The sequence below is a fragment of the Saccopteryx leptura genome, chromosome 10 (genome assembly GCF_036850995.1).
Source record: "Saccopteryx leptura isolate mSacLep1 chromosome 10, mSacLep1_pri_phased_curated, whole genome shotgun sequence".
NCBI classification, from domain to species: domain Eukaryota; kingdom Metazoa; phylum Chordata; class Mammalia; order Chiroptera; family Emballonuridae; genus Saccopteryx; species Saccopteryx leptura.
Genome location: NC_089512.1, coordinates 46415948 through 46560126, shown reverse-complemented (window position 1 = coordinate 46560126; position 144179 = coordinate 46415948). Strand labels below are relative to the sequence as shown.

Here is a 144179-nt window from a genome sequence, read left to right as displayed (position 1 = left end):
ATTGGCCCATCATGAAAGCTGGACCGCCCACTAGTGGGCGGTAGGGACCAGGTCTACCAGCACTGCAAAAGTGGGCGGTTTTTATAAAAAGTTTGACGACCCCTGCTTGTGGAGCCTGAGAGCCCTGAGACCCCATCCTGACTCTACAACTCACTGGCTGTGTGACTTTGGGCAGGTCACTACCTTTTAAACTTCAGTTTCCCTGTCTGTAAAATGTAGATAACAGGCCTACTTGTCTGGGTGGTGATGGGGCCCCAGAGTGCCTACTGAATCAGTGGAAGTTCCCTCTCCTGTTTTAACTGCCTTGACTGAGGGCCCAGGGGCTTCAGTGGCTTCAGAGGGCTCCTCCCAAGGAGGTTTTTGCTTTGCAGACATTCTGGGCTTCCTGCTTGATCTGGAGGGGCCTTCCCAGATGGAGAAACTGAGGCATGGAACAGCTGAGGGCATGGCTAATGGGGCCCCAGAACTTGTTTCTCATAGCCTCTATCTGCATTTGTAAATCTGAACCTCAAGGCTTTCCTGATCCTCGGCTCACCCAGGTGGGTGCTCTGCCCCTATTGACTGGGCAGCACCTTCACTTTTAAGGACAGCCCTCACCTCACCACCCCAGGCCGGCTCTCCTGATCTCGTCACAGGACTGAGTAAGCATCGAAGGATACTGCCAGCCTCGTGTAAGTGGCCTGTGAGTTCCTGAGGATGGGAACCTGTTGTGGCTCTATTGATAGAGCTTGGCACAGGGAGACCAAGATATTTGCTAAATGAGCAAATGAGTCTTATGAAGCAGTTACCTCCGGTGACCAACTGTTTTGGTTTGCCCAGGACTGTGGGGTTTCTAGGGAGGCAGGATTTTCACTGCTAAAACCGTCAACATCTTGGGCAAACCAGGATGAGTTCACCTGAAGTCCCACTGTGTGGCAGATTCTGCATTCAGGCTTTATAGTCACTATTTGATCTAATCTTCATGTCTTAGTTCAGGTCTCCCAGAAGCAGAGCTGGAGCCAGGGACCCAGGTGCACGTGAATTATTGAAGAAGAGCTGTCAGCAGGAATGAGGGATGCAGGGAGGCAGGAGCAAAACACCAAGTAGGACTGTGATCCCAGTTGGAGAGTAGCCTCGGCCTGGCCCCTGGGGCAGCTCTGGAGTGCAAAGAGACCACAGACTGGCCCCCACCTGAGGAGAGGGGCCCGCCTGGAGGAGGGTGATAACCAAGGGCCATGCTCAGGAGAGGGGCAGCTGTCAGCCATTAGCAGCCAATGTGTGTGTGGAGGGGGCAGGAGCACCTGAGGATCCAGGCAGGACCCCTAGCCATGGAGAGGGGGTGTCAAGTATGATTATACCCTTAATGACCTTTTTGATCTCCCACTGCACTAAGAATGAAATCTGAAGTCCTTACAATGGCTGCCGGCCCCCATCTCTCTCCTCCAAATCTCATTTAAAGCCCAGCCGCCCTGGCCTCCTCTCCAGGCACCAGGCTTGCGAAGCCTTGCCTGATCCGAGGTCATCGTCCTTGGAGTTTATTTCTCTGTCTGGACTCCCCTTGGCCCAGATCGCTTCTCAGTTAGCTCCTTCCCGTCATTCAGATCTCAGCTCAAATGCTACCTCCTTATAGGTGTCCCTGGCTCTCCTACTAACATCACCCCATGGTCCTAGCCACTCTCTATTGTGGGACTTGAGATTATTTTCATCATACTCATTGCTTTCTGAAATTACTGTTTATTTCCTTCAACAGCTTTCTACCTTTCTCCATCTCCAAAATATAAATTTCATGACTGTAGTGAGCTTCTCTGTTCTCTACTGCATCTTAGGGCCTACGAAGTGCCTGGCACACAGTAGGTGCTCAATAAATACTTGTTAAATGAATGAATATGCCCCCATTTTATCAATGACAAAATGGAGTATCTGAAAAGTCACTTTTCTCTTGTTGCTGAGTGGCAGAGCGGAACATCAAGCCAAGCAGACACTAAGACTGGGCTCCCCTACCCACCAGCTGCCCTACCTCTCTCACTTCAGTGCCAGCCCATGACAGTGGCGATGGTGTCTGATTGGGTACCAACAGCTCCCCAGCTCCTGCTCAGGACCTGGCCCAGAACAGGGGCTGGCAGATACACAGGAAGCAGATGAGTGACAAGGCCACTAAAGAGAAACCTTTCTTGGCCTCTTGCAAGGGGCAGCTGAGACTATGCCCTGTCTGCATTTCCTTGGGACTCAAGATGCAGGCATCACCATCTTGCCATCAGAATGCACTGGCCGGCTCCTGGGAGGTGGGGTGGCGGGTGCTGTCTGCCACGGTGATCAATGTGAATAATAAACGTTTAGAGTTAATAAGCTCGAGTTAACTTCTCTCGCTTCAGTGACTAATGGTCTTCCCGGAGCCCATAACTCATGCTGTCGGCAAGCCTCCCTTCCCTTGCTGGCTGCTTTAGACCCAGCCTGCTGTGGGAGCTTGCCCAGGGAGGAGGGACCTGGCTGGGCAGACCTTATTTATGTCAGCGAATGCAGCGCTTTCGGGGAGCAGTAGGGTCTTCCTGGCTAGTTTCTGGCTCCAGAGGGGAGGTTCTCAGTTGGGAATGAAGGAGGTTGGTGATTGATCTGCCATCCAGGCTCATCTCTACCACCAGTAGTTGGAGGACCATGGGGGAGTCCTGTCCCCTCCCTGTTGCACCTCCAGTTTCTCATTTGTCAAGGAAGATAAAAATAACCTGGGCTGTGCCAAGAATCAAGTGGTATGATAGATATAAAAAGTGCTAGACACCTTAACAAATGGTGTTGGGAAAATTGGACGGGTACTTGCAAAAAAATGAAACTGGATCACCAATTTACATCATTCACAAAAGTAAATTCAAAATGGATAAAAGACTTACGTGAAACCATAAACATCTTGGAAGAAAACATAGGCAGTAAACTCTCCGATGTCTCTTGTAGCAATATTTTTGCTGATTTATCTCCACAGGCAAGTGAAGTAAAGGACAGGATGAACAAATGGAACTATATGAAACTAAAAAGCTTTTGCACAGCAAGACACCATTAACAAAATAAAAAGACAACCACCTAATGGGAGAATATATTTGCTAATATGTCTGATAAGGGGTTAATAAACAAAATTTATAAAGAACTTATAAAACTCAACACCAGGAAGATAATCCATTCAAAAGGGGGCAAAAAGAAATGAATAGACTTTTCTCCAAAGAGGACATACAGATGGCCAATAGGCATATGAAAAAATGGTCAACATCACTAATCATTAGAGAACTGCAAATTAAAACCACAATGGGATACCACCTCACACCTGTCAGAATGGCGCTCATCAACAAAACAACACAGAATAAGTGCTGGGGAGGGTGCGGAGAAAAGGGAACCCTCCTGCACTGCTGGTGGGAATGCAGACTGGTGCAGCCACTGTGGAAAACAGTATGGAGATTCCTCAAAAAATAAAAATGAAACTGCCCTTTGACCCAGCTATCCTACTTTTAGGAATATATTCTATGAATACCAAATCACTGATTCAAAAGAAGAAATGCACCCCCATGTTTATTGCAGCATTGTTTACAATAGCCAAGATCTGGAAACAGCCCAAGTGTCCATCAGTGGATGAGTGGATTAAAAAGCAGTGGTACATATATACAATGAAATACTATGCAGCCGTGAGGAAGAAGGAAATGTTACCTTTCACAACAACATGGATGGACCTGGAAACTATTACGCTAAGTGAAAGAAGCCAGGCAGAGAAAGAAAAATATCATATGACCTCACTCATTTGAGGAATCCAATGAACAATGTGAACTGAGGAACGGAATAGAGGCAGAGTAGGGATCAAAGGGACCAGAGAGAAAGTAGTCAGAGGGAAAGTAGAAGAGAAGATCAGATCAGAGAAGGGAAAGAGATTAATGAAATTATATATACATAACACAGCATTATAGAGAACAGGACAGCAAATCCTGGAGGGAAGGGGAGAAGGCATTGAGGTGGGGCCGAGGGGGAGATATATTTGGTGGGACACTTGAATCTATGTAAACAGAAATTAAAATCATAAATAAAAAAATAAGTGCTAGACAGTCTGACCAGGTGGTGGCACAGTGGACTCAGCGTCAGCCTGGGACTCAGAGGACCCAGTTTTGAAACCGAGAGGTTGCCAGCTTGAGCCCAAAGGCCACTGGCTTGAGCAAGGGATCACTCACTCTGCTATAGCCCCCCTCCCCTCGGTCAAGGCACATATGAGAAAGCAATCAATGAACAACTAAGGTGTCACAACAAAGAATTGATGCTTCTCATCTCTCTCCCTTCCCTTCCTGTCTGTCCCTATCTCTCTGTCTCTCTTTCTCTCTCTCTCTCTCAAAAAAAAGTGCTAGACAGTGGGGAGGAGTTGATCACAGCTGTTTGCAAATGTGTGAAAAGTGAGGGAGAAGGGAAGGTAGCTGTGAATGGAAGTCTAAAAGACCCTTGCCCCACGCTCCTCAAAGAGTGGTCCTTGAACCAGTAGCCCCAGTAGGAGCTTGCTGGAAATGCAAAATCTGGATCATTATCAGAGTTCCTGGGCCTGAATCTGCATGTTAATAAGATACCCAAGCCTTGACCAGTTGGCTCAGCAGTAGAGCGTCAGCCCAGTGTGTGGAAGTCCCGGGTTTGATTCCTGGCCAGGGCACACAGGAGAAGCATCCATCTGCTTCTCCACCCTTCCCCCTCTCCTTTCTCTTCCCCTCCTGCAGCCAAGGCTCCATTGGAGCAAAGTTGGCCAGAGTGCTGAGGACGGCTCCATGGCCTCCGCCTCAGGCACTAGAATGGCTCCAATTGCAGCAGAGCAACGCCCCAGAGGGGCCGAGCATCGCCCCCTGGTGGGCTTGCCGGGTGGATCCCAGTTGTGGTGCATGCGGGAGTCTAACACTCCCCCCCCCCCACTTCGGAAAAATACAAAAAAATAAAAATAAAAAGATACCCAATGATTTTTTGTGCATGATGTCAGTCTGAGAATGGTGCTCCTGTTCACTAGAACCCTGTTGAAACCAGCCACTGCTAATCAGTCACAGCACTCTTGCTGGTGGAGCCTAGAAATGGCTTCAGAATCCCTTTCTGCACAGCAGCGTCAGCCACTGTTCAGAGCAGGCATGCAAGATGGAACCTGGTGGTCGTCCTGAGACTTGGCACCCCCAAATCTCTGACCAAGATCAGGAAACCCAGCCTAGACCTTCTGCACAGTTTCTGGAACCTGTACAGCTCATAGGTCCAGGAAGGTAGAATGAGGCGCGGGAGTGGCAAAGAGCAACTGAGGCAGGGAACACCCATGAGGCTCAGTGAGCAACGGGATTCCTGCTAATGTGAAGGTGAGCAGAAGAGGGACGCTTGAATATCTCTTGGAAGACCCAGGAAGGGGGTCCACAGTGGGCAGCATCCCCCAGCTCACCAGGAAGAAGACAACCTTTCACGCTAGTGTCCTTTGTTCATTATTATGATGTAATGAGCAGATCTCTATAAGAACAGCTTTAAAATGACTTTTAGGAAAAAGTATCTGCTACTTAAATTAGTAGAGGTATGAAAATTATTGTGAAAGTAAAAAAATAGAGAAGTGATGTAAAATATGTATCTTGCTTCTTGCAATCCTCTTGCCCTGAGATAACTGATGCTAGCAGTTTGGTGACTTTCTTTCCAGTTTACTCTTTCAAACATATTTACAAAAAAAAAAAAAAAAAAAGATCACACCATATACCTGACTTTGCATCTTGTTTTTTGTCTAATAATAAACCATAAGTTCCAGGTTCATACATGTTTATACATACATACTTTTTTTTATCAGCTGCCTAATATTTTATAGAATAAATGTTCCAGGCATCATTTAATTATTGCCCTATTAATCAATATTTAGTGTCCCCCTCCCCCACAACAAACACTCTTGTAGATATCACCTTATTTGTCTCTGTGGTTTTGCAGGATAAATTCTCCAAAGTGGAATTGCTAGATCAAAGGGCATACACATTTTAAACTTTAATAGAAACTGCAGACGACTGTCCCAAAAGATAATGGCAGCTCACACTCCCACCAGCAGGGTCTGCCCCCCACCCTTGCTGGCACTGGATGTTATCAATATTTAATATTTTTTTTCCAATCTGATGGGAGAAAATGGCATCTCATTGTTCTTTTAATTTGCATTTCCACAATTGCCTGAGAGGTTGAGCATCCTTTCATTTGTTAGCAATTTGCATTTCTGCAGTGAATTGTTTGATCTATTCTTTCCCATCTTTCTTTTCTTCCTTCCTTCCTTCTTTCTTTCTTTCTTTCTTTCTTTCTTTCTTTCTTTCTTTCTTTCTTTCTTTCTTTCTTTCTTTCTTTCTTTCTTTCTTTCTTTCTCTTTTCTTTCTTTTTTCTCTATTTCTCTTTCTTTCTGTCTTATATTTTTGTTATCTATTTTTAGGCACTTTTGTACATTAGCATTAACTCTTTGTCTCATATATGGTCCACCTCTGTGCCTAAAAGATCTCCGTGAGCTGCACGGACAGAATTCTGCAAGATGAAACGATAGGAATTCTTCTTCCTGGGTCTGCAAGCCTGAACTACCCATTAATGGAGGAGACGGCTTGTTGTCCACACAGGGCATCAGAAGACAGTGATCTCAGTAGGAGGTAACAGTGGGACCAGCTGCTAAAACAGCTAAATTAGGACCGTAGGGTGCATTCATTGAGAGAGAGGCTTTAAAACGCTCTGCTCACTTCTGGGAAAGGCGTGCAGATTGCGCTCCTGGAGAGGGTGAGGAGGAGCTGGCCTTGCTCAGCCTGGAACAGAGCAGGGCTGTCCCAGGACAGGGGGAGTGGAAGGGCTAGGGGTCCAGGGGCAGAGTGAGAGCCTGTGACACATCCAGGGAGCTAGGTCTCAGCTGAAAGTGAGAAGAAATTTTCTCCTTAACTCCCTATATTTAGAATTGTTGTCCCAAGCACCTCCTACTCCTTTCTCTGCTTTATCTTCTCATAGTGCTTACAATTTCTGACACTATAAATGCTATTGTGTGTGCTGCCTGTGCCTCCTCACTAGAGTGTCAGCTTCATGAGCAGTTTTTTTTTTGTTTCTGTTTTGCTCACTACTGACTGTGTCCCTTCCAGAAGTATTGTTACTGTGTCTCCCAGTCTGAGCTGTGCAGACATGGGCTGGGCTGAACAATAGGTAGTGAGTTCCTCACTGGGAGATAGAACAAGCAGAACTGCCTAGCCACCTAGCACGCTGTCTGTGCAGGGGACTCGAGGGTTCATCTGTGGTCCTCTCATCAAGGTAAGGGCTAGAAGGGCCTTTGGGTCAACAGGAGAGCCCCTGGGCCTCCCCTGATGGCAAGGGGCCTGTGAGTCAGCCAGCTGGGACACCAGAGCACTCCAACTGGGTCAGCTTTTGTTTATGGCCTTGTCCTGCCCATCCTGAGCCCTGGTCCCACCCTCGGTCAGCCCCAGTCCAACCTCAACTCTTCCCTCAGCGTGAAGCCCTCCTGTTTTGGAAAATCAACCGGCATCACACCAAACTGAAAATATCTCAGAATATCGCTTGTGACTTCCTCCCGCTCCCCGAGGTCCCCCGCCTGGGCGGGCAGCAACCTTTCCCTGGCTGTTGATTTTCAAGAAAGGCTCTTCCATAGCTGGAACATAGGGAATTTCCAGTATTTTTCTTCCTTTACCTTTTTTTTTTTTTGGCCTTCAGACGCCCACATTGTGTTGTCCTGACGCAGCTTCAGGCGATGTTTGGCCCCAAAGGCCTGGGCTGGGTCAGTGAGGCCTGGACCAGCAGCCCTGGCTCCTTGGGTGCAGGAACAATGCCTCCATAATTCATTGAAAACTCCCCTCGGATGACTTTTTCCTGTTTCTGATTGTCTCCAAGTTCCAGGCCTGCACAAACTACTTCATCCTCCAGCTAAATTTAAAAGGGCCAGACCCTGGAAACAGTGCACTGGGCTGGCCTCATTGTGAGGGCAAAGGTGGGGAGGCTTGGTAGGAACAGAGCCCCAAGACAACTACTTCCCCACCAGCCTCACATACAAATACATACTCAGGTAGCCACAACCTGTCTTTTTTTTTTTTTTTTTTTTTTTAGCGAGAGAGACAGAGACAGAGACAAGATAGGAAAGGAGAGAGATGAGAAGCATCAACTCACAGTTGTGGCACCTTAGTTGTTCATTGATTGCTTTCTCATGTGTGCCGGACTGGGGGGCTCCAGCCCAGCCAGTGAGTGACCCCTTGCTCAAGCCAGTAACCTTGGGTTCAAGCTAGTGACCTTGGGTTCAAGCCAGCAACCTTGGGCTTCATGCAAATGATCATGGGATTATGTCTCTGACCCACGCTAGAGCCGGCAACCTTGTGCTCAAGCTGGTAAGCCTGTGCTTAAGCCAGCGACCTTGGGGTTTCGAACATCCCAGGTTGACACTCTATTGAGTGTGCCACCACCAGTCAGGCAGCCCTGTCTTTCTTTTAATTCCCCAAACTATTCTTAGAGCCTCTTGGGCCACAAACTTTGGAGTTCAGAAAACACTGACAAATCTGTGGTGCTCAGAGCGGCCCCTACAGAGCAGGCGGAGCAGGCAGTCTGGGGACCTGTGGTGCCAGACCCCAGTGGACATTGGGTTCACAGGGTGAGGAAGAGGAAGTTTTTCTTAAGCAGAGCAGAGTAGAGCAGGGAGAAAACAGACAGCCAGGGGGGACTGAGTCCCTCGTTACTGGGGGTGTATAAGCAGAGGTGGCATGCCTACTGACCAGGAAAGCTGACAAGGGCTGACAGTGCCAGGGGAGGAGGCAGGTGGCTAATGGCCCCTCTGGGATTCCATGACTCTGTCCTCCACCCAGGCCAGCAAGAAGGGGTTGGCCCTTCTGCACCAGCAGCTTTGGACATTCCAGCAGGAACAGAGACCACAGCCTTCCCGCCTCTGCCCACATCGTGCTGACCCGAGGCTTTTCATAAGAGGGAGCCAAATTCTGTGGGCTTGACACCTGGCTCTGCTACTGACCTGCTGTGTGACCTTATGCAAGTCTTTTCACATCTCCATGCCTCAACGTCCCCATCTCCAAAATGGGAATAATAAAAGCAACTACATCACAGGTCTTTCAGTATAACTAAATAAATGAACATCTGTAAAGTATCAGAATAGTGCCTGACACAGAGTGCATATGATAAAAAATGATGATGATTAACATCGAGGGATTCCAAGGAGAAGCCTGCACCTTTCCTGTGTCAGAAATGGCAGTCTTTGTGTTAAGCATTGCCCTCTCTGGGGGTCAGATTTTAGCTCCTCTGAAGGAAAAGTCAACCTCCAATGTCTGAGGGACCTGGCTTTGCTCCTAACAGCTGGCCACGTACTAAGCACACATTAGAGAGGAGGCAGTCCTGTGACCCGTCTGTCTGTTCATCCCCTGCTCCTCCCGCCCCCTCCCAGGTCGCTCTTTCAGGGAGTGTGGGGCCAGCTCTCGTAGTGTTATCCTGAGTCAGCTGCTCATTCCCCAAGTGACCTCACCAGCCTCATCACCTCTCAGGGCTGGTCCTCACATCGCAGGGCTGCTGGGAAGAAGAGGGTAGTGGAGATGGTGCACAGAGAGCAGGAAGCCATGACGTGGACAGCCCTGGTAGACAGAAAGTGAAACTTGGCACTGCTCTAAGGCCCTAAGGGCCGAGGGTGGGAGGTGTCGAGTCAGTGCTTCTAGATCAGGGGTCGGAACCTTTTTGGCTGAGAGAGCCATGAACGTCACATATTTTAAAATGTAATTCCGTGAGAGCCATACAATATGTTTAACACTAAATACAAGTAAATGTGTGCATTTTATGTAAGACCAACACTTTTAAAGTACAATAAGTCTCTGAATTCTTTTTTTTTTTTTTGTATTTTTCTGAAGCTGGAAACGGGGATAGACAGTCAGACAGACTCCTGCATGCGCCTGACCGGGATCCACCCGGCAACCCCACCAGGGGCGATGCTCTGCCCCTCTGGGGCGTAGCTCTGTCGCGACCAGAGCCACTCTAGTGCCTGGGGCAGAGGCCAAGGAGCCATCCCCAGCACCCGGGCCATCTTTGCTCCAATGGAGCCTCGCTGCGGGAGGGGAAGAGAGAGACAGAGAGGAAGGAGAGGGGGAGGGGTGGAGAAGCAGATGGGCGCCTCTCCTGTGTGCCCTGGCCGGGAATCGAACCCGGGACTTCTGCACGCCAGGCCGACGCTCTACCACTGAGCCAACCGGCCAGGGCCTCTGAATTCTTTTTAATAACGTTGTTATGCTGTTGCTAACCAATGATGAATAAAGTACTTCTTACCATTAATGCGACTTCTGGTGCTGCATGGTTTTGCTGATGGCTTTGTAGTCTGGTTGATACGTGGTGAGGTTAAGCTTCATGCAGGCGTTGAGACTTCCATCCGTTAAACGTGATTGTAGGTTGGTCTTAACGTTCTTTAGATGTGAGAAAGACTGCTCACATGCATACGTAGAGCCAAACATTGTCAGTACAGCAGTACTCACACGCTGTAGTGTGTGGTATGTGATGGGAAGCGCGTTCCAAGTTTTGACAATCAGCTGGTCCACAGATTGAAGATTTTCATTTCTCCCCACTTGTGTTTGCTCGCCAACTCTGCTTGCTGTCGTGCAAGTCCTTCCAAATCTTCATTCAGTGACTTGAACTTACTCACTCACATGTCTGAAGCCTTCAGGTCAGCAGCTTGTAGCTCAAAATCTCTGACGGGGACACCGGGGATGTAACTCAGGTCAGTGCTGTCCACTGCACACTCGTGTGGATGAGTGATGAACTTAAAAAGATGAGTGCACTCACGAAATTCTCCAAAGCGTGCTTTGAATGACTGCAGGAGATTAGATGTGAAGCCTGCTAGCTGCTGGAGATCAAGATGTTGAGCAGGGTCACTTGCTGTGCATGCATCTTTAAACTCTCCCAGTTTTTCAAAGTGTAGTAAACGACCTGTTTCAATGTCTGCGATGAAGAGTTCCAGCTTGTTTTCAAATGCAAACACTGCTTGTTGAAGGGATAAGACTGTATTACCAACACTTTGCATTTTCACATTGAACTGGTTCAGATGTTCAATCATGTCCACGAGATAGTAGAACTTCAGGAGCCACTCAGTGTTAGTGATGCTCGATGTTTTTCATTTCAAGAAAAGTCTGGATTTCGCTCAGACAAGCTGCGAAACAGGTGAGCACCTTCCCTATTGACAACCAATGCACATTGCTGTGCAGAAGCAGACCAGGATAATTATTCCCAACTTCATTCATCAGTGTTTTAAACTGGCGATCATTTAAAGCTAGGGCAACAATAAAGTTGACCACCCGAATGACCAGCGACATCACCTCACCAAGCTGCTCACCACACATCTGAGAACAAAGCGCCTCCTGATGTAGGATGCAGTGAAAACTTAGGATGGGTCTCTTTTCATGTTCACGAAGAAGCACTACGAATCCTCTGTTTTTCCCCACCATGCACGGAGCACCATCAGTACACACCGAAATAAGTTTATCCATCGGTAGATTTTTTTCTTTAGCAAACTCAGTGAAAGACTTGAATAAATCCTTCCCTCTTGTTGTCTCTTTTATAGGCAAAACAGCAAGACTTTCCTCACATAGTGTGTCACTGACAGCATACCTTGCAATCACGCTGAACTGGGATAAATGGCTTACATCTGTTGACTCATCCAAAGCTAGAGAAAAGAGTGGTGCTGCATTTATGTCCTTCACTTGTGTTGCCTCAGTTTGATTTGCCATCATGATAGTACGATTGTGAACAGTTCTTGCCAACAGAGGCATGTCTTTTATTTGTTTGATTATCTTGTCTTTATCTGAAAAGTCGTCAAAAAATTCATTGGCAACATCAAGCATGAATGTTTTGGCATACTCCCCATCTGTGAATGGCTTTCCATTTCTCACAATTGCTAAAGCACCAGCGAAGCTAGCCAAATTCCAGGCACCTTATTGAGTCCAAACACAGAGTTGCTGCTGACTAGCTTGCAGGGAGGTAAGGGGAGGAGAGGAAAGAGGGACAAATATATACCCTGCTTAGGTGGGATATACAACTGAGACTCATGGACACAGATAAAAGTAGTGCCTGTAAAACAGTAGCTCTTGACATGCTTTCTTCCTGCTGTCCCCAGCTGGATATTTTGATGCAAATGCAGTATGGTGTGTGTTGAACTGCCACTTTATATTTGACTGTTTCATCGATGCAATTTCCTCTGCCAATTCCTGCTGAAAAGTATGATACTCCTCATCTTTTTTTCTTTTAGCCATCTTCTCTGTCAAAAGGGTTTCTGCAATTAGCTAGCTGAATACTTGATTAAAAGGAGGGAAGTTTATTTCCTGACCTCACAATGACCTGTGTACATTACGTATTATCCAATAAAAATTTGGTGTTGTCTCGGAGGACAGCTGTGATTGGCTCCAGCCACCCACAACCATGAACATGAGCAGTAGGAATGAATGGATTGTAATACATGAGAATGTTTTATATTTTTAACGTTATTATTATTATTTTTAAAGATTTGTCTGCAAGCCAGATGCAGCCATAAAAAGAGCCACACCTGGCTCACAAGCCATAGGTTCCTGACCCCTGTTCTAGACAGTGCAAGTATGGGCAGATCAGGCCAGTGTGGAGCCGCCCCCCAATGGAAGGAGACCCAAAATGGATACTGACCTGGCTCCATAGGAAGAGGTTCTCACCTGTTCCAGAGCCTGGCTGAGGCTGGTGGGACAAGGCTGCATCCCACCCTATGCTGCTTTCTGAAGGAAAAGGCCAGGGTACAAGAAAGAAGAAGGGAGCAAACTATTACAGCTGACACAGAAAGTACCCCAAACGAAAGGACTGACACCAGCCAAGCCTCACAGCAACCCTACAAACACAATTATTAAGGGCGTGCTTCACAAATGCCGGGTGTTTATGCATCACCTCCATGATGTTTGCCACATTTATTTATTGAATATCCTAAACCCATTCACATTTTCAACTGTGATGTATTTAAAAGAAATTTCCAATTGCCGCCATGATTTGCCATAAATTAAATACAAAAGCACTATAAAATAGACTGGACATAAAGCTACATTGTTAAATTCTAGCCAAACACTGTTGCTTGCAGAATTTCTAAACTTGACACCTGCTCTCCCTTGGTTGAGAAAGGAGATTAGCAAGGGTCAAAGAGGTGTTAAAGATAAAACAGCACCTGCCTGAGACTCTCCTTGATGTAACAGGAGAGTAGGAAGAGAAAGGGAAGAACTAAGCTTTCTCATGTTGAGCTCTGTCTGCTCTACCTAAAGTAAATTTCTTATAGCTAGTGATACAGCAGAAACCTCCCTTGAAAATACTAATGAGGTGAGACTTCTACTATCCTTAGGGGTGTCCCTGACTGACCTGTCTTCACAGGACTGCTAGACCAGCTTAGGGAAGAGTCCTGCATCTCAGGGTGGGGAACCGCAGGATCTCAGGCTGAAGAACCCCAGGATCTGGCCCACAACCCAGTTTTTGAGGTATGTGATCCTTTCCGGTAGCTCCTTTAGTGCTTGCAGCCGCTCCTGTGTCTGCTTCCCCCAGCAAGTTCCTCCCTGAGAGGTCCCCTCCCTTCCTCTTTCACCTGCAGAGGAGACACACTGGATGGGACCTGGGGAAGATGACATCAGCCCTCTCCATTTGGGTGCCTAGTGAACCTCCCTAATTAATACAAACAAAACCCAGCTCCTAATGTCCCTCCCCAAGCTGGCTTCTCTTGCAGTCTCCCAACTCAGGAATAGCAATGTTAGGAAATCCTACTAATTTGATTTTCAAAACATAGCCATAATTGGTCTGCCTCTATCTTACCCTTTGATCAACTGTGTGTCTTCCCCAGCAGCCAGAGGGACCCTGTTAAAACCAAGTCAGGTCCTGTCCCTTGTCTGCTCCACACCTCTGTGGCTCCCTCATTACTCAGGGTAAAAGCTAACGCCCTTCCAGTGGTCCTCAAGGTCTCTACACCATTACCCTCTGTCCTCATCTCCTTTCCCACTGTCCCCTGGCCCTCACTATTCTTTCAGCACTGAGAGCATGCTCTGCTTCAGGCTCTTTGCTTGGCAGACTTCCTTCAGACATCCACATGATTAATTCCTCACCTCCTTCAAAAATCAACTCCCTTATGAGACCTTCCCCGTTTTACTTCCTCCTAGCACTTATCACATGGGACAGTGAGCATTGTACTTACTGGGTTTGGGGTCTGTCTCTTTCCTCCCTGGAGAGAGAGGGGTTTTGCCTATTTTTTCACTGCTATAGTCCAGTGAGTGCCTCACACTGGGGGTCAATGCCTACTTGTTAAAGTATTGAGTAGATCAGATCAAGAGAAGGACCCCTGATGCCCTGGGAGCATTAGCTGTAACTAATGTGGCTAGCCAGCACTACCCTCACTCAGCTCCAGCAACAGGCTCATGGTCTGGCTTGGAGCTAGTGGTCACCAGAGGATCATAGAGCTAGGGAAGCTGGGTGGCTTCTGAGATGGACCCAACACTCTACAGAATGGTCTGGCCTTGAGTCCTGGCCCAGCAGTACAGTGGGAGTTAGGAGTGGGCAATGGTGGGTCCAGTATCTGGAAGGGGTCACTGACTCCACTTGTATTTGTAGGCAAGTCTGTTATAGACAGGACTGGACCCACGTCTTCTGACTACCAGGTTTCCTGCACTAGATAGAGTTCCTCATCATGGCTGTGCATACGTTCCCCTCTGTGAAATGGTTCCGTAGGAGCACCTACCCCTAAGACCTTTGAGAGGTTTAAATGAGGTGGCCCACGTCAGGTGATCAGCACACCGCCTGAGTCAGAGTGAGACAAACTGTGTCAACTTATCAGAGACTCTTATTGAAAGGGACTTTCTGGAGGGATTTCAGGCTCAGTGAGTCTAGGAAGGAGAATTGATTTTAGAATGGGGGCCTTTGTACTAGGAGGAGGGAGGTAAGGGGAGGAGAGGAAAGAGGGACAAATATATTCCCTGCTTAGGTGGGATATACAACCGAGACTCATGGACACAGATAAAAGTGGTGCCTGACCAGGTGGCGGCGCAGTGGATAGAGTGTTGACCTGGGTGGGACACTGAGGACATAGGTTCGAAACCCTGAGGTCATGGCTTGAGTGTGGGATCATAAACATAATCCCATGGTTGCTGACTTGAGCCCAAAGGTCGCTGGCTTGAGCAAGGGGTCACTGGCTCAGCTGGAGCCCTGTGGTCAAGGTACCTATGAGAAAACAATTAATGAACAACTAAAGTGCCACAACTACGAGTTGATCCCTGTCTGTCCCTGTCTGTCTGTCTGTCCCTCCCTTGAGAAAAGTGAAGTGGTTACCAGGGGCAGAGAGTTGGGGAGAGGGAGTAAAGGGGGACAAATAAACAGTGATGGAAAATGATTTGACTTTGGGTGATGGGTATACAATTCAATCAATAGTTCAAATGCTATAGAAACATTTACCTGAAACCTATATACTCTTATTGATCAATGCCACCCCATTAAATTTAATATCTAAATTAAAAAAAGAGAATGGGGGCTTTTAGCTGTCTCCAAACTGGGGCTAAAGGTGAGAAATGACCCAAGGAGTGCGTGCACTGGAGCTCACGTGGGGCAAAGGGAGAAGAGGGGAGCTTTGCTGGATACGTAGGGTTCCTCTCTGGGCATGCAGGGCTGCTCCTAGGTCAGGGATGATCAAAGCCACCCTCTTCTTCCCTCCCTACTAGCCTGTCCCCCCTTACTTCCAACATTCACTCAATTGGTCACACAGTCATTCAACAAAAACTCCCTGGAGACTTTCTCTGGATCAGCTCCTGGTAGGAGAAGGGGCGTTAGTGAAAGATAAGATTCAGGTCGTCCTGGAGGAGCCCCAAGTCAATGGAGAAGGCTGATGCATTAGTGACTATGCGGATTGGAATGGGGGGCTCTGTGGAAGTCCAGTGGAGACATGGAAACTCACAGGCTTGGGGAAGGCTTCCTGCAAAAGGTGACATCTGAGACTTGAACTGTGAGTAGAAGAAAAGTAGGTAAATGCATAGAGGAAACTGAGATATGGAAAGGAACATTTGTAAAGGCAATGGGGAGCCACGGGAGGGTTTTGAGCAGCGAGTGCCAGGGCCAGATTGTGCTATAACAAGATCACTTGTAGGGGCCAGGAGACATTGTCCCGAGGAGCTCTGATGGGGGTCTAGGCTGACCTGCAGGGCTGTGGAGGAGACCTACTCACTTCTACTGGTCAAGGCCATGCTGGGCTCCCTAACCCACATTGTGGCCAAGTGTCCATGGGCTATGAATCGTCCTGACTCAAGAGCTCAGGGTTGGGGCACGCAGGTCAGGAGACTGAGCTCTGTAAATCAAGCACACTGCAGGGCCAGCTGGAAGCTGTGGGCCTAGGCATCCCTGATTCTGTGCAGGGGAGGGGATTCTGGGTAGCCAAACCTTCTGCCCTCCTGCTTTCCTGCTCTCCTCTTTTGGCCCCAGGCATCTTGGAGCCTGTTTGCTGTGGAAGGCTGGGAACTGGGTATTAGGAAGTCGGGAATCTTAATTTAGCATGTCAAGTCTGTAGCTCCAATCCACTTTCTTATTATGTCCTCTACTGCTCCCTTTCAGGGACTTACCTTCTAGCCAAACACTCCACAGTGCCTCCAGGCTCTTGCCAAGGCTGTGCACACTGCCCCCAGTGCCCTCCCTTTGCTCTACCTCCAAACATCCACATCCTCCCCGACGCCCTCCTCTTGCCCACCTTCTCCCACCTTTGGAGCAGGAGAGGCCCATAGTTGTATTTCTGGGGAAAACTGTTGCCTTTTATTTTCCTGACATTCTTCTCTCCTTCCTTTCCCACCCCTTCCCCTACCTCTTTTTTTCTTTTCCCACTTCCTGTGTTTTGATCTCTGTCCTAAGCACAAGCTTTGTAGTCAAAAGAGTTGAGTTCAAATCATGATTTTGCCATTTACTGTGAGACTTTGGGCAAGTTACTTAACTTCTTGGTGTCTCCATTTCCACTTCAGAAAAATGGAGAGTAGAAGAAAAGTCAGAGGACTGACACTACCTGACTTCAACACTTCCTATAAGCTACAGTAACAAGACAGTGTGGTATTGGTGAAAGAATGGACAATTAGCTTGATAGGGTAGAGAGCACAGAAATAACCCACATAAATAAAATTGATTCATCTGGTCTTTGACAAAACAGCAACATCAATACAATGTAGGAAAGACATTCTTTTTAACAAATGGTGCTATGACAACCAGACATCCACATAAAAAATAAAAATAAAAATCTAGACCCAGACTTTATGCCCTTTACAAGAATTAACTGAAATGGATCATGACCTAATGTAAACAGCATAACTACGAAACTCCTAGAAGACAACATGAGAGAAAACCTATAAACTTGGAAAAAATATTTGCAAAAGACAGTCTTATAAAAGACAGTTATCCAAAATATACAAATAACTCTTAAAATTCAATAACAAGAAAATGAAAAACCCAATTAACAAGTAGGCAATAAATCTGAAGAGACAACTTACCAAAGAAGATAAAGATAGAAAATAAGCATATGAAAAGATGCTTAAAGTCATATTTCACTGTGAAAGTGAAAATTAAAACAACGATGAGATAACACTATAAGCCTACCAGAACGGCCCAGATACAACACACTGACAACACCAAATGCTGACGAGGATGTAGAGCAACAGAGCTTTACATTCACTGTTGGTGAGAATACAAAGTGGTACAGACACTTTGGAAGGCATTTTACTGTTTCCTTACAAAACTAAACAGTCTGTTATCATATGATCCAGCAATCACATTCCTTGGTGCTTACACAAAATGGTCCCAGCAGCTGCTATGGTGAGGGAGGCCAGCAAGTGGTGTAAACTGTGGAGGGCTGTGCACATGCAGACCTGCCTCTGTGTATTCTGGATTTTCCTTTTCCTCGCAGGCTCCTCTCTTCTAATTTTCCCAAGGCTGTGCCCCGAATTCTTGCCATAAACAGGTCCTGTGCCCAACCCTCAAATCCAGTGGCTTTCAAGTGTTTATAACTATTATCTTTGCAAGGAAGAAATACAGTTTACACAGTGAGGACAAAAAAAAAAAAAAAAAAAAGAGTCCACACTGCCTGACCAGGTGGTGTGCAGTAGATAGAACTTCGGACTGGAACCCAGAAGACCCAGGTTCAAAGCCCCGAGGTTGCTGGCTTGAGTGCAGGCTCACCAGCTTGAGCACAGGTTGCTGGCTTGAACATGGGATCACAGACATGACCCCATGGTCGTGGGTTTGAGGCCAAAGATCATTGGCTTGAAGTCCAAGCTTGCTGGCTTAAGCCCAAGGTCTCTGGCTTGAGCAAGGGGTCACTTGCTCTGCTGTAGCCCCCTGGTCAAGGCACGTATGAAAAAGCAATCAATGAACAACTAAGGTGCCGCTACGAAGAATTGATGCTTCTCATCTCTCTCCCTTCCTGTTTGTCCACACTCATAGCAGTTTCATCTATCACTATTTCATTCCTCACAATGACCCATGATGTAGGTGCTATTCTTGTCCATGGACAGATAGGGAAACTGAGGCATGGGAGGTTAAATAATGAGTCTGAGTCACATGGCCAAGAAGGTAAGTTTCAAGGTCTGTGTTTTTAGCCACTACACTGATGGTGTCTGGAATAAAGCTCATTACTTTATAATACGCAATGCACACTATTGTCTGTAGGATCGGTAGTCTCGGCCGTCCCAGCCACCAGGCACGTGCAGGTTCCCATTGATTTTGGACAGATGGTAAAGAAACTGCGGAGCCAAAAACTGGTGGGCCATGCCTTTATTCTAGCCTCGCAACTGGCCGGCGAGTTAAACACACAGGACACCAAAGCCCACTCACTGTTCTCCAGTTCCACAACCAGGTGAATCTTTTCCGGTTTTTCCTAGAATCAAAGGCCCCCCACTTGTCTAAGTCACCTCTGGTTCACCATCTGCACATCTTCTCCCTCCTCATCTCTGCACAGACTGGCTTCTCCTCTAGCAACCTGCCATCTTGACTGCTTCTTCCTTCTCCTTCAGCACTCTGCCTTTTCTCTGCCAAAACATGGCTTCCTTTCTTCGTCCTTCTTAAAACTTTTTGACGTGAAAACCCTTTCTCCAACAGCATTAGCATAACAAAGCTCCTTCTCAAGCAGGAAGGTAATTAGCAGTTTCACTTGGGCCTCATCATTTACTTCTGCAGTGCCATTTATAACAAAGTGAGCATAAAAATCACATTTTACAAACTTATTTGCCCACAATGTCTAATCCAGTTTTTTTTCTAAAAAAAAAAAAAAAAAATGTGGATTATAACCCACTAAATGGATCTCATTAATGGGCTACAGTCTGCAGACCCACAGCAGGATAGGTGGGTTCTATAAGACCTAGAGTGACTGGAGTATACTGACTGGGTACTCCCCAACCTGTCAGCATCCCCAGGTCCAGGGACCCCTCCCCATCCCACAGAGGGCCAGGAGCTGGAAGGATCGATCTCTGTCCCACATGTGTGCTGACAGCTCCAGAGCAGCTCAGGGGCACCTTCATCTCAGACACCTGGGGAAGGAAGTGAGCGCCAAGAGCCACAGGGGAGGGCCTATCCTACTCTCTTTGTCCAGAAAAGTCATTATGATGCAGCCAACAGCAAGCTGCAGCCTAGGAGGGGGGCTTTCATTTCCGAAGGCCTGAGCTGGGGGACTGGAGGAGATTGCTCACAGATAGGGAGACACTACTGCCAGGGCTGCTACCTCACTCCTGCTCTCCCCTGGCGGTGGCGGGCAGCCAAGTTCTTAACCCTTGATGGAGCTGGAGACTGGGATGCCGCCAGCAGGAGGGCCTTGCTGCAGGGGAGGTAGGCGTTGGGTAGGGGGATGCTCATCACTGGATTAATAAATGTGCTTTTCGCCCATGATTACTGAGCAAGAACTCAGTCCTTCCTCTGCAGTATCCCCTTCAATCCACCCACCCCTCTGGGAAGCTGTAACTGTCACCATCCCCACTTTACAGATGGGGATGCGCAGGCCCAGAGACCAAAGTCACTTGCCCACAGCCTGAGGGCTTGGAAGGGAGGAGGAATGCAGAGAGAAGAGGTTTTGATTTTTGAAGGGAGAGATATTTACGAGTTCTGAGTGAGGGCTGTCAGGGGCCTCAGGAACTGGGGCTTCGGGTTGCTTCTTCCTAGAAGAGAGGTGCCATCCTTCTCTGGCAAGCACTCTACCCTGTCTTTCTTCTGCCTCAGTTCACTTCTGGCACTAATGCAATGGCTATGAATCTTCTGTTTCTCACTGCCTTGTGCTGGTGTTTAAGCCCCTGTGTGCCCGCAGCCTGGCCCACTGCTTCTCACTGTGAAACTGACTTTACGCATTGTTCTTGTGTCCAGCGCCTCATTAAATTCATATTAGTTCTAATAGTTGGTCTATTGATTCTTGATTTTTCTAGATAGATGATTAATCACCTGCAAACTGACAATTTTATCATTTCCTTCCACATCCTATATCCCTTTGCTCTGTGCTGAACATTTGTGGGTTTATCCCCACCCCCAAGTTCCTAGGTTGAAGTCCTAAATCTCCAATGTGATGGTATTTGGAGGTGGAGCCTTTGGGAGGTGATCAGGTTTAGATGGGTCGTGAGGGTGGATCCCCCATTATGAGACTGGTGCCCTTATAAGAAGAGGAAGAGATAGATCTTTCTGTGAGCCTACACCAAGGAAAGCTACATGCAGGAGGAAGCCATGCTCAGGAAGAGAGTCCTCACCCCAAACCTGACCATGCTGGCACTCTGACCTTAACCTTCCACGCTCCAGACAGTGAAAAATAAAATTTTTCTATTTAAACTACCCACTCTATGGTATTTTGAGACTTGTTTGGAGGTTCTAGCAGGGGAGGGCAGCTACTCGTATACCCTTGACCGAAGAACGGTCCTCTCCTCTAGCGGGGAAGGTCGTCCTCTTCGACCGAGCGCGCAGCTTCGGGAGGGGCGCACATGGAGCGGTGAGGGAGAAAGGGGACACCCGCCTAGCCAGCCAGATCAGCTGAATCAACCCTGGCGATCAATGGGGTGACAGATGTCGCAGCCAGATCGCCCTCACATCCAGTCTATGGTAGTTTGAGATAGCAGACTGAATTCACTAAGATGCTCTTATTTCTTTTTCTTTACATATACTGTTCAGGATTTCTAACATATTTTGGTTAGTGGTGTCGACAGAAGTACCTTCTTCTTGTTCCTAACTTTAGGCGAATACATTTAAAATGTCTCCATATAGAAAAGTGTTTGCTTCAGGGTTTGGGGGGGGCTTTTTATTTTTTATTTTTGTATTTTTCTGAAGTTGGAAATGGGGAGGCAGTCAGACAGACTCCCACATGCGCCCAACCGGGTTCCACCCGGCATGCCCACCAGGGGGCGATGCTCTGCCCATCTGGGGCATTGCTCTGTTGCAACCAGAGCCATTCTAGCGCCTGAGGCAGAGGCCACGGAGCCATCCTCAGCTCCCAGGTCAACTTTTTGCTCCAATGGAGCCTTGGCTACAGGAGGGGAAGAGAGAGACAGAGAAGAAGGAGAGGGGGAGGGGTGGAGAAGCAGATGGGCGCTTCTCCTGTGTGCCCTGGCTGGGAATCGAACCCGGGACTCCTGCACGCCAGGCCAATGCTCTACCACTGAGCCAGCCAGCCAGGGCCATGGGGGGGGGGCTTTTTTGAGGTAAAATATAAATAACATAAAACTTGCCATCTTCAGCATTTTTTAAGTGTACAGTTAACTGGTATTAAATACATTCATATTGTTTGATAGATATATGTTCCAAACTGCCCTCTTGATGTTCCGCTTATCTGTCAGACCTCACCCTTACTGGTCTATCACCCCTGAGACAGAAGAATTCCAAAAAGCTGACAAGCCGCCCCAAGGAGAGGCTCTGGACATACCAGGACTTTTGATTCAACACTCACATGCTCGAAATTCTTCTTGACCCCATATAATTTGTCCCTCTAGCTTGTACTGGTGTACTTCTCCCGGAGGAGTGCCCCGGCAGGTCTTTCTCCTCTAATAAAGCCTGCACACCTGGTGATCGAGTGCTGTCTTATTCTTACATCTGGTGCCGAAACCCGGGACAGGGTACTAACTGCCTGGACGATCCCTCTTTGCCGTCCAAACTTACAACCAGGGAAGCAATGGGCAGCAGCAGCTCGCCCCGGGCTTACTCCCTGATTCTGTTTGGACATGTAATTGTAGGTCGATTGGCCAGCAATCTAACCCTGTCCTGAACCCCTGCTGGACCAGAAAGGTAAGGAGTTTCTCCTTTCCCCTTTCCCGGTTGGCCTCTAAATTTCTTTCTAAAAACACCCTTTCCTGGTCGGACGGTTTTCTCTGACACACCTCACGTTTCGAGGGGTTTGACTTTCAGTCTCAGTGGACTGCACGGAAGACTAGGCGCCTAGCCAAACCTCTCCACTCTCTCGGACTTCTTGTCTTTGGAGCTCTCTGACAGGTGGTGACAACCTCTATCAGGGATGACTCCCCCACATGGAGATTCTCTCCTCTTGGGACAGTGACAAAAGGTGGGAACGCCCCCTCTTGCTTACCTGTCTTCAAGGCTCTTCAGAGTCTAAGGCTTCCGACCATACCCCTCTAAGATGTCTCATAAAAAACCTCACCAAACTTGGTCTCTCAGATCTCAAACCGAAGAAATTAATCTTCTTCTGTAACACGGCATGGCCTCAGTACAGACTAGACAGTGACTACCATTGGCCTGAAAATGGAACATTCAATTACAATATCCTAAGAGATCTTGACAATTTCTGTCACTGGATGGGGAGGGCATCAGAAATTCCTTATGTGCAGGCTTTTCTTCTCCTTTCTCTCCTGTCCTTAATTTCTGTACCTTCTGTTCTACACGCAGGCCGTTTTTGGCCGAAGAAACCTCACCTAAAACCTCTGCTCCTAATCTTTCCTTCTCCACAGACTCCCAACTCTCTCCTTCTCCTGCCTGACCCCTGAGGGCACCCCTTTCTGGGACCTCTCTCTGGTCCCTCTGCAAATCTTTTCCACTCAAGTCTCTCCCCTCCATAAAGCCCCCTCCCTTCGCAGAAACCTGTTTTCTCATTCACCTGCAATACCACACTCTCTCTTTCTCCTCCCCTGCTGGCCAGGGGCCCCTCCCTTCTCCACAGTGTTCTTAAACCCCTCCTCCCTCCTTACAGATGGACAGCTCTGTCCCTTTTTCTTCTTTGACCCATTCCCCCACCCCACTGACTTCGGCTGTCTTTTTTTCTTCTTCAACCTAACCTCACCCCTCCTCAGAGACTGTGCCTTCCACTACCCCTCATCCCCTCCCCTCTCCTCAGAGCTCTAAATCCTCTTGACTCCTCTGACCACGTGGCGCCACACCAATACTTTAACCTCTCTTCCTGCAGATTCTGACCCTCCTTCTTTCCATCCAGCTGCTCAGACTGTCCATCCATGGACAGTCTTTCTCTCTTCCTCCCCTCTATGCTGGCAACTCCCTGCCATCTTGAAAAATTTTAAAAAGCAGAATTGTATATTAAGCTATGTGAGTAAGTAATCTGTCTTGTCTCTTTGTTTGTCAGAAAATATCTCTAGTATAATTTGAATTGAAACAAGTAAAGTGCGCTCATTTAAATTTCTTAATTCATAATATGTGAAGTCTTTGTTTAATGTGTAACTGTGTCTGTTTCTAAGGCCTTAAACCAATAATTACCCACCTCATAAACAGAGGCTTACTCATCCCCATGGACTCTCTCTGCAATACCCCCATCCTTCCTGTTCAAAAACCTTCAGGGGCTTATCACCTCATACAAGACTTATGCCTAATCAGTAATTCCCTTCCATCCAGTAGTCCCTAATCTCTACAAGTTACTGTCACACATTCCCTCAAACACCACTCACTTCAGGGTCCTAGACCTCAAGAATGCCTTCTTTACCATTCCTCTACACCCTGACTCTTACTTTCTGTTTGCATTCACCTGGACTGATCCGGACACTAATACAGCCCAGCATCTTACATAGACTGTCTTACCCCAGGGGAATCAAAAACAGCCCACACCTGTTTCGGCAGGCACTAGCTCAGGATTTAACAGCATGCAATCTCAAAACTAGTCCTCTCTTACAATATGTAAATAACCTACTTCTCTGCAGCCCCTCCCTGCCTGCCTCAAGGAGACACACCGCCACCCTTCTTAACTTCCTCGCTTTGAAGTGATATAGTGTCTTCTCTGCTAAAGCTCAACTTTATTCTCAGCCCCTAGTCTATCTAGGCATCACCTTAACCCCCACCACCTGAAGTCTCACCCTAGATCAAACTCAGACCCTCCACAGTCTCCAACCACCTACTACCACATATCAAATTTTTTCTTTCCCCAGTCTAACAGGCTTCTTTAGACACTGGATTCCCAATTTTACTCTCTTAGTCAAACCCCTCTGTGGATCTTCTGAGCATGGCTTTTAAGGTCTATAATAGCCAAGGAAGTAACAGAAAAAGGCAAATAAGGCCCAAAAGAAGTCAGGAAATACCAGCTTTTGGCATATGCTCTTAAGGCTCCAGCACCCTAAAGGGCTTCATAGATTTCCATCAGGGCCCTGCTCCAGAGTGGAAAGAAAGGTCATTGAATTGAAGCCTGCCAGGCTTCCCGGCCCCACCAAGGGACACACCTCTGCTGTGGAAAGAGGGACATGAGAAGGTAAGCTGCCCCCTTGCTCCATGGAGGGAGGGTTCAGTCTCTTCTAGCCCTGCTCCAGCTACCTGTGACCTGACCTTGCCCAGCATGCTGGGAATTGCCACTGAAGGCCCAAGGACATCGTTCAGGAGCCTAAGGTATTTCTTCCAAATAGCAGATAAGCTAATCTCATTTTTTGTAAACACAAGAGCCACCTACTATGCCTCACTTGAATATTTGAGTTTTATTTATCCCTCGAAGATCTCTACTGTGGGTATTGACAGTCTGATTTCGTTACTTTATTTAATGTATAGTATCTCCTTTATTCCTCTTGTCTCAATGCCCCATGCCTATTATAGGCTGGGACCTGCTGCTAATTCCAGCTAGAAGCAGTGGTCACTAGTAGGGGTGCCCTTTCTAAAAACTAGTATAATTTGATTGAAACAAGTAAAGCACGCTCATTTAAATTTCTTAATTCATAATATGTGAAGTCTTTGTTAGGACTTAAACTCTAACTGTAAAGTATAGAAATGTAACCACCCTTTCCCTAAGTACTTGCAGAATTTACAGATTACTCAGCAAACTGTTTAAAGACTGTCCAAGAGGCACTTCCAGCAGTACATCACCCAGGGACTGACTTTCACGTGGACAGGTCCACACACCGTGATCCTGACAACTCCCACTGCTGCTAAGGTAGAAAACTGGCGTTCCTTACTCCAACCACAAACTGGAAGCTGGTTGGTCTCCATATGGCAAATAAATGAAAAAACTAAGGACTCTTTTAATCAAACTTTGGGAAAAGGGAAACTAGGGTAAAAAGAAAGTCAACTTAATTGTCACTAAAGGTTAAAGATTTTTAAATCAAGAGTTCTGACTAGAAAGGAATTGTATGGTTTTGATAATAGAAGGTATAAGGTATGGAAATATCTACTTTTGAAAGAAAAAGGAAAAGCAAGTTGTTATGAAGGCCAGTGATTTCTGGATAAGAAAGTGCATGAAAGCTGAAGGTTTATGTAAGTTGTAGAAGGTTTGTGCAGGTTGTAGGAGGCTTGTACTGGAAAAAAAAAAAGAATTTGTACAGTCAGAAAACTGGTTTTCAAAGAATGTATAATCAGTCACCCTAGCTAACAATCCTCTACTCACCCCACTTACTGGGATGACTCTTTCCTCCACCCTGACCATCTGGAGCTCAGAAACAGAGAAACAAAACCGACCCCTTGTCCTTCTATTCTCTATTCACCTCTCAACCTGTATCTCCCAATCAGGGGCTTTCTACTTGTGTGGGACCAACACCTATATGTGTCTCCTTACTAACTGGACAGCAACCTGTACCCTAATCTATCTCACCCCAAATATCAACCTAATCCCACTCCATGAACCTCTTCCAGTTCCTAGTACACTACCCATCAATCTAAGGACCAAATGAGCTGTACAAGTAATCCCTCTTCTTATTGCTTTAGAAATCTCTACAAAAGTAGGTCTAGAAACAGGGGATCTGGCTACTTCCTTGTCTTATTCCTATTCACTCTCTCTCTCTCTGAAGCCCAGCGAATTCGTAAACATGGAGTCAGTGGTTTCACACAAACTGGATGTCTTGACTATTGCCTTTCATTGGTCCACTCACTCTCCTATTTATTTTTCTAACTTTAGACCCTACCTCTTATGTTTGTTCACTAGTTTCTTACAGAACCACATGCAGACCTTCGCCAATCAGAAAATTGGAAAAATCTACCTAACCCTACACACCAACCCTGAGACCTGCCCTCGCAAAACAAAAAAATCTGAAACCCTATATCAGCAAACCTCCTAAATCCTATCTTTCAAACCCTACAGGTCCCCTAACCCTAACTCTCCCGTATCCCTGAAGAACTAGGAGAATAAATAACATTCACCTCTTAATATTTCTCAATCTTTTTATCCTTCACATAATAAGGGGACAAGATCATTGGGTCTTCTTGGCTGAAGAAGAGCCTACAAATGGACATGAAACATTTCTTTTAGCTCAAGCTAACTGCTCTCTCCAGGGCTTCCAGGAAAAAATATTTTTAACTTTACCATGGAAGAACTTTCACCACCCCCCCTACTATACAACCCTCCTTATCTCTGCATTCCTGATCTCCAAATACTTGCCCCCTTCTTTATCAAGTTCCTACAGGTCAGGATGAGAGAAATCTCTAGGTTTATCTACAATCAAATGCTCCTACACTCCTATTCCCCAGTACCCCAAGGAAAACTTCACGAGGGAAATATCAAATAGGTAGGGATGAGAGCAGGAAGAAGCCGCCCTTCAGTCCGAGAAGTTTCCTCCTGAATGTTCTCCAAACCCCCTTCCTTTTAAACTACACATACTCAATCCTTCTTAAACTTACACCAACAGGTTCCCTGTCTCTAAAAATCTCCACATGTCCTCTCATTCAAGAGAAACCAGACCAGCAAGTCTCATGAGGCTCATCCAGGAGACCATGTATCACCATGTCACTCTGTCCACTCAGCACTTGCAGCAAGCAACTCACAATTATTACCTCGCAAAATTTTTTTACTTCCTCACTCAGGTTTTCGAGGACATCGCCTGGTTCAGACCTCACAGCACGAAAATTGATGACTTCCTTAACTGGATGAGGGAATTGGCTTGGCAAAGTTCCCTTCTTGAGTTCTCTTCAGAAGAAGCAATAATTTTTCAATTTTTTCTCCTCTTTCTCCTCATCACCCCTCACCATATATTATAAAATTAATAACTACCTTTCTTTTATATGTACCCACAGAGTTGAGAAATGATAGATATGTATATACCAAACTGCCCTCTTGATGTTCTGCTTATCTGTCAGACCTCACCCTTACTGGACTATCACCCCTGAGACAGAAGAATTCCAAAAAGCTGACAAGCTGCCCCAAGGAGAGGCTCTGGACATACCAGGACTTTTGATTCAACACTCACATGCTCAAAATTCTTCTTGACCCCATATAATTGGTCCCCCTAGCTTGTACTGGTGTACTTCTCCCGGAGGAGTGCCCCGGCAGGTCTTTCTCCTCTAATAAAGCCTGCACACCTGGTGATTGAGTGCTGTCTCATTCTTACATTGTTCTGCAGCAACTACCAACATCTATCCACATAACTTTTCATTTTGTAAAATTAAAACTCTATACCCATTAACCCTCACACACACAACACCAGCCCCTTGCAACTATTGTCTTCTATGTTTGTGCAATCTTGACTTTGCTAGGGAACCTCATGTAAGTGGAATCATACAGTATTTATCTTTTTGTGAATGGTTCATTTCACTCAGCTTAATGTTCTCAAGGTTAATCCATGCTGTAGTATTTTGCAGAATTTTGTTCCTTTTTAAGGCTGAATATAATATTCCATTGTGTGTATATATCATATTTTGCTTATTCAGTCATCAGCCAATGGACACAAGTTGCTTCCATGTTTAATGCTGCTATGAACATAGGTGTACAAATCTCTCTTTTGAAACCCTGCTTTCAATTCTTTTGGGTATATACCTAAAAGTGAAATTTCTGGGTTATATAGTCACCCTATTTTTAAGTTTTGAGGAACCTTCATGCTGTTTCCCATTTTATATTCCCACCCACAGCACAAGGTTCCATTTCCTCTATATCCTCACCAATGCTTGCTGTTTCTGTTTGATGGTAGTCATCCTAATGGGTATGAAGAGGTATTTCATTGTAGTTTTGATTTGCATGTCTCTAATGACTAGTGACATTGAGCATTTTTTTATGTTTGTTGGCCATTTGTATATCTTCTTTAGAAAAATGACTATTCAAGTCCTTTGCCCAATTTTGCATTAAGTTGTTTTAGAAATTCTCCAGATATTAATTCTTTGTCAACATATAATTTTCAAATATTTTTGCACATTCTGTGGGCTTTCTTTTTATTCTTTGGATAGTGTCATTTGATGTACACACTTTAAACTACAGTGTGTCCATAAAGTCATGGTGCACTTTTGACCGGTCACAGGAAAGCAACAAAAGATGACAGAAATGTGAAATCTGCACCAAATAAAAGGAAAACTCCCCCAGTTTCATACCTATTCAGTGCAGTTTGATGTGGGCTCATGCACAGATTTTTAGGACTCCTTAGGTAGCTATCCCGTATAGCCTCTACAGACTCGTCACTGACTGATGGCCTATCAGAACGGGGTTTCTCCACCAAACTGCCCGTTTCCTCCAACTGCTTATCCCACCGAGTAATGTTATTCCTATGTGGTGGTGCTTCATTATAAACGCGTCGATATTCACATTGCACTTTGGTCATGGATTTGAATTTAGCGAGCCACAGAACACACTGAACTTTCCTCTGTACCGTCCATATCTCGACTGGCATGACCATGGGCTGCTCCGCTGTATACACGGTGTTACGTCATCATCTGTGCATGCGCACATGCTGCCACATCATTCTACAGAAACTGGGAGGGTTTTCCTTTTATTTGGTGCAGATTTCACATTTCTATTGTCTTTTGTTGCTTTCCTGTGACTGGTCAAAAGTGCACCATGACTTTACGGACACACTGTATTTCATGAAATCCAATTTTTCTATTTTTTCATTTTTGCCTGTGCCTTTGGTGTCACATTCATAAAATCACTGGCAAATACAATGTCACAATGCTTTTGTCCTATGTTTGCTTCTACGAGTTGTATTGTTTTAGGTCTTACATTTGGTCCTGGACCCACTTGAAGTTAATTTTTTTAAATAAATTTTTATGAATGTTGATAAGAGTGTGGTGGTTACGGGTGGAGGGGGGGAGAGGGAGAGGGAAAGGGGGAGGGGGAGGGGCACAAAGAAAACTAGATAGAAGGTGACAGAGGACAATCTGACTTTGGGTGACGGGTATGCAACATAAGTGAACGACAAGATAACCTGGACTTGTTATCTTTGAATATATGTATCCTGATTTATTGATGTCACCCCATTAAAAATAAAATTATTATAGATTGAAAAAGAAAAAGAAAAAGAAAAGAAAAACACACACACACACACAAAATTTTTATGAATGTTAATGGGGTGATATCAATAAATCAGGGTACATATATTCAAAGAAAACATGTCCAGGTTATCTTGTCATTCAATTATGTTGCATACCCATCAACCAAAGTCAGATTGTCCTCCGTCACCCTCTATCTAGTTTTCTTTGTGCCCCTCCCCCTCCTCCTCCCCCTCTCCCTCCTTCCCTCCTGCGTCCTTCCTCCCCCCACCCCTGGTAACCACCACACTCTTGTCCATGTCTCTTAGTCTGGCTTTTATGTCCCACCAATGTATGGAATCATGTAGTTCTTGTTTTTTTCTGATTTACTAATTTCACTCCGTATAATGTTATCAAGATCCCACTATTTTGTTGTAAATGATCCGATGTCATCATTTCTTATGGGCAGAGTAGTATTCCATAGTGTATATGTGCCACATCTTCTTTATCCAATCTTCTATTGAAGGGCTTTTTGGTTGTTTCCATGTCTTGGCCACTGTGAACAATGCTGCAATGAACATGGGGCTACATGTGTCTTTACATATCAATGTTTCTGAGTTTTGGGGGTATATACGTAGTAGAGGGATTGCTGGGTCATAAGGTAGTTCTATTTTCAGTTTTTTGAGGAACCACCATACTTTCTTCCATAATGGTTGTACTACTTTACGTTCCCACCAACAGTGTATGAGGGTTCCTTTTTCTCCACAGCCTCTCCAACATTTGCTATTACCTGTCTTGTTAATAATAGCTAATCTAACAGGTGTGAGGTGGTATCTCATTGCAGTTTTGATTTGCATTTCTCTAATAACTAAAGAAGATGAGCATCTTTTCATATATCTGTTGGCCATTTGTATTTCTTCCTGGGAGAAGTGTCTGTTTATGTCCTCTTCCCATTTTTTTTATTGGATTGTTTGTTTGTTTGTTGTTGAGTTTTATGAGTTCTTTGTATATTTTGGATATTAGGCCCTTATCTGAGCTATTGTTTGAAAATATCATTTCCCATTTAGTTGGCTTTCTGTTTATTTTGTTATCAGTTTCTCTTGCTGAGCAAAAACTTCTTAGTCTGATGTAGTCCCATTCATTAATTTTTGCCTTCACTTCTCTTGCCATTGGAGTCAAATTCATAAAATGCTCTTTAAAACCCAGGTCCATGAGTTTAGTACCTATGTCTTCTTCTATATACTTTATTGTTTCAGGTCTTATATTTAGGTCTTTGATCCATTTTGAATTAATTTTAGTACAAGGGGACAAGCTGTAGTAGAGTTTCATTCTTTTGCATGTGGCTTTCCAGTTTTCCCAGCACCATTTGTTGAAGAGGCTTTCTTTTCTCCATTGTGTGTTGTTGGCCTCTTTATCAAAAATTATTTGACCATATATATGTGATTTTATTTATGGACTTTCTATTTTGTTCCATTGGTCTGAGTGTCTATTTTTCTACCAGTACCATGCTGTTTTGATTGTCGTGGCCCTATAATATAGTTTGAAGTCAGGTATTGTAATGCCCCAGTTTCATTCTTTTTCCTTAGGATTGCTTTGGCTATTCGGGGTTTTTTTATAATTCCATATAAATCTGATGATTTTTTTGTTCCATTTCTTTAAAAAATGTCATAGGAATTTTGATGGGAATTGCATTAAATTTATAAATTGCTTTGGGTAATATGGCCATCTTGATTATATTTATTCTTCCTATCCAAGAACAAGGAATATTTTTCCATCTCATTGTATCTTTTTTGATTTCCTTTAACAATGCTTTGTAGTTTTTGTTATATAGGTCCTTTACATTCTTTGTTATGTTTATTCCTAGGTATTTTATTTTCTTTGTTGCAATCATGAAGGGGATTATTTTTTTGAGTTTGTTTTCTAATATTTCATTGTTGGCATATAGAAAGGCTATGGACTTTTGTATGTTAATTTTGTATCCTGCAACCTTACTGTATTGGTTTATTGTTTTTAGTAAACTTTTTGTGGAGTCTTTGGGGTTTTCGATGTATAGGATCATATCATCTGCAAAAAGTGATACCTTTACTTCTTCTTTTCCAATATGGATGCCTTTTATTTCTTTGTCTTGTCTGATTGCTCTGGCCAGAACTTCTAGCACCATGTTAAATAAGAGTGGAGAGAGTGGACAACCCTGTCTTGTTCCTGATTTAAGGTGGAAAGTCCTCAGTTTTATGCCATTTAATATGATGTTGGCTGATGGTTTATCATATATGGCCTTTATCATGTTGAGATATTTTCCTTCTATACCCATTTTGTTGAGTGTCTTAAACATAAAGTTGTGTTGTATTTTATCGAATGCCTTTTCTGCATCTATTGATAAGATCATGTGGTTTTTGTTCTTTGTTTTGTCGATATGGTATATTATGTTAACCGTTTTATGTATGTTGAACCATCCTTGAGATTCTGGGATGAATCCCATTTGATCATGATGTATTATTTTTTTAATATGTTGTTGTATTCGATTTGCCAGTATTTTGTTTAGTATTTTAGCATCTGTACTCATTAGAGATATTGGTCTATAGTTTTCTTTTTTGGTGCCGTCCTTGCCGGGTTTCGGTATGAGGGTTATGTTGGCCTCATAAAATGTGTTTGGAAGTATTGCTTCTTCTTCAATTTTTTGGAAGACTTTGAGTAGAATAGGAACCAAGTCTTCTTTGAATGTTTGATAGAATTCACTAGTATAACCGTCTGGGCCTGGACTTTTATTTTTGGGGAGGTTTTTAATAGTTTTTTCTATTTCCTCCCTGCTAATTGGTCTGTTTAGGCTTTCTGCTTCTTCATGACTCAGTCTAGGAAGTTAGTATTGTTCTAGGAATTTATCCATTTCTTCTAGATTGTTAAATTTGGTGGCATATAGTTTTTTGTAGTATTCTACAATAATTCTTTGTATATCTATGATGTCTGTGGTGATTTCTCCTCTTTCATTTTGGATTTTGTTTATATGAGTCCTTTCTCTTTTTTCCTTGGTAAGTCTTGCCAAGGGTTTGTCAATTTTGTTGATCTTTTCAAAGAACCAGCTCCTTGTTCTATTAATTTTTTCTATAGTTTTTCTGTTCTCTATTTCATTTATTTCTGTCCTGATTTTTATTATTTCCTTTCTTTGGCTGGTTTTGGGTTGTCTTTCTTCTTCTTTTTCTAGTTCCTTAAGGTTTGAAGTTAAGTGGTTCACTTGGGCTCTCTCTTGTTTGTTCATATAGACCTGAAGTGATATGAACTTCCCTCTTATTACTGCTTTTTTCTGCATCCCAGAGATTCTGATATGTCATATTGTCATTTTCATTTGTCTGTATATATCTTTTGATCTCTGTGCTTATTTCTTCTTTGACCCATTCATTTTTTAAAAGTATGTTGTTTAGTTTCCACATTTTTGTGGGTTTTTTTCCCTTTTTTTTTTTTGCAGTTGAATTTTAGTTTCAAGGCTTTATGATCAGAAAATATGCTTGGTACAATTTCAATTTTTCTGAATTTGCTGATGTTATTTTTGTGGCCCAACATATGGTCAATTCTTGAGAATGTTCCATGTACACTAGAGAAAAATGTATACTCTGTCGCTTTGGTATGAAGTGTCCTATAGATGTCTATCATATCCAGGTGCTCTAGTGTTTCATTTAAGGCCAATATATCTTTATTGATTCTCTGTTTGAATGACTGATCTAGGCCATCAGTGGTGTATTGAGGTCTCCAAGTATGATTGTATTTTTGTCAGTTTTTGTTTTTAGGTCAATAAGTAGCTGTCTTATATATTTTGGTGCTCCTTGGTTTGGTGCATATATATTAAGGATTGTTATATCTTCTTGATTCAGTGTCCCCTTAATCATTATGAAATGACCATTTTTGTCTCTGAGTACTTTTTCTGTCTTGTAGGCAGCATTATTAGATATAAGTATTGCTACACCTGCTTTTTTTTTGGATGTTATTTGCTTGGAGTATTGTTTTCCAGCCTTTCACTTTGAATTTGTTTTTATCCTTGTTGCTTAGATGTGTTTCTTGTAGGCAGCATACAGTTGGATTTTCTTTTTTAATCCATTCTGCTACTCTGTGTCTTTTTATTGGTGAGTTTAATCCATTTATATTTAGTGTAATTATTGACACTTGTGGGCTCCCTATTGCCATTTTATAAATTGCTTTCTGTTAGTTTTGTATCTTGTTTGATTCTTCTCTTTTGTTTTTCTATCATTTGTTTTTGTTTGTTTGTATTCCATACTTCTTTCCTCTGTTGCTACCTTTTTTAAGTCATGTGCTTCTGTGGTGGTTTTTTCAAGGGTGGTTACCATTAAGTAATGAAAAGCGTACCTACCATATTCATTGTAGTACCCTATCTTATGAGTGTTTCTGCACTTCATCGTCCTTTGCTACTGTTAATCTCTGTCCTCTCCCCATTTTTTTGGTTTTGTTGTCACAGTTTAAACTTGGTTTTATTGTGTTCTTGGTGGAGCTTTTACTTGTGGTTTTGTTTTGTTCTTTGAATCTGGTTGGAAAACCACCTTTAGTATTTCCTGGAGTGAGAGTTTTCTGATGATAAATTCTCTCATCTTTTCTGTATTTGTGAATGTTTTTATTTCTCCTTCATATTTGAAGGATAGCTTTGATGGGTATAGTATTTTTGGCTGAAAGTTCCTCTCTTTCAGGGCTTTAAATATTGGGGTCCACTCTCTTCTAGCTTGTAGAGTTTCTGCTGAGAAATCTGATGATATCTAATAGGCCTTCCTTTATATGTTGTATTCTTCTTTTCCTTGGCTGCCTTGAGAATTTTTTCTTTGTCGTTGGTTTGTGCCATTTTCATTATGATGTGCCTTGGAGTAGGTTTGTTGTAGTTAAGTAAACTTGGTGTTCTGTTTGCTTCTTGAATTTGAGGCTTTAGTTCTTTCCACAGGCTTGGGAAGTTCTCGTCTATTATTTGTTTGAATATATTCTCCATTCCATTTTCTCTCTCTTCTCCCTCTGATATACCTATTATTCTTATGTTATTCTTTTTGATAGAGTCAGACAATTCCTGTAGGGCTTTCTCATTTTTTTTAAATTTTTGAGTCTCTCTCTTCTTCTCTCTGTTGTGCCTAAAGTTGCTTGTCTTCTATGTCACTAATCCTACCTTCTATCTGGCCTGTTCTATTAGCTAAGCTTGTTACCTCGTTTTTCAGTTCATGAATTGAATTTTTCATCTCTGTTTGATTTGTTTTTATAGTTTCAATTTCCTTGGTAATATATTCTTTGTGTTTGTTGAGTTGTTTTCTGAGCTCCCTAAATTGCCTTTCTGTGTTTTTTTGTATATCTCTGAGTATTTTTAGGATTTCTATTTTAAATTCTCTGTCATTTAGCTCTAAGTTTTCCAATATATTAAATTTTTTCTCCATAGATTTTTCCACATCTATCTGTGCTACTTCTCTATCTTTTGTATCCATAATATTCAATTTCCTTTTTCTTAATGGCATCTGAGGGTGGTCTTGTTGATAGCACTAATGAGAATTAATAAAGAATAAAAAGTAAAAAAGTAAAAAAAATGGAAAAAAATTTGGGAAAAAAAACACAAAAAAACAATAATAATTTATTATTCCCCCCCTTTTCTTTCTTCTCTTCCCCTCCTCTCCCCTCCTCCTTAGGAAAATATTGTGATGAACTGTGAATTATATTATGCTAAATGGAACAAAAACTGCCTATAATGGAGGGCCTGAGTTGGGGGTAGTGTTCAAGGGACAAAAAAGGAAGTTGGGACCCACAAAATGCCAAAAAGGAAAAAATTTGGGTCAAGTATAAAATTAAGTTAATTTTTTGTACATGGTGTCAGGGAAGGGCCTACCTTCATTCTTCTTTTTTTTTTTTTAATTCAGTGAGAGGAGGGGAGGCTGAGATAGACTCCCACATGCACCCCAACCGAGATCCACCCAGAAGGCCCACTAGGGGGCGATGCTCTGCTCATCTTGGGCCACTGCTTGCTTGCAACTGGAGCCATTTTTTAGCGCCTGAGGCAGAGGCCATAGAGCCATCCTCAGAACCTGGGGCCAACTCACTCCAATTGAGCCATGGCTGCAGGAGGAGAAAAGAGAGAAAGAGAAAGAGAGAGAAGCGAGAGGGGGAGGATTGGAGAAGCAGAAGAGAGCCTCTCCTGTGTGTCCTGACTGGGAATTGAACCCAGGACATCCACATGCCAGGCTGACACTCTATCACTGAACCAACCGGCCAGGGCCCACTTTCAGTCTTGTACCTGTGGAAATCTAGTTCTTCACCAGACCTCATGAAGCCACCACCTAAATGTGCAGTTTAGCCTACAGCCGAAGCCTCAAGGAGATCCCTATTCAAATGTCTAGAGTTCTCTCTGCATAGCTCCCTCTTCTCTGATATTCTGCCCCACATTCTATTCACTGTCATCTCTCCAGACTCTGTCCTCTCCCCCCAGTTCAGCAATATTCCTTCTCTGCAGTGCGATCTAGGAAGTATGTCTGGCAGAAAGCTGGGAAGGATTAGAGAGCTCGCTCTGCTTCTCTTGTCCTGGTTGTTCGTGTCAGAGGACACCCTTGTTACTCCAATATGTCTGGAAGCGAAGTTCAGTCCATATCTTTTTATTTGATAATATTTTTCTCCTTGCTTCTGTTTTCAGATCCTTCTTTTGTTTATTTAAACACTGAAAATATACTCATTTTCTATTGTGTCTGACAATCTGAATATCCAAAGTCTTGTCTGTCTAATGGAATGCTTGATATTTATTCTCCTTCACTTTGGCTTATATTTTTAAAATTTGTATTTCTAGCTAATGTTTAACTGAGTTCTCTCTGTGGGGATCCTATGAGGTCTGGGTTGAGAGTGAACATCTTCAGAGATTTGTGTGTGTTTCTGTCAGGCATCCTGGGGTGCTACTCACTGGGTTTCCCAGACCTTGCCGACAGCATGTAGACAGGACGGGGTAAAAGTAGGTTTACAGTTGTGAGTACATGAAACACAGACTTTATTCTTGTATTGCTATTTATTAATTTTTGTATTATTTTCATACAAACAACTGTAAACCTACTTTTGGCCCACCCTGTATGTACATAAATCCAGGATATGAGGGCTGACCTGGCTGGAGATGGAAATTGCTTTCCTCTGCCCTCCAATTCTGTGTGTGTCATTGTGTTCAGAAGGGGAGGAGGGGAGAGTGTTGTCCACCCCAGCACTGCTAACAAATATCAGGCCCCTTAGGTATCAAAGGATGCAGGCTTAAGAACATAGTGCATCATATCAAATCCATTACTAGGAGAAAAATGTATAATCCAGAAAAAGCCTTTGAATGATACAAATAATGAAAATTAAACCTCAGAAAATCCAGAGTAAAAGAGCATCTGTTACAAGAGGAGCACAAGTAGTTAAGTATAGAGCATGTCACTGGATGCCACCCACAGATCATGGCCTGAGGTGTCTCTTCCAGGCTTGAAGAACAAGGCAGCCCTCTGGGGTCCTCACCCACTCCTGGGAAGTGTGGGGCCAGAGCTGGCATCCTGTCTGTCCTTCTCAGGTGCCCTGAGGAGACATCAGCACATAAGACTGGCTGCCATCGCTGGGGCCTTAATGCTGGCAAGATTCCTTTAGGCTATTAGCTTGGGCACTGAGGGTGGGCTAAACGGGACCATTAGCACACAGGGGCAGCAGGTTCTCTGGCTTTCTGAGTGCCACCAAAGGATTCCCAGGTATCACTGTCACTGCTTTATCTGTTCCAGCTCATGGCTTTCTCTGTCTCTTTCCATCTGCCCTTTATTCTCCCTCCTCCCTCATTTCTTCCTCCTCCCACTCCCTTCTGTGCTCTCCCTTCTCATCTGCCTCCTCACCTCTCCCTTAGTCTCTTCTCCCTGTACTCCACTTTTCTCTTCCTGTCCCCCCCTCCCTCTTCTCTCTCACACCTTGTTTCCCACCATTGAGCCATTCCTACCCAGTGAAGGGGAGGGGGGCACAGTTAAGTCTGATGGCAGACCTCCCCACGGGTAACGTCTCGTTTGGCTTGGCCTCTTGTCAGGCTTGTGCCTCTGGAAGAGGGAGAATGTGGGCTGACTTCACTGGCCAAGAAGAACCTCTGGGTTGGGGCAACCAAGTGTCCAAGGACTGAGCCTGGACCAGGGCTGCTGGGGGCCTCTGGCCTTGTGGAGCCAGCCTAGCCCATGGACTGACCTAGATGCTGGAGGCATGCTTGTTTATTATGTAGAGGCTTAGAGAAAGGGGGTGGGGGCTGGGGAGGCAGAGTAGGGGGCTGGGTGGGCGAGGGAGGAGCTGCAGCACCCAGGCCTGTACTCTGGTGGTCAAGGGTCCCACATCACTTCTTGGAGGCCGGTTTCTTCCCAGTGTCTATCTTCTTACTGCCCTCCCTGTCTTTGCTGTGAGGATGCAGATCAATGTCAGAAGCTTTCGCCCTAAAAATCCAAACAGAGAGAAGCAAATGCTGGAAAATGGGTGGACTGAACTGATCTGAACAATGCTCCCAGCCCTGCCCTGGCCTGGGCCCAGGTGGGTGGGGCCCTCCATCTTGCACAGCTGAGGTTCTCTGGGTATCACTGCAACTTGGGGGTCCTGGTGGCACCTGTGACTTTCTAGGTGCTCACAGTTTTGCTTTTCTATCTTCATGGGAAATATGTGATTTTTCATGCGTTGCAGAAAACATGATTTGCTTCACAGTGAACCTGGCCAAGTTAGTGGACTTGACAGATCTAGGAAGTTTTTTACAGAGAGACAGCCGGCAGGCTCTACTTTTCTCTCACAGACAGATGGGTCTGGGCTGTGGAGTTCCACCAAAAAGCTTAAGGGCCTCAATCTCCACCAGCCAGACCACTGCCAGCAGCTCCAGGGAGAACAACTGGGCAGTGTGTTGGTAAAGCAGGCCCGAGGTCAGGGATTGTTGGAGGTGACCCATGCCCGGGGGGATGTGACCGCCCACAGTCACTCAGTCCCGTGTGGCCCCTGTGAGCCATGCCTATTCTGTGACCACAGGAGGTTCCCTCAGCCCCGGGCCAGGGAGGCCACCTACTTCTTCTCGGCTTCATCAGAAGATGCCTCCGCCTTGTCCCCTATGGTCACCGAGGAGGCGCTTCCTTGGATTTCTTCCGACACTAGTCTCTTGGCTGCATCAGGGTCGTCCAGGCCCAGGACGGAGGGAGAAGTGCTGCAAGGAAGGCGGGTGGGGGCAGCGCTCAGTGGAGGCCTGGTCAGAGGGGGCCTAGAGCGGGGGTGCCTGGGCCAGAGGCCCTCACTCAGAGCTGCCCCTTCAGTGTGCCAGCTCCTAGAGTGAAGAGGGCGCAGCTGCTTCTCCTGGGCTGGGTGAAGGGAAAACCTGACCCCTGGTGACCCCGGGACTCACTGGAGGTTGGCTTTCCTGGCTTCTTTTTAAGGCTGGAATTGCCCTAACTCTGTGTCCATGATACCTGTACATCCAGCCTGACCATCAAGAGAGCAGTGAAGGACAGGAATAAATCATGATGTACAGTGCCATTGCTTGTGTCCCCCCAAAATTCATGTACTGAAGTCCTAACCCTTAGTGTCCCAGAATGTAGGAAATAGGCTCGGTCACTGCAGATGTAAGGAGTTGCAAAGAAGTCATACCAGAGTAGGGTGGGCCCCTATTTAATATACCTGGTATCCTTTTAAAACGGGGACATGTGGACACAGACATGCACACGGGGGGACGCCATGTGAAGATGAGTGGTGCTGCCACAGCCTAGGAGTGGCCAGAAGCTTGGGGGGCGGGAATAGATCCCACTCTCATACCCTTAGAGGGAGCCTGGCCTGCCCACACCTTCATCTCTGACTTCTGGCCTCCCTATCCACAAGACAATTTCTGATTAAGCTACTCAGTTTGTGGAATGGTGTTACATCGTTCTAAGAAACTAACAAGCACGGCCACTCCTCACCTTTGCACCACAGCTCAAGGCTTTCTAGCCATTCACTGATTACAAACACTTCCAGTTACAAGAGGGTTTTGAGCATCACAGCAGCCCCATGAGACAGGAAACTCAGGGTCCCCATTTTACTGACAAGAGCAGAAACAGGGGAGCTGCAGGGCACGTGGTAGGTTCACGGCCGAGACTGGACCAGCCTTTTCATTCCTTGTCTCTCCGTATTTATCAAGCCCCTGCTATGTAACTAGTTTAAGGGAAGGACATTTCAGAGACAAGACACAAGGAAAGAGGGGCGAGGGAGGCCTCTTCCATCATTGTGAGGGTCCCAGACAAACAAAAAATGTAAGAATACCAAAACAGGGTCACAGAATGTGGGTATATTCAGAATGTTTGCATCTAGCAAACTAATGTCTCCCTTTATAGCTCATTCTGCCACCCTGCCCCGTGGGGAGAACCTACATGAGTGACCCCTCCCCACACTGCGGCGGGATCCCGGGACCCTTCACAACGCTGCAATGGGAACAAGGGCAAAGGCCTACCTGAAGCCCTTTGGGAGCTTAGGTCTTTGGGTGGCTTGTGGCAGTTTCTGGGCTGAGCGTAGGGGTGTATCCATCTCTGCTACTCCCAAGGGCAGCAGCAGGGCCAGGCTGATGGGCTCCTCCGGGGCCCTCCTGCAGGGTCTCAGCCCAGGGTGAATGGGGAGGAGGTCCTTGAACTCTATGCGTGGCAGAGGGTACTTGGGGACTACAGGGGGGAAGCCCAGAAAGAAGCTTGGTTCCCCTAAATGTTATCATTCATTCATTTACATCATGAGTATTTACTGAGAACCTACTCCCTGAGCTAGGCTCCAGGAATGAATACCAGGCCTGAGCTTACAGCCAGCTCCTCACTCCTTCCAAGCCTGACGTGACCCATCCAGAGCACGGCCTCCTCCCTGCTCCAACCTCAGCCGTTCCCACCCAGTGTCCATGCTGCTGCCTGAGGGCTCATCTTCCCTGCTCTGGCCTTGTCTCTCCTGTTTAAACCTAGTGTGTGGCTCCCCAACTTCTCCAAGGATGAGTCCCAACTCCCTGGAGTGATACCCAGCTTAAAGCCCATCAGAACTTAACCCCAAACCACCAGCACGTTTTTCTAATAGCCTCCTTGGTAGCCTCCACTAAATCCATAGTCATTCTGTTCCCTGGTTCCCAAAGTGCACCTTGCCTTTGCCCATCTTAGCCTCTGCCAAAAGTGCCTTTTCCCCTCTCCTTTCTCCTGGGCCTTCTATTCATCCTTCAAGGTCAGGTTCCCATGTCACGTCCTCTGGGAAGCCCTCCTGGAACTCTCATAGGGTCATTTCCTCCACTGCTTATTATGGTGCAGGGTTCATAGCTCTAACTTCAGTCAATTGAGGGGAGGGTTTGATCTTAGCAACTTGGCATGGCTCTCAGTAGGTATAAGTGAGTGAATGAACAAACGACTCAAATGACAGGGACGTCAGAGGAAAGGAAGTGACACAGGGAGGCTTTTTCTGCTGGGGTGACAGAACCACTCCTGTTCTTACTGATAGCAGGTCAGGTGCTTCCCTGGAAGAATGCTCTAGAGATGGGTGCCATCCTTCATCAGGGATAAATAGAAAAGGCCATCTGACGGGCTGCAACAGGCCAGTCCCTCAAGCAATTTCAAAAACCTTTTACTCATTTCAATGAAAGGGAAGTGTCAGCAAATACTGCTTGGCCCTTGACAGAGAGGAAGCCCACCTCTCCACGGCATCAAGGTCAGTCCCCTTTTCCTGAGCCCCCGGCCCACACTTCAGGAGGATAACCTGTCCCCACTCAGCCCTTTCTGGTGGTTCCTAGGATAGCAGAGAGGTGGCTTTAAAGCCACCTTCCTCCATCCCCACCGCTCCTGTAAGCAGGTTTCGACATCCTGGTTAGTCCCAACCTAGTCCCTGCCAGATTCCTGAGTCTAAGGGCCAATTCCGAGCAAGCTTCTCCCCAGCTCAAGAACCTTTAGTGGCTCCCCACTGCCTGTGTGAGCAAGTCACGGAAGCCTCCCACAACATGCCCTCTCCTATTCAGGGTCTGCTTTATCCTTCAGCAAAGGACCCTAATCCCACAGGTCTTCCCAGGACTCCCCCTGAACGCTCCGCGGTAATATCTTAACATGAAGAGCCTGGGCATTGCCTCATTCTGGCAGGGTTCTACTTCCTCCTTGCCATAAGCTGACAAGTCTTATCTTGCCAACCAGGCCTGGAATATACCTCACATGTCTCTGGGTTCCCTAACAGAGTGGCTTGACCCCGAGCAGGTCAGCAACAGGCTTATAGTGCCACAAAACCTTGGAGCTGAACCGAACCCTTGCTGAGAACCACCATGGCAGGGTAGGGGCAGCTGCCTGGCTGTGGAAGTAGGGAGGCAACTCAGGACAGGGAGGCAGTGTCGAGGGCCAGCTCTGCCATGCCCTGTACTTGGGCACACACAGAGCTCACACTCTCTCCAGGACCTGGCTTGATGCCTCTTTTGCAAGAACTGTAGAGGCACCTAGGACAGAGTGAGCATAGCCTCGGAAGGCAGGCTCTAGGTGGGCTTCCTTGGCTGAGGGAAGGTGCTGGCATGAGCAGCTGGCAGGGGTGGAGTGCCCTCCCCAGAGAAGCACCACTGTAGAGGGCCTGGTAGAGGCTGGCTCCTCCCTGGACACAGGCCTACTCTTTCCATCGCCATCCTTAGAGGGGTCCTGGCAGGGACTGCTGAGGAGGGTATGGGTTCCCAGCACAGCTGGCTTGAGAACAGACCCAGGGCTCCTGACACTGCTCCCTGGCCCTCCCCTTCCTGTTTTCTGTCCCCTCACCCTTCGCCCTGATCCTCCTGCTCCTATTCAGCCTCCTCCTGCCTCTTCTAAGTGGGCATGGTAGGAGTGCTACCAAGCAGCATGACTGTGAAGGCCTTTCCCTCATATATGAATGGCACTTTACAGTTTACAAAGCCTATTGAGTGTTACATAGACATTAACATAGCACTGCGCCTTTCCACTCTGTAATGTACTCTGCACTTGATAGAGCACTTGACAGTTTATAAGGCACTTTGTCATTTATAGTGTCTTGTGGTTTACAGAGTGCTCTGCAGGGTACAGAGTCCACTGCAGCTTTGAAAGCACGGCACAGGGCTCCCAGCTTACGAAAGGCTGTGGAGCGGGCCCATCTTCCAGTCTGGACAGGGGGCACACAGCAGTTCACAAAACACTTCGCAGGTTACAGGCTGCATCGCAGCTTCCAAAGCCCTTGGTGACTTGTTGGGCACGTGGCACTTTGCAAAGGACTTTTTCTTGTATGGATGCCACGGTAGTTTGGAAGGTGCTCCATGGTTGGCTGGGCATGTGACAGTTGACCCTGGGCTTTGCACTTCACAGGGCACATGACATTTTGTCAGTATAGGGTGCATCATCTATTCCAGCTTTTGATTCTCTCAACTCAAGCCTCTAAGACTGGTCCTGAAGGAATGATGTCCTCAATTCACAGGGAGACAGCTGAGGTCCAGGGAGGGCAAGTGACATGTCTAAAGCCATGTCTGTGGCATGGCCCGGCACCCTGCCTCTTCAGGGCTCATCCCTGTTCTCTCTGGCTCTTTGCCCCAAAGGGAGAGCACTAGGGGCTCCTCGCCTTGGCAAACCTCATTCAGGTCAGGCAGACATTCTGACAAGCCCCAAACTCAGCACACAAGAAGAGACTGCTGTCAGGACTCCTAGAAAGTGTGGGGCCAGGTGAGAGTGGGGATGCCCAGCTCTATGCAGTGGGAATGCAATCCTAGGCAAGCCCACGTCTACACACAGGTTTATAAAGCACTTCAGCAAATGTACTTCCATAAGGTCCTCACAGCAACCCTCTGAGGTGGGCGTTATTACCCTCGTTTTAAAGGTGAGGAAAGTAGGATTAGTTTCTCTGTCGGAGGCTCGCCTCCCAGATTCCCACATCGCCCTGCAGCTGGGCTTGGAGTCTATGGCTTCACTCCCCTCTCTCCACGGCCCTGTGCTGGGCTGTCAGCTGGCCCTGTGGCAGCACAGCAAAGGCAGGTCAAGGTGGCAGGGACTGCATTGCCAACATGGCGAATCTGTGCTCTGAGGCCCCGAGGCTTGGATCAGGCTTTCTCCCTGTCTCCTTCAAGTCCCATGTGCACAGAGGTGGCAGGAAAGCAGAACCCCAGGAGTAGGTCTCTTGAGACTTTCTGGGCTGAAACTGCAGTGAACAGGCTGGAAAGGAGGCAGGGTGGCCCTAGGGCCCTCCTCACCCCACCCAACCGCCTCTGCTCCTGGGATGGGCTGTGGCTCAGCATTTCTTAGAAACTGAAAGCACAGCTAAATGGAGAAATGGAGTCAAGCCCAGTGGGGCACAGGGGAAAGATGCCCAGGTAGAAGCTGCCATCGCAGGTTCCGTGGGAATCAGTGAGACAGGATGGGGAGGGGCACCACCTGGAGCCCCCACCAGCCCTCCACCAGGCCCAGACTGTGATGGCAAAGGAGGTATATTAGTACTTGGGGAGCTAACCAGCTAGCAGGGGACAATCTCGTCTTTCTGTGAATTAACTCTGTCCCTGGGCTGTGGGCACCAGTTTGTCCAAGAGGTCCCAATCCCCAGGGTATGTCAAAGGCTCCAGCCCCATCTGGTCTTATCATTTCAGGGCATCTTCTAGAGCAGCGATTTTCCGATGGCTTTAGGCGACCCCTCTGTTTTGGTCGTTCGACCCCGTCGGGGTCGCGACCCACAGGTTGAGAACCGCTGTTCTAGAGACAGCCAGGGCCTCTTCTTCACAAAGCTGCCCGGGGCACCCTCCTACTCAAAGCCCCTGCAGCTCCTGGCTGCATCTGGAAGGGGGAAGGCCGCCTTGGTGAGGATCAGGTGGGCTAATCTTGACTCTGTCTAACACGGGGCCCACCTCCACCACTTCCCTCCAGGGGCTACTCGCACTCTGAGCTTCCTGATGTTCTGGGGGGAGGGAGTGTCTCACTGTTCTCTCTGCCTGGCCAGCCTTTCCTGCCCTCTGCCCTCCTCCCCTACATCACACCCTTTCCTGACTGGTCCCCACTGCAGTGCAATGTGCCTCTGGTCTTGGGCACAAAGTTCAGAGTCAGCAAACAGCATGGCTTCTCTTGGCCATGAGGACTCACCAGGCCAATGAGGAAGTAGGGGAAGAGCAGCCACCCAGTGGTCAGGTGGATGAAACCCAGACTCATAAGATGGGCCACCTTCTCAAGTCACCACCCCATGTGTATTCTGCTTGTCCTTCTGGATGGCCAGGAGCTTTCCTGACTATCCAACCTGCTGAGCATACCCTTGTTGGGGCTCCTGTGCCCTCCATTTGGGAGCCCAGAACTTGGCTGGGGGAGGATGAGCCCTATGCGTCCCTGTAGCAATGTACCCACCTCTGGAATCCCATCCCCAAGCTGTAGAAGCCAAGAGGACAAGGAGGGGCCCAGCCTGGATGAACCCAGTGCCCAGTGCAGGGTTACCACAGGGGTGGGGGGCCCCTAGCTGCTTGATAAACAAAGGAAAGGAGACACAGGGCTGGTGGGGCTCTAAGCCGAATGAGCCCTGGTCTCCAGGTCAGTCCTGGAGTCAGGAGCCTTCTTTGGGTCTTTTCCTGGTACAGCCCCACTCAGCCCAGACCTGGGGTCAAAGGCAGCCCCCGAGGCCCCACCATCACAAAGGCTCCCTCTCCTTGCCCACCCCCCACTCAGCCGGGCTGGCTGGGCATCGAGCCTCCTTCCCACACGAGGAAGGAGCTGCACCAGGGAGCACCCCAGGAAACCTGGGGGAGGCACACACTCACGCTGGAATTCCAGGTAGTGGCACAGCTGTGGACAGGTTAGTGGAGCAGGTGGGGATGTTCCGGTGGGCAGAGTGAGAATGGGACTGGTGCTGTCACAGTAGAGAGGCTGGGCGTTGAAGCCCTTGCCTTGGGGGCTCCCTCGCTGAGAGGGAGGCTCCTTCACTAGGCATGGACAGACCCAGCTCTTCTTGCTTACAGCCCTTGCTTCTCCTCAGGGACTTCACCCAGGCCCAGACTGAGGATGATCTCGGCGGCCAGCTCCTCTGAGGAAGGAGAAGGCCGAAGTGCCCGCAGCCCAGTGACCGGCCCAGCCTTTCCCGATCTGGCTTCCAGCTCCACCAGCTCCCTGCATTTACTCTGTTGACTCAACTTTTCTCCCATCCCTCCCGACCCATGGCTGTACGAAAGCAAGCAGATTAAAACTCTAGGTGAGGAAGACAGGGTTCCCAAGGGAAGTGAGCCTCACCGCCCCATGCCTACAGCTCCAAGTGCGCAGCTGGCTGCCAACATCCTTGAAGCAGAAGACCCAGAGACGAAACATTAGCACTCCAGGTGCGACACACCTCCCTTGCATTATACACTGATACTTCTGCCTCCTAAGATTTTTTTTTCCAGCATAATAGTCTGTCATGCTAGGACTTCCGCATCCCACTGATCATAAACCTTCCAAACTTAAAGGCGAACATTTGTTCTTCTTCCTTTCAAACCACCCCTGGTTTGGAGTGTACTGCCAACCTCGATTCTGTCATCTCTACCCCTCTGCACAACTGAGCAGCAAGCCTTCATTCACTCATCCAAGTTTTATATAATTAGGAAACAAGTGGGCAGGCCAAGCACAGAGGTCCGCCCTTCAGGCTGCCAGTGATCACTGCTCACTGGGTGTAGGCTGAATAATGGCTGCCTGAGCTACGTGTATCCATCTTGTCCATAAAGACATCAAGAACTCTCACTCAGTGACTTCCTGAATCCAGGCAATCCAGGCTGACGGCATGTCTCTCACCACTGATCTAGTTGCCCTGCTGGAATAGGAATTAGGGTCGGGGATGGCTTTAAAGCACACCCCCAAGTTCTTCAACAGTCCTCCCATCAAAAAGTGGGGTCTTGTTCCTGTCCCTTGAACATGGGCTGACCCTAGGTACCCACGTGCAGGGGAAGGTGGTGCTAAAAGACTCACGAGGCCGAAACATAAAAGGCAATGAAGCTCCCACCTGGCTTTCTTGGTACCTTGCACTTGGAAGCCAGCCCCCATGTTGTGAGGAACGGTAGGCTACATGGAGAGGCTGCATGTGTTTCAGCTGATAGCCGGTATCGACCACCAGCGATGTGAATACGCAAGCCTTTGAGAGGACTCCAGATCCAGTCAACGTCTGGATGCAACTACACAAGAGACTCAAGCAAGAACCGCCAAGCTGAGCGCAGTAGGCTCCCCCAACTGTCAGAGACAATAATAACAAATATTGCATTGTTTTTGCAACACTAAGCTTTGAGTGGTAGTTTCACAGCTATAGATAACTGTTGTTATGGCAACATTTTCTTGTAGAGATTCCATTCCCTTTCTCTGTGTTTTCAAACTGTCAACCTAATAAGGCATTCTAGAATTAGAAAGAGTCCTGCTGGTTTATAATTTCAGGAATCAGCCTCTTTCCACTTTCAATAACCTAAACCATCTGTGCTGTGTTTGTGTGTTTGTATGTGTGTGTATAGTTTTCTGATTCTTTCACCACTATCCCTCAAAAATTTTGGAAAACTGTCATAAATATACCATTAAGTCCTTTCAGAACCCTTGGTTATAAGAAATTAGAAGCCTGGAACTCATCTTACTGCTTCTAATAATAGCACTGACAACTGTAATTTGTAACCTTGCACTAAATGTTAGTGATGTGCCAGCATATCACATGTATTGACTCACCTAATCCTTACTACACAAGACAGGTAAAAACTATGCTTATTTCTGCTGAGGCACAGAGAGGGTAAATGATTTGCTGAGTTCACACAGCTACAAGAGGTAGCCAGACTCCTTTTCCTGCCCTCTCACCTATGTTAGGGATAGGTTTCCCTTCCCCATTAAAGGTCATCCTCCTTTGGAGGACAGCAGAAGCCAAATAAGAGCTATGTCTTTTTGTAACTAGTTTTTGGCAACCCCCACTCCCCATCTACCACATCCCTAAGTGGCAGACTGGGCTTCTGAATGTCTCTGAAAATGTCTTTGCTTGTCATCTTTGGCCTCAGCTCATCCACATGTTGGGCCTTCCTAATGGTGTCCTCTCCTGACCTCTCTGGTCTTTGGTGTATTTCTTACTTAAACTGAGTAACCCCACTGCCTCTGTCTTCCTTTTTCTCTAGAATTGTCAGTCGAGGACCTCCAAGCCCTCCCTCTTTGAGTCTCAGGCCTCGGGGGTTCAGTCACTTTTCTCTGCACCTGCCAGCATCTGCCCTTCCTAACATCCGTAGCCTCCTCTGACCCTGCCTTCTCCACTAAGCATTTCAAACCTCATTCAGGTCAGGCAGACATTCTGACAAGCCCCAAACTCAGCACACAAGAAGAGACTGCTGTCAGGACTCCTAGAAAGTGTGGGGCCAGGTGAGAGTGGGGATGCCCAGCTCTATGCAGTGGGAATGCAATCATAGGCAAGCCCACGTCTACACACAGGTTTATAAAGCACTTCGGCAAATGTACTTCCATAAGGTCCTCACAGCAACCCTCTGAGGTGGGCGTTATTACCCTCGTTTTAAAGGTGAGGAAAGTAGGATTAGGAAGGCAAACGGATTAGCCCATGGTCACACAGCTAGTAGAGAGCAGAGCAGGGATCTAGCCCTGTCTTGGGACCTCTGAGCCACTCAGTTTTCTTCGGTACCCCCATATGGCCCAGGCATTCTAGAATTTGCTCCTTTCTCCTAATATAGCCTTCAGCAATGACATGACCCCAGACTCCTTCCCTGGACCAGGCTGCATGCTTCTTGAGCCGAGAAATTATCTTTGCTCTTCCCATCCAAGCTGGGCCCAGGTGGTGCTCAGTAACGGGCATCACCTGCTCGAAAAACCAGAGCTCAGAGGCCGAGAGGCAGACTTAAACCAGGCCACACCACTTCCTATTTCAAGGACCTAAGATCACTTCATTAATGAGCCTTGTCTATGTGGACCTGCTGATAAACAAAATAGAAGCAGAACTTGGATTGCACACAGGATGGGATGGAGTGGGGTGGGGTGGGGTCCAAAGGGACAAAAGGTGAGGGTGTCACTAGGGCCCCTGCCTAATGCCTGTCTCCATTATTTCTCCTACAACAACCAACACTGGGCAAACGGTCATGTCCCTCCTTCTCCAAGAGGGCCCTTCTCCCAAGCTTGTGTCCCAAAGAAACCAACAGCACAGCCTTGGTCACCCCCTTACAGCCTGTTTACACCCCCCCCCTCGCCCACCTGCAAAGTCCTCCGATGCCAGCTTCTACTGTGGACCGCAGGTGGAGACCATGGTCCCCATCTCTGCCCCCTCCTACCTCACTGCTCTTCAGTTCAGCAGTGCCTCTTCCACAGTGCAGCCTCCTCCCTCCACTCCACTCCTCCCTTGCTGCCCCCATCCTTCCTCAGTCCGAGTTTTTCCTGTTTTACCTAAATTTATAGTTCTCTGGCAGGAAGTAGCCCATCTTGCAGTCTTGTTGAGTCCGGGAGATCTGTTTCAGCAGATTCTGCTTGCTGAAGCCGTATCCATTCAAAATGCAGCCCCCAAAAAGGAGCTTCCCCCCAGCAAACATCTGCTGACAGACAGGAAGGAAGCAGAGTGAAGAGGCCCTCAGCACACCAGCACTGAGTCCCGGGACAGTGCTCCTGGCTCTCAGAGCTTGTGCCAGAATCCAGGCCTTTCTTTGGAAGCCAGGGAAGGGGTGTTGGTCTCTCTTCAGTGCACTCTCTCTGAAACCCACCATGAGGTGTGGCTAAGTCTGTCCTCTGTCTAGGCCCCCAGGTCAGAGGCCATCATCCCAGCTTCTGCCCACTGCTGGACAAACCAGCTCAAATGTTACTTCATACATAAGACCTCCCAGAACTCGGGGGCCACAAGGATGTCTTCCTGCTTACAAGGCAGCTGGCCTCAAACCCACTCTGATACATTGATCAGCTGGTCCCATGGGATGGGAGCCCCTTAAGGGCAAGAAGGGAAGGGTTCTTGTCCTACAGATCTCTGTGTCCCCACCCTCGCATGTCAGTCTCCAACAAGTAAAGATTTCTGTGCAAGGATACTCATTAGTGTTATTTGTCATGACAAAAAAAAAGAAGAAAGAAAGAAAGAAAGAAAGGGAGAAAGAGAGAGAGAGAAAGAGAGAAAAAAAAGAGAAAAGAAATATAAGAGAAAGAAAATAACCCAAAAAGGCCACCAAAAAGCAGCACAGGTAGAAAAACTAAGATGACATTCTTATACAGCAATTAAAAACTATTTTAAGGCATGGGGAAGTGCTTATATCACTTTAATTTGAAAAGGAGGGCCCAAAAGTCAGAGAAAGACTGAAAAGGCCAGATACCAAAATCTGAGCATGGGTGTCGCCCAGGGCCTCCCCCATACTGACCAATCAGGGGCCAGCACACACTTGTCAGCTAACAAATGAGGCAATCTGGGTGACATGATGAAGTTAATTATGTTCTAAATTGTATTTTCCAAAATTTTCACAATGAATGTACAGAGTGGGGAAAGTAGGTTTATAGTCATTCATAAAAAATAACATAATAATTAATAATAACACAAGAATAAACTTTCGCAAACCCACAACTGTAAACCTACTTTTGCCCCACCCTGTATATGTTTTTACAATGCAATATTTTTAGTAAAAAGTTACTTAAAACAAACAAATGAAAAGAATTTGGCTTTCCAGTTTCAAGTGTCCCTTCAGTCTCTTGGAACGGGGGCCACCTGGTGTCAGGCTGGAGACCGGAGGCCAGGCTGGGAGAGAACCCCGCAGGCCCTCTATCCTCCCCGCTCCCGCAGCTGTGATGCCACAAGGGTAGGGTTATGGAGATTGGAGCGGCTGGTCGTTGGTGGGGGTCCCCTGCTGGGATCCGGCTCACCAGAACCATCCCCTGCACCACAGCATACTTCTTCACCAGCAGGGGTGGGCCCTTCTGCAGGGGGCTGTCCAGGTCATACTGCAGTAGGCGGTAGGGGTCACGCTGGCACTGCCGAAAGAATGAATGCCCATCACCCCCATGCCAAGAGGATGCGTCACATTCCTATATTCCCGGGCAGGTCAGGTTCCCACCTAGTCCTGGAGTCCCATACAACACCCCCTCTCATCTCCTACTCCAAGGGGCTGTTCAGTATCTGCATGCATACCTCCCATAGCCATGCCAGATAATGTCTCCAGACCCACGGAGGGCCCTCTATTGGTAACAACTGTTATGGAGATGACCGTCCTACCATGTGACCTCCACTGCCAGCCTGGCCCTCTGGAGTCTCTGGGACATTCCTGTTCCCTCTGCCTGAGAGAAACCGAATGGAGATTCGAAGGCGGGAGCTGTGTTACTGGGTGTAACCTTTTCCAGGACTCTTCTGACTTCTGTCCCCCTGCTGACTGTCCTTCTGGACACCTCCCAGTCATTAAATCCATCCAATTCTACTAAATCGAACCCAAAACTTGAGATAGGGCCTGGTCAATCCAGAGTAAAGCTGCTCTCTTTCTCCTTTCTGGATGCTATGGATCTATTAATATGGCTTATGTGATACTTTCTGGTTTTATCTGCCTTTAATTTCAGATGCCTCCAGTTGTCCTGCCTTTCAGTTTAAAATGTGAAACTCAGAACCACACCTGGTGTTCCAGCCATCGAAGCAAGGGAACTTCAGGGGAGGTTTCTGTCTTATGACATTCAGTGGTGGAGCCCGAGTCAGTGCACACTGAGACCACCCTCCAGGGCTGCTCTCTGCATTCCTCCAATCCCGCTGTCCACCCGCCACGGCCCTCAACCACCTCGGGCCAGTCCCTGATCCATTCGTGCTGCTCATGGCTGGGCTGCACCACTGGGCATTCCTGTGCTTAAACAATTAATAGCCCTGAAATAAACTAAGTTTAAAACCTAAGTGGCTTTCATATATGAGACTAGAATAAAACCTTCCAATGCCAAGCTTCTGGCACTGGCTGGAGTGCAGGTCTGAGGGTAGGTATGTCAGGAGGGCGGTACTCCTGGGAGCGAGGCTTGAGAGGGTGTCCCCAGGGTGTACACAAAACCTCAGAATTAGGGGCTGCTCTTGTGCTCACATGGCATCCTTTGCTGCAGTTGGTCTGGGGACAGGGCTACCCTTTGAACTGTGCTAACACTGCTGGAATGGCTGCTGACTCAGGGTGATGATGAGATTTAGAAACGACTCTTTGGAAAGAAGGTGGGGTATGTTCCATGTGTCCCTGACTGGCTGACCCACAATGAACTGGAACCTTGAGTGGCCTTTCCCTGTTTGCCTCGACAAAGGCCATTACCTCTACCAGACACACTCACCCACCTGCCCAAACCCTGTTATCCTGGGAGACTCTCCTGGGTCCTGAGAGGTGTTCCTCTGCTTCCCATTCCTACCCACCGAGATTTGTCCTTTCCTGGCCCTCACTGGGGTTTGCTGTAGTTACTGCCCCACCATGTTGGGACGCCCTCCAGAGCTATGTCAAAGTCAACAGTGGAGCACAGGACTGGTGCACAGTAGGTACTCGGCCACTGTCTACAAACATTTCTCATCCCTGAGGATCTAGTGGTGAATGTGGCTCTGCTCTAATCATACAGGTACATAACCACAGACTGTGTGAGTGCTCTGGAAGAAACAAACTTGTCTCAAGTCAGAAAAGGCACCTACCTTGATGTGGTGACATTCATCCTGGGACCAGAGGATGAGTGGGAAACACTGCAAACAGTAGGAAGAGTGTGTGCAAAGATCTCAAGGAGAAAGGAGTGAAAGAGGACCATGTGCTGAGGCAGAGAGGCAGCCTCTCAGTCAGGTGCTCAGGAAGTCCTAGCCTTCCCTGGAGGTCTACCACCTGCCTCCCCACCCCCGGACACTGGGGCTCCTCTGCTGGGTCTGGACCCACCTGGATGCAGGGTGAGGCACGGCCCTGCTGCTGGTGACTATAGAGTGTGTTGAACAACCACTGGAGCTGTCCTGTGCTGGTGGGGTTCTGGCGCGACACTATTCCGAACACCAGCACCTGGCTGGGGTCCCGTGGCGCCAACAGGAAGCGCTCCAGCTCTATGTCAGAAACCAGCGGTGCTTTCACTATGCACTTGCAGCCAGCATGGATGTCTTCCTTACGGATGAGCTTCCGCAGCACCAATGGGCAGTCAGAGAGTGAGGCTGTCCGCCTGTTGGGATTGAGCCCCTCCAGGGCCTTTCCTCTGCAAGAAGGAGCAAGTAAGTGGGCAGGCGCTCAGCAGGCCCTGCCTCCACAGGGACAAAAGCTCCGCTGCTGTGGAGTCAAAGCTGCAGGCAGTTCTCGCCTGGCCTCCACCACCACCATGCAGCACCGACTTGAATGGGTGAGTCCCTCAGATGCAAAATGCAGTTAACAAGTGATTCATTTGCTCATCCATTCAACAAAAACTTTGTAGTCATCCTGAGCTCCTTTCTTTCTCTCACACCCCATATCCTATCCAACCTATCAGCAAGCCTGTCTGCTTTTCATTCAAGAAAGATTCAGTGTCCAACCAGTTTTCCTGTCCCTTCACACTTATTAATATGGTCCAAGCCTCCATCATTTCTTGCCCGGATGCCTGGAAGTGTCTCCTAATAGGTCTTCTGCTTTATCCCCGGGCCCCTCTTCAGCCTATTCTCTGCACAGCAGACTGAGGGATCCTGTTACAATCTGAGTCATGTCTTGTCACTGCTCTCTCTGAAACCCTCCAGTGCCTTTCTCCATTTCACAGATTAAATGCCTAAGTGCCTCCAATGCTCTTCAAGGCTGCACATGATCTGCCCCCTTCCTCCTCCCCTTTACCGCTCTTATTCTTCTCCAACATGCTCACTTTGCTTACTGAGCTCTGGCCACTCTGGCCCGTGCTTGTCGTCCAGCCTCAGGGTCTTTGCTGTTGCTGTTCCTCCTGCCTGCTTGGCTCTTTACCCAGATAGCCACACAAGTTACTTCTCACCTCCTTTATGCAATTGTCACCTTCTCAGTGAGACATTCTTTGACTACCCTACTCAGAATTGTATCCCTTCACCCCAATATTCTCACTAATTCCCTGCCTCGCTTTCTTCCTTAGCATTCCTCACTAACATACACTACAATTTACTTATTAATATTGATAATTGTACTTCTTTATACCAATAGAATATAAGTTCCATGGATTCATGAGTTTGGAGTGCTTGTTTGCTTGTTTTGTTCAGTGGAATAGTAGCCCTTGGAAAATAGTAAAGATTCAATAGAGATTTAATAAACATCCAAACAAGTACTTATTAGGCACCTGCTACGCGCCAGACCTTGTGCTGGGTTGACGCCAGGTTAGGAGGATTGTTGCGCTTAGACAGGAATAAGCACCATCCAAATATAAAATGTTGCTATGGTTTTCATTCTTATCACTACTATAGCCTTATATTGTGGTTAGCATTTTGCAGCATCAAAAGCCTTTGGCAGGGCCCTGGCCAGTTGGCTCAGCGGTAGAGCGTAGGCCTGGCATGCGGGGACCCAGGTTCGATTCCCGGCCAGGGCACATAGGAGAAGCGCCCATTTGCTTTTCCACCCCCTCCTCCTTCCTCTCTGTCTCTCTCTTCCCCTCCTGCAGCTGAGGTTCCATTGGAGCAAAGATGGCCCAGGCGCTGGGGATGGCTCCTTGGCCTCTGCCCCAGGCGCTAGAGTGGCTCTGGTCGCGGCAGAGTGACGCCCCGGAGGGGCAGAGCATCGCCCCCTGGTGGGCAGAGCATCGCCCCTGGTGGGCGTGCCGGATGGATCCCGGTCGGGCGCATGTGGGAGTCTGTCTGACTGTCTCTCTCCGTTTCCAGCTTCAGAAAAATACAAAAAAAAAAAAAAAAAAGCTTTTGGCAGAGACATTGTCAGTTTTGGTAATAATCTATATTAGTTAGTTTTGTAATAATCTATGTAATATGCTGGGCAAAACTATTGATATTCTGTTTACAAACCAGGAAACAGAAGGCTCCCACTGGGTGAATGAATTGCCCAAATTCATATAGTAATTAAATGGCAAGGGCCAGGATTAGAAACCAGGTCATCTTAAAACAAGAGCAATGTTAAGTATTTTACTACTCAGAATTCTTCAGAGGCTATTTGATACCAGTAAATATTTGCTAAACAAACTTAAAAGTATTTCTCATTCAAGAGCCTGAACATCTGGGAAGGAAAGGGTTAGATAATCACAACTAAAAGGGTTGTATAATCACAACTTAAGTACCAAAATAAACCTAAAATGGATCAAGATTTTAAATATGAAGAAAATTAAGCCATAAAATTTCTGGTAGAAAATATGGAAGAATCATTTTATGTATGTATGTAATATGGTGGGCAAAACTATTATGTTTACATATTATATACAGCATATTTTCTGGTAGAAAATATGGGAGAATCATTTTATAACTTTTGACCAGGAAAGTCCTTTTATAAGTATTACTCAAAAGTCTAGAAGTCATGATAAAAATGACTGATAAATTCAACTACACAAAAGAAAAAACCAGCCTGACCAGGCGGTGGTGCAGTGGATAGAGCGTCTCACTTTGCTTACTGAGCTCTGGCCACTCTGGCCAACCTCAGGGTCTTTGCTCTTGCTGTTCCTCCTGCCTGCTTGGCTCTTTACCCAGATAGCCACACAAGTTACTTCTCGCCTCCTTATGCAATTGTCACCTTCTCAGTGAGACTTTCTTTGTCCTATTCAGAATTGTATCCCTTCACCTCAATATTCTCACTAATTCCTTGCCTTGCTTTCTTCCTTAGCACTCTTCACTATCTAACATACTGTACAATTTACTTATTAATATTGATAATTGTACTTCTTTATCCCAATAGAATATAAAGTTCCCATGGGATGCGGAAGACTCAGGTTCGAGACCCCGAGGTCCCCAGCTTGAGCGCAGGCTCATCTGGTGTGAGTAAAAGCTCACCAGCTTGAATCCAAGGTCTCTGGCTTGAGCAAGGGGTTACTCGGTTGGCTGAAGGCCCACGGTCAAGGCACATATGAGAAAGCAATCAATGAACAACTAAGGAGTCCCAACGAAAAACTGATGATTGATGCTTTTCATCTCTCTCGGTTCCTGTCTGTCTGTCCCTATCTATCCCTCTCTCTGACTCTCACTCTATCTCTGAAAATAAATAAATAAATAAATAGAAAAACCAAAAAGCCCTGAGTGATAAAACTGTCACAAGCAACAACAGAAGACAAATGACAAACTGGAAACATACATAAAACACCTATCACAGAAAGACAATTACCTACTAAATAAAGAACTATAAATGAATTTTTAAAAGTTAATAACCCAATAAAATATTGACAAAGGAAGTAAACATGCAATTCACAGAAAATTAAATAGAAATGACCTTTTTTAAAATTATAAAAAGACAGGAGTGAAGTCGACAGAAAATAGCAGAGTAGAGAACCCCAGAACTTTGTCTTTTTAGTAAACCACCAATTAATCTGGCAAATAATGTCAAAATCAACTTTATAGAGCTCTGGAAACTAACTTAAAAACTTACAACAATCAAGGGAATGCTTAGTGAAGAAACTGCTAAATTTTGGTAAGAGAGTGTTGTGATATTTTCACTTACACACCTGTCATCTCCCACTCTCTAGCTTGGTGGCATCCATGGGGGTGGCAGCCCATGTCCCTGGTGTAGCTTGTTGTACAAGAGAGGGTAATATGGGCTTTGTTCTCAATGAATTGTGGTTGTGTAGTTTGACAATCTGGAGGTTCCCTGAAGGTTGGGTTGGCTAAGGGGCTTGCCTTTGTTTCATCCGTGTTGGAACTTTCTTAGGGATAGAGCAGCGTCCTTGGCAGCATTTGTCAAAAGCATTTAAAGGGAAATATACCAGACATAATCACCTGGTGCAAGGGATAGCAGACCACACAGTAGACAGACAAAAAAGCCTGGGGAGAGAGAAGCTGGGAAAATAATACATGGAGTAGTAATAAAGGCTTTGAAAGGTTCCATGTACACCAGGAAATATAAAAGGGCACATGCATGCCCAGGGTTGGAATTATGTTTAGAAAAGCCTGAAACACCCTAAGCCTCCACCTCTGGCTCACCTGTGGCTCACGTTTGTGATCTGCACAAGTGGTAAGTAAAGGCTAAAGTAGAGTTTAAACAGCCTGGCTAAAAGCACTGAAAAAGTATGCCAGCACAGAAAAGTCAATCTGCAAAGATAGGATTTAAAGAAGTTGCTGATGCCTGACCAGGCGGTGGCGCAGTGGATAGAGCATCAGACTGGGATGCTGAAGACCCAGGTTCGAGACCCCGAGGTCACCAGCTTGAGCATGGGCTCATCTGGTTTGAGCAAAAATTCACCAGCTTGGACCCAAGGTCGCTGGCTCAAGCAAGGGGTTACTCGGTCTGCTGAAGGCCTATGGTCAAGGCACATATGAGAAAGCAATCAATGAACAAGTAAGGTGTCGCAATGCGCAACGAAAAACTAATGACTGATGCTTCTCATCTCTCCGTTCCTGTCTGTCTGTCCCTGTCTATCCCTCACTCTGACTCTCTCTCTGTCTCTGTAAAAAAATAAAATAAAATAAAATAAAATAAAATAAAAATAATTAAAGAAGTTGCTGTTGAATTTCATTAACTGACCACTAAGATAACCAAACAGAAACTTCAGTGACCACAAAATAAAGAATGCAATCTTTACAAAACTAACTTAGAAAAGTCACTAAACAACAATAAAAAATTACAAACTATAAGCAATAACAACAAACCCTGGTAAGAGTAGAACATGATTTCTAGAGTTATCCATTATAACATTCAAAATGTTCAGTTTTCAACAAAGAATCATGAAACATGCAAAGAAACAAGAAAGTATGGCTCACTCAAAGGATAAAAGAAATGAAGAGAAACTCTCCCTGAGGAAATTCAGATATTGGATTTTTTAGACAAAGATTTTGGGGGGGTATTTTTCTGAAGTGAGAAGTGGGGAGGCAGAGAGACAGACTTCCACATGCACTCAACTGGTATCCACCAGGCAAACCCGCCAGAGAGCGATGCTCTGCTCACCTGGGGCCGCTGCTCTGTTGCAACCGGAGCCATTCTAGCACCTGAGGCAGAGGCCATAGAGCCATCCTCAGTGCCTGGGCCAACTTTTGCTCCAATGGAACCTCGCTGCGGGAGGGGAAGAGAGAGATAAAAGAGAAAGGAGAGGGGAAAGGGTGGAAAAACAGATGGATGCTTCTCCTGTGTGCCCTGGCCAGGAATCGAATCTGGGACTTCTGCCCACTGGGCCAATGCTCTACCACTGAGCCAACCAGCCAGGGCCTAGACAAAGATTTTTTTTTTTTTGCATTTTTCTGAAGCTGGAAACAGGGAGAGACAGTCAGACAGACTCCCGCATGCGCCCGACTGGGATCCACCCGGCACGCCCACCATGGGGCGACGCTCTGTCCACCAGGGGGCGATGCTCTGCCCATCCTGGGCATCGCCATGTTGTGACCAGAGCCACTCTAGCACCTGAGGCAGAGGCCGAGGAGCCATCCCCAGCGCCCAGGCCATCTTTGCTCCAATGGAGCCTTGGCTGCGGGAGGGGAAGAGAGAGACAGAGAGGAAGGCGCGGCGGAGGGGTGGAGAAGCAAATGGGCGCTTCTCCTGTATGCCCTGGCCGGGAATTGAGCCCAGGTCTTCCGCACGCTAGGCCGACGCTCTACCGCTGAGCCAACTGGCCAGGGCGACAAAGATTTTAAGTCAACTGTTTTAGTTAGTTTCAATGTGCTAAAGGAAATTAAGAACAAAGAACTAAAGAAAACGAGGGGAAAAATGTCCCACCAGTTAGAGACTTCAATAAAGAGATAGAAATGATAAAAACAACCAAGGAAAAATTCTAAAGTTGCAAGTACCATAACTGAAATGATATTTTCAACATCAGATCTGAACAGGCAGAAAAAACGAATCAGCAAACTTGAAGATAGAACAATTAAGATTATCCAGTCTGAGGAGCAGAAAAAAAAACAAATGAAAAAACAAACAGAACCTAAGTTACCTGTGAGATGCCATCAGGAATACCAATATACACAATGGGAATTACAGCACAAGAGAAAAAGGAGAAAGAATATTAGAAGAAATAATTGCCAAAAACTTCACAAACTTGAGATTCCTCCAAGAAGCTCCACAAGTTCTAAATAGGATAAATTCAAAGAGATCCACACCAAGACACATTAAAATAAAATTGTTGAATCTTGAAAGCAACAAGAGAAAAGTGAATCATCATGTACAGGGATCCTCAATAAGGCTAACAGCCAATTTCTCATCCAAAATCATAGAGGCCAGAAGGTCGCGGGATAACATATTTAAAGTGCTGAAAGACAAATAAAGTATCAGCCAAGATTTCTATATTGAGCAAATTTATTCTCAAAAATGAAAGAGAAATCAAGACATTCCCAGATAAGCAAAACTTGAGGGAGTTTGTCACTAGCGGGCCTGCTCCACAAGAAATGCTAATAGAAAGTCCTTCAGATTGAAATGGAAGAATAGTAGGCAGTAACTGAAATGATATGAAGAAATAAAGAATACTTATAAGAGTAGCTACATAAGTAAATAAGACCTCTGCTCACATAGATACAAACGCATACTGAAGAGAGCATATTTTTAATTTGCACATTTATTCTTACCTAACCTCTCCCAAACTTACTTTGCCATCACTCTTCCCCATCCAAGTCAATGACACCATCATTATTCAGCTATTTTAGCCAAAAACCTAAAAGTCATCCATGATACTTGTTTTCCCATATCCAACATCTATCAGTCATTTTGCTAGCTCTACTTCCAAAATTTATAAGAAAAATGTCTAATTTTTTCCTTATTTTGATACTACCCTTGAAAGCGAAATATCAGTGTCACTTGGATACTAAAATAGTATCTTAATCATTCTGACTCTACTCTTTCCATCCAAAAATCATTTTCCCAGGAAGCAATCAAGAATGTTCCTCTTCCAACAATGGCTGACTAAGGTGTTTTAGACCACCTTCTGAGAAAAAAAATGAGGAAAGCTCAATAAAATATATTTTTTAAAACTGTAAATGCATTAAAGATTTCAAAAGTAAGAATTTTCAGGGTCAGCATCTGGAAGAAGAGACAACCAAAAAGGTGAGTGTGACATATAGGACAGCTTTACCCTCTATCCTGATTCTGAAGTGAAACCTGGGGATGGCTGGTTGAGAAGCTGAGCAGAGCCCCTGACATGTTCACAGGTCAGCAGGAGGGAGCTGGGAATGGGATCGCAGGGCCCACCAAAGGCGTTGGCCCTCATACACAATCCTGGCTTTTGGTTGAGGACCTGAAGAGCTATCCCTAAAGAATAAGGGTGAAATACACAAGTCCTCACAAAGACTGGAGCTTCCCTCCCTATGTACATGAATCTTGCACACATTATGCTAAGTGAAAGAAGCTAAACTTAAAAGGTTGTATACTGTATAATTCCATTTATATGACAGTTAAGAAATTAAACTTACAGCTACAGAAAATAGGTCAGTGTTGTTAGGGATTAAGGGTGAGGAAAGAATTTGACTGCAAAGGGAATTTGTAGGTTATTATTTATTTTGGTGGGGGGAGGTGATAAAACTGTTCTGTATCTGGGTGGTTACAGAACTCTATGCATGTGTCAAAACTTATAGACTTTTACACCAAAAAGGGTAAAGTTTACTACAGTGGTACCTTGACACATGAGTTTAATTTGTTTCAATTTGCTCATGTGTCAAATTGAATTTTTCCATTTAAATTAATGGGAATGTAATTAATCTGTTCTGGCTCCCCAAAACTACACAAATTTTGTGTTTTATATGCTTTTAAATAAGAAAATATACTTTATAAATAACAAATACACACACATGCACACACACATAATAAGAGAGAATGTAAAGAAATAAATTGGTTTATGAAGTGTATTTACCTTCAAGGTCAGGCAAAGATGCTGGTGGAGGGGGAGCAGACTGGCGGAGGAGGTTTTCATTTCGTGCACTATCACTTAACATAACTTACTCTCTACACACTTAACGCTACATTTAATTGCAAAATTTAACCTACACACTACGTATGATATGTAACTTTATTGCTAAATGTAATTGTTATTTTTTTACTTTGCTTAATCATCATTTTCTTCACTGACTTTTGGCTTTTTCGCCACACTTTCCTCACTTTCATTTAGAGGCCGTTTCAACAAAAACCCTTCCATGGAAGTTTGTTTCTTCCTCCCTTTCAGAACGTTCGGCAGGCCATCTAGTGGAGGGTGGCAGAAGCTCGTGATTCAAATATCTGCTCGTGACTTAAAGCAAAAACCCCATGAGTGACTGCTCATCTCCCAAATTGCTTGTGATTTAAAGTGCTCATGTGTCAAGGTAACACTGTATAAGTAAATTAAAAATAAACTTAAACTGAGATAAAATTAATTGGCTTTCTATATACCAGTAACAAATAGAAATTTTAAATTAATTACACTATTGTTAATATCTATGATCTTTCCTTTCTTTGCTTAATCCTTTCAGTTTTATTACCCAGCCCCAAACCTCCTTCCCCTCTGACAGCTGTCAGTCTGTTCTCTGAATCTATGAATCTGTTTCTATATTGCTTGTTAATTTTACTCATTAGATTCAATATATAGGTAAGTGAAATCATATGGTACTTGTCTTTCTCTGACTGCTTATTTCACTTAGCATAATAATTTCCAGGTCCATCCATGCTATAGCAAAAGGTAAAATTTCTGTCTTTTTTACAGCTGAATAGTATTCTGTTATGTAAACTTAACCACTCACCTACTCACAAGCACTTGGGCTGCTTCCATATCTTGGGGAAGTAGAAGAGGAAAGAGGGGGGTAAGTGGTGATAGAAGGGAACCTGACTTGGGGTGGTGAATGTGCTGTGCAGTGTACAGAGGATAACTTGTAGAATGGTACACCTGAAACCTATGTACTGTTATTAACCAAGGTCACCCCAATAAATTCAATTTATTAATTCTTGTCTTGAGCACAAGAAGCCAGATGCCAAAAAAATTAATTAAAAACAATTTATAGTAGCAACAAAAACTACTAAATACCCTAGAATGAATCTAACGAAAGATATATAAGACTTCAGAAAACTACAAAATACTGTGGAAAGATCAGAGAAGACCTAAGTAATAAAAAGATATACTATGTCATGAATTGAAATACTCCAATATTACAAAACATATTAACTCAGTCAAAATCTCAGAAAATTTTTTTAATTGACAGGATGATTCTAAAATTATATGGAAATGTAAAGGCCTAAGAACAGCAAAATAATTTAGAACAATGAAGTCTGAGTACTTACTTACTCTGCTACATATCAATACTTACTATAAAGCCATAGTAAGAATATTTGGTATTAGTAAAATTGTAATAAAACAATAGGGAACAAAATAGGGAGTCCAGAAAATGACCCTTGGTTTATATAGAGAGAGCTCTTTGATTTATGATAGAGTTTGTACCACAGAGCTGAGGGAAAATTATAATCTTTTTAATTGCTGAGGTTGTTCTTTTACTAAAAAAATTAAAACTTAGCTCCTACTTCACATATACACAGAAATCAATTCCAGGTGAAGAATATGTAAATATAAACATTGAAACAGAAAAAGCTACTAGAAAACAACTATGGAGAATATCTTTATGCTGTTTGAATACAGAATTTATTAAATAGGATACAAAATGCTAACTATAAAGAAAAAGAGTGAAAATTGGACATTAAACCTAACAACTTACTAATAATATACACCATTACCAGTGTAAAACCGGGAGAATCATTTGTACCATGTATAACTGAAAAAAGTCTTATATCCACAATATATAAAGAACTCCAAAAATATAAATGAAGAAAAGACAAACAACTAATAGAAAAAAGAGACCCAATATCAAAAATTGTCAGTGAACAATTAAAAAGGTGCTCAACCTCTGTAGTCACCAGGGGAATGCAAATGAAAAGCCATTTATGGAATGGTTATAATAAAAAAAAGAATGGTTATAATTGAAATAATTGACCATCAAGCATTGGTGAGAATGTGCAGCAAAGGAATTCTCATACACTGCAGGTGGAAGTGAAACTTGATACTACCACCTGGGAAGTCTAATAGAAGCTAAACATACACATATTCAGTGCCAGCAATTTCATACCTAGGCATAGAACAAGCAGAAATAAGGACATATGGGAATACCAGCACAATCTTTCGTTACCGAAACTATAAACAACTCAAATATCCATCCATATATATATATATATATATATATATATTTTTTTTTTTTTTTTTTTTTTTTTTTTTTGTATTTTTCTGAAGCTGGAAACAGGGAGAGACAGTCAGACAGACTCCCGCATGCGCCCGACCGGGATCCACCCAGCACGCCCACCATGGGCGATGCTCTGCCCCTCCGGGGCGTTGCTCTGTTGCGACTAGAGCCACTCTAGTGCCTGGGGCAGAGGCTGAGGAGCCATCCCCAGCGCCCAGGCCATCTTTGCTCCAATGGAGCCTCGCTGCGGGAGGGGAAGAGAGAGACAGAGAGGAAGGAGGGGGTGGGAGTAGAGAAGCAAATGGGCGCTTCTCCTATGTGCCCTGGCCGGGAATCGAACCCGGGTCCCCCGCATGCCAGGCCGATGCTCTACCGCTGAGCCAACCGGCCAGGGCCTCCATCCATATTAAAATGTATAATTTGTAGTGTATTCACACAATAGATTATTACATAGCAATGAAAATGAACAAACTACACACAGCAACATGGATAAATCTCACAATTATAATGTTGAGCACAATAAGCTAGATGCCAAAAAATACATACTGAATAGTTCCAGCTAAATAAAGTTAAAAATATTAAAAGCTAACCTATGGTGTTAGAAATCTTTTTGTTGGGGAGGAGCATGGGGCTATTGATTGGGGGGGGAAACAGGGGACTTCTAAGGAGTTGGTAATGTTCTATTTCTTGACTTGGAAGTATGTTCACTATATGGTACTCATTGAGCTATATACATTTAAGATTTTTTCATTTTTTTCTATGTTTATTTTATATTTTTTTAAAGTCAAAAATAAAAATATAGAAGATGTATCTTTAAAATTTTTTTTTAATCCATAAATCAGATGATGTCACATTCTGCCTTAAAGTAATGGAATGACTTCCTATAACACTAACAAGGCTATGTGATCTGGTTCCTCCCTACCTCTCCATCCTCAATTACTCTCACTTCTTCATCACAAGGCTCCATACCAGTCTTTTCCTTTCCCTCACATATACCAAACTTGTTCTTTCCTCAGGGCTTTTGTACTTGCTCTATCCCTTGCTTGATGTTCCTTCCATATCTCTCTTGTGGCTGTCTAGTTTTTTGTTATTTTTGTTTTTTTGTTTGTTTGTATTTTTCCAAAGTTAGAAGCAGGAAGGCAGTCAGACAGACTCTTGAATGAGCCTGACCTGGATCCACTCGGCATGCCCACCAGGAGGCGATGGTCTGACCATCTGGGGCATTGCTCTGTTGTGGCCAAAGTCATTCTAGTGCCTGGGCCAACTTTGCTTCAGGGGAGCCTTGGCTGTGGGAGGGGAAGAGAGAGATAGAGAGGAAGGAGAGGGGGAAGGGTAGAGAAGCAGATGGGTGCTTCTCTTGTGTGCCCTGACTGGGAACTGAACCCAGGACTTCCACACGCCGGGCCAACGCTCTACCACTGATTCAACTGGCCAGGGCCTGTTTTTTTTTGTTTTTTTGTTTTTTGGGTTTTTTTGACACAGAGAGAGAGAGTCAGAGAGGGACAGACGGGGACAGACAGGGAGGGAGAGAGATGAGAAGCATCAACTCTTCATTGCAGCTCCTTAATTGTTCACTGATTGTGTTCTCATATGTGCCTTGATCAGGGGTCTACAGCAGAGCGAGTGACCCCTTGCTTAAGCCAGCAATCTTGGGCTCAAGCCAGTGACCTTGGGCTTCAAGCCAGTGACCTTTGGGCTCAAGCTAGCAATCATGGGGTCACGTCTATGATCCCACACTCAAGCAGGTGACCTCAGGGCTTCGAACCTGAGTCCTCCACATCCCAGTCCGACACTATCCACTGAGCTACCACCTGGTCAGGCATGAGATACTCTTCTTTCAATTTCCTCCCAAGCATTTAAAACATAAAAACCATTCTTAGCTCACCCATTAAAAAAGCAGGCAGTGGGGCCAGATTTGCAAATGGCCCTAAATTACCAACTTCCGCTCTAACACTTTATGCTGATTTATTTTCTTCCTTGCCTTATCTAGAGGTGGATTAAGGTTTGTTGAGGCCCCAGGTGCAGAAGAAAATATTGGGCCCCTTAAAAAAAGAAAGACAGAGAAAATAAAAATACATGTTAACCATATTTTTAAATAAATAAAAAATATTATGTACTATTAATGTTGAATTGCACATCTGAAGCCAAACTTGGTGTCATTAGAAAAAAGTGTAAAGTTGGGGTTTTGCGGGGCCTTCAGAAGTTGGGGCCCAGAGCACATGCCTGGTACACCTGCCATTAAATCCACCTCTGGCCTTATCACTAAAATGATTTCAGTTATTCATGTGTTTACCTTCTATCCTTTTCCACCCAAGAATTAAAGCTCCATGAAGGAGGGGCCTCATCTATTTTCCTCACCAATGTGTGTCTACTACCAATCCCAGCATCTGACACACAGAAGCTGGAGGAAATGCAGGCCCAAGCCCACCTGGATGGGACCCGGGTTTTGGTTTGGGTCTTGATGATCTTCTTCCGAGTGGGGCTCGGAGGAGCAGATGCAGGCTCTTCCTTCAAAGAACCTCCAGCGGAGGATTCAGGTTGGGTTGACTGATTTTGTAATGCGAGGGCTTCTCCTGAGAATAGACTTGACTTGGTGTTCCGCTCGAGATAGCCACAGGATTTCATTCTGGTTTGACTTATTTTTGCCTTTTCTGTTACTAGAAGTTCTGTGGTGAGCAGGCCTGTTAACAGAAGACACTGCTGTCACTCTCCCTGGTGGCCTGGCCTTACCGCCCTGAGGTGAGGTTCTGTATATGGATACCCTTCAGCTCAACTTCCTCTCCACTCCTTCGCTCTTGCAGACCCTCCTGCGGGCTGCCTGCCCTCTGTTGTCTCTAGCACAGTGCTCCAACCCTAGTAGTTAGATCAGTAAACTCTGGCTGAATGTAAGAATGAATCAAGCTCATTTCTATTCATTCATCAATACCCCTCTGAGGTCCCTCTCCTCCCAAGGGGCCTGTGTTCCATTCAGCTTCGTGTCCTCCACAGCATTTAGTGTAGAGACTGGGCACAGAATGCATCCATGCTGTCCTTTTCCTGAGAACACTGTTCCCTATGTCTACAGATTTAAGTCATTTTTCATCTACTTTCTTTGTTATATTGCGTTTATTTATATTCTTATTTTACTTTCCCTACTAGGCTGGAAAAACTTCTGAGGCCAGGGACCTCTGGTTCCTTCATTCACTTACCATTTATTGACTGCTGGTTGCTGGGCATATAAAGACTGCCCTAAACAGGGTTCCCTCCCTCTGTAAAATTCTAGTGGCAGTACAGGAGGGATGCGCAAACAGAAATATTCACAATGTGAGGTAATAAGATTTATAAGTAGAGCACATATAAAGTGCTTTGGGAGCCCAGAGAACATGCCCCACTCTGCTGGAGGAATCAGGGAAGTCTTTCCAGAAGAAGGACAAAGTTGAACTGAGTCTTCAGAATGAAGAAAAGCACTCCAAAAAGGCCATAGGGGTAGCACAGCCCCTCTGTGCCCGGCCAGTGGGTGGCATGGAGTGATACAGGGTGGGCTGTATGTCAATGTTCCTTTGTCCTCAGGCTCATCAGCAGTGAGAAAAGTCCAGATGTGGGAGGTGTCCTGAGCTACCCACACTGGCCCCAGGGAGCTCTATGGGCCTAACAGGACAGCCACGTGAAGTGGCTGCTTTATTCTCCTTTTCCTGAGATCTTCTACAATGGGGAGAGAGAAATAGGGTTGCAAATGGATGATGGAGAATTGGAAAATATGGTAGATGGAGCTAAAAGGTGAACCAGGTGTGTGTGTGTGGGGGGGGACAGAGAGACACACAGAAAGATGATGGGACCCAGGAAAATAAGATAATCACACAAAGACATTAAAGACACATGGGAGAGTGTTCAAAAATGGAAGGTGGCGAAGGTCACCATTATTAGCTGTGTGGCTTTAAGCAAGTAACTTCAGCACTCTGTGCCCAGTAATCCCATCTACCAGTGCGGAACTCTCCCTGCCATGCTCACCCCCCTGGGTGGCAAAGAGCTGTCCTTGGAGATGACTTGCAGGTAACTCAGGATCTGGGAAGCCATTGGATAGGCTGTCACTAACCTTTCTGCCTCATTACCTGCTGCCAGTAAAACAGAATTCATGAACTGAGACACTGTCTTCTGAAACCGCCTCTTGATCTCTGCCCGGGCTCGGCTCATCTTAAATATATTTTCGTCCAAGCTGCTGATCTTGTGGGTCACCTGGGGAGAGGCCAAGGGGAGGGCATTGTCACCTGTCCTGCCAGGGGCCATCTGCCTAGACCAGTCACAACCTGGCTTTGCTCTGACTTGGAGGATGTGCTGTTCCCTCTGCCTAGAACACACCTCTCTCCTCTGTAGCCCAATGAATTCCTGCACTGTGGCCCAACCTGGCTTAAATGTCCGCTCCTTGGAGGGTTTTCCCTGATTCTACTGGGAAGACCTGTTCTTTGCTTTGGACCCCTATCATCATGCAGCCTGAAGACAGAGTTAGCCCTTTATGAAGTGACTGAATGCATTTGAGCCTGTCTCTCCCACTTAACTGTAAGCTCCTATAGGGCAGGGACCGAGTTCTGGTCTCCTTCGTGTCTGAGTGCCTGTCATACAGAAGGCGTTCAATTAATGCTTGTTGCATTATGAATAATAACTAAATGGATTAAGGCCTCTCTGGAGCCAGTCTCCCTCTGTATGCATCTCCTCTAACTCCCTCCAGCTGCCAAAGCATTTCAGCTGAAGACTTGCCCTTGGCCAAGGTTACATAGACTGACTGGTACCTGTGAGCACAAAGGCCCAGGTCTCCTGATTCAGTTCAGGGTTACCCTGAAGAGCCATTCTGGCTCTGGGGTCCCCAGCGGGGTGGTGAGGAACTGCTGGGGCTTCCCTGCAGTTCAACCGCTCCCTCTGCCAGCGCATCAAAATGGTCCTGCAAAACTAGGCTCTAATTTCAGAGCAAGGCAGCCAGGCTTTGTTTCCTCCAGGAAGCCTTTGCCGATTTCCTCAGCCAGCAGCAACTGCTCTCCATGCTAAATCTGCACCTTTGCCCATTACTGTCCTTTCTGCCCTGGGTCCTGATCATTTTTTACCTTCTTTATCCTAAACTCAGTCAGCCCCTTAAAGGCAAGAACCATCCAATCCAACTCTCTCAGTTAACACAGAAGAGGTGTAAAAAAGATTTTTCTCCTGTGAAAAAGAAAGATTTTTCTTCTGTGGAATTGAAGCCTCAGGTGGAGAGAGTGGGGCGGGCAGTGGACAGATTTTCTGAAGAACAATGAGGTCAACCCACATGTCCTTCTTTACCCTGCAGGCAGGACTTCTGTAAAGGATGCTCCAATTAATGGCAAAGCCTCAACCACCCTTCCAACCGCTGGCCCCAGCTGCCGCTTCTGGGCTAATTTTATTTATTTATTTGTAATTTATACCCAGCCTGCATCCAAAAAGGATTTGAGGCAGCACTCTGGGCCAATAAAGCATTTAAATTGAGGCACTGCCTCGCTTCCAAAGTGCTGCCTTGATAGAAATATTTAGTGAGGAGCTAGGCCGCAGGGCTGTAAAGCTGGGACTGCCACTCTGCCTGTCACTCTTCTTCCAGGGAGATGGGTGTCTGGGGAAGCCATTTAACAAGCTTTCCAGTGACAGGGACTTTGAAGGGGGAGGCTTCCCCCCCTCCTACCCTCAGTTTTCCTAGATTGCCATGGATTTCGCTGAGTGATAACTAGACTCCAAAACAGACATAGGATGGAGTCGAATGGATTGTAAAGGTCCCAGGATGGCAGTGTGAAAGCTGGGTGGGCCCTTACACATCACAATACAGATGGGGAAACTGATGTCCCCAAAGGGAAGGGACTGGCCCAAGGCCCTATGGCCTCTTCCTAGCTGAGGCTCTTTGCCAGTCCCTGCACTCAGCAAATTTTCTCAAGGGCTTCTTGCAGTTCTCACAGTACACCAAGAATCCAAAAGGAGGCAATTCTCTCAACCTCAAGGATTTCATATGAAAATATTTTGACATGCTTGACCTGGCAAGTAAGATCAATGTTTGAAAATGCTGTTACCTACAGGGAATCTGATATTTCTTCATTTGCTGTTGTCTGGTTGGGGAGCTGTAATATATACTCCACCTCCCTGTGCTCTCAAACAGAAGCAGTATGACCTGGATGCTTTTTGACAAGTCAATCTTCTTAGTCAACACCAATGACTGTTGTCTAGCATGCAGTACTGTACTGTTCTTGGAAGCTGTTTTAACGTCTGTTTATCCCTATGCTAAATGCCCCCAAGACAGTTATGCTCTTTGAGTTATGATGCCTTTTCAATAACTTCCTAGCCTCTACTGCACTGCCAGTGCCTCTGGGAGCTTCCTTTACAAAGATTCCACCTCCTGGACCCGCACAGGCCAGTAGAAATAAAATGCAAGCTTTGTGAGCGGTTTGAAACTTTCTTTGTAGCCACATTAAAAACGTTCTTAAAAGGTAACAATTAATTTTAATAAAATATTTATCTACCCCATTATATAAAAAGTATGATTTCAACATGCAATAAAAAATAAATAATGAAGGACCAATTTTCCATTGTCTTTTCGTACTAAGTCTTTGTAACGCAGCACGTGTTTTCACTTATAGCTCATCTCCAGTGGACCTGTCACATTGCAAGTCCTCAGCCATGTGCAACTTGTGGTTACCACACTGGACATCACAGCCCTGGATTTCTAGTTCTAGCTTGCTAAGGTTGCATTTATGGAAGGGAAAAAAATCAGTCTTGAATACTAAGGGGCTTTCCTAGGTCTAGTGATGTGTAGTTTCATGGACTTAGAGTGATTTCTCTTGTTCATGGGGGTCTTTACCTGCTTAGTCCTGGTTCTCAGCTGTGTTCCAAATTTCAGAGATTACCAGACAAGAGGCAAGCAAAGTATTATTACAATTTTATGGGAAAGAATAATTGTCTAATATCTATTGCCTTTGATAAGTAAACTCACATTGTTTTAAATGGTCCCAAAAGGTTATCAAGAAACCTGGACATGTGACCTCATACTTCAAGTCATTTAATGACTTTTATTTATTTTTAAATTTTTGTTGAATTTACTGGGATGACATTGGTTAATAAAAATTATATAGGTTTCAGGTGTACAGTTCTATAACACGTCATCTCTATATTGTATTGTATGTTCACCACCCAAAGTCAAGTCTCTGTCTGTCACCATTTATCCCCCTTTATCCACCTTTACCTCCACTACCCCTTTCCCCCTGGTAATCACCATCCTGTTGTCTGTGTCTACGAGTTTGTTCGTTTGTTTTGCTTAATTCCTTCACTTTTTCACCCAGCCCTCTAACCCCCCTCCCCTATCACAACTGTCAGTATGTTCTCTGCATCTATGAGTCCATTTCTATTTTGTTTGTTTAGTTTGTTCATTACATTCCATATATAAGTCAAATCATGTCGTATTTGTCTTTCTCTGACTTATTTCACTTAGCATGATACTCTCCATGTCTATTTATGCTGTCGCTAAAGGTAAGACTTCTTTTTTACAGCCTAGTAGTATTCCATTGTTTAAATGTACCACAGCTTCTTTATTCACTCCTTTACTGATGGGCACTTGGGCTGCTTCCAAATCCTGGCTATTGTAAATAGTGCTGCAATAACCATTGAGATGCATATATTCTTTTTTTTTTTTTTTTTTGTATTTTTCTGAAGCTGGAAATGGGGAGAGACAGTCAGACAGACTCCCGCATGCGCCCGACCGGGATCCACCCGGCACGCCCACCAGGGGTGATGCTATGCCCACCAGGGGGCGATGCTCTGCCCCTTGGGGGCGTCACTCTGCTGCGACCAGAGCCACTCTAGCGCCTGGGGCAGAGGCCAAGGAGCCATCCCCAGCACCCGGGCCATCTTTGCTCCAATGGAGCCTTGGCTGCAGGAGGGGAAGAGAGAGACAGAGAGGAAGGAGGGGGGGTGGAGAAGCAAATGGGCACTTCTCCTATGTGCCCTGGCCGGGAATCGAACCCAGGTCCCCCGCACGCCAGGCCAACGCTCTACCGCTGAGCCAACCGGCCAGGGCCAAGATGCATATATTCTTTCAAATTAGTATTTCTGGTTTCTTTGGCTATATTCCCAGAAGTGAAATCACTGGGTCATAAGGCAGTTCCATTTTTAATTTTTTGATGAAACTCCATACTGTTTTCCACATTGGCTGCACCAATCTGCATTCCCACCAACAGTGCAAGAGGGTTCCCTTTTCTCCACATTCTTGCCAACACTTGCTGATTTATTGATGATAGCCATTGTGACAGGTGTGAGGTGATTATCTCATTGTGCTTAAAAAAAAATAGTTATTAGTACTTGTAACAGATTTTATTATTATTTTAAATTTTATTTATTGATTTTAGCCAGAGAGGAGGGGAGAGGGGAGAGAGAGAGAGAGAGAGAGAGAGAGAGAGAGAGAAACATTGATCTGTTCCTGTATGTGCTCTGACCGGGGATCAAACCAGCAACCTCTGTGCTGATGATGCTCTAACCAACCAAGCCATCGGTTGGTATGTGCTTTTAATTTGCATTTCTCTGATGATCAGTGACTGTTGAGCATCTTTTTTTTTATTCATTTTAGAGAGGAGAGGAAGAGACAGAGAGAGAGAGAGAGAGAGAGAGAGAGAGAGAGAGGAGAGAGACAGAGAGAGAGAAGGGGGGAGGAGCTGGAAGCATCAACTCCCATATGTGCCTTGACCAGGCAAGCACAGGGTTTTGAACCGGCGACCTCAGCACTTCCAGCTCGACGCTTTATCCACTGCGCCACCACAGGTCAGGCCTGTTGAGCATCTTTTCATATACATATTGGCCATTTGTATGTCCTCCTTGAAGAAGTGTCTACTCAGATTCTTTGCTCATTTTTTAATTGGATTATTTGTTTTTTTTATGTTGAATTGTATAAGTTCATTATAAATTTTGGATATTAACCCCTTATCTGATGTATCATTGGCAAATATGTTCTCCCATTCAGTGGGTTGTCTTTTCATTTTGTTACTGGTTTTCTTTATTGTGCAAACTCTTTTTAGTTTGATGTAGTCCCATTTGTTTATTTATTTTTTTTGTTTCTCTCTCTTTTTTTTAGACTTTATTCATTTTAGAGAGGAAAGAGAGAAAGAGAGAGAGAGAAGGAGGGAGGAGCAGGGAGTATCAACTCCCATATGTGCCTTGACAAGGCAAGCCTAGGGTTTCAAACTGGCAACCTCAGAGTTCCAGGTCGACACTTTATCCACTGTGTCACCACAGGTCAGGCTCTTTTGTTTCTCTTGTCTGAAGAGATATATCAGAAAAAAATACTGCTATAGAAATGTCTGAGATTTGGCCTTGGCTGGCTGGCTCAGCGGTGGAGCGTCGGCCTGGCGTGCGGGGGACCCGGGTTCGATTCCCGGCCAGGGCGCATGGGAGAGGCGCCCATTTGCTTCTCCGCCCCCCCTCTTTCTTCCTCTCTGTCTCTCTCTTCCCCTCCCGCAGCCGGGGCTCCATTGGAGCGGGGATGGCCCAGGCGCTGGGATGGCTCCTTGGCCTCTGCCCCCGGGGCGCTGGGGTGGCTCTGGTCGCGGCAGGGCGAGGCCCCGGAGGGGTGGAGCGTCGCCCCCTGGTGGGCGGAGCATCGCCCCTGGTAGGCGTGCCGGGTGGATCCCGGTCGGGCGCATGTGGGAGTCTGTCTCTCCCCATTTCCAGCGTGGGGGGAGGGGGGGAAGAAAAAAGAAATGTCTGAGATTTTACTGCCTATGTTTTCTTCTAGGATTTTTATGGTTTTGAGTCTTATATTTAAGGCTTTAATCAATTTTTAGTTTATTTTTGTGCATGGCATAAGAAGGTAGTCTTGTTTAATTTTTTTGCACATATCTGTTCATTTTCCCAATATTTATTGGTATATTTATTGAATAGACTGTCTTTACCCTTTTATGCTCTTGCCTCCTTTGGCAAATATTAACCATAAAGGTGTGGGTTTATTACTGGGTTCTCTATTCTGTTCCATTGACCTATATGTCTGTTTTTATGCCAGTACCACATTGTTTTGATTACTATGGCCTTGTAGTATAGTTTGATATCAGGTAGCATGATTCCTCCAACTTTGTTCTTCTTTCTCAAGATTGCTGTTTCTATTCGTGGACTTTTGTGGTTCCATATAAACTTTTGGAATATTTTTTCTAGTTCTGTGAAATACATCAACAATCACTTTTAGAGAAATAGCATAAAACCAAATTAATAGGATGGACTCATCATTAAGCACGATCATTCATCTTAGCCCAGATGGACTCAAAATCCTGGGGTTATTCTGCTCTTTGAAGTATTAAAGTGCAGGCTGAAGTCACAGGCATCTGAGTTTCCTGCGTGCTTATCTGAGACCCCTTTAACAAATCCTGGCAGCTCCCTCAGTGCCCCGCACTTATTAAGCTGGAACACAACAGGTGTTGATGCTTTCGCCCTTCGATTAGACTGAAAGTATTTCAGAGACTAGAAAGAGTGAGACTTCCTTCATTTCTATGTCCCAGCAGCCAATTTGGCACACTGCAGGTACTAATAAATGTTTATTGAATTAGTTAATAAATTAATGAAGTTAAAATGCTGCTGAAATAAAAATGCATTGAAAAAAACAGGTGTAACACTTTCCTCCAAGAGAGACATGAATGTTCTTTGTTATCTTGTTCAGATAATGTGACTCCCTACAAATGCCTGTCTCCTGTGTCCCCAGGTGAAGTAAGGACATTAGGCTGGCTGCGCCTTATGAGTTCCATCAGCTTTCACAGTCTATGAGCCTGTGGCATGTGGTGGCAAATGCCCCCACAGTGCGAAAGCCTTGCTCAGGGTGACCATATGATTGATCACCCATACTAGAATACTTTTGAGAGTGAAAGGGTGTGCTATTAATAATTCCTCCAGGCTGACAGATGTAAACAGGGACTGGCCTTGGGCAAACTGAGAGGTGTGGTCCTCCTGCTCCTACTTCATGGAACCTTCCTAAATGAGCCTATACCAGCAAGGTGCCTTGTGTTCAATGCAGATGGCCTGCACCATCAATGAGCCCTTGGTTACCTCAGTCTCATGGTATATGTCAACTGCTCTCTTCTAGATTATAAATTTTTCAGAAATCAGGGATTGTGTCCCCTTCATCCTCTCCATCTTTCTCCACAATGCTGACTCAGGACCAGGCACACAGTAGGATCCATACAGACCCAGCAAATGAAAGAACTGGGCTTCTAGTCTCTACTGTTTTCTTACCCATCCAACAAATATTTAGTAAGCACTTAATTTGAAGCAGTCCTTGTGCTGGACCCGGGGGCAATAGGCATTGGTAAAGATCACAGGGAATTCCCAATTTGGTGGAGAAGACTGGCTTGCAAATAAAGGAGTGCTAGAACAGAAGTGAGCCGCGCCTGGGAGGGCCAAGGGGAGACGGACTCGGCCTGAGATGGATAAGGGGGGCAGCATTGGCAGTTATTCTGTCCAGCAGCTTCTCTTCCTCTTCTGGGAAGCACTGTGATTTTTCTTTAGGAAAACACTTCTTCCTCATTCTTTGTCCAGGTGTTACACCTGGGGCTGATTGCAACCCATGGCTCCCAGGATAGACATGACACTTGAGCATGGTCAGTGAGAACAACACACATTCCTGGCCACAAAGAGCAATTCAGGTATGAACAGCCAATAGAGCAAATGATGTTAGTGTGGCACTTTGGAGCACTTAAGAAACAGAAGTCCCTGTTCTCCTGGGGAGACCAAAACATGTAGAATAAACCCAGAAATGCTCATGACTATCTTGTCACCGTAAGAAAATTCCCTGAAAATAAAGCCAAAATAAAAAAGCAGAGCCAAGAGATGGGAAGATTTTATGGAATCAGTTGAGGGCCTGGAACCAGCCATGCCTGAAGCTGCCTATTGACAGACTTCAGTTTATTGAGCCAATATAGTTTCTTTTCATGCTTAAGCCAGTCTGTATTGGATTCTGTCACAACTAAGACTCCTAACTGAAAGAGGTACCACAGAAAAGGTGCTGGGTCAGACAGTAAATGATGAGTAGGAATCCATGAGGCAAAGAAAGAGGGTGTGCCTTGCACGGGGTGCAGGTGTATGTGCGTGGGGGGGGGTGTAAGAGGTACAAATGCATTGAGATATGGAGTGGCAAGGCGTGCTGAGATGCCCTGGGCTTACACCTGGGTTCCTGGTCTGCTTTGCCTTACCCTTCTATCATGCCTTACCTTGTGGGGACAGTTGTTGGCCGATACAGTGAGTGTTACTGTCTCATTCATGCAGGTGAAGGTGACAGTGATGGAGTCCTGCCCTAGAACTGTCAGCTTCATTTGCTCATTCACCTGCAGATGAAGAAATCAGATCTCAGCGGACCCCTCCTTCTGTCGTCCCTGCCTTTCCCACTCACACTCCTCCCTGACCCACCACAAAGCACAACACCTCTCTTGGCTTGGACTGATGGGAATATAAAATCTTTCTGGTTCTTATGTGGGAATTTAGCTTTCATGGAGAAGAGAGAATAAGTCCAGTCTCTCTTTGGGCGAGTAACAAAAAAAAGGTAGCTGATGACTTCTTACCCCTGCCACTTCCCTTTACAACCCAAGCTTGGAACCAGCTGTGAAAGAGATATAGAAGTCCAGCAGGTGAGTCAGCTTTGGTTCTAATAGAGCTGGATAGGGATGCAGCTTGAAGGGTCAGAAGCCAAAACTATCCCTGAATCAGGTACTGTGTCCACACAGGCACCAGGTTTGATGATGAGCCTTGCTTGACAGCACACAGAGCTGCCTCGGGAAGCGGACCGTCCGACCGCGAGCTCCAGAACATAGCCCTCCACCGGTGGGTGGGCAGATAGTAAAAAGGAATCCAGCAGGAACTGAGCCACACATGCTCAGTACCCTCCTCTACTGTCACCAAATATGTCACCACTCTTCTTCTGAGGAGAAACCAAAGGAACTACCCCTTCTCACCACTTCCAAAGTGGTGGGATTTCCTATGTAGTGGTTTCTGGGAGGATGAGCTGCCCTTATAGCAACTCATTCCTTACTAAGAACTCTGTGGTTTAGGGGTAAGTCCCACTTCTGCCTCCTGTTAGCAAGCTGTTGAGCCTCTCTGAAGTGCAAATTCTTCAATATGAAATAGCTGAAAGACGAGTATTAGGTTCAAATGAGATAAAGATTATGGAAGTGGCTTTGTGAGCCACAAAGGCTCATAGCAAACACGAACAGGGACAGTCAGGATGTGGCAGAACAAGTCACATGTAAGGCCCGTGGATGGTTCACCTGTGCAGTTATTTATTCACAGTGCTCCTACCCAAGGTCTAGGAGGCTGAAGCCTTACATTGCTGTACGATGATGCTCCCTTCAGTGTTCAGTGTCTTTGACCTACACCTATGCCAGGACTCAATTTCACTCCTTCGTTTCCTTCTACTACTCCATTTGTTAGCCCAAAGGTCCACAGTCAACTTTTTCACCAATGAGTCCCTTCCTCATACTCTGGAATCTGGATGCTAGTCCCCTCAAGCACCCTGAAAACAATTGATCCATAGCTGTCTTCTCTCCAAGTCTTTTGACATCTTCAAGCTTGTTAATCACACTCTCACTTAAGAGAAACTCTACTCTCTTCAATTTTCTTTCTAGAGAGATGTAGAATAGAGCCATGGGTTAGGGCTCAAACACTGCAGTTGGACAAGTTTCAAATCCCAGTGTTGTCACTAACCAGTTGGGATACTTTAGGCAAGTTACTTCTCTTCTCTGAGTGTGGAGACAATAATAGAATCTGCCTCCTAAGGCACTCAGCAGATTTCATGGGATAAAAGATGCAAATGGCTTAGCACTGTGCAGCTGTTTTCCTTATCCTTTATCCCTGGGTGGTTTCTCTTCCTCTCCCCAGTGCCTCCAATACAAATTCAGTCACTGCTCATCTGCTCAGGAGTTCATAAGCCAGCCCAGTTATATCTATATCTATATCTATATCTATATCTATCTATATCTATATCTATATCTATATCTATATCTATATCTATATCTATATCTATATCTATATCTATATCTATATCTATATCTATCTATCTCTATCTCTATATCTATCTATATATCTATATCTATATCTATATCTATCCATCATCCTCAATCTCTCACCCTAGGTCAGGATTCAACAGCCTGAAGAGATATGGCTGTTGAACCCAGTTAAAACATCTAAAAACACATTGATATCTGACTCAGAAACTTCTCTGCTTCCACCCAGAAGATACACACTCTATTGCAGAGTCATCTATAATTCCCCTCTCCTTTCATTAATCTGTTACAGCCCATGCTTGAATGCCATCAAATTCTTTTTATAGAAATGACTCTTTAAAAATATTGCTACTACCCTTAATCATGTCAGGTTTGGCTAGTAACCCCAACCTAGTCTTTCTACTAGCCTATCCATTGAGCTTTCCCTCTCAAGCAAATCTTCCACACAAATGCTAGACCAGTGTTTTCCAACTGCTGATCCATGGACCAGTGTCGGCCTACCAGAAATTTTGTGCTGGTCCACAAAAGAGTTAACCTCACTGATGTTATATGAAGATTATTAATCATGCTGATGTTGTATGAAGATTGCTAACCACCCTGATAATCTTTTTTTTTTTTTTTCTGAAGCTGGAAACGGGGAGAGACAGTCAGACAGACTCCCGCATGCGCCCGACCAGGATCCACCCGGCACACCCACCAGGGACGACGCTCTGCCCACCAGGGGGTGATGCTCTGCCCCTCCAGGGCGTCACTCTGCCGCGGCCAGAGCCACTCTAGCGCCTGGGGCAGAGGCCAAGGAGCCATCCCCAGCGCCCAGGCCATCTTTGCTCCAATGGAGCTTTGGCTGTGGGAGGGGAAGAGAGAGACAGAGAGGAAGGAGGGGGAGGGGGTGGAGAAGCAAATGGGCGCTTCTCCTATGTGCCCTGGCCGGGAATCGAACCCGGGTCCCCTGCACGCCAGGCCGACGCTCTACCACTGAGCCAACTGGCCAGGGCTCACCCTGATAATCTTCATACGACATCATGGTAGTTAACTCTTTCATGGACTGGCACCAGTCCGTGAACTGCCGTTGAAAAATACTTTGCTAGACTGAGCATACAAGCCCTCAGCTTAAAAACTAACCAACTGGTTCTACTTCCAGTATAGCTGAGTCAGCTCTTAAGAGGGTTGGAAAAAACCACCAAAAAGACTCATACAAGAAACAAAACTACCCAAAGTTATGAAGATTTTTACAAGGGCAGGCAGATTTTGAAGAGTCAAAACTTAAAGGAAAGCACCAGCACGGGATAACTTTCTGTTTTACAGATTTGGTCTGAAGACAGGCCACAGTCATGGCCCAAACTCCACCAGTGCTCCGGTTTAAAGAGTCAAAGGACAGACCTGGGGCAACTATAGTCACAGAAAAGTAAGAAAAGATTTCCAGAAGGGAGAGAAATAGAACCCCAAATACTATGAATAAACTGTCCACATCTCTAGCTGATCCGTGAACTATACGTGAACAGGGCAGACTCAAGGCAGCTTACAGTTAGAGAAACAAAAAAACTAAACCGAGATCTGAGCTGCCCCCACTGCAGGTGAGACAAATTTTGTGGTATGAATCTAACCAAGTTCCTTGCCTTTTAAAACAAAAAAGATCAACACTCTTCAGAGAAATACATCAGAATTAAAAGACTCCACAACATAACACTCACAATGTCAGCAAACTAAAATTACTCAACATGTGAAGAACCACTGAAGTGTGAGCCATTCTCAAAGCAACAGATAACTGATGGGGGCCAATCCTATCTGATATGACCCAGATATTGAAATGATCAGACAAGAACTTTAAAGCAGCTAATTCAACTATATTCAATGAGGTAAAGGAAAATATACTTATAATAAATAAATAAATAAATAAATAAATAAATAAAAAATACCAGAAATAGAAAATATAGAAACAGCTAAATGGAAATTCTAGAATGTATAACATTATCTAAAATTTAATAAATTTTATAGGATTAGCATAATAGCAGAATGGTGATGACAGGATAAAGTCAGTGAACTTGGAGACAGATTCATGGAAATGATCCAATCTGAAAAGCAGAGAGAAAAAATGTGAATGACAACAACAACAAAAATAATAGAGCCTCAGGGACCTTTGGGACAATATTAAAAGGTCTAAAATACATGTAATTGGAGTCTCAGAAGAAAAGGAGAGAGACTGGAGTACAATGTTTTTTCTAATGGCAGAAGAGTTTCTGAATATGGTTAAAGATGTGAATTTACAGATTCAAGTAGCTCAGTAAATCCCAGACAAAATAAATGCAAATAAAACAACACCTAGACATATCATATCTAAACTTAGGAAATTAGCCTGACTAGGCAGTGGCACAATGGATAGAACGTCAGCCTGGGATGCTAAGGATCCTGGTTTGAAACCCTGAAGCTGCCAGCTTGAGTGTGGTATCATAAACATGATCCCATGGTTACTGGCTTGAGCCCAAAGGTCACTGGCTTGAATCCCAAAGTCACTGGCTTGACCAAAGGGGTCTTTGGCTCGGCTGGAGCCTCCCAGTCAAGGCACATATGAGAAAGGAATCAATGAGCAACTAAAGTGCCACAACTACCATTTGATGCTTCTCATCTCTCTCCCTTCCTGTCTGTCTGTCCCTGTCCATCCCTCTCTCTCTTACATAAAGAAAAAAAAAATCTTGAAAGCAGCTAGTGAAAATGAATAATGATTTAATGACTTGAATAACTACAGACTTCTGATAATAAACTATGGAGGTCAGACACAGCAGAACATCTTTAAATGCAAAAAGGAAAAAAAACCCTGTCAATCTAGAACCGTAGATCTAGAATAAAATATCCTTTAATAAAGACATATTTTCACACAAAAGAAAACAGAATTTGTTGCCTACAGAGCTACACTTCAAGAAGTGCTAAAGGAAGCTCTTTGGGCTGAAAAGAAATGATACCGGAAAGCAACTTGTATTTTCAGGGAGGAATGAAGAACATTGGAAATGTTACACTGGGTAAAAACAAATTGGCCACTGCAGCCTCCAATAAAGCATACACACCCCTCAGCCTGACATCTCAACACCTCTTACCTTCACACTACAGTATATACACCTCTTGGCCTTGTTTCTCTCGCAAGAGACACTTGTGAACTTTTAACAATAAGTCTCAACTTCAGTCTTTAAATAGGTTACTCTCTCTATCCAAAATCCTCTCCCTTCCCTCTTCTGTCTACATAAATCATATGCATTTAAACTCACATTACAACTCAAGGGACACTCTCTTCCAGGCCACCCCTGACTGCTCCAGGCCCTGTTGTGTTATGTCTGTATACAGCTCCAAGGAACAGAACAGTAAACAAAAATACATTGTTAAAAGATTTTAGATGTGTCAAAGCACCTTCCCCTCAATTATTTCATTTAGCTCTTACAAAAGCAGTTGGGGCAGAAGAGCAGGTCTGGGGACCCATCTTGGATAGGTATGCCAACCAAGGCTCAAAGAGGCTGAGTGGTTTTCACAAAGTTGCATACCCCGAGTCCAGAAAAATGGCACTAGAACTTGTCTCCTCAGACTCTCATCCCAGCTGTCTGTCCACTGGCCACATGGACACACAACATATGATGCCTGCCTACAACCAATTTATAATCTTCTTGCATTATAAACTTTTCATATAGCTATAAAAAGTTAAATTTTAAGACAACACCTCAATATACCCTTAGATTGAAATCTTGAACCTGGCCAAGTATCAGAAATACTCATTAAAACTTCAAAATCTAGGACTCATAACGACCCATTGAATCAGAATCTCTTTGGAAATGTGCCTGGGAAAATGAATTTTTAAAATCCCACAGATGATGCTGATATGCAACCAGAGCTACAAACCCCTCTTCATTGCAAGACTAATCATCAAGTGACTAATCCAGGCTGTGGGCAATGTGAAAAGAGAGAAATGGGTATGGGGTCGGGTACCACAAACAAGAAAAAATTTGAGCAGGGGTTTGAGGGAGGAAAATTGTGAATTGGCAGAGAAAAGATGGAGTGCATTTTAGGCTGGGTGCTGGAGGAGGAGGTATAAAGGTTGAAATATGATCAATAGATGGAATATTTCTGAACAGAGGTTCACTGATCTAAAAGAATCAAAATATAAGAACGAGAATGTGGGCCCTGGCCTGTTGGCTCAACAGTAGAGTGTCGGCCCGGCATGTGGGAGTCCCAGGTTCGATTCCCGGCCACCACACACAGGAGAAGCGCCCATATGCTTGTCTACCCTTCTCCCTCTCCTTCTCTCTATCACTCTCTTCTCCTCTCACAGCCAAGGCTCCATTGGAGCAAAGTTGGTCTGGGCACTGAGGATGGCTCCATGGCCTCAGCCTCCGGTGCTAGAATGGCTCGAATTGTAGCAGAGCAATGTCCCAGATGGGCCAAGCATCACCCCCTGGTGGGCATGCCAGGTGGATCCTAATCTAGCACATGCGGGAGTCTGTCTGTCTACCTCACCTTCACTTTCCCCGCTTCTCACTTCGGAAAAATACAAAAAAAAAAAAAGAAAAGAATGATAATGTGTCCCTGGCTGGTTGGCTAAGTGGTAGAGTGTCGACCCTGCATGTGAAAGTCCCAGGTTTGATTCACAGTCAGGCACACAGGAGAATCAACCAACTGCTTCTCCACTCCCTTCCCCTCCTTCTTCTCTCTCTCTCTTTCTCTCTTCCCCTCCCATAGCTATGGCTCAATTGAGTCCCGCTTGAGCATTGGCCTGGGCACTAAGGATGGCTCCATGGAGCCTCCACCTCAGGAGCTAAAAATAGTTCGGTTATGAGCATTGTCCCCAGATGGGGGTCACTGGGTGGATCCTGGTCAGAGTGCATGTGGGAATCTATCTCCCTTCTTCTCACTTCAATTAAAAAAAAAAAGAATGAGAATGCAGTGGTCAATGTAGAGGATGAATAGGAAGGGCAGGACACAGGAGATTAGGAGTAAGCTGCTTGAGTCCCACCATGTACTCCAAGAGTGCAGTGCTTTTGTCCATAATCCTTACTTTGGGGCTCTAGTCTCAGGCTACTCTGGGTGGAGTCTATGTTCTGTGATCTTTCTCTGAATCCCAACCCTAGAGCTTGTCCCTCTCTCCCTGCCCTTACTCTTCTCTGCCCTGTGTCTAATTAACCCCCACCCAGACTTTTGAATTCTTCAAAAAGTAATTACTCATCTTTCTATCTCCTAGATTGGTTATTCTCAACCAGGGGTAATTTTGTCCCCAGGAGACATCTGGCAATGTCTGGGGATACATTTTGGTTGTCACAACTGAAGGAGGGTATACTACTGGCATCTAGTGGGATGCTGCTAAATATCCTACATAGTTATAAAGAATTATCTATCCTCAATGTCAGTAGTGCTAAGAATGAGAAAATCAGGCTCAGATAAAGTGACAAGCACACTTAATTGCTTTATTAATAAATTAACAAATCTTTGATTAATGGCCATCTGAACAACCCAATGAAAGAAAAAAAAAAGGGTTTGGGTCTATCAGCCACCTTTGATTCCCAGATTTTTAAATTTCACAGATAGTAAAGTTATAGAAACAAAAACTTGGGAAACCAACATAGAATTGCTAGCTTTTCTTATTGCCATATATAAGCATTAAAAATAAAACTATCAACTACTATAACGGTTAGCTACTAAAATAATGAATTTAAATGATCAAAATGTAATATTATTAATAAGAAAAATAACATAGGAAGGATATTACCAAGAAAGTTTGGTACAGCAGCCAAGCCAACAGTTGTTGTAGGCTGGGTGAAAAGTTCACGCCAGCCAGCTCTGGACCACAGTTCACCAACTTGGGAACCTCTGAATGAGACCACAGTCGCCTAGAGAGCAGGGCTCTTATCTTACAGTAGCCCTCTGGCCCTCTGGCTCTTAATGCTGAGCAGCCCAGGGAAGGCTGCCAAGGTTGCCCCACGTGTGCTGCTAACCCCTACCTTATATTCCAGGGAGAGCAAAGTCTCTGTCTTAGAAACCCAGCTCCACTTGTGGACTCTATAGCCCTTGTAGTCCATGGTGGTCCCGCCTTCGTCATCCAAGATCAAGACATATGGGCAGCTAGGAGAGACACACAGGTGAGGAGCCAGCGCCACCAGGCTGCTGAAGGAAGCCCTCATCACTACTGGCTATAGGCAGGCAGGGCTCTGAGACTCTGCCCCAGTTGGAGGAAGCATGGAATACTGTAGGCAGTCTCACTACCCTTGCCTAATATGGTCTGAGGCCCCTTCATAACTGTGGATGCTAATGGGAGAATCTGTGGGGAAGGGCAAGTCTGAGGGAGATGATGGAGGCTCCGAGGGACAGAAGTGGAATGCATGCCCTATTGCCCAGGACCCTGATTATACACAATCTTAGGCATCAAAAGAGCGGCATCTAATATATGAAAGTAAGTCATTTCTTCCAAGAACAGTTCCTTATGAAAGGCCAGGCAAAATCAACTTTAGCTGGCAAAATATGTGCCTTTTAAAAAACACCCCACAGAAGTGGTGCCCTCTCCTTCACTCTCTTCTGGTAAAAAAAACACTTCTCTCTACTAAAGAATTGATTCATAAATCTAGCCAACAATCAAGGTTTTAGAGCTGTGGGGATACAAGTAGAGTAGGTCTTAGAGAGTTGCCATTCTTATTGGCTATGACACAGATACAGCAAGTGAGGGCCCCAAAGTACCTATCTTTCTGCAGGCACTGCCTTCCTAAACCTCTGGACACTGCCTGGCCTCTCCTTTCCCCAAGAACTCCTACTTACCACCTTAGTTTCTTCCTTGGTTACCCCCAAAGATATTTCCATGGAGCCATAATTCCTCCAACTCACTCACCGGGACTTTACGTTGTGGTGAACGTAGCCCTGGCCTTCAGCACTGAACAGGGCCAGAAAGGAGATGTTGGGTATGTCATTAAAGAGGCAGGTGATGGTTCTCCCTCTGCAGCATGTGGGTATCTGACACACGGCAATGTTTCCGGAGGGATAGCTGGCAAAAATGGTTAAGTGGAACTAACAAAGAACTCCCCATGTTCTGTTCTCAGGTGCCCCATGGAAAGCAAGTCTACAAGTTAAAGTGTTAGTGAAATGGTACATCATTCTCAGTAAATGCAGTAAAAATTTTTTAAAAAAGAAAACAAAAATGGTACATGATTACTGGTTTTCAAAGACCCTCACTGCACTTTGCATAAGTAATAACTAAATGACTGTGGAACCAACCATGCCTCTGGTGCATTTCTGTATTTTCTATTTCTCACAACCACTCTGTAGTAAATATTACCATCTCCATATCACAGATGAGTAGGGTTTCCCTGCATCTGACAGGTTTCCTGCAATGCAGGATTTTCATTGCTAAAACCAGGAAAGTCTCAGGTAAACCAAGATGAGTTGGTCACCCTGCAGTTGAGAAATTCAAGGTGCAAAGAAATAGTCTGCCTCACATCACACCACAAGGAAGTGGTAGAGCCAGTATCTCAATTCTGAGGCCAGTAGTATTTATAATGCTGTCAGGCTGCCTCCTTTTTTTTTTTTTTTTTTTTTTTTTTTTGTATTTTTCCGAAGTTAGAAGTGGGGAGGCAGTCTGACAGACTCCTGCATGCGCCCAGCCAGGATCTACCCGGCAAGCCCATCAGGGGGTGATGCTCTGCCCATCTGGGGCATTGTTCTGTCTTAGCTGGAGCCATTCTAGCATTTGAGGTGGAGGCCATGGAGCCATCCTCAGAGCCCAGGCCAACTTTGCTCCAATGGAGCCCTGGCTGCAGAAGGGGAAGAGAAAAAAAGAGAAGAAGGAGAGAGGGAAGGGTGGAGAAGCAGATGGGCACTTCTCCTGTGTGCCCTGACTGGAAATCGTACCTGGGACTTCCACAAACAGGGGTGACGCTCTACTGTAGAGCTAAACGACCAGGGCCCTGCCTTCTCTTCTGACCAATCTAGGAGAGCAGTCAATGTCTACCTGTTCATTTCTTACCAAGAGGCCCTAAGAAGCACTGGTTCCAACTAATCCTTTCCCACAAACTGATAAAAAAAATTAATTAACAAAAATCATAAAAAGTAACCAAATAGAAATTCTGAAGCTGAAGAGTATAATAAATAAAAATTTAAAAATCACTAGATGGGTTTATCAGTAGATTGACACAATAGAAGAAAGAATCAGTTGACTTGACAATAGAGCAATTGAAATTATTCAGTCTGAGGCATGGGGAAAAAAATGAAGAAAAATAGAGACTGAGAGACCTGTGGGAGACTATCAACTTGGCCAATATATGCATAACAAGAGCCCCAGAAGAAGAGGAGAGAGAGAAGGGGGCAGAAAGAATACTTGAACAAATAATGGATAAAAACTCCCTAAATTTTACAAAAGACATCAATCTACATATTCAGGAAGTTCAACAAATTCCAAGTAGGCTAAATTCAAAGAAAGCCATATTGAGGCCCTGGCTGGTTGACTAGTGGTAGAGCATCAGTCCAGTATGTGGATGTCCCAGGTTTGATTCCCAGTCAGGGCACACAGGAGAAGCAACCATTTGCTTTTCCACTCCTCCCTCTCCCCCTTATCTCTTTCTCTCTCTTCTCCTCCCACAGCCATAGCTAGATTGGTTTGAGAGCATTGGCCCTGGTGCTGAGGATGGCTCAGTGGAGCTTCCACCTCAGGTGCTAAAAAGATCTTGATTGCAAGCATGGCCCCAGATGGGCAAAGCATCGGCCCCAGGTGGGGTTGCTAGGTGGATCCCCATCGGGGCACATGTGGGAGTCTGTCTCTCTATCTCCCTTCTTCTCATTTGGAAAAAGAAGAAAAAGAAAAAAAAGAAAAAAAAGAAAGCCCCACTAAGACACATTATTATTAAATGTCAATAGACAAAGACAGAGAGAATCCTAAAAGCAGCAAGAGAAAAGAGACTTGTCATGTACAAGGGATCTTCAATAAGACTAATGGCCAATTTGTCCTCAGAAACCACGGAGACCAAAAGGCACAAGGATGGAATATTTATAAGGTTGAAAGAAAAAAATGTCAACCAAGAATTCTATATTAAGCAAAACTATCATTGAAATATGAAGGTGAAAGTAAGACTTTCCAGACAAACAAAGGCTGAGGAAGTTCACCTCTATAGGAAATATTAAAAGGAGTCCTTCAGCCCTCACCAGATAGTTCAGTTGGTCAGACTTAGAGCATCATTCCAATGTGCCAAGGTTGTGGGTTTGATCCTTGGTCAGGGCACATACAGAAACAGATGGATGTTTATGTCTCTCTCTCTCCCTTCCTCTCTCTCTAAAATCAACAAATAAATTTTTTAAAAAAGGATTTCTTCAGGTGAGATGAAAGGATACCTGATAGTAACTCAAAGACATGCAAAGAAAAAAAAGACCACCAGTAAAGTAACTATATAAGTAAATATAAAAGCCAGTATTCTAGTATTTTTGTTTATAATTCCTCTTTCTTTCCTATGTGACTTGAAAATATATATAAAATAATCATTATAAATCTATGTTAATGGCATATGTTTATAAAAAGATGTAATTTCTGATATCAACAACATAAAGGAGGAAAAATAAGCTGTATAAGAGCAGGGTTTTATATACCATTAAGGCTAAGTTCATATTAACTCAAACTAGTTTGTTGTCAGTTGTAATAATCAAATGTATTAGTTTCTTGTGACTGCTGTAATTGAGTCCAAAAACTTGAAATTTATTCTCTCACAGTTCTGGAAATTAACAATGTGTTGACAGAGCCATACTTTTGGATGCTCTGGAAAGAATCCTTCCTTGCCTCTTCCTAGTTTCTAGTGATTTTCAGGAATCTTTGGCATTGCTTGGTTTATAGGTGCATAATTATAATTTCTATCTCAGTCATTACATAGCCTTAATTCCTGGGTATGTAACTCTATTTCCTCTTCTTGAATTAGGCCCCATACTAATCCAATATGGCTGCATTTTAACTTAACCCTTTGACTAGTACAAATGCTCATGTATGTCCTTGTGCCTCCTGACCATCCAGAGTACGATCATTCATGTACTTTTAAAAAAGGCAAATGTATGTTCTTCTTGTTTCCATAAATTGGTTATCAAACAAACATAATTTTAAGTTAACAAAACTGTAATTGGAACTAATTTCATTTTTTGAAAAAAAAAAAAAAAACCTCACTCCCAGGGATCAGCAAGCATGAAAAAACACTCACTACTCATCTACATCTGCAAAGACCCTATTTCTAAATACGGTCACATTCTGAGGTTACATGTAAATATAAATTTTTGGTAGACACTAATCAACCGATCATACCAGGGTAACCATGAAGAAAATAACTCAAAAATATGGAGAAAAGAAAATGAGAAGAGAATCAAAATGTCATACTACAACACCACCACAACCATCACCAACAACAAATAAACACAAAAGAAGGCAGTATTGGAAGAACCGAGGCACAAAAAAGATATGATATAAAAAAACAAAAAGCAAAGTAGCTTAAGGATTAAGCCCTTTTATATTAACAATTACTTTAAATATAAATTGATCAAATTCTCCGAACAAAGGCAGAAATTGTGAGAATGGGTTAAAAACACAACAACATAATTCACATATGTGTTGTCTGCAAGAGATTCACTTTAGATCAAAGACACAACTAGGTTAAAAGTGAAATGATGAAAAGGGATATTCCATGCAAATAGTAACCAAAAGACATCAAAGTTGGCTATACTAATATCAGATAAAAGACTTTTTTTTTTTCAGATAAAACAAACTTTAAGTAAAAATTATTTTACCAGAGACAAACAAGGACATTATGTATTCAGAAAAAAGTCAATGCCTCAAGAATACATAATGATTATAGACATATGCACACCTAACAACAGAGCCTAAGATATATAAAGCAAAAAATCAATTAAATTAAAAAAATAAATACTTTAAGAGTTGATGACTTCACTACCTCACTTCCAATAATGGATAGAATAATTAGACAGAAAATCAATAAAGAAATAGAGCACTTGAACAATATTGTTAACCAACTAAACCTTACAGGCATATACAGAATATCCCACCCAACAACAGCAGAATACACATTCTTCTCAAGTTCATATGGATCATTCTCTGGTGTAGACATTACGTTAGGCCACAAAATGGTCTCAATGAACTTAAAAGATTATACTCATAAGAGAGTATACTTCAACAGAATGAAACTAGAAGTCACTGGCAGAAGGATATTTGGAAAATTCACAAATAGATGGAAATAAAACAACACACTCAACCAATGGATAAAGAAGAAATCACCAGGGAAATTGGAAAAATAATGAGATAAACAAAAACAAAAACACAGCATACCGAAACTTATGGGATAAAGTAAAAGTAGTATTCAGAAGGAAATTTATAGCTATAAATACTGGCATTAAAGGAGAAGAAAGATATCAAATCAATAACCCAAACTTCCACCTCAATGAACTATAAGAAGAAAAAGCAAATTAAAGCTAAAGCTAGCAGAAGGAAGGAAATAAATATGAGAACAGAGAAAAAGCAAAGTAGTCAATAGAAAAACAATAGAGAGAAAAAAAATTAGTTCTTTGAAAAGATGAACACAATTCACAAAACTTTAGTTAGACTGAGAAAAAAAGAAAAACTCAAATTTCTAAAGTTACAAATGAAAGTGAAGACATTACTAATGACCTTACAGAAATGAAAAAAGGTTATAAAAGAATTATATAAACAGGCCCTGGTCGGTTGGCTCAGCAGTAGAGCGTCGGCCTGGCGTGCGGGGGACCCGGGTTCGATTCCCGGGTTCGATTCCGACCAGGGCGCGTGGGAGAGGCGTCCATTTGCTTCTCCACCCCCACCCCTTCCTCTCTGTCTCTCTCTTCCCCTCCCGCAGCCAAGGCTCCATTGGAGCAGGGATGGCCCGGGCGCTGGAGTGGCTCTGGTCGCGGTGGGGCGACACCCCGGAGGGGCAGAGCGTCGCCCCCTGGTGGGCAGAGCGTCGCCCCCTGGTGGGCAGAGCATCGCCCCTGGTGGGCGTGCCGGGTGGATCCCGGTCGGGCGCATGCGGGAGTCTGTCTGACTGTCTCTCCCCGTTTCCAGCTAAAGAAAAATGCAAAAAAAAAAAAAAAAAAAGAATTATATAAACAGTTGTGTATCTACAAATCAGATAACCTAGTTGAAAAGGACCAATTCCTAGAAACATGGAAAGCAAAATTGCAGGATATATGATCAACACACAAAAATTAATTTCCCTGATAAATGCAGGATGTCTTTCCACTAATTTCAGTGTTTTTAAATTTATTTCAACAATATTTTAGAATTTTCTGTGAACAGTTTTACACCTTTTTTGGTTAAATTCATTCCAAAGCATTCTTTTTGATGCTATTGTAAGTTATATAATTTCCTTTGGTTCATTGATTTTTTATTGTTGTTGTACATACAGCACTTCAGATTATTTGTTGCTAGTATTCAAGGATTAGAAAAATTAATATTATTAGTGGCAATATTCCCATTGATCTATAGAATCAATGCAGTCCCTATCAAAATTTCATCAATCTTTTTTGCAGAAATAGAAGACTTGATCCTAAAATTTATATAGAATTGCAAGGGACCCCATATAACCAAAATAATCTTGAAAAAAATGATGAAGTTGAAGGACTCATATTTCTTGATTTCAATACTTACTATAAAGCCACAATAATCAAAACAGTGTGGTACTGGCATAATAATAAACATATAGATCAATGTAATACAACTGAGAGTAAAAAAAGGAACCAATACATCTACAAACAATTGATTTTCAACAAGGTTCCCAAGACCATTCAAATGGGGAATAGTCTCTTCAACAAACAGTTCTGGAACAATGAAAAAAATGAAATTGGACCCTTATCTCATACCATGCAAAAATGCAAAATTTATCAAAAACCTAAATATAAGAGCTATAACTATAAAACTTTTAGAAGAAAACAAAGAAAAAAGTAATGGGTTTATACAGATGAAAACCAAAGTACAAAAAAGTAGAAAAATTGCCTTCATCAACATTAAAAACTTCATACACCAAAGGATGCATGCTATCAAGAGTATGGAAAGACATCCACAGTGTAAGGGAAATATTTGCAAATCATATATCTGATACAAGTCTAGTATCCACAATGAATAAAGAACTCTCTAAAAAAATAAAAGACAACAAAGGGGCAAAAGATTTGAATACATATTTCTAAAAAAATGTATAAAAGAAGGCACATGCAGATACTTGAAATCATTGGTTATTAGGGAAATGCAAATCAAACCCATAATGATTGACTTTGGGTGATGGGTATACAACATAATGAACAGTTCAAATGCTATAGAAATGTTCACCTGAAACCTATGTACTCTTATTGATCAATGTCATCCTGTTAAAGTTAATTTTCTAAATAAAATTTAAAAATTAAAAAAAAATAGTGAGATAGTTCACATCTACTAGAATGGCTGAAATTAAAACCTAAAAAATGTCAATTATAGTCACACATTGCTGATAGGAATATAAAATGGTACAGCCACTACAGAAAACATTCTGGATATTTCTCAATAAATTAAATATGGAATTAACATATGACCCAGTAAAAGTGGTATAATCCATATAATAGAATATTATTTATTTATAAAAAGGAAGAAAATTCTGATGCATGTTACAATATATACAAACCTTGAAAACATTATGTTCAATGAAAGAGGCCAGACACAAAAGGCCACATATTGTAGGATTTCATTGATATGAGATATCCACAACAGGCAAATACATAGAAAGCAAACTAGTGATGCCAGGGCTGGGGGTAAAGGGAAATGGGCAGTGAATGCTTAATGGCTGTAGGGTTTTCTTTTGGGGTGACAAAAAGGTTTCTGAACTTGATAGAGATGGTGGTTGCAAAATACTATAAATGTACTGAAAGCCACTGAATTATACATGGTAAAAGAATCAATTTTATGTTATGTGAATTTACCCCCCCCCTTTTTTAAAGGCATGAAGTACTGATGCATACTATAGTTGACCCTTAAACAACATCGGGGTTAGGGGGGCCGACTGCCCATGCAGCGGAAAATATGTGTATAACTTAAGTTGGTCCTTCACATTTGAGGATTCCCAACCTCTAGTTGACCCTTGAACAATAAGAGTTTGATTGGAAGAGTCAACTGAACTTCGCAGGTCAATTGAACTTCGGAAAATTAAACTGAGCAGGGCCAATTGAACTGAAAGAATCAATTGAAAAAAATCCACCTGCTATGTTTGAGAGTCAATTGTACAATGTGGAAGAACCTCAAAAACATTATGCTAAGTGAAAGCAGCCAGATACAAAAGATCGTATATTATATGCTTTTACTTATATGAACTATCTGGCTTGACCTGTGGAGGTGCAGTGGATAGAGTGTTGACCTGGAATGCTGAGGTTGCCAATTTGAAGCCCTGGGCTTGCCTGGTCAAGACACATACAGGAAGCAACTATTATAAGTTGATGCTTCCTGCTCCTCCCCAGTAACTCCATCCCCTTTCTCTCTCTTTTAAAAAAAAAAAAAAAAAATTTTTTAATTAAAAAAAGAAAAGCCAGAATAGGCAAATACATAGAAGTGAAAGCAGATTAGCAGTCACCAGGGAGGGTGGGGTAAGGAAAATGGGAGTGACTGCTTAATATGTTTCCTTTCGGGGTGATGAAAAAGTCTGAACTAAATAGTGGCAATGGTTGTATAACCTTGTGAATGCACTTAATGCCATTGCATTATACACTTTAAAATGGTTAAAATGGTAAATTTTATGCTATGTGGATTTTACCATATTTTTAAAATTCTTACCTCACACAATGGTCTGATCCCTAAAGGAACAGTGCTGAGCATAGTATTGAACACACAATGATTAAAGTTTATATCTTTATATCAATGTGATGAGTTAATATCTTCATATGAATAAAAGCTTTGAGGGAAGTTTGGTGGGGAATCAGAAATTGAGGGAAGAAATCCAGAGACGCTGATAGCCCAAATGCAATGAACACAAGTGGTTCTGGGGTCTGATGCTGACAAGTGCAAATCCATCTGGAGTCTGATGCTGACAAGGGCTTGGGGCTTAGGGATCTGAAGGGAAGATATATCATTTCTACCTGATTCTGCATCTCTGTGAGAACAGAATCAACTGCTGAGCCTACTGTTGTGGAAGCCATGAGGTGAGAGAAGTGTTTTTTAAACATTTTCTCTACTCAACAGGGTTCCAATAGCTGCATCATGTGTTTTAACCATTTGAACACAGCAACACAGAACTTCTCCTTCAAGATCACTGGGTCCAACTTCCTCATCTTATAATGGAGGGAAGTGAGGCCTAGAGAGATAAAGTGACTTGTGCGCAGTCACCAAGAAGAACTAGGCCCACAACCCAGACCTCTTGGGACTCCCAAAGAGGAAACACATTAATTGGCAGGATGTGTTCATTGTTGGGGTATGAGTCAAGCATGCCAGTAGCAAAGGCCTGCACATTTTGGGTGGTCCCACCCAGGTTGGGCTTGAACTCTTGAGACAGGTGAGAGAACATGGATCCCCACAGGCTGCTGCTGGGCCCTGATTGTAAACTAGTCTATCTTCTCGGGTCCCACTGATAGTAACCTGATTCACAGACATAGCTTCATGAGGAGCTCAGGGGGATGATCCTATTCAATGCAGTGTAGAGTCAGTAAAGGGGGGAAGTGGAAGGAGTTTGTGTGTGCAATATAACAGGGAGCATTAAAAGCAGGGCAGAGCAGAGTGTGATGAATGGACTCATTTACGGTCAGAGCAACAATAGGATTCCTTTGACAGGGTGCTTAAATTCTGAATTCCCAGTTCAGTGGAGAGAATGCCAAATGAATTGAAGGGGTAGGGGTACTGCCAAGCAGGCCTGTCTGAGCAGCCTGTTTGACAGCTCAGAGAGCCGCCCTATTCTCCAAAGGTAGGAAACACCGAGTGCCCCTTCCATCCTCTCTATCCTGCTCTCTGCTGGAGAAAACTATCCTGAAAGGCACAAAAATGGTGCCAGAGAGAGGGCCCTAAATGGAGGTGAGGCAGCCCTGAATCCAGGGCTCCACCACCAAATTCCTTTTGTGACATTGAGTGAGTCACACTACCATTCCTACAATGAAGGGACAAAGATGGATAATGGCTTAGTGTCTCCCCTCTTTGACATCTTGTCCAACTCAGACTGCAAACCCTGGAATACATGTTTGCCCCTCTCGGACCTCAGTCTTGTTGCCAAATGGGTTGGGCATCTGTGATCTGGTATAGCTCTAGCACATGTTGGGAGGTGGGTGACAGGACCCCTGCAAGGAACACAGGTCCAAGGTGACTTTCTGATCTGCTGCTTCCTGTCCAGACATTCTCCAAAGGGAGCCCTCTCTAACCTAAACAAACTCTTAATACCCTGGAGAACCTGTCACCAGGCTTTTTGGCTAAATTAAAAAAAAACAAAATAAATACTCAGGATTTTCCTGGCCCAGAAGTTCTCTGGGGCTGAGTTGCTGGGAATAAGGGGCAGCCCCAAATAAAAGGATATTAAACAAAAGAAGACCCATCATAGAAGGTATAATGCAACTTGATGGTCTTCTTGGCTCCCTTCCACTCCTGAGACTGCCGGCCCAATTGAGCTAGGGTGATGAGAGGCTGTTGAGGGGTGAGAGTGGAAGTCTGAACACCTGGAGGGGGCAGGTGATAGGAGCTTGGGGTCTGAGAAACCCCTTTTGGGGTCGGCACTGGAAGGAAGAGCATCTTTGACCTGTAGTTGCGTAAGATCATGGGGTAGAAGACATTCCTCTCTTTCCTTGAGATCCTTTCAGCTTCTCTGCAAGGAAGGAGACCAACATTTCTTCTGGCCACTTGGCTATCACCGAACAGGAAGATTCTCCACAGCCCTTCACCAGCTCCCGAGACTCTCATCCCACTTCCCTGTCCCAAAAGTACCTGTCTTCCCCACCCCCAAAATCTTCATCTTTAAAGTTAATTAGCATTTTTAGGAAGAACTGGGAAGGGACTGGTACAGCTCTGAGACCAGTCTTCTCCACCGTCAGCGTGAGGTGAGGACCCATGGCGTGGTACTGTGTACAGAGGGGTCCTGGGGGAGCTGGAGGCTTTCTGCTCACCCTCCAGTCCTGAGGTTACAGGGAAAGAGAGGTTCTTTCCAGATTTTCACAGTAAGAAGCAAAACCGAGTGGCTTCTTTTTACCCGTGTTCATTAGCTGTAGGCCAGGGAGCCCAAGACATATATGGGTTAGATGTGACGAAGTTTTAAGTTCTTTATGACCCACAGTCCAGGACTTCAGAGAAATATATTTAACTTGCTAGGACTTGTGGGATCCATAAAATCATAAATAGCATTAATCATTCATGTCAACATTTTTGTTTGTTTTGAGGGGTGTTTCTTTTTTTATATACAAGAAATTACGTAAAAGAAACATTCAGGGCACAAAGGCTGTATACTATAAAAAGTACCATAATGGAGTATAACCGATGAAGGGGCAAAGAGCAATGCCTTGGGTTCAGACCCACCGAGCTGTGGGACCCATTGCCTCCATTTCATCACCCACAAAATGGGCATAAATCCCATCCTCCTCATAAGGCCATACAAGAACTGGAAAAAATTGTGAGGAAGGTCTGGGGACAGGCCATCACCCTGTCACTGCTATTAAGGGCATTGGGTGGCTGATACTTCCTGCTACTCAAGTGATTTCCCCTTTACACACACACACAGGTGACTGGCAACTGTGCCCACCTCTCTCACCCACCCCCAACCACTGAGGTGCTCACATATGACGACACATCTTCCGCAGCTTCTCCAGGGCCTCAGGACAGGGGTCGCTGACCTCCACATTTTCAGAGGCAGAAATGCCCATTGCTTGTTGAAGGGGTGACATGATTGTCTCTTCTAAATTTTTTGATTTGCCTGTAGCTGAGATAAAGAGGTTAGGGATGGAGTTTTAGAAAATAGCTTCTGCTGGGGAAGAGGGGTCAGGGGTAGCAGTATCCCCTGAGAGTCAAAATATTTAGGAGAATCATTTATGCTTCCTAGGGACAGGAATCCCTGTTTTATAAGGTTACTTATAAAACCCATGTCATTCTGCAAGTCAACTAAGCATATGTCAGAAACAAACTTGTGCAGAGTGATGAATCCAGCTATGTTCTAGGTGGGGAGAGCGTAGACATGCTGGCCATGGGTGCCTAAGTGATTTCCTTCTGATATTTCTGATTAAAGAAAAAAGTTTCAATTGTCTCAATTGGCTTCAACACTTCTCTGATGCTGGCTAATCACAGGCCTTCTGCAGAAAGCAGTGTGAATCCATTGAGAATTGGACTGCATTTTTTTAAATATTGTGGTAAAATGCACATAAAAATTTACTATTTTAACCATTTTTTTTGTATTTTTCTAAGGTGAGAAGCAGGGAGGAAGAGAGACAGACTCCCACATGCGCCCAACTGGGATCCATTCGGCAAGCCCACTAGGGGCAATGCTCTTCCCATCTGGGGCATCACTCCATTGCAACTGGAGCCATTCTAGTGCCTGAGGTGGAGGCCACGGAGCCGTCCTCAGCGCCCAGAGCCAACTTTGCTCCAATGGAGCCTTAGCTGCAGGAGGGGAAGAGAGAGATAAGAGAGAAAGGAAAGGGGGAAGGGTGGAGAAGCAGATGGGCACTACCTCAGTGTGCCCTGGCTGGGAATCGAACCCAGGACTTCCCCATGCTGGGCCGATGCTCTACCACTGAGCAAACCAGCCAGGGCTACTATCTCAACCATTGTTAAGTGTATAGTTCAGTTGTGTTAAATACATTCACATTGTTGCACAACCATTACCATTATCGATTTTTATAACTCTTTCATCTCGTAAAATTAAAACTCCATACCCATTAAACAATAAGTCCCACTCCCACTCTTCCAGCCCCTGAAACTACCATTCTACTTTCCGTCTCTATGAATTTGACTACTCACATCTCATGTAAGTGGAATCAGAGTATTTGTCTTTTTGTCACTGCCTTACTTCACATAGTATAACGTCTCAAAATTCATCCATATTATAGCAAGTGTCAGAATTTGCTTTCTTTTTAAGGTTAAGTAATATTTCATTGTGTGTGTAGATTGCATTTTCTTTATCCATTCATCCATTAATGGACACTTGTGTTACTTCTATATTTTAGCTATTGTGAAGAATGCTGCTATGAACACAGGTGTACAAAATCACTTTGAGAACCTGCTTTTAATTACTTTGATATATACCTAGATGTGGCATTGCTGGATCTTACAGTGATTCCATTTTAATTTTTTGAGGAATTGCCACACAGTTTTCCACAGCAACTGCTCCATTTCACATTCCCATTAGTAGTGCATAAGCATTCCAATAGCCTCTTCAAGTCTTGTTTATTTTTGCTTGTTTTTGTGACAGTACACATCCTACCAGGAAGATTCTCTGCAGCCCCTCCCCAGTTTTGATTTGTATTTCCCTAATGACTAATGATACTGAGCATCTTTTATGTGCTTATTGGACATTTGTGTATCTTCCTTGGAAAAATATCTATTCAAGTCCTTTGCCTGTTTCATTAAGGTTGTTTTTTTATCTTGAGCTTTAGAAGTTTTCTAAAAATTCTGATATCAGAATTCCTTATCAGATATATAATTTATAAATATCTTTTCCCATTCCATATGAACTGCCTTTTTACTATGCAAATAGTGTCGTTTGATGTATAAAGTTAAAAAATTTCCATGAAGTTCAATTGGTCTAATTTTTCATGTTGCCTGTGCCTTTGGTGTCCTATCCATAAAATCATTGTCAAATCCAATGTCATAAAGCTTCTCTCCAGTGTTTTCTGCTAACAGTTTTATTGTTTTGGTTCTTACATTTAGGTCGTTGGTCCACTTGAAGTTAATTTTTACATATGGTATTAGGTAAGGATCCAACTTCCTTGTTTTGCAGGTGAATGTCCAGTTTTCCAGCACCATTTGTTGAAAAGACTGTCCTTTTCTCACTGAATGGTCTTGGCACCCTTGCCAAAGCTTATGTGATTATATATGCAAGGGTTTACTTCTGGGCTTTTTATTCTACTCCTTTGGTTTATTTATTTGTCTTTATACCAGCACCACACAGTTTTGATTGCTGTAGCTTTGTAGGAAGTTTTGAAATCAGAAACTTAAGCCTTCCAGTTTTATTTTGTTTTGTTTTAAAGATATTTTTGTATATTCAGGGGTCCCTTGAGATCTATATGAATTTTAGGATCAGTTTTTCTCTTTCTGCAAAAAAAGAACATAATTGGGGTTTGGACAGGGATTGCATTAAATCTGTAGATTGCTCTGGGTGGTATTGACAGTTTAACAATAGTAATTCTTCCAATTCATGAACATAGGATATGTTTCCATTCCTGTATGTCTCTTAATTTCTTTCTGCAATGTTTCATAGTTCGCATTGCACAAGTCTTGCTCCTCCTTGGTTAATTCCTAAGTATTATTTTTGCTGCTATTGTAAATGAAACTGTTTTTCCAATTGCCGGTTGTTTATTGCTCATATGTGGAAATACAACTGATTTCTGTGTGTTGACTTTATCCTGCTACTTTGCCAAATTCATTTATTAGTTCTAACAGTTTTGGTGTGCTCTTCAGGGTTTTTACATGTAAGACCATATTATCTGCAAACAAAGATAATTTTATTTCCTCCTTTCCAATTTGGATACCTTTTATTTCCTTTCTTGTATAATTGTTTTGGCTAGAATTTCCAGTACTATGTTGAATACAGGTGGTAAAAGCAGGCATCCTTACCTTGTTAATAATATTAGAGGAAAAGCTTTCAGTCTCACCACTGAGTATGCTGTTTGCTTTGGGTTTTCCATATGTGACTTATTATGTGGAGGTGGTTTCCTTCTATTCCTAGTTTGTTGAGTGTTTTTTCAATCATGAAAGGGTGTTAAATTTTGTCAAATGACTTTTCTGCATCAAGTGAGATGATAATGTGGGTTTTTCCCTTTCATTCTGTTAACGTGGTGTATTACATTGATTGAGTTTTGGTAAGTTTAAACATCCTTGGTGTCATCGTGTGTAATCCTTTTAATATGCTGCTGAATTCTGTTTGCTGCTATTTTGTTAAGAAAATTTGCATCAGTGTTCATATGGGATATCAGCCTGAAGATCTTTTTCTTGTAGTGTTTTTGGTTCCTGTATAGGATAATGGTGGCCTCATAGAATAAGTAGAGAAGTGTTCTCTCCTCGATTTTTTGGAAAAGTCTGAAAATGATCAGCATTAGTTCTTCTTTAAATGTTTGGACCACTGAAGACATCAGGTCCAGAGCTTTTCTCTGTTGGGAGGTTTTTTGATTACTAATCTCCTTACTATTTATAAATCTATTCAAAATTTTTTATTTATCCATGGTTTAGTCTTGGTAGGTTTTGTGTTTCTAAAAATCTTTGCATTTTATGTAAGTTATACAATTTATGGTGTCCACTTGTTCATAGTACTCTCTTGTCCTTTTTATTTCTATAGAATTAGTAGTAGTGGTCCACTTTCAATTTATTTTAGTAATCTGAGTCTTTTTTCTTAGTTGATCTAGCTAAAAGTTTGTCAAATGTGTTGATGTTTTTAATAGTTTCACTGCTTTTCTGTATTGTTTTCTCTATTTCCTTTATCTCTGTTCTAATCCTTATTATTTCCTTCCTTCTCTAGCTTTGAGTTTAGTTTCTTCTTCTTTTTCTAGTTCCTTAAGCTGTAAAGTTAGATGGTTGGAGCTCTTTCTTGTCTTTTATTTTTTACAGAGACAGAGAGAGAGTCAGAGAGATGGACAGATAGGGACAGTCAGGAAGGGAGAGAGATGAGAAGCATCAATTCTTAGTTGCAGCTTCTTAGTTCTTCAGTGATTGCTTTCTCATATGTGCCTTGACCAGGGGGCTATAAAAGAGTGAATTATCCCTTGCTCAAGCCAGTGACCCTGGGCTTCAAGCCAGCGACCTCTGGGCTCACATCTATGATCCACACTCAAGCAGCAACCCCGTGCGCAAGCTGATTCGCGTTCAAGCTGGCGACCTCGAAGTTTCGATCCTGGGTCCTCTGCATCCCAGTCCAATGCGCTATTGACTGCGCCACCGCCTGGTCAGGCTCTTTCTTGTCTTTTAATGTTAAGCATTTATAACTATAAATTTCCCCTTAGTGTCACTTTTGCTGCATCCCTTGTTTTGGTATGTTGTGTGCTCATTTTCATTCATAGATAAGTATTTTCTAATTTTATTTTGTGAGTTATTTGATTTGTTGGGTAAGAGTGTGTTATTTAATTTCCACAATTTTGTAAATTTTCCAGTTTTTCTTCTGTTAATGATTTCTAACTTTATCCTATTGTGGTTGGAGAAGATACTTCATAGGACAGCTATCTTTTTTAATCTATTGAGAATTAATTTGTGACCTAACATATGGCCTACTCCTAAAAATGTCCCATGTGTACTTGAGAAAAATGTGTATTCTGTTTTTGTTCTATATATCTATTAGAACTAGTTGGGTTTGTTGTGTTAAGTTCTCTGTCCTTATTTATCTTCTGATTGTTTTTTTTTCTATTATAGTGAGTGAGGTATTGAAGTGTCCAACTATCACTGTTGAACTGTCTATTTCTGTCTTTAATCTTTCAGTTTTTGCTTCAAATATTTTGATGGTCACTAAGTACACAAATGTTTATAATTGTATTGTCTTGCTGTATTGAAACTTTTATTAATATATAGTGTCTATAATACATATTTGTCTCTTATAAACTTTTTTGACTTAAGGGTCATTTTGTCTGATAATAATATAGCCACTCCTACTGACTTCTGGTAACTACTTGCATAAAATATCGTTTTCCATCATTTCACTTTCAATTCGTCTTTGAATCTCAAGCAAGGCTCTCGTAGACAGCATATTGTTGAATTATGTGTTCGTATCCACTCTGCCAATCTCTGTCTTTTGATTAGAGAGTTTACTATTTTTACATTTAAAGTAATTACTGATGAGGGACTTAACTGCTATATTGTATTTTTTGTTTTCTATATGCCTTATAGCTTTCTGTCCCTCATATCCTGTATTATTGTCTTCTTTGTGTTTAGCCAATATTTAAAGATTTTGAAATGTTTAAATTCCTTTCTCATTTCCTTTTTTTGTATATTCTGTAGCTATTTTCTTTGTGTTTACCATGGGAATTACATTTAACATCTTAAAAGTTATAACACTCTAATTTGAATTTTTATCAGCTTAATTTTAACAACATACAAAAACTCTCCTCCTTTACAGCCTTGTCTCTACTCCTTTCAGTTGTTGATGGCACAGAGTTATATCTTTATGTATTATGTGCCCCAGAACATAAGGTAGCAATTCTTTTAAATGTACCTGTATTAGTCTTTTAAATTATATAGAAAACAAGTTACAAACCAAAGTTACAGTAATAGCTTTTACACTAATAGTATTTTTGAAAATGTATGTCTTTTAAATCACATAGAAAAAATTCAGTTACAAACCTTTGTTACAATACTACTAGCTTTTATAATTGGCCATGTTTTTACTTTCACTGAATTGTTTATTTCTCCACTTGGCTTTGCAGTACTGGCTAGTGTACTTTCACTTCATCTTGCAGAACTCCCTTGAGTGTTTCCTGCAGGGTTGGTTAGTCTAGTGATCACAAACTCCCTCATGTTTTGTATTAAGCCAGGAATGTTTTAATATCTCACTCACTTTTTTTATATTATTTTTTTATTTTTTAATTTTTATTTAGAAGATTAAATTTGGCCCTGGCTGGTTGGTTCAGTAGTAAAGCGTCAGCCCGGTGTGTAGATGTTCATCTAGGATTCAATTCCCGGCCAGGGCACACAGGAGAAGCGCCCATCTGCTTCTCCACCCCTCCCCCTCTTTCTTCTATTACCTCTCTTCTCTCTCTCCCTCCCTTCTTATCCTGTAGCCATGGCTCAATTGGAGCAAGTTGGTCTGGAGCACTGAGGATGGCTCGATGGCCTCCACCTCGGGCACTAATAAGAGCTCTCAGTTACTGAGCAATGGAGCAACACCCCAGATGGGGAGATCACCGCTCCTTAGTGGGCTTGCTGGGTGGATCCCGGTCAGAGCACATGCAGGAGTCTGTCTCTGCCTCCTCTCCTCTCACTGAATAAAAAAAAAAAATTAATTTAACAGGGTGACATTGATCAATAAGAGTACATAGATTTCAGGTAAATATTTCTATAGTATTTGAACTGTTGATTATACTGTATACCCATCACCCAAAGTCAAATCATTCTCCATCACCTTATATTTGTGCTTTTTATCCCTATTCCTTCCCCCACATTCCCCTTCCCCACATCCCTCTCCCCCTGGTAAGCACTTCACTTTTATCTATGTTCATGAATCTGTTTTATATCCCCCTATGTGTGAAATCATACAGTTCTTAGTTTTTTCTGATTTACTTATTTCACTCAGTATAATGTTCTCAAGGTCCATCCATGTTGTAGTAAATGTCACTATGTCATCATTTCTTATGGATAAGTAGTATTCCATTGTATGTATGTACCACATCTTGCAGAACTCTATTAAGGGGCACTTTGGTTGTTTCCATGTCCTGGCCACGGTGAATAATGCTGCAATGAACATGGGGGTGTGGGTGTCTTTACGTACCAGTGTTTTCAAGTTTTGGGGGTATATACCCAGTGGAGGGATTACTGGGTCATATGTTAGTTCTATTCTTAATTTTTTGAGGAACCACCATACTTTTTCACTCACTTTTGAAAAACAGTTTTGCTGGATATAAAATTCTTATTTGAAAATTCTTTTCCTTTAGTGCTCTGAATATACTGGCTCAGGACCTGTGACCTCTAAAATCTCTGATGAGAAATCTGTTGATAATCTTATTGAGGATTACTTGTATGTAATGATTTGCTTTCTCTTGCTGCTCTCAAGATTCTCTGTCTTTGACTTTTGCAAGTTTGATTATAATGTGTCTTGGTGTGGGCTGCTTTGAGTACCTCTTACATGGAGTCTGTCAAGCTTCTCTGGTGGATATATTCAGGTCTTTCATCAAATTTGGAGATTTTTCAGCCATTATTTCTTCAAATGTTTTCTCTATCCCTTTATCTCTCTCTCTTCTCCTTCTGGGACTCTCATATTATGTATGTTGTTTCATTTGATGTTGTCCCTTAGGCTCTGTTCTTTTCAATCTTTTCTTTCTGTTCTTCAGATTAAATAATTTCCATTGCCCTGTCTTCGTTTGCTGAATCTTTCTTCTGCCTACTCAAAACTGTAGATGATAATATTTTGTGATTGTTGCATTTCTTTTTACAGTTATCTTCTGTGACAAGTGGTATGAGGATATGATGACATAAAATTGTGGAGATGATCCTCCATGACTAAAGTTCCAGAGGCAGCTATTCAGGTCCTGCCTGCTTCTGAGTTTCTACTGTCCACCCAGATGCAGCCACATGCTCTCCCTGGATACATGCAGGCTCAACTCCACTTTGGTCTGAAGAATAAATCTGGCTTCATGTCAGGAGCATTTCTTGGGCTCCAACTGAGCCCTGAGGGCCTCAGAAGGATTTTTTCACATTGTTAGCCAAGCTTTGGGGTTTCTGGCTAATGCTTAAGTACCATCACTGGTATCTGCTAACCTGAATGGTTCCTTGTCCCTTCCCCAACTCCTCCTAACAGAGACATGACCCTTAGGTCCAATTACCAACTGGCTAACTCCCAGGACATCTGCTGGCCTGAGTATCCATGGCTGGCCTATATCTAGTTGCCTTGAGTCCTCAAGGGTGACAGCCTCTTGTTCCATTGTTGACAGACTTCTCTCAGTTCTCTTATTATAAAGTTGGGCTACTTACCAGAAAGAGCTATTATCTTCTGGGCAGGCCCAACTCCTAGAGCCTGTCTGCTCCAAGTCTGTCTGGCCCTACAACTGCAAAGGGGCCTGGCTGGTGAGGTGTGATAGCATATGAGCTTGGGACAGATAGGGTAGGTCCCAAACCTAAATGACTTAAAACCAGGATCACTCTACAATATATTTTTTCAAACTGGAAAATACACTGTTTTTATACTGAAAGTGGGCATAATTCATAGTTATATCAGGACAATAAACATAAACTGGGACATTACTGGTTAATATAGGATGCATGATTACTTATAAACTAGCAGGAAAGGTTTATCATTCAGTCTAGCATGCATATGTGGGAAAAATTCCAAAACGTATCAATACTCCATAAGAAATGCAGCATCATTGAACATATGTTCTAGTGAGAATGATGAAATATCAAGACAAATTGCATCTTAGTGGGGTAGTAGAGAAAAATAGCCATATGGGCAAAGAGACAAACATAATTAACTTTTGCTTATGAACAACCTTACTCAAAGCATTACACTGGAGTCATTAGGAAGAAAAATCATAAAATCATTATGTGTCTTGAGGATACTTTGTTTTCCCTTAAAGTAACTGTATCAATTTAGGGCCAGTTCAGGAGGAAATATGATAAGAATGGAGTACACGAAGTAGGGCACCATAGGTGATATTGTGGGCTGCTGAATGACAGTGAGAGTAAACATTATCAATAGCGGTAAACAAACCAGGGAAATGAGATGGCTGAATCTACTCTGTGCAGGGAAGCTGAGGGTATCAGCTCCATTCGGGAAGACACTCTTTGTCTTAGAGTATACATATGTACCCCTGGCATTTAGAACAATGATTGACAACTAGCAACTGTTTACTAAATATCTGCTCATTAACTGAAAGGATATAGAATCAGCTTGATATGAAGAGTGAGACCTGGAGGAGGAAAATCATGCAGCCAGCCAGGGGAAGGAGCAGGAATAAAATCCAAACTTCTCAACTTCCAGCCTTACCTCCAGTTTCTGTGGGAATCAATTGGACAGTCTTGAAGCATTCCTACCTTATGCCAATTCTCCCACCACCTCCTTTAAATGTAGTACTCCCACACCAACCCTATTGCACCACTCTGCCATCAGAGGAGGGAGGTGGCCTTGAAGTTCTCTGGGGCCTTACCCTGCCTTCTCCAGCCCTGACTCATCTCTGCTCTGAGTGCCTGCACAGCTGTTGCTATACTGTTTGGCCTCGTCTGCCACCCATTCTTTCCCTTAAGCCTTTCTTTCTGTTGTACATCTTCCTCAATAGAACAGGAGTGCCCTCTATGTCTTCTTTGTTTCCTGCCCACATGAACTGGCCCAGTTTAGGACACACTGTTAGGTTTTGTATCCAAATACCTCTTTCCAGAGAGGAGTTTCCCCACTTTACACTTACAAATTGCTTTGTAAGAACAACACGGGTCTCTCTGACCAGAGGGGGTCAGGTTAGGATACTCAGGGATGAACGATATGAGTTTGAGAGAAGTGTTGTCCCAGGTGAGAAGAACCACATGATCAGGAATGGCAGGCATATAAACATTCAAACAGTAAGACTGCACTTTGGAGTAATAAGTTGAAATGTGTCAACTTTATGGGAAAGAATATGTGTCAACAGCTTCTGTCAATAGCCAGGACAGCTGGATATCCTTCCTATCAGAAAACCAAATCAAACTATGCTATTGATCAATCAGGGAATCTTCTATTCCCCCACCACTCCCATCCCTACCCCCACAGATGGGCTAAGAGATCCTGCTGGGAACCACTGTTACCTGCTTTCTTCTTGATGTCCTTTCCAGTTGAGAGGGAAAAGCTCAGACAGTTTGTAGAGGCCTCATAGGTAAGCTGATAAGGTGAGTTCACTCCCACAGCTGATATGCCTGTGAAGGAATCTGGAATGAAAAAGAGAGGATTCTTCCTTCATTTTTTCAATTTTATTTTTTTAACCAGAAATAAAATACAGACTTTTTGCTCTATCAGTATGATAGAGCAGATATTCTAAAGTTCCCTGTTGTGCAAAAAACAACCATCCCTTGAAATAAAAAGGTTTTTCAATGCACAAGCAAGCTCTGAGTTATTAAGAGAAATTAAGGTTCCTTTCTATAGTCCTTCCTGCCTACTCCTCCAGTATCTCTCAAGAGTGAAATGACCAGAGCAGGCTGGATGAAGCAGAAGATCGAATCAGCAACTTAGAGGACAAGATAAACGAAAGCACAGAAGTAGAACATTAAAAAGAAAAGAGGATCAAAAAGTCTGAGGAAACACTAAGAGAGCTCTGTGACAACATGAAGAGAAAAAACATCTGCATAATAGGGGTTTCTGAAGGAGAAGAGAAAGAACAAGGGATAGAAAACCTGATTGAAGAAATCATAGCTGAAAACTTTCCTAAATTTATGAAGGAAAAAGTCACACAAGAAGCACAGAGAGTCCCATTAAAGAGGAACCCAAAGAGACCTACACCAAGACATATTATAATAAAAATACCAAAGCTAAGAGATAAAGAAAGAATACTATAAGCAGCAAGAGAAAAGCAGTCAATCACCTAACAAGAAGCCCCCAGAAGGATAACATCAGACTTTTCAACAGAAACACTTGAGGCCAGAAGGGAATGGCAAGGAATATTCAAAGTAATGCAGAATAAGAGCCTACAACCAAGACTTCTTTATCCAGCAAGGCTGTCATTTAAAATTGAAGGAGAAATAAAATGCTTCCCAGACAAAAAAACAAAAACAAACCAAAACAACTCAAGAAATTTATTACAACCAAACCAATGTTGCAAGAAATGTTAAGGGGCCTGTTGTAAACAGAACAAAGGGGGGGGGGAATCTAGTAAAAGAGGAAAGTATATTTAAAGAGTAAAATGGAAATAAACAACTACATATCAATAATAACCTTAAATGTAAATGGATTAAATGCTCCAATCAAAAGACAGGGTAGCTGCATGGATAAGAAACCATACCACATATGCTGTCTAAAAACACACACTTCAAAACAAAAGATGCACATAGACTGAAAGTAAAGGGATGGAAAAAAATATTTCATGCAAATGGAAATTAAAAAAAAAGCTGGGGTACCAATACTTATTATAGTAAAGGATAAAGAAGGTCACGACATAATGATAAAGGAAAGAATTCAACAGAAAGATATAACCATTATAAATATCTATGCACCTAAATGGGAACAACAAAATATATAAAGCAGATTTTAATGGACATAAAGGGTGAGATCAACAGCAATATTATAATAGTAGGGGATTTCAATCCCCCACTAACATCATTGGATTGATCCTCAAGAAAGAAAATTAACAAAGAAACAGCAGACTTAAAGAACACACTAGATCAACTAGATTTAATAGATACCTTCAGAACCTTTCACCCTAAAGCAGCAGAATATACATTCTTTTCAAGTGCTCATGGTACATTCTCTAGGGTAGACCACATGTTAGGACACAAAATGAGTCTCAATAAATTTAAAAAGACTGAAATCATATCAAGCATCTTTTCTGATCACTATGCCATGAAACTAGAAATCAACTACAATAGAAAAAACTGAAAAACACTCAAACACTTGGAAACTAAATAGCATGTTATTAAATAACGAATGGGTTAACAATGAGATCAAAGAAGAAATTTAAAAATGCCTAGAAACAAATGATAATGAGCATGCAACAACTCAAAATTTAGGGACACAGCAAAAGCAGTCCTGAGAGGGAAGTTCATAGCATTACAGGCATACCTTAAGAAGCAAGAAAAAGCTCAAATAAACAACTTGACCCTGTATCTAAAAGAACTAGAAAAAGAACAGCAAGTAAAGCCCAGAGCTAGTAGAAGGAAGGAAATAATAAAGATCAGAGCAGAAATAAATGACATAGAGACTAAAAAAAACAATACAGAGGATCAATGAAATCAAGAGCTGGTTCTTTGAAAAGGTAAACAAGAATGATGAGCCTTTAACCAGATTCACCAACAAAAAAAGATAGAGGACTCAAATAAATAAAATTAAAAATAAGAGTGGAGAAATAACAACCGACACAGCAGAAATACAAAGGATTGTCAAGAAAATACTATAAAGAACTGTATGCCAAAAAATTAAACAGTGTAGGTGAAATGGACAAATTCCTTGAAACATATAATCTTTCAAAAATCATTCAGGTAGACTCAGAAAACCTAAACAGACCAATTACAACACATGAGATAGAAACAGTTATCAAAAAGCTCCCAACAAATAAAAACTCTGGGCCAGATGACTTCACAGGTGAATTCTATCAAATATTCAAAGAAGAACTAACTCCTACCCTTCTCAAGCTATTTCAAAAAATTGAAGAGGAGGGAAGACTTCCAACCTCCTTTGATGAGGTGAGCATAATTCTGATTCCAAAACCAGGCAAAGACATCACAAAGAGAGAAAACTATAGGCCAATGTCCCTGATGAATTTAGATGCTAAAATTCTCAACAAAATATTAGCAACCTGGATCCAGCAATACATGAAAAAATCATACATCATGATCAAGTGGGATTTATTCTGGGGAGGCAAGGCTGGTACAATACTCGCAAATCAATCAATGAGATTTATCACATAAACAAAAGGAAGAAAAATCACATAATAATATCAATAGATGCAGAAAAAGCATTTGATAAAATCCAGCACCCGTTTATGATCAAAACTCTCAGCAAAGTGGGAATACAGAGAACATACCTCAACATAATAAAGGCCATCTATGACAAACCCACAGCCAACATCATACTCAATGGGCAAAAATTAAAAGCAATCCCCTTAAGATCAAGAATAAGGCAGGGGTGGCCCCTTTCACCACTCTTATTCAACATAGTTCTGGAAGTCCTAGCCACAGCAATCAGACAAGAAGAAGAAATAAAAGGCATCCAAATTGGAAAAGAAGAAGTAAAACTATCATTATTTGCTGATGATATGATACTGTACATAGAAAATCCTAAAGTCTTAGTCAAAAAACTACTGGACGTGATAAATGAATTCAGCAAGGTGGCAGGATATAAAATTAATATTCAGAAATTAAAGGTATTTTTATACACCAACAATGAACTGTCTGAAAGAGAAATTAAGAAAACAATCCCCTTCACTATTGCAAAAAAATAATAATAAAGTACCTAGGAATAAATTTAATCAAGGAGATTAAAGACTTGTACTCAGAATATTATAAAACATTGATCAAAGAAATCAAGGAAGATACAAACAAGTGGAAGTATATACCATGCTCATGATTAGAAAGAATAAACATCATTAAGATGTCTACGTTACCCAAAGTAATTTATAAATCCAATGCAATTCCTATTAAAATACCAAGGCATACTTCAAAGATATAGAACAAATATTCCAAAAATTTATATGGAACAAGAAAAAAACACAAATAGCCTCAGCAATCTTGAAAAAGCAGAATAAAGTAGGTGGTATCACACTTCCTGATATCAAATTTTACTACAAGACCATTGTACTCAAAATAGCTTGGTACTAGCATAAGAACAGGCATATAGATAAATGGAACAGAACAGGGAACCCAGAAATAAACCCACACCTTTATGGACAACTGATATTTGACAAAGGAGGTAAGAGCATACAATGGAGTAAAGAAAGTCTCTTCAACAAATGGTGTTGGAAAAATTGAACATCTACCTGCAAAAAAATGAAACTAGACCACCAACTCACACCATTCACAAAAATGAACTCAAAATGGATAGAGGACTTAAATGTAAGTCATGAGATCATAAGCATCTTAGAAGAAAACATAGGCAGTAAGTTCTCCAACATCTTTCACAGCAATATATTTGCTGATTTAGCTCCATGGGCATGTGAAATAAAGGACACGATGAACAAATGGGACTATATCAAACTAAAAAGCTTTTACACAGCTAAAGACAATATGAACAAAATAAAATGACAAACCACACAATGGGAGAACATATTGGACAATACATCTGAAAAGGGGTTAGTAACCAAAATTTATAAAGAACTTGTAAAACTCAACACCAGGAAGATAAACAATCCAATCAAGAAATGGGCAAAAGAAATGAATAGACACCTCTCCAAAGAGGACACACAGATGGGCAATAGGCAGATGAAAACATGCTCAACATCACTAATCATTAGAGAAATGCATATTAAAACCACAATGAGATATCACCTCACACCAGTCAGAATGGTGCTCATCAACAAAACAACACAGAATAAGTGCTGGCGAGGATGTGGAGAAAAGGGAACCCTCCTGCACTGCTTTTGGGAATGCAGACCGGTGCAGCCACTGTGGGAAACAGTATGGAGATTCCTCAAAAATTAAAAATCGAACTGCCTTTTGACCCAGCTATCCCACTTTTAGGAGTATATCCTAAGAACACCAAATCACTGATTCAAAAGAAGAAATGCACCCCCATGTTCATGGCAGCATTGTTTACAATAGCCAAGATCTGGAAACAGCCCAAGTGTCCGTCAGTCGCCAAGTGGATTAAAAAACAGTGGTACCTCTTACTTAATGTGGTACTAGAGATTCTAGCCAGAGCAATCAGACAAGACAAAGAAATAAAAGGCATCCATATCAGAAAAGAAGTAAAGGTATCACTTTTTGCAGATGATTTGATCCTATACATCAAAAACCCCAAAGAAGCCACAAAAAGACTACTAGAAACAATAAGCCAATATAGTAAGGTCGCAAGATACAAAATTAACATACAGAAGTCAATAGCCTTTCTATATGCCAACAATGCAACATTTGAGAATGAACTCAAAAGAATAATCCCCTTCATGATTGCAACAACAATAAAAAAATACCTAGGAATAAACATAACAAAGAATGTAAAGGACTTATATAATGAAAACTATAAACCATTGTTAAGGGAAATTGAAAAAGATATAATGAGATGGAAGAATATTCCTTGTTCTTGGTTAGGAAGAATAAATATAATCAAGATGGCCATATTACCCAAAGCAATATACAAATTTAATGCAATTCCCATCAAAATTCCAATGACATTTTTTAAAGAAATGGAGCAAAAAATCATCAGATTTATATGGAACTATAAAAAACCCCAAATAGCCAAAGCAATCCTAAAGAAAAAGAATGAAGCTGGGGGCATTACAATACCTGACTTCAAACTATATTATAGGGCCACAACAAGCAAAACAGCATGGTATTGGCAGAAAAACAGACACTCAGACCAATGGAACAGAATAGAAAACCCAGAAATAAAACCACATATATATAGTCAAATAATTTTTAATAAAGGGGCCAACAACACACAATGGAGAAAAGAAAGCCTCTTCAATAAATGGTGCTGGGAAAACTGGAAAGCCACATGCAAAAGAATGAAACTGGACTACAGTTTTTCCCCCTGTACTAAAATTAACTCAAAATGGATCAAAGATCTAAACATAAGACCTGAAACAATTAAGTACATAGAAGACGACATAGGTACTAAACTCATGGACCTGGGTTTTAAAGAGCATTTTATGAATTTGACTACAAAGGCAAGAGAAGTGAAGGCAAAAATTAATGAATGGGACTACATCAGACTAAGAAGTTTTTGCTCAGCAAGAGAAACTGATAACAAAATAAACAGACAGCCAACTAAATGGGAAATTATATTTTCAAAACAACAGCTCAGATAAGGGCCTAATATCCAAAATATACAAAGAACTCAAAACTCAACAACAAACAATCCAATAAAAAAAATGGGAAGAGGACATGAACAGACACTTCTCCCAGGAAGAAATACAAATGGCCAACAGATATATGAAAAGATGCTCATCTTCTTTAGTTATTAGAGAAATGCAAATCAAAACTGCAATGAGATACCACCTCACACCTGTTAGATTAGCTATTATTAACAAGACAAGTAATAGCAAATTTTGGAGAGGCTGTGGAGAAAAAGGAACCCTCATTCACTGTTGGTGGGAATGTAAAGTAGTACAACCACTATGGAAGAAAGTATGGTGGTTCCTCAAAAAACTGAAAATAGAACTACCTTATGACCCAGGAATCCCTCTACTGGGTATATACCTCAAAAACTCAGAAACATTGATACGTAAAGACACATGCAGCCCCATGTTCATTGCAGCACTGTTCACAGTGGCCAGGACATGGAAACAACCAAAAAGCCCATCAATAGATAACTGGATAAAGAAGATGTGGCACATATACACTATGGAATACTACTAAGCCATAAGAAATGATGACATTGGATCATTTACAGCAAGATGGTGGGATCTTGATAACATTATATGAAGTGAAATAAGTAAATCAGAAAAAAACAGGAACTGCATTATTCCCACTGTAGGTGGGGCATAAAAGTGAGACTAAGAGACATTGATAAGAGTGTGGTGGTTACGGCAGGAGTGGGGAGAGGGAGAGAGAAAGTGGGAGGGGGAGGGGCACAAAAAAAACTAGATATTGTAGAAGGAGACAGAGGACAATCTGACTTTGGGTGATGGTTATGCAACATAATTGAATGACAAGATAACCTGGACATGTTATCTTTGAATATATGTATACTGATTTATTGATGTCGCCTCATTAAAAAAATAAAATTATTAAAAAAAAAAGCAGTGGTACATATACACAATGGAATACTATGTGGCAATGAAAAAGGAAATCTTATATTTTGTGACAACATGGATGGACCTAGAAACTATTATGTTAAGTGAAATAAGCCAGGCAGAGAAAGAAAAATATCATATGACCTCACTCATTTGAGGAATCCAATAAACAGTGTGAACTGGGGAACAGAATAGAGGCAGAGGTGGATGATGGCAGCGGAGTAGGTGGACGCACAGACCCCAGCTCTCACCACCAAACTGGAATACAAATCAATTTAGGAAAAATCAGCATGAAAAACCAACTCTGAACTACAAGAACAGCTCTCAAAAACCAAGGAGCAAAGAAGAAGCCACAACAAACCTGATAGAGAGCGCCTGAATCTCTCCTGCTTACAGGAATGGAGGGGAGGGGGATGAGGCTGAGAGCCCAGAGGGGATCTCACACAAGGGAAAAGAGCAAAAACTACTGCTCACAGCCTGGTGACCAGGGAGTGAGGTGTGTTGAAAAGACCAGCTTATCTCCCAAGTGGAAAGGAAAGAGAGAGGGACAGACTGTGAGGGGCTAAGGAATGAAGGAGATGACCTAAAAAAGCTGACTCATCCATGCTGGAGGCGGCCATAGCTGGGGGAGGGACTGAACCTTTCACAAAACAGTACTAAATTGCTTCCGGATCAGAGATCTCCAGACATCCATCCAGCTCCAATCAGCGCAAAGCGCAACAAGACACAGCTGAAAACAAGAAGTGGGGAGGAGGGGCAGTATCTCAGGTCTCCATGGAGATCTGAGATACACCTCCCCCTACTGAAGCTGAGAAAACACCCTGCCCCCAGAGAGATTAGTTGGCTAAAGAGGTCTTCAGAGTCTCAGGTTACACCCATCGCATTCCTGGATACAGTTTCAAGGAAGCCCCTGCTGAGATCAGTAAACAAGACTATCAGCTGTTAAGAAAACAAACAAATCAAGACTTCAAAGCTGCCCAAATCCAAAAGTGGATTACAGATAACAGCTGATACCAACCCAAGAAGACCTAGAAATAACACAACTGAAAACTGGAGGCAGACAACACCAAGCCTAGACTCAACCAACTCTACAAATAAAACACCCCAAAACAGACAATGAGAAGTCAAAGAAGTGCAATCCAAATGAAACCACAAGAGACACCTTCAGGAGATGAACTGAGTGATATGGAAATAATCAAACTTCCAGATGCAGAGTTCAAAATAATGATTGTAAGGATGCTTAGGGATCTTAGAACAACAATGGATGGTCATTATGAACACCTAAATAAAGAAATAGCAAGTATAAAAAAGAATCAGTCGGAGATGACAAATACAATATCAGAAATAAAGACCACAATGGAAGGAATTAAAAACAGGATAGATAGAGCTGAGGATCGAATCAGCGAGTTGGAGGACAACTGGAATGAAGGCATGAAAGCAGAGAAGAAACGAGAAAAGAGACTCAAAAAGTCAGAGGAAACTCTTAGAGAGCTCTGTGACAATATGAAGAGAAATAACATCCGCATCATAGGGGTTCCTGAAGAAGAAGAAAAAGAACAAGGGATAGAGACTTTGTTCAATTATATCATAGCTGAAAACTTCCCTAAATTAATCCAAGAGAAACTCTCACAAGTCCAAGAAGCACAGAGGACTCCATTAAAGAGAAACCCAAAGAAACCTACACCAAGATACATCATAATTAAAATATCAGAGCTAAGCGATAAAGAGAAAATATTAAAAGCTGCAAGAGAAAAAAAAGTTATCACCTATGAAGGAGCCCCCATAAGGATGACATCCGACTTCTTAACAGAAACACTTGAAGCCAGAAGGGAATGGTAAGAAATATTCAAAGTAATGCAGAACAAGAACCTACAACCAAGACTACTTTATCCAGCAAGGCTATCATTTAAAATCCAAGGAGAAATAAAAAGCTTCCCAGACAAAAAACAACTCAAGGAATTCATTACAACCAAACCAATGCTGCAGGAAATGTTAAGGGGCCTGTTGTAAACAGATCAAAGTGGGAAAAGAATATAGCAAAAAAGGAATACAACTTTAAAGAAGAAAATGGCAATAAACAACTACATATCAATAACCTTAAATGTAAATGGATTAAATGATCCAATCAAAAGACATAGGGTAGCTGTGTGGATAAGAAAACAGGACCCATACATATGCTGTCTACAAGAGACACACCTTAGAACAAAAGATACACATAGATTGAAGGTAAAAGGATGGAAAAAAACATTTCATGCAAATGGAAATGAAAAAAAAGCTGGGGTAGCAATACTTATATCAGACAAACTGGACTTTAAAACAAAGGATATAGTAAGAGATAAAGAAGGCCACTACATAATGATAAAGGGAGTAATCCAACAGGAAGATATAACTATTATAAATATCTATGCACCTAATATAGGAGCACCCAAATATATAAAGCAGACTTTGATGGATTTAAAGGGCGAGATCAACAGCAATATTATAATAGTAGGGGATTGCAATACCCCACTAACATCACTAGATAGATCCTCAAGAAAGAAAATTAACAAAGAAACAGTAGACTTATTGGAAACACTAGATCAACTCGATTTAATAGATATCTTCAGAACCTTTCACCCTAAAGCAGCAGAATATACATTCTTTTCAAGTGCTCATGGTACATTCTCTAGGATAGACCATATGTTAGGGCACAAAAGTGCTCTCAACAAATTTAAGAAGACTGAAATCATATCAAGCACTTTCTCCGATCACAACGGCATGAAACTAGAAATGAACCACAACAGAAAAGCTCAAAAATTCTCAAACACATGGAAACTAAATAGCAGGTTGTTAAATAACGAATGGATTAAGAATGAGATCGAAGAAAAAATAAAAAAATTCCTAGCTCTCTCGGTTCCTGGGATTATTAATATTAGAGGAGAGAGCAGAGCAGAGAGCAGAAGGAGGCCACGTGGAGTAGGCCAGGAGAAGCAGCCAAGATGGTGGAGTGTTGAGTGAGAGGCCAGTTAGTGCAGAGTTTGTGCAGGGAGAAGGAAGGAGATGGGGAAGAGAGGTGAATAAGTCTGGTGAGCTGGAAACCTTTGATTCTAGGAAACTCGGATAAGTCAGTAGCTTTGTGAGCACTGAATGTGAGTGGGTTTTGGAGCCCAGTGTATGTTTTTACTTGCTCGCCGGGTGCAAGCAAGGATTAAAGACTATGGCCCACCAGTTTTTGGCTCCATTGTTTCTTTACTGACTGTCCGATTCCAATGCGAACCTGCATGGGCCAGGCTGCTGTGATAGTGACCCTGGCTGTGGATACTGGCTTTACATTTGGTGTAGTCTGTGGCAGGATTTGATACAGATTGGCAAGGAGCCTTTGAATGGTGGAATAGAGGACTGGCTAGTGTTAGGGTTCCCCATGGCTGTCCTTTTGGGGATTGTAGGTTGGCTGACTTTTACAGCCATGCGTGAGGAAACTGAGAGCTCTGTGGAAGAGGCTGCCTGGAACCTGCAAACCAAGCAGTGGAAGAAGCTGGAGCAAACGTGGGAGAAACAGATGCTGACCCTAGAGCTGGAGGAAGCGCTGGAGTAGGAGGCCGACCAGGTTTGCGAGATTCGCCTGGAAATGGAGCAGCTGCTGGAGGAGGATTCACAGGTTCGTGAGTTGCAGATTGCCCTGGATATTGTGGAGAGCCAGCAGCGGCAGGAGGCCGGGGCTGAGGCTGAGGCCGGGGCTGAGGCCTGGGCTGAGGCCGGGCCCGGGGCTGCAAGCCCGGCAGTGGGAGCTGGTGTTTTCAGTTCCTCTTTGGAAGATGAGGAGAATCGGGCTGGAGTTGCAATCTGCAGTCTCCAGAAGGTGAAAGCCCAGCTGGAAGCAGCACCTACTATGGCCCTGGTAGGTCTGCGATTTTGGGACATAGGGCCGGACATGTTCTCTGGAGCAGAGATTGAAATGCTGACTGCCATTGCCATGTGCCCCTCTTTGGGACAGTTTAAGACCTGCCAGGACAGCAGGAATGAGGGGGGTGGCTGACGCCCCATGTACATGGACTGATTTCCTGGACTACGACAGGAGTGGGCATTGACTCCTTTGTTGTATGGACTTATGGATTATGGATTTTGGACAATGTGAAATACCCTGATGGGGGTGGGGGGTGGCTTTGCTGGAAGCACTCCCCTGCCCCGGGAAGCTTTTCCCGTGGCTAGAAAGAAGGCCGAGGACATTTTGTGCTTTGGGCTAAGTGTTCAGAGACTTGTGAAGTGTACATTTGTGATTGTTGAAATCATATGATTTGCCATGTTGTTGTATTGTAATTTGTGTAATGTGCCTAATTTCCTTGCACAGAGATGCCAGTGGTGTAGATTGTGGGTAGTAAAGTGAGCATAGGGGTGGATTGTTGGGCAGATAAAATGTATTATGCTCACTTTGTTAAAGATGGCGCTGCCCACGTGGAGGCCATCATCCAGGTGATATTAATGTGTGTTGAGGGCAGGCTGTGGGCAGGCAGGATCCTTGTAGCCTGGGGCTTGGTTTTGGGATTAAGCCTTTCCCACCCTTTTGGATGTGAAGTGGTACAATCCCATCATGCCCAAGACAAGTGACTTTGTATTAGAGCAGGGGTCCCCAAACTATGGCCCGCGGGCCACATGCGGCCCCCTGAGGCCATTTATCAGGCCCCCGCCGCACTTCTGGAAGGGCACCTCTTTCATTGGTAGTCAGTGAGAGGAGCATAGTTCCCATTGAAATATTGGTCAGTTTGTTGATTTAAATTTACTTGTTTTTTATTTTAAATATTGTATTTGTTCCCGTTTTGTTTTTTTACTTTAAAATAAGATATGTGCAGTGTGCATAGGAATTTGTTCATAGTTTTTTTTATAGTCCGGCCCTCCAATGGTCTGAGGGACAGTGAACTGGCCCCCTGTGTAAAAAGTTTGGGGACCCCTGTATTAGAGACTTCCCTATTTTGTATATTGGATTAAAGGTTTGGATTTCTACACTATAAAAAAAAATTTCTAGAAACGAATGACAATGAGCATACAACAACTCAAATTTATGGGACACAGCAAAAGCAGTACTGAGAGGGAAGTTCATAGCACTACAGGCACACTTTCAGAAGCTAGAAAAAGCTCAAATAAACAAATTAACCCTGCATCTAAAAGAATTAGAAAAATAACAGCAAGTAAAGCCCAAATGTAGTAGAAGGAAGGAAATAATAAAGGTCAGAGCAGAAATAAATGACATAGAGGCTAAAGAAACAATACAGAGGATCAATGAAACTAGGAGCTGGTTCTTTGAAAAGGTAAACAAGATTGATGAACCTTTAACTAGACTCACCAAGAAAAAGAGAGAGAGGACTCAAATAAATAAAATTAGGAATAAGAGAGGAGAAATAACAACTGACACAACAGAAATACAAAATATTGTAAGAAAATACTATGAAGAACTGTATGCCAAAAAACTAGACAACCTAGATGAAATGGACAAATTCCTTGAAACATACAATCTTCCAAAAATCAATCTGGAAGAATCAGAAAACCTAAATAGACAGATTACAACAAATGAGATCGAAACAGTTATCAAAAAACTTCCAACAAAGAAAAGTCCGGGGCCCGATGGCTTCACAACAGAATTCTACCAAATATTCAAAGAAGAACTAACTCCTATCCTTCTCAAACTATTTCAAAAAATTCAAGAGGAAGGAAGACTTCCAAGCTCCTTTTATGAGACGAGCATAATTCTGATTCCAAAACCAGGCAAAGACAACACAAAGAAAGAAAATTATAGGCCAATATCTCTGATGAATATAGATGCTAAAATCCTCAACAAAATATTAGCAAACCGGATCCAACAATATATGGAAAAAATCATACACCATGATCAAGTGGGATTTATTCTGGGGAGGCAAGCCTGGTACAATACTTGCAAATCAATCAATGAGATTGATTCATCACATAAGCAAAAAGAAGGAGAAAAACCATATGGTAATTTCAATAGATGCAGAAAAAGCATTTGATAAAATCCAGCACCCTTTCATGATCAAAACTCTCAGCAAAGTGGGAATACAGGGAACATACCTCAACATGATAAAAGCCATCTATGAGAAACCCACAGCCAACATCATACTCAATGGGCAAAGATGAAAAGCAATCCCCTTAAGATCAGGAACAAGGCAGGGGTGCCCCCTTTCACCACTCTTATTTAACATAGTCCTGGAAGTTCTAGCCACAGCAATCAGACAAGAAGAAGAAATAAAAGGCATTCAAGTTGGAAAAGAAGAAGTAAAACTATCATTATTTGCAGATGATATGATATTGTATATAGAAAACCCTAAAGTCTCAGTCAAAAAGCTACTGGACCTGATAAATGAATTCAGCAAAGTGGCAGGATATAAAATCAATACTCAGAAATCAGAGGCATTTTTATACACCAACAATGAACAGTCAGAAAGAGAAATTAAGGAAACAATCCCCTTCACAATTACAACCAAAAAAATAAAGTACCTAAGAGTAAAACTTAACCAAGGAGACTAAAGACTTGTACTCAGAAAATTACAAAGCATTGATAAAAGAAATCAAGGAAGATACAAACAAGTGGAAGCATATACCGTGCTCATGGTTAGGAAGAATACACATCATTAAAATGTCTATATTACCCAAAGCAATCTATAAATTCAATGCAATACCAATTAAAATACCAATGACATACTTCAAAGATATAGACCACATATTCCAAAAATTTATATGGAACCAAAAGAGAACACGAATAGCCTCAGCAATCTTAAAAAAGAAGAATAAAGTGGGAGGTATCACACTTCTTGATATCAAGTTATACTACAAGGCCATTGTACTCAAAACAGCCTGGTACTGGCATAAGAACAGGCATATAGATCAATGGAACAGAACAGAGAACCCAGAAATAAACCCACAGTTCTATGGACAACTGATATTTGACAAAGGAGGTAAGGAAATACAATGGAGTAGAGACAGACTCTTTAACAAATGGTGTTGGGAAAATTGGACAGCTACCTGCAAAAAAATGAAACTAGATCACCAGCTTACACCACTCACAAAAATAAACTCAAAATGGATAAAAGACTTAAATGTAGGCCATGAAACCATAAGCATCTTAGAAGAAAACATAGGCAGTAAGCTCTCCGACATCTCTCGGAGCAATATATTTGCTGATTTATCTCCACGGGGAAGTGAAATAAAAGACAGGATAAACAAATGGGACTATATCAAACTAAAAAGCTTTTGCACACCTAAAGACAACAAGAACAGAATAAAAAAACAAACTACACAATGGGAGAACATATTTGACAATACGTCTAATAAGGGGTTAATAACCAAAATTTATAAAGACCTTGTGAAACTCAACACCAGGAAGACAAACAATCCAATCAAAAAATGGGCAAAAGAGATGAAGAGACACTTCTCCAAAGAGGACACACAGATGGCCAATAGGCATATGAAAAAATGCTCAACATCACTAATCATTAGAGAAATGCAAATTAAAACCACAATGAGATATCACCTCACACCAGCCAGAATGGCGCTCATCAATAAAACAACACAGAATAAGTGCTGGTGAGGATGTGGAGAAAAGGGAACCCTCCTGCACTGCTGGTGGGAATGCAGACTGGTGCAGCCACTGTGGAAAACAGTATGGAGATTCCTCAAAAAACTGAAAATCAAACTGCCTTTTGACCCAGCTATCCCACTTTTAGGAATAAACCTCAAGGACACCATAGAACGGCTCCAAAAGGAGAAATGCACCCCCATGTTTGTGGCAGCATTGTTCACAATAGCGAAGATCTGGAAACAACCCAAGTGTCCGTCAGAGGACGAGTGGATTAAAAAGCTTTGGTACATATATACTATAGAATACTACTCAGCCATAAGAAATGATGATATCGGATCATTTACAATAACATGGATGGACCTTGATAACATTATACGAAGTGAAATAAGTAAATCAGAAAAAAAACTAAGAACTATATGAATCCATACATAGAAGGGACATAAAAATGAGACTCAGAGACATGAACAAGAATGTGATGGCAACAGGAGTGGGGGTTGGGGGGAGGGGGGATGGGGCAACGAAGGAGAGAGGGGTTGGGGGAGGGGAGGGGCACAAATAAAACCAGATAGAAGGTGACAGAAGACAATTTAACTTTGGGGGAGGGGTATACAGCACAATCAAATGTCAAAATAATCTAGAGATGTTTTCTCTCAACATATGTACCCTGATTTATCAATGTCACTGCATTAAATTTAATAAATAAATTTTTAAAAAAAGAATAGAGGCAGAGGTGGGATCAAAGGGACCAGAGGGAAAAGGGACAGAGAGAAAGGGGATGAGAGGATGGGATCAGAGAAGGGAAAGAGATTGCTGAAATTATATATACATAACACAGTGTTATAGAGAGTAGAAAAGGAAATCCTGGAGGGAAGGGGGGAGGCCATTGTAGGGAGGGGGGAAGGGGGATGTGGAGGGGAACACGGGGTGGGGGGATGTATTCATTGGGACACTTGAATCTATGTAAACACAATAAATTTTTTTTTAAAAAAGAATTAGAATTTAACACCCCCATCACTCATAGAAAATCTTCATCAAATCCTTTCATTATTCTTTCCCCCAAGTATGGTCATTTCATTGGTTAATTGTTAAGAAATGTTAAGCAAGTCATTCATTCACACAACTCATACAAACCATAAAAAAAAGGAAAACTTGACTTCAGAGGTAGACAAAGATAATAACCAGAGACTGCACACTGGATGCTGTAATGCAGAATCAGACACCATCACTAGTGATTCAAAAACTAAAATTAGAACAACCTTCTAATTGAGCAGAAAAGAAAAGAACTATACCCAACACTGGTAAAGATGGAATAAAACTAGTCAACCCTACTGGTGTAAAGAAAATTCATCAAGAAAGCAATATTTAGCAAGAGCTAAACACATACTGAGAACTTCTGCCCCAATAGCCCTTTCCTAGGTAATCACTCTTAATTACCAACACTACAGAAATAAGTGATGTATATAAAATTGCATGCTACAATACCTATTGTACTCATAATAAAAAGAAACAGAAACCTAAGCATTAACTATGGAACATAGCCTGACCAGGTGGTGGTGCAGTGGATAGAGCGTCGGACTGGGATGCAGAGGACCCAGGTTCGAGACCCCGAGGTCTCCAGCTTGAGGTGTCTCAATGAAAAACTGATGATTGATGCTTCTCATCTCTCTTCATTCCTGTCTGTCTGTCCCTATCTATCCCTCTCTCTGACTCTCTCTCTGTCCCTGTAAAAAATAATAATAAAAAAATTATGGAACATAAATATTAGAAGAAATCTATACCTGCTCTAAATGACAATTATTAAAAGTATATAACCATGTTGGAAAACTGGAAAACATTTGTCTGTTGAGTCAATGACACTGAGAAATAGAAAACTGCTGTATTCTTTTAAAAACACACACATATGAGAGAGAGAGAGAGAGAGAGAGGCAGGGGTGGGAGAGAGAGCACAAAGAAAATTACATAAGTGGAAGAAAAATAGCTATATGTAAAGATGGGAAGATTATTCGCTTTCTTCTTTCTATATGCTCTATTTAATAATATTGAAATTAACTACAAATCAAGGAGTTTTCTTTTATGACAAGCCAGGACTAGTAGGTATTAGGACAGGAGAAAAGGCTGGAACCAGTCTTACTATTATGTATATTCTAGCTACCCCTTTAAGGGACGAATACTCCAGACTCAGTTATAGCTTTGTTCTACCTCACATATTAAGACGGTCTAGGAAAGCGAAATTTATGCAAAACAAATTGATTTGTATCTTCTCTTTAATGTTCTGGGAGAGCTATCTAATTCAAGTTCTCTTTGGTGAATGCTTTTCTGAAAGAAGTGGACAGATTCTTCATTTATATTCTGTCATTTTGATTTTTTTTCCCCCAAGCTCTAGGCTTGTTTAAAGAAAGGAGTGTCTGCAACAGATGTGGCACCAATCGAGAGTTCCTAGGGAGAGTGATGGAGGGGGAGTGTGATGGAGGGGAGTGTGATGAACGGAGAAGCTCTCCTAGAGCCCCACTGATGCAGCAGGACACGGACATCACCAAAAGGCTCTCCAGAGTTCAGCTCTTGACAAATTCTCCTCCATTAAGATGAACACAACCATGAGGGACACAGGAAGCTACTGCTGCACAGGTGAAAGCTGTGGCTCTGCGGAGTGCTTCAACACTTCATGAAGTGGAATGCTAAAATGGTGATGAAGTCTTCCTTTCCAAGGTGAAGGAACAGAATGTTCAGGTGGGAGTACCATGGGTGGGTGCTTGGGCCAGAGCTACCATGACATCCCCGCGGGACTCTCCCTTTTCATAAACAGACCAATGGACAGCTGTCTTCCCCGCCCCCACCCCAATGAGATGAATCTCTAAGCCCTATAGAGAAGACAAGGTGCAGAACTAAATATATGCTGGTAACCACATGCAAAAATACATAGTTACAGTATAATTTAGAAGGACCTGTGTTACCAGGGCATAGCTGATCCTGAACAGAAATGGCATAGAGTAAATCCCCTAAAAAAAGAGACCTCCACTGCATGGTAAATAGCATGGGGGGAAAAGAGTTTGGGATTTTATCTTAGAAAAGGAAAACAAAATTTATCAAAAAAAACAACAACACCCTCTTTTATCTTGTATTTAACAAAAATTCATTGATATTATAAACACGTGATAATTCTTATAAGAAATAAAAACAACTGTGTAAATCTTTTTGAGGTGATGTCATTCTTTTTTTCCTGAATGGTTGTATGATAGCAATAAAACATAAGTCCCTTTATGTCTGCTTTTTATTTATTTTTTTTAGAGAGAGATGGGGGGGGGGATGAGAAGGATCAACCCTTAGTTGCTTTACCTGAGTTGTTTTTATTAATTGCTTCTCACATGTGCTTTGACTGGGGTGGGCGTGGGGCCCAAAGGTGAGCCAGTGACCCTTGCTCAAGCCAGGGACCTTTGGGCTCAAGCCAGTGACCTTGGAATCATGTTGATGATCCGGCACTCAAGCTGGCGACCCTGTGCTCAAGCTGCCAAACCTGCACTCAAGCCAATGAGCCCATGCTTCAGCTGGAGAACTTGGGGTTTCAAGGTGGGGTCCTTAGCACCCCAGGTTGATACTCTGTCCTGTGCCACCACCAGTCAGGCCCTTCATGACTGTTTTTTTGTTTCTGCAAAAATACCCAAGCTTTATCAATTTTTATTTCTAACCCTTTGAAACCCAAACCATCCTTTCTGCATGGATCATTATTACCCTAGAGCAGTGGTCCCCAACCTTTTTTGGGCCATGGACCGGTTTAATGTCAGAAAATATTTTCACGGACTGGCCTTTAAGGTGGGACAGATAAATGTATCACGTGACTGAGACAAGCATCAAGAGTGAGTCTTAGACGGATGTAACAGAGGGAATCTGGTCATTTTTAAAAAATAAAATTGTTCAGACTTAAGTATAAATAAAATGGAAATAATGTAAGTTATTTATTCTTTCTCTGCAGACCGGTACCAAATGGCCATGGACTGGTTCCGGTCCGCGGCCCGGGGTTTGGGGACCACTGCCCTAGATGGTTTTCCTGTCTTTAGTAGCTTACTAGTTCTGCTCCACCGTGTCGCTCATCAGTGGCTTAATGTGGGAACAGAGCAGCTCTCCAACATCACTTTCATTGACTTAATGAAATCCACATTTCCCCCAAGGATTGCAGTTCTACTATGCAATTTATTTGCACTGTATGTGCATTATTATCAGATGTTTAACCTCTGACCATCAAGGGAAGCCTGACAAATGTTCAATGGATAGAAGAGATGATAAATGAGGACTTTATAGGTGGGGGCAAATGGTTATGAGATACAGTAACCTCCCTTAACCACAGGGGGCACATTCCAAGACCCCCAGTGGATGCCTGAAACTGCAGAGTACTGACTTCTATATATACTATGTTTTTTCCATACCTACATACCTATGATAAAGTTTAATTTATAGATTAGGCACAGTAAAAGGTTAAAAGCAATAATAACATAGAATAATTACTACAATATCCTGTAATAAAAGTTATGTGAATGTGGTCTCTCTCTCTCTCTCCAGTAATTTTAATATTTTTCAGTCCAAACCAATTCCTGAATCTGTGAAATCGTCGCTTGCTTACAGTAAATGTCTTGGTGTCACTCCTTTCAGGGGATCCCTTGCTGAAGTCTTTCTGAAGCCTCAATGTTTCCTGGAGCAACGTGTCCCCACTGACTGGAAAATATTTTCTGTTCATGTCTTTTATACAAAAATGTAATGCCTTTTCCATCTTTACTAAGCAATGGTCACATACTGTGGCTGTAACTTTTGTAGTTTGAGGTACAAGAGCAAAATCAGCATGAATTTCTTTTTCCTTTTTCACAACTTCATGGGTAGGAGATTGTTCTTACCACAGATCTTAGTATAGGCGTGGCCAACAGTTTTTGCCCCCGGGCCAGATTAGAAAGAAAACTTTTTTCACGGGCCGGACAAAATATTAAAATTAAAAAATGTTAAATACAAAAACAATTCGTTTAAGTAAACAACATTTTATTATTTAATTTGTTATAAAATATAAGTGAAAAAATTTTAATATACAATATTACTTTAATAAAAATATATTTTAATAAAACTATAATTACATACTGTACAAATATCCAAACTGTATCACAAGCAATTGAAACAATATTTAATTAGTAAAATGAGCTTGAAGGGGTTATATCGCAAATAAAACAATCATTTCGTTTTACAAACAGCCTGGACACGTTTTCAGTTATCAACTGCAGCTACTGTCTATGCTACAATGCCACTTGATTCAGCACACTTGACCACAAAAATAACGAATTGTTTGACTTTGGGTGTACACTGGCAAACCCCACCTAAAAGAATGTGGGTTTCACATCACTGCTAAACGTCAAACAGTTCATGTCAAATACAGACAAATACAAAAGTTGTAAATCTTTATAATGGAATTTTTTTAAAAAATAAAGAAGTATCATGAATCCATTCAACCAATTATTGGAAGTTAACCCTAGATTAGTCACACGCAGAATTCTTTTCCGCGTATCACTATCTTCTTAAATATCTTGATTTCCAATAATCAAAGACGCTTCCGCTTCTGAGTAGCTGAGATTTTAAAGTAGCGGAGAATATTAAAAATTTATTCGTGGGCCGCATACACTTATTACACAAGCCATATGTTGGCCATGCCTGTCTTAGAAGCTTCAGCATACAATTTTTTTCTTTCCTTATTAAGTCTAGGAGTTTAATTTTTTCAATTTAAGGAAGCAAGTTATGGCTTCTTTTTGACATATCCCAATTGCCAGCATCACTACTCTTTCACTTTCGGGCCATTATTAGTAAAACAGGGTTTACTGAACACAAGCTCTGTGATACCATGACAATCAATCTGATAACTAAGATGGCTACTAAGTGACTAGTGGGTGAGGAGTGTCTGCAATGTGGATATACTGAACAAAGCAATGATTCATGTCCTGAGCGGGACGGACTAAGATGGCACAAGATTCCATCACACTGCTCAGAATGGCATGGCGCACAATTTAAAACTTATGAATTATTTCTGGAATTTTCCATTTAATGTTTTCAAATCCCAGTTGACTGAAACCATGGAAAGTGAAACTGCAAATAAGGGGTAACTACTGTGTAAAATTTTTATGCTTCCTTTTGAAACCTCCTAACAATGAGGACTTTAAGGCATTCCAAATGAATACTTGTATATCCACCAAGCTTAAGACATACAATATTACAGATATGACTGAATCACTGTGGCATCCAGATCCCACTCCCCTCCACCCTGCTCCAAAGATCACTCTTCCAACTTTGTGCTTTTATACTTGTACTTTGTATAATGTGCCAGATAAGCAATATATTATTACTTTGCAATCTTTTCAACTTTATTTAAATAGTATCATACCAAATGTATCCTTCTATAACATTTTTTCTTAACACTATTTTTTAATATTTATCTCTATTGATATATGTGCCTTAGTACTTGATTCATTTTCATTTTCACTTCTAAACAGACTATAATTTACTTGTTTTTTCCTCCTGTCAATGGACATTTGTTTCCAATTTTTTGCACTCCAAAAAATTCTGCAATAAACATTATGGTATGATTTCTTGCACAAGTGTCAACAACAACTCTCAAGTATGACCTGTGGACTGGTATGAATCCACAGCAGGCCATGACCGTGGGAGCACAAAAATTCAGAGTAAACATTTAGAAACCTCTGTAGCAATTTGACGTTGCTGTGACATCTTTATCATAGTTTTAAAAGGGTAGGTCCACAAGAGGTCAGAAATTTGCAGATTGGTCCTTCACTGCAGATAGTTTGAGAAGCACAGCTCTAGGGAACGAGCTAGAAGAACTGCTGGGTTGTGAGATGTTAGAGCATCTCCCACCTCACAGATACTAAAAAATGCTCTCCTCAGGAACTGCACTAATTTATACACTCACCTGCAGCATTTGAGAATCTTTGTTGCTCCAAATCCACCTCAACTCTCAGAAACATCAAACATTTTAAACTGGATATTTGACCTCTCCATTGCACTTTGGTTGGTACTGTTTGAATTTTCACCTAAGGGCTAAAGCTTGGGTACCCACCTTTCCCCATGTGTCCAACACCATAGCCACTTTTCCTGACGGCGCACATCAGGTCATTGAAAGCCATCTCCTTAGCTTTGAGGTGGAGGAGCTGGCTGGCCTCCACGAAGTGCCTTCTGATGTCCAGGGGGTTGGCACCTATTAAACAAATCTTCAAAGCAACTAGTTTTCCTCCCAGCATGGGGCTAATGCTTCTAGAAAAGGACCTCCATAAATGGCCCAGGAAATAAGGGTAGACTGGAGATCTGTACCTAGGGTAAGTAAGAGTGGGGGGATTCCTAAAAGAAGGGTAAGTTCTCCGGTGGCACATTCCTCTCTGCCCACCTTGCCCTTCTCTCTTCCATACCCATAGACCTGGGTACTGATACTGTTGGTATTTAAAATAACAGTATTTAGAAGATTTGATTACTGATGTGACTCTAGGTCCTGGCCTTGATCTTGGGATGACACCCTCACCATGGATGGACCCCAGTTCTCATAACTCTCCCGGATTCTGGCCCTACTGGGCTCTATGTACCACCCACCAATTGTTCCCCCTGACTGGCAACTTCATAAGTCCCCTGCTCCTGAGTACCACCTCTCTCCAGTTCTGTAGCAATTCCACAAACTCCACCCCTCAGTACCTCTAACCTCACACCATTCTCTACAGCCAACTTTCCAGTCCTGGCTCTGCAAAGTTGGGGGAATGGAGAGCAGAGAGGGTGAGGGGACGATTCTTGGGGACTGTCATGAAAGGAGTTCAATGCCTACAGCAAGATCCATGGCTGCCACCTGTTCCCAATGCATCCTTCTATATCTATTTGGGGTGGGTGTGGTAAACACAACACATCGGTCTAGACAGACCGTTCCAGCCCCTCCCCCAAAATGGAGAAAAATCTGACAAGCCAGACTTACCAGACACAGACTCCTCCATGGCCTTCATCTTCAGGGTGATCAGCTCTGTCAGCAGGTGGATGGACTGCTGCTGGAACGTGTGCATGATCTCCTGGCTAGAGCGCACCCGATGGCCACAGGTGGAAGAGTGGGTGGTAAACCTGGATGGCCCAGCGGATGTGGGTAGCATCGGTGGTGGTGGTGGTACTAATGGTGGTAGCTGCTTCTTCTGGATGGGGACCTGCACAGGGGTTGATTCTACAAGTACCATGGGTGGGGTCCCAATGCTGATCTCCAAGCCCGGGATGTCAGACAGGGAAGGGACCATAGGGCCAGCGATGAGCTCCTCCCAGGTGAACTCAAAAATGTTTCTGATGCCCTTAGGTACAGCAATGCCTGCATTCCGGCATGTGATGAATAATTTGGAGATGTGGGCCAGCAGGATAGGGGCCATGGCTGCATACTGCAGGTAGAGTTCATGGTTACTCTTCATGTTGCTCATGTTGCTACAGCATGCGTACTGCTAGGTAATACAGACAAGAGAGACCTTCAGCTGTAAAGAGTCAGAGCACTGTGAGGTGAACAAGAGTGAAAATTCTGACCTAAAGTGAAGGCTTGGAGACAGACTGTATGGAAATGCTGAAATGGCTCCTATAGGTCATTAAGCCAGCGGGTCCTATCCAAGGATAATAATTGGTCACTCCTTCCACAATTGGGCAAAGGTATGTTCTTCTCTTCCCAGAGAAACCTCAGATAGACTCATATTAGTCATTTTGGGGAGGGCCTGGGGATGAGCAGTTTCCAAAAACAGTTCCAGAGTCAGTCACACAAACCGAATTGCTATGGACGGACCCCAGGGGATGGAGGAATGGAAAGGATGGGGAAGGGAGAAAGGTTCTATCATACCTTTTGTAGTTAGAGGTCTGAGAGTGGAAGATCTCTCGTGGTCTATTAATAAAAACATGCAAAAACAGAAAGATGTCTTATTAGCTTTCTCTGGAGTAAGGGGCTAAGCTTCCTGGCTGGATAAGCTCCTGGTGGCAATGCAAGGATGCGTATAGAATTATTCAACATGTACGTCCAAGGGAAGACAAGAAAGAATAAAAAGAGTAAGTTTTTAAAAATTTAATGACTAATAATACTTGCCACATTTCACAAAATAAGATTTGATATAACTGATGATCTTACATAAAAAAAAAAATCAATGTGAGATACCATTGATTGTAAGACATACCACAGTGTCAGAGATGTTAAAATGGGGAAAATGTGTACCTTAAAATCAGTAAACTGTAGTATTTTCCTACTTTAAAAAAAAAACTTGAGGGCTCCGAGTGATCATCAAATGGACATATGTTTTCACTTCAGGTTAGTTGAACATCGTTAGATGCTACTAGGTGGTTTTTACCTTGACATTCTTCTAAACTGTTTTATTTTTTTTCTTACTTTATACCAAAAATAGACCATTGGTTAAAGAGATAGAGTATGAAGAACAATTTGATGAACACAAAATGGCTAGAAAAAAATATGCAAATAAACTTCTAGGGTTTTATAATCAGATCTGAAAGGTTCATTCATCTGATCAAAATAAACCCTTTAAGCACATGCCATGTCCATGTCAATCTAAAATACATGAAAAAAATACAAAGTTACTTCTTGATCTTACACTACACAAAACTGATTTAATTTCTGAGGAGCTTTGTGAGAGTATGAGCCTCTATATGAAAGATGTTCAGGAATTCGAAAGACATAGGAAAGGCTGGTCTAAGAAGGAAGCTGACAGCAGAAGAGGGCAGGGCCCCCCTCTGATCACCTTTGCCAGCATTTCCATGCCGTGTCAGTGAGTTGGCCCTGCTATCTGACTTAAATGGCCCCATTGAGCACACTTGTTAGAAATGGTGGCCTTTAGAGCAGGGGAAGGACTGCTGTCTGGCACCTTCTGACAACTGTTAGCACAGATTTCCAACCATCGACTCTACCACCTTCAGCCTGACAATCACTCCCCACCACGTCCATGGCCATCTTCTCCCACCAAACAACCCCATTCTTAACTTTTCAAACCATGTCCTTCGGAGCCACCCCGAGTTCACCACTCCAGGACCATGGCCCTGGTGCATGCTGTCAACATTTACAGAGCAGGTTCCCACCATGATCTGGTGCAGCCACCTGGGGTGACAAGGCTATTCTCTCTCTGGTTTTCCTGATGAGGAATCAGAGGCTTAGAAAGGCAAAGCTCTTGGTCAGGGGTTGCCTGTCTGTGGACTCCTGGCCCAGAGGCCTTTCAAATGCAACACTACTTCCCCATGGCTTTTGCACTGCCTCTGCTCATCTGTCAGCAACAAAATCTCCAAAGAACAAGAGTCACATAGAGCAAACCTTTCCGACATCCGGCTGACTTGCAGATAAAGTGGTTTCCTATGTCTATATGCTGACCCCCTGGCATCTATTTCTCAGCTCTGAAGACTTGGAAAAATAGGTTCGTTTTTTAAAATGTTAAGCCTATGGAACAAAGAAACTACTCAGAATCTCTGTCATCTGGGCAGCCAGCCAGAAGATCTGACCCTGACCGTGCACAGCTGATTTTTTTTTTAAGTCAGGGCTCAGATGAAGACAAATAAAATCCTTGAAACGGTGACTGCCTTGAGGAACTTCTCCTTACCCCCCTGCCAATTCCTTTCCTTTGAGGTTAATTTTGAAGATATGTCCTACAGATAAAAGCTGATTTTTATAACAGCTTTACTGACATATAATTCACATACCATATAATTCAGTCTTTTAAAAGTGTACAATGGCTTTTAGTATGTTCAAAGTTGTGCAACCAGTACCACTAATTTTAGAACATTTTCATCACCCCATAAAGAAACCCGTTAGTGGTCCCTCTCCATTCCCCTTAGATCCTGGCAACCACTAATCTAGTTTGTCTGTCGATTTGCCTGTTCTGGACTACTCATATACGTAAAATCATATGACATGTGGCCTTTGGTGACTGGCTGATTTCACTTAGCATAGTGTTTTTGAGGTTTGTGTTATAATAGGTATCAGTACTTTATTTTTAGTAGAATAATATTCCATTACATGGCTATATCACAATTTGTTGATCTCATCATTTGATGGGAATTTTGGTTGTTTCCACTTTTTAACTACTATGAATAGTGATTCTATGAACATCCACGTGTAAGTTTTTGTGTGGACAGATGTTTTCATTCTCTTGGATGTACATACATACTTAGGAGTAAAATTGTGGGTCTTGTGGTAGCTAAATATTTAACATTTTGAAGTGACAGACTGGTTTCCAAAGTGGCTGCACCATTTTACAGTCCCACTTTTAAAATGTATGAAATTTCTAATTTCTCCATGTCCTTGTCAATACTTAGTATGTTTTATATTTTTAAGACTTAATTCATTTTGGAGAGGAGAAAGAGAGAAGGGAGAAGAACAGAAAACATAAACTCCCATAGGTACCGTGACCAGGCAAGTGCAGTGTTCCAGGTCGACACTATCTGTTGTGCCACCACAGGTCACACCTGCCTTCTCTATTAGTGCTGTTGTAGAGGATGTGAAGTGGTACCACACTGTGGTTTTCATTTGCATTTCCCTGATGACTAGTGATGCTGAGCATCTTTACATGTGCTATTGGACAATTTATATTTTCTTTGGAGAAAAGTCTATTCAAATCTAGAAGCTACTTTTTCTTCCCTCAAAGAAATGTCATTTTAAATTAAATGCACCAATAGCCTATATGTATTACCATATATTTATCTCTTCAAAATTCAGCTAGAGGTGATTATATTCAGGCCTATGAGAAATCTTTATAAAGGAAACTTCCTTCCTGGAGAGAATGCTTTTTCTTTACATACTGCCCTCATTCTTCTGGAATGGAGGAGGTGGGTGGAGCTCCGGCAGCCATTTGGAGCTATGAGACTACCTTGAGGATGGGAGCTATGCATTTAAGGTGACAGAGGAGAGCAACAGAGACTGGCTTCTGAGAGTATCATGGCACTCCCACACCAGCACTTAGCCACCTGCCTCCAAACTTGTTTCACATGAGAGAATAAACCCTGATCTCTTTACCCAATTTATTCGGTCTATTCTTGCAGTCACGTGTGTTAAATGACAACTAGCTATGCTGGAACACCATCATTCCCTCCTTTCCAGTTATCCAATTTCTATTCTGTCATTCATTCATTTTTCCATCACTGAGACATGGGCCTTGCCCTTGAGTAGCTCAATGTTTAACAGACAAAAGAGACTTTACAAAATTTACATATAGAATATATAAGGGTCACACTGAATGTTGTTGTAAAAGATGAGTAAGAAGCTGCCAGGCAGATAAGAAGGAGGAGGCAATCCTGGCAAAAGGAACAGTATGGACAAAGGAACAAGACATTTAAAGCATGGTGGGTTCAGAGAACTTCAAAACACATCAGTATGGGCAGAGTCACAGAGGTCTATGGGAGAGGAGCAGATAAAGTTGGAAAAGTGGTCTGGAATCAGATTATAAAGGGCCTTTTATGTCATGCTGAAAAATTTGTATGTTATATAATCAAGTACTTGGTACAAATATTCAAATGTATTGTCTTTAATTACTAGTTGTGTCCCATGTGGTAAGTTTCATCTTTGCAAATGGAGGGCAGGGACCATGTTGTGTCTCCTTTTATAGTTTCCATGACACTAAGTACAGGGCTGCCATATGCAAGAAAGTAGAAAGTATTTGTGGCATTGAGGTCTGACAGCTGACCTATGAGATCTACATAGATGGCTATAGGCCAGGTTTCAAGACTTAATTCCCATAAAGAAATGAAAAGATGATACAAGCTTGTAAAGCATAAAAAAGATGATCATGGGCCCAGTGCCACCTTCATTCTACAATTTGCTGTCTCCTCTGTTCCAGGCTAGGAACAGGACAGAGATGAGGGAGAGGGACACATACCAGGTTACAATTACAAGTCAGGGTGCCCTCTGCAAGGCAGAATGGAAGGGAAAGGCAGTGTCACTGGGTGGCTAAGAGCTCAGACTCTGTTGAGCCTGGCACTTGAGCTGTCCAGAACCCTGTGTGGACACTAGTCTCCACCTCCCAGGACCATGAATATGAATTGAGAGGATGCACGTCAAGTGTTGGCACAATGCCTAGCACGCAGTTAAGTGTTTGATGAATGTTAAGCAGAAAAAGGTAATTACGTTAAGTGGTTGAAGACAGCTGCACAACAGAAATGACAGAAACTGGTCCAGAAGTAGAAGCTGACTCGTTAACTCCAGGCAAAGGGAACACTTACTCAGGCTGGAGGCGTTACATAGCCTGGCGAGTTTGGGGAACTCCAAGTAGTTAGATGATGCTACAGGCTAGTGTGGGTGGAGAGGACTATGTGGGATGAGCGGGCAGGGGCTAGCTGAGAGGAGCTTGTACAAAATGCTGAGTCTGGGCTTCCTCTTGTAGGTGATAGGAAGGACTCCAAGCAAAGGAGACACCTGTATTTCCAGGTAGCCCTTTCAGGGGCTGGCAGTGTGGTGGGGGTATGGGTGGGAAGCTGTGTGAGATGTACAGTTGCCGGAGGGATGGGCCAAGGAGGGTGGCTGCACCATGGCACCCTGATTTCTGCTTACAGTAAAAAGAGATGTTCAGTCCTAGGTGCACCTGGAAGGGAACTTAAAAGGCACACACACAACAAACTGCCAGGGGGACACAGTGGGGCACAAGCAGATCAGGGTGAAAAGAGGAAAATTTCTGAACAGCCTTTCGGAAAACCAAGTACACTTGACAAGGACAAAGTTGAGGGGAAAACATGAGTATAGATTTAAAAGAAAAGGGCATACTGCCTTCTTTTTCCTGGCATTGATCCAAGAATACATTTTTGGGGAGAAGTACATATAGCTGTATGAAAACAAAACAAAACAGCTCCTTCAGGTAATTTGGTCCCAGCTTTCTTTGCTATTTTCTCTGGTGTCTGGCTCTCTCTGGTTTCAACCAAAAATGCTTTGACAAAGACAGTGAGCTGTCTAGATATAATTGCGTGACTGCAATCAGTGAGCCAGCAGGGCTTTAGACTAGGACAGGCAAGAAACTAAGCCCTCACTTGATGTATGAAAAAAGTGCAGACGAGACTTGGGAATTAGTAGACGCTGTCCTCTCTGCTATTCAGTATATAAGGTTCTGGACAGACGCTTGAATTTTCCTAGCAGATGAGAAGGACAGAGCTACAGAGAAAAGTGGAAGTGAGAGTAAGCAAAGTCAGGCCAGCAGGACATAGGATCAAGCTAACAGCCTGCTACCAAGTAAGGTTTATATGAGACTGGAACTGCATAGTCACCCCCCATCCTGGACTGGGATTCACCAGCAAAAACCACCTGCATCCTCCACCAGGGAGATTTACTGTGGCACCAAAGGCCCTTATCAAGACAGGTCTTCTGGGAAGACCTATCAAGAAACATAAAAATGATCATCCCTTTGACCCAGTGATCTCAAAGTGAAACTAATGCCCAAGGGGACAATTGAAACAGGAGGAAAGGTACCTGGATAAAGATCAATATTGGTTAAACCAAACAAAAGGTGCTTATAGCCACTTCATCCTAATTGTGAGATAATGCAGCCAGCCAACAACTGAGCAGGGGTTTAACAATAATGTATATTAATTTGATGAACTATTAGGCAGCAATTAAAAATACCTGAGCTCGCCTGACCAGGTGGTGGCGCAGTGGATAGAGCGTTGGACTGGGATGCGGAAGGACCCAGGTTCGAGACCCCGAGGTCGCCAGCTTGAGCGCGGGCTCATCTGGCTTGAGCAAAGAGCTCACTAGCTTAGACCCAAGGTCGCTGGCTCCAGCAAGGGGCTACTCAGTCTGCTGAAGGCCCACGGTCAAGGCACATGTGAGAAAGCAATCAATGAACAACTAAGAAGTCGCAACACGCAACGAGAAACTGATGATTGATGCTTCTCCTCTCTCTCTGTTCCTGTCTGTCCCTGTTTATCTCTGCCTCTGTAAAAAAAAATAATAATAATAATAACTGAGCTCAGTTTTAGAAATGTTAAATGAAAAGGGAAAAAAAAACCCCAAATGGTACGTTTACATTGATCACATAGCCCAGAAAAACATATGCAGATCATAATTGGAAGCAGAGATATAAAGTTTTAGCTTTTTAAGTTGAAGATTATTTTTAGAAAGAAGACAATGAAACACAGGTCCCCTACAGATAGCAGCAGCATTCTCAGACAGACTTGTGACTTGGGAGACCTGGGCTGGGAGCAGAGCCCATTCTTGTGTTTTCTGGTTTTCATAAGCAATCCTCAACAACCCTGACTGCATGTGTGGACAACCTCCACAGGAATCCCCCTCCGTGGGGCAGGGGGAGGGAGAGTGAGGGGTCGAGTCTCTAAAGCTACCCCCAATGTCTGAGTTCAGGGAAGCTTAATTTTGACAATGATCAAACAGAAACAATATAACATACCCTAGGGAAAATACTTAAAACCAGGCAAAATTGCCACCACGCAGGTGAACTTTCAGAGTTAGGGAGAAAGTGGCAGTTATAATTGTAGTGGAGAAAGAATAGATGAAAAAGAGTATTTCTAACCATTCCCTGGACAAACACACATTTACTAGGCATATATAGATGCAGCCCAGGACTGATAAGAAACACAGTAATTGATCAGGTTAGATCAATACCAGATCTGAATGACAGGTTTTCACTAAAACACCTTCCTTAATTGGATTACTTTGATTTTCCCATTTTCCTAGATCTACACCAGTCACACCGTCTCCCTCTCCCACTCCACCCTACCCCTCACACACACATTAAACATTAAGCTAGCCATACACAACCTATGCTAACAAAATACCTCAACAAGCCAGCTCACAAGGGCAGGTGAGAGGACTAGGAGAATTTCATTTTCACTCAGTTTTCAGCAGGTCAATAAATTCTTTCAATTATCATCACTTACCTTAGATGTACAGTATTTGCAGAACTACTTGATGTATAATGACTTAGTTCAATTTGCTGACTGAAAAAAAAACACAACTAAACATATGGAGTAGCTACTCTACGTTGCATTAACTGCAAAAACCAGTACTTACCCCGTTCCAAATTCTAAATTCTACTGCCTCATCTGTATGACACAAAGTTAGCTGAAAACCACCCCATGGGCTACACTACAGCTTTAAGAAGAAATAAATTATACACGAGTCTTTGGCAAATGTATGGCTAAACATAGCAGGAATCTCATGTATATGGATTTAAAGTATCCCCTTTGGGAATTTTGCAAGCAAACAAAATGGATTTATTTAGCCAATTCAAACAAGCTGTATCAAAACACACAAAGGCCTGAAGAAAAGATTAGAATGAAAAAAAATAATTTAAAGCAATTTCTGATCCAAAACATTTCACTTAGCTCTACAAAGATACGAATGAGGTGTGGTCGTGTTTTCTGACAAGAGGTTTTACCACTACTTGCTCCCAAGATCAACACAGCCAGAAAAATATCTTCAATGCTTCATGTACACCTAGAAGAAACTGTCAATCCTTTCGTCCCTAACGGGAGGATTATATGTAGTCAGACCCAAGAGCGTGTAAAAACAGATCACGGAAAGCTGTGCTGTGCAGTACAGCACTCAACCATGGACCTTTTCAGTACCTGAAATGTGGTATGACTATGAAACTAAATTTTTATTTTATTAACTTAAATGTAAAATCTGACACTCGATTCAGTTATTGGCCAACTTTAGACATGGTTAAATATGCTTGGAACAACTTAGGTATGTGAATCTACTCTTTCAACTGTATATTTTATGAGATTTAAGTGCAGACTAAATGTTCCTGATGAATGTTTGTTAGTAGATCCAGTGGGTTTTGAAGACTTGGTATAAAAAGACATGTAGGCTATCTCACTAATATTTTTGTACACTAAGTGTTGAAATTATATTTTAGATATGCTGAACTAAGTGTATAATAAAATTAATTTTACATTTTTGATGTGGTTCTTAGAAAATTGAAAATGACACAAAAGGCTTATATATTTCTATTGGGCAGAGTGTGGATCTGAAGTCTAAGAATTCTAATGCCATCTGCTGGCCTATAAGAAAGGATAAAACCGTTACATCTGAAGAACTCCAAACCTGAAATGGAAGACAATGAATGTAACTGGGCTCACACTGAATGATCGGCTGTTAAAATGGAATTGGAAATAGGATAATGCAGTGTTTAAAATCTTCGAGAAAATCTCACTTAGTTATTAGTTGACAGTGACCATGAGCCAGTATGCACACAGACTGCTTCACCTGAGTCCACTCAAGGTGCCCTGGCCAACAAGTTATTTGGTGACCTTTCCCATAACCACTGGCACCCACTCATATGCTTATGAGTATGACTAGTCTCCCTGTCCTTTCTCTACAATTTGTCTAGAGTCCTCCTGCTCTACCTTATATTATATAAATACATCTCTTTTTTGTACTTGTGTTTTCCTTCTTCCTTTTCTTATGATTCTAGGATAGCTAAAAAATTTTTATATTCCAATTCTTCTTTTTGTCTCCTTTTCTTTTGTCCTATAAGCTGTTCCAGTTGGTTTTGTAGTTTTAGCTCTCACATTTAGGTCTTTGATCCACTTTGCGTTGCTCTTGTATATGGCATGAGGTCTCGGCCCAAATTCTATATTTTGCATATGCTTGTTCCAGAATCATGTGTTGAAAAAATCATTCTTTCTCCATTGGATAGTTTGGCACCATAGTATAAAAAACCAACTGATCATAAATATATGAGTTTATTTCTGGACTTCCATTGATCTATGTGTTCACCATTACATTAGTACCACATTGTTTTGATTCCTATAGGTCTGTAGCAAGTCTTAAAGTCAGTAAATGTGAGGCCTCCAGCTGTTTTTTTTTTTTTCATTTTTCTGAAGCTGGAAACAGGGAGAGACAGTCAGACAGACTTCCGCATGCGCCCGACCGGGATCCACCCGGCACGCCCACCAGGGGCGACGCTCTGCCCACCAGGGGGCGATGCTCTGCCCATCCTGGGCGTCGCCATGTTGCGACCAGAGCCACTCTAGCGCCTGAGGCAGAGGCCACAGAGCCATCCCCAGTGCCCGGGCCATCTTTGCTCCAATGGAGCCTTGGCTGCGGGAGGGGAAGAGAGAGACAGAGAGGAAAGCGCGGCGGAGGGGTGGAGAAGCAAATGAGCGCTTCTCCTGTGTGCCCTGGCCGGGAATTGAACCCGGGTCCTCCGCACGCTAGGCCGACGCTCTACCGCTGAGCCAACCGGCCAGGGCTCCAGCTGTTTTTTCTTCAGAATTGTTTAGTCTGGGTTCCTTGCAAATTCCATATATTTAGGATCAATTTGTCAGTTTCTATTTAAAAAGCAGCCAGGCCAGCTGGTTTTAATGTGTATTTGTTAAGAGGTATTTCCCTGATTAGGCTCATAGAATGACCTTTAATAGGTCTGGCCATTTCCCCAACATGGAGTTTAAAGGTTAAATTTTCAGGCATTTGGGATTTTTGTCTAATATTACTTGATACTGGAGCAACAAGACCAAGAGCAAAAGGTGGTGGAAAAAGCATGAGTCTGGAGCACACCTAAGCCTAAACTGTGTCTAAGTCCTAGATCTGCCATTTAGATGCCACATGTCACTGACCCTCTTTGTGCTCCGATTTGCAACTATAACAGAATGAGTGCACTTACATCAACACTACAGTACTGCGGGAACGGAAAACGTGTATCACAGAGCCCAGGGGAGGATGGGCTCCTTTGGGCACTTGGAGGATCTGCCCTAGCACATTCTTACAGGACTCATTGGCCCAGGAGGCAGCTATCTGAGCCTTTTGGGCCTGGTGGCCAACTCCTACTGCTGATCTGCAGCTGTAAAGTCTGCAGCTGTAAAGAGGACACTGCGGTGTCGCAGACAAAGGACAGGGATAGCACCAGGCACAGGGAGTCACTCTGGAGCCCTGCTCACTGACCCCCATTGTTAGGAAAGATGAAGGGACCTCCCTGCCCCTACTCTAGCCCATGTCTATCCCAGTCAGGCTTCTGAGGTGACTCACCTCCCAAAAACAATGAGCTAAAAAGCTAATCTTCACAGCTAAGGAGCATCCTGCTGTCCAACCAGGCCCAATGGCTTCCACATGTGCCTCAGTCATTCAACAGACATTTACTGAATGCCCACTACATGTGGGTGATGAAAATCATAACTAATAAAAGTTAGTGGCTTCAATTTCGACCTTTCTGGATTACAAAGTTCTCCTCCCTGGCCTTTCAAATATTATTGCTTAACGGTTCTCCAGCTTCAGGGTCCTCCTGGAGATTAGGTCACAATGTCTCATTTGCTGCTCTTTGACAGGAAAAAGTTTCTCCTAATAGATACTCCCATCAACTGCTCTGCAAGCTGAATCCTTGGGGAAAAAAAGACATCTACATGCTAGCATTTGCAAAAGGAAAGGAATGGAGTCCTTAAATCTGGACAAGTCATGGGTGTAGGTATAAAAGGATTACAAGTTTCTTGTTGTCAAATTACTACAGAATATTTCTACTCTATCATAGCTTACACTTAAATCCAGATGAGTATGTCTCCACACCAATTAGAAAGAAATTACAGCCAAGTGGCCACCGATTTCCCATGGTACCACTCACTTCTTCCTTGCTGACAAATCCAACCTGTATCTTCCAGGCAAAGGACAGGAAAAGAAAGTTACAATTCAGTCCCTAAAGTTAAGTAATTTTCTCTGCTCTGGAAGAGGAAGAAACCATCAACAGTGTGGTCCAAGTCAAAATGTTTTTTAAGTTCATGTCACTTGCTTATAATAGGATATCATATCATCCAGAGTTTCAAAAGTGACAGTGGGGGCTTGTGGTGGGCTGCTGGGGGCAGGAGTGGATGACGTCTGTGAACAGCCGGGGTCCTGGCTCTGGCCGGGGCGCAGCCCTCCATCACTCTGTGCAGGGGCAGGTCTACTCCACGTCTGGCTATTGAAAGAACCAGTTCTCTTTTGACTCACAAAGTAATCCGATGGTGGAGCAAACTCAGGATCTCTTTCAGCCCGGAGATCTGACTGCCTCTTCGACCAGTACCCAAAGGAAAATTCTAGTAAAAATAAGAAAGGGTATTATTAGAATTGATTACTGAATCAGATGAATTTTTAATGTTATTATTTTTTAATTACTACATGTATTTATTAAAAGCCACCTCAAGTTCTCTGAAAAACAAGGACAGCAATAATAAAACTGTAATGTGAGGCACATGCCCTGGCCAGGTAGCTCAGCTGGTTAGAGCGTTGTCCCAACACACCAAGGTTGCAGGTCTGGTAGCAAGGTTGCAGGGGACAGCAAGAACCAACCAATGAGTGCATAAATATGTGGAATAACAAACCAATGTTTCTCTCTCTCTCTCAAATCAATAAATTAAAAATTGTTTAATATGAGGCACATGTAATGCCTACAGAAGTAAAGGGAGCCAAGCGAAGGGAGTGACTAATTCCCGAAGGGCAAAAATTCAAGAAAGGCTCTGTGTAGAAATCTGGCAGGCTCTGGAAACACTGTCAGGAAGGTACTAAAATTAAATTTAAGAGGGTAATATATAAAAAATTAAACACTCAAATTATTTGCTTGGCTTGATGTTGTAGGTAATTCACAACAAACAGGAATATTGTCCTTTGAGTTTTAGATGACACAAAGGAACCTGTTCAAACCTAACTCTGTATTTCATCTCTATTTCTAACAGCCGCACTCACCAAAGGCACTCCCCTATTAGAAAATCTTCTACTTTAGTCTTGGATCTCATCAGCTCAGACAGCATGAGTTAATATAGTACTGACACAACCTCTTTCAAAAAGTAATAAAATATAGTCTTATTCTAAAGAGAGGTTGCTGTGGACACCATGGGGTATTTACAGAAAATTTTGCATAACCCAAAGGAACCATATGTGAATCCAGGTTAACACACCGGCATGCAGACCATTTTAACTGAACAAAAAGAGACTGCCAAAAACACTGAATACATTAAAATACCAAATCTTCCTAAGATTTTAAAAGCAATTCCTGAAAAATGGCATTCCAAAACTGCAACCACATGAGGCAGCATGAATTTCATGAAACTTCATCCAAGTACTTCTTTAAAAAAAAGAAAAAATATTCATCCTTCAACATGATGCCTTGTGGATCATGATCTTTTGTAATCACCCTTTCTCGTGTTGCTGTTTATAAACAGCTCTGTCTGGGTATCGAGGAGAAACAACGTGATGGATGTGGAGAATTTCTTAAGCCTCAAAAGACCACAAAGACTCATTAGAACCCCACTCAGATAAGGAGAACTAGAAAGCCTCTCGTGGAGAGCCCACTGCCGGAAAGGGTTTTACACCTTGGAGCCCACCCTTACCTTTTCCTCTGTCCCACTCCCGGACGTGTGGCACTCCAGGCCTGGTATCCTTCCTCTCTTGAATGATGACTTCTACTTTGCTGCTCTGGGCAGCAATATGTGGAGTAGGCATAGCCTCTGGTTCTGGTGGCAAAGGCCCAATAACATCTCCATCTGTATTTTGTAGGGAAATAAGACTTCATTATAATAAAGCTTAAAACTACTTAATTTTTAAAAATAGAGTATACTAATCCTGAGAATAGGAGTAATAACCAGTAATTACTAAGCACCTATCATGTCCCAGGCAGTGGGTTAAGTATAAATACTTTGTGTATAATAGTTCATTTAATTCTGTAACAACCTTAATAAAGTCAATATTGGTATTCCCATTTTATCCTCATTTTGTATATGAGAAAAATTAAGCTCAGAAATACTGCACAGGTCAAAAGTGACAAGAGCCAGGACTCAAACCCAAATTGAACAGATTTCAAACAATCAAAGGACCAGATATCCCCCAGTTACTCAACTAAAGCAAGGGTCTCAGACAAAGCAATGGAACTTAAGATGATGAAGAGCTGCAGTTTAGTGACAGTCTGTAAGCTATTCAATTTTGGCCATATTTTTTTTTTAAAAAACACTGTGGTGACACTTCACAACTTGTGGAAATGATAAACCACTTTCCTATTCAGGAGTAGAGCAAGAATAAACATGCTGAACTTAACATGTTACAGGGAAACAACAATTATATGAAACTAAATGGACAATTTTCCAATTCATAACTCTTTCTGGTCTTCTTTCAGAGCTAAATTAAACTTGTGTTCAGAATCAGAAAACAGACCATGGCTTAGCACAAGGCTTCTATGAGAGCCGAAGAGGCTTCTATGTTCCCCTAGCACGCACAGTCCCCTTCATCCTTTTGACACCAAAACACCCCAGTCTCAGCGGGATACATGGCACTTCATTAGAGAAGCTGGTCCCCAGCCGCCCTGTATTCTGGCCACTGGGATGTAAATGCATAGGCTGAGTGTAACTTCCGACTCACATTCCCAAAAGGAAAGTGGTTGCCCTCCCCTCTTTCCTCCTTCCTCAAGGCTGGACCCTGAACAGGTGCTGGAGAGCAAGCTTCAACTGTGCAGGTGAAAGCAACCCTCTAGGGAATGGTGGGAACAGCAAGACAGGAGAAAGCTGAACTACTGGGGGGCCATCTGGGGCAGACCTACCACTACCTGGACACCCACCACTCTGAAATGTTAGAAGTGAGAGGCGGACTTCCCTCTTGTTTCAGGCAGCCTCTGTAGGGGTCCCTTGCTCATGGCAATTTAGCCCAGACCAGCACAACTCATATAGTGAACTAGTTTGAACATAATATTTAACAGCGCTAAGTGGTTTAACAGTCCTTTCATGAGCTGTCCATACTCATATTTGTAAATTATTTTATTATCTGACTTTGTGAATGTATTTCTTCTTTAAAACAAATACCTAATAACAAAAACTGTAGCCACAGAAAAAAAAAAAAAAAAAAAATCAGGTTTATAACATGTATGTACATAACTAAACTAAGAGTTACTAAACCATTCTGTTCTGTAACCTAAAAATATTCCTTGGTGTGTCATTCCGCATCTAGTTATAAAAACTGCTCTGGCAGTACCTCAAAGGGGTGTTCTTAAGAGAATAAAATTAAATGGCTAATTTCCATATTGCCAGTCTCATTACTGAGACATCAATGGAACTAAAATTTTCCCTTTTGAAGTTTAACAACACGAGCCATGACATACCTGTATTTTCTTCATCTGCTCCATCATCTTTTGACTTTTTCATCTTTTTTTGTCGAAGTTTGGCAAGTCTTGCTTCTAACATAGCCTTTCGCTTTTCTTTTATGTTTTCTCGTTTTGTTCTCTGGTCTGTTGTCTAAAGAGAACAAAAAATTAGAAAATTATTTGCTTCATGCCCCTTCTATCCTAGAGATCTTCAAAATGAAAACTTATAAAGTACTCTTACACAAGCCCTCTGATGTTTTTTGGAGTTTAGTAAGTGTTCACAGAGCATTCAGAAGGCTTAACATTCAAGAAAACCAACCAGTTCTGTTCTACTCCTTAATCCCTTAAGCAAACTTTCTATTTTCTTACCCAGGCCACTCATAGGTATATTTGAAACCAAATTCAAAGTTACACAAGTTACTTCTAAGCAGCTATAATCTTAAAGTTTGAAACATCAAAATAATATGGCAATTACCATGAAATCTATAATTGCATTCTGAATACAGTATCACTTTAAATTTTTAATTAATTTACTACAATTTTTTGCAGAAACCAGCTGCTCAAGTCTTCTTAACATCAACTCAAAATTTAATTTGTACCTGTTCACGCAGCATCTCTAAAGTTTTCATTTGCTTGTTTCTTAACTCTTTATCTCGAGCAAAGGCAAAATAGCCAACACCAAGTTGCCGGGCCTCTGAAATAAATCAAAATTACAAAAGAGATTATAGATTTCCCTGGTCAGTAAATTACATCCTACAAGAAATTTGGCAAAAAGAAATTCAGTGTATTTTGTACAAGCTTAAAAAAAAAAAAGATAAGCAAAAAAGCATGTTAGAAATAGTTTTCATCTGTTTTACCAAGTGATAAATGTAACAAAAATTCATTAATTTTCAGCCACAGGCTGTCTTCACTTCTCTTGGAGGACAGACTCTTGGATTAAGAGCCTCTGTTAGGAAGATATTCCCAATATGAGTATTTTTCAGGCTATAAAGTGAACAAAAGGGATCATTTCAATTTCCATAGCAGAATCTCTTATTTCCATGAAGAAGAGCTGTTTTACAAATGAAAACTTCCCCTTATGCTTGCCATTAGCTCAAGATACAAACGTGATTTAAAAGCTGTAAGAGGATGATACCGTTTTCCCGAATGTCTTCATAATGGATGGGCCCCATTGGCCTTTTCAGGGCCTCCCTCTCTTCGTCCTCCCACTGCTGACGCTGAAGTTCTTTTCTCATGTCTTCAGAGAGTAAGGTTTTTTCAGTAGCAGGACTAACAAAACTAGGAGAAAAAGAGCAAAAACTATCTTTAGATAAGAGCTGTGAGACAGCAATGCTTCAGTTCAGTCAGCTGCATCATGAATAAGTCACTCAATTAAGAAAGAAGACGGTGCCTTAGAAAGGTTTCTGACCCACCATACCTCTGGAAAACAGCAAAAAATATTTCACCTTTCTTAAATCAAGCAGATGACGTGTTACATTAGCATAATTGAATCTATTTTTAATGTTTATTTTATTGATTTTAGAGGAAGGGAGAGAGGGAGACAGAGGGAGACGGAGAGGGGGAAGGGCAGGAAGAGGGGAAGGTGGGGGGGAGGAGAGGGAGAGGGAGAGGGAGGGGGGGGAGAAAGAGAGACAAAAACATCGATGTGTTCTTGTATGTGCCCTGACCAGGGATTGAACTGGCAACCTCTTGTGCTGTGGGGCAATACTCCAACCACCGAGCTACCTGGCCAGGGTAGCATAATGGAATCTTGCAGCACTTGAGACAAACCACTTTCCTTCTCATCCTGGTCCTGGACTAAATAGAGAGAGACAGCACAGGCAGAGAGGAGGAAGTGCAGGCCTCCTCTGGATGGTCCCATGCAGGGCTGAGGAAGCTGCATAATGCTGTGGCCTGGCCAGTGCCTCACGTTCTGTTAAACAGCTTAGGGATTCTGCACCTTGTGCCAACACCAGACCCAACTGAATCTGGAGGACTTAAGTGGACAAGGTGGACCTTCCCTGAACCCCTTCAGTACAAACGCTGCTCTTGGTGAGAGGAGTTTTATTCCCTGAAATGTTTTAGCAAGTTATCTCTCAGGTGTATTAGGCCCCACAGAAAAAAAATCTAGCTATTAGGCCCTTACTTCAAAAGGCAAAGATGTATAAAGAAAAAACCTTTATACATAAGCTAACTGCCTCCTTGCCCCCCACTTGCTGTGGGATAACCAAATATATATTCTTAAACACCTTTCTCCACAGGTTTGTTGGCTTATTCAACATTTGTTACTCTGTAATTAGATCTGTAATTGGACATCCTTCTAAGTACACACATACTCACTTTATTGTGTTCCACTTTACTGCATTTTGCAAATACTGTGTTTTTTACAAATTGAAGGTTTGCAGCAACCAAGCACCAAGCTACTCTATTGGTGTCATTTTTCCAACACGCTCAGGTGACAGTTGGCAATTTTTAGCAATAAAGTATTTTTTAAATGGTATCTTTTCTGTTTAATTTTTTTAAATTTTTATTTATTCATTTTAGAGAGGAGAGAGAGAAGAGAGAAGGGGGGAGGAGAAGAAA

General features: G+C 43.0%; 2 protein-coding genes across 2 annotated transcripts in view; both read right to left on the bottom strand.

Moving 5' to 3' along the window:
- Window positions 1–37838: 37838 nt before the first annotated feature.
- On the bottom strand, window positions 37839–127034 carry C10H3orf20 (chromosome 10 C3orf20 homolog). Its single transcript, XM_066351240.1, has 16 exons — window positions 126554–127034; window positions 125660–125797; window positions 104215–104334; window positions 94375–94510; window positions 93133–93412; window positions 87622–87626; window positions 83461–83613; window positions 82583–82703; window positions 74808–74939; window positions 66717–66840; window positions 65057–65309; window positions 52292–52595; window positions 50295–50402; window positions 48849–48991; window positions 38573–38707; window positions 37839–37961 (listed from the first exon to the last, which is right to left on the bottom strand). Exons 1-16 carry the CDS (start codon window positions 127032–127034, stop codon window positions 37865–37867), a joined length of 2730 nt encoding a protein of 909 aa, XP_066207337.1. The 3' UTR covers window positions 37839–37864.
- A 10556-nt stretch (window positions 127035–137590) lies between these two features.
- Window positions 137591–144179, bottom strand: part of CCDC174 (coiled-coil domain containing 174) — a 20219-nt gene continuing 13630 nt past the window's right edge. The window contains exons 7-11 of the mRNA XM_066351295.1: window positions 142753–142895; window positions 142217–142311; window positions 141636–141768; window positions 139882–140034; window positions 137591–138591 (exon numbers count right to left, since the gene is read on the bottom strand). Of these exons, the coding sequence (XP_066207392.1) occupies window positions 138293–138591; window positions 139882–140034; window positions 141636–141768; window positions 142217–142311; window positions 142753–142895 (823 nt within the window). The 3' untranslated portion in view covers window positions 137591–138292. The remainder of the gene's footprint in view (window positions 138592–139881; window positions 140035–141635; window positions 141769–142216; window positions 142312–142752; window positions 142896–144179) is intronic.

Bases quoted from the DNA above. Each gene is read 5' to 3' on its own strand.
- C10H3orf20 (XM_066351240.1), bottom strand. From the start codon at position 127,034: ATGAGCAACATGAAGAGTAACCATGAACTCTACCTGCAGTATGCAGCC. The intron at 93,413-94,374 runs GTGAGCACCTCA...CCTTCCTTGCAG, and splicing joins CGGAAGATGTGTCGTCATAT to AGAAGCTGAAAGGATCTCAA. The intron at 38,708-48,848 runs GTAAAACAGGAA...CCTTCCTTGCAG, and splicing joins CCAGAGAACTATAAATTTAG to CACTTCTCCCTCCGTCCTGG.